General features: G+C 41.3%; 1 protein-coding gene across 1 annotated transcript; it reads right to left on the reverse strand.

Moving 5' to 3' along the window:
* Nucleotides 1-2,204: 2,204 nt before the first annotated feature.
* On the reverse strand, nucleotides 2,205-108,730 carry ZNF827 (zinc finger protein 827; the record flags this gene model as incomplete). Its single annotated transcript, XM_082315246.1, has 14 exons — nucleotides 2,205-3,012; nucleotides 5,897-6,074; nucleotides 6,168-6,359; nucleotides 9,365-9,531; nucleotides 11,016-11,187; nucleotides 12,681-12,818; nucleotides 31,564-31,667; nucleotides 36,214-36,271; nucleotides 36,978-37,226; nucleotides 53,665-53,898; nucleotides 66,217-66,700; nucleotides 77,069-77,241; nucleotides 82,041-83,051; nucleotides 108,688-108,730. The coding sequence occupies 14 exons, from the start codon at nucleotides 108,728-108,730 to the stop codon at nucleotides 2,205-2,207; spliced, it is 4,011 nt and encodes a 1,336-aa protein (XP_082171372.1).
* Between the last annotated feature and the right edge of the window lie 4,952 nt (nucleotides 108,731-113,682).

Here is a 113,682-nt window from a genome sequence, read left to right on the forward strand (position 1 = left end):
AAACTGTCCGCTGGAATGTAAACAAAACGGTGGGAAGTCTCTGTCCTTTAATTAGTAATTCCAAATGATAACCTGCTACTATTTTGGATATTTCCCCCTTGTAAATAGCTTCCAGTATGTTAACAGGAGTGCACAGATTAGGATGTCCTCCCTGAACAGGAAGAGTTTGGTCATGACAGTGGAGAACGTTTGGCCATCTCAGTGCAAAACAAACGTAGGAATCTTGCAAATAGGTTAAACGATGCAAGTTTTGCATCAGAAAAGTATTTCTACACAAGCTTCATTTAAGAACTAATGAAGATTGAGTTATGTTTCTAGTTGTGCATATGGCTAAGAGCCCTTGTGGACCAGAAATGCCTTCCTGAACTGGGGCGTTGCTTTAGTGCTGTCACGAACACGGGGTTGGCTCCAACGGGCCTGTCGGATCCCCCCGTCCCACAACAACCTGCAGAAAAAGTACCTTCAGGACAGCATGAGGGCGGGTGGGTAGCGCGTTAGATGGGACTCAGGGCACCTCCTACAGTGGCTTGGCCAAGGGACAGAGAGGGGACTCTGACAAAAGCTAGGTCCGACATTTCAATACCTGGTGAACGACAGCGAGATCCGAATCCAAGAGACACCACGGAAAACAATAATCCAGTAAGAAAGCATTCCTGTAAGTCACATGATAATTTTGAAATGTTTCATATTTTATACTTCCAATTTTAATGCAGAGTATTTTTAATCCTCATCTTTCTTCCTGGATATTAAATTGTCTGAGAAACGCATCAATTAACAGTCGGTTAGCTTCTCTTAAATTAAGATCGCTCTTGGCGTTTTGAGATTAACAAAGGTTATACAACCAATCCGCATTTGCTTCTTCCTGCAATAAAGTGCTACATAGAACGTGTCATTTTAATGACCACAAGTAGGAGCGTTAAATAAGTACAAAGTTAGCTTCCTAGCAGTGCACACTCTATCCGCCATTAACAAAAAGGAATAAAGTATTACTAATAACATGGAGGGTAGTGATAGGACTGTAGAATTTGCAAGTACAATTGAAATACTGAGGGTATAAAAGAGAACTGTGTGGTTCAAACAGCATCTTTTTATAGCTTTATATTTCAAAGTAGTTACTGGTACCTTTTCAAATAAACAGTTGTCTTACCTTCAGCCCACGGAATTTTTTTTTTTTTTTTGCAAGTGAGAAACAAACTAGTGCAAGACTAAAGCACTGTGCAAAACTGCCTTTTTTTTTTAGTCTGAGTATTTATACCCAGAATTTATCCATACCCTTTTTTTAATCCCCTTGTTGGATTTTTTTCCACCATAGAATTCTAGTTATACAAGTTGTTCCTGCAAACTAAAAGGTAACCACTGCATAATACAGTATATATATATATATATATATAATATTTATATGCCCTTTTAAAACAAAAGATGTATGCTATGGCCCAGACGCAGGTGTTTGTTACGCCTGTGTAACGGTTAAGAATTGGGCCTGCTATGTGGTGTGTAGACTGCACGCACTGCACATGCATGTGTGTGTACATACACACGCTTTTCATTGTCGTACTCTCATCCTGCAGTGCTGAAAGCAACTTTTTCCTCATCAGTTCTACCCCAAATCCTCAAACCTTGACAACTGAGTACAAGGCATCAAACAGCTAAAGGAAGCTGCAAGCAGCACTGAAATAATACACCAATCCACCCTGAACCAAGCGTTACTCCTCCTTCCACAACTCTGCAGTTCAGGGGGAGACGGAGGGAAGGGCGGGAGCAAACGCCTGAAAAGGGGAAAAGAATAATAATTAAATAAGCCAATACAAGGGATGTGCAAAAGCAATGTCATGGCACGCTACAGGCAGACTCTCTTCCACGCACCCGCACGCACACAAAGCCCAAAAATAAAATGCATCAATATGTAATCTTACAAGTGCTGATTGCCATTAAGGACACTCTTTTTCAGCTTAGCAAGACAAAATAGTTTCTTAGATAAGAGTACTGGGAACATGCCTCTGAAGGTAGAAGTATGCAGTAGGTCACCTCTTGGAGATTTCGTAAAGCAGCTTTCATGTCAATGCAATAAGTATACACACAGAGCCATTTTCTAAACCTTACTAATGATATAGTACAAGTGTTCGTTACCTCTTCGGTCTACGTTTTGCAGCAATGTATACCTGCTGGGTTTGTTGGGGTATTTTTGGTACAGAATGTAACTGCCCTCAGACAGTTTCTGCCCTTTCTGTTAGTCCAAGGTAGGCAAGGAAGGAGTGTTTAGGTGAAGAGGCACCTCCCGGTGCAGTCTGAGGTCTGGGTGGATGGAATGTGAGATCATAGTGGTTTTTGGGGAAAAACATTGTTAAAGGAATAAGGTGGGCGAACTCTGAGTTCCAGTATTTATCAAAGCACAGGGAAGTGCCGTTGATGGCCAAGGCTTTCACTGCCAGGTTTGGCTCTGCCCCGCTGCCGTGGGCAGCTGACATAGCCACCGTTTGCAGAGCCTGGGAGGCAGACATAACTGAGAGGGGTGACAGGAGGTTTCTGGAGCTGTTCACTGGTAGGAGCGGACTGGCTTCCTTGGAGGTTGAATACTGGCCCTTCTTCTCCTCTTCAGAGCAGTCCCCGTTCTGGTGCTTCTTCACGTGGCGGCTGAAGACAAAAGGGTGGGTAGTCTTGAACAGGCACTCGTCGCAGCTGAAAGTCTGGCGTGGAGCATGCTTCAGTTTCTTGTGCAAGTTGAGATTGTCTTTGCGTTTGCAGCTGTAGCTGCACTGGTCACAGTGAAAAGGGCGCTCACCAGTGTGGACACGCACGTGTTCAATCAGCTTGTTGGCGGTCTTGGACAGGTAGCCACACTGGTCGCACTTGTAATGGTTGCCAAGGCGGTGTTCTCGGATGTGCATCTCCAGCTCCAGCTGATTCGCTTTCACTGTCTGGCAGATCCGACACTTGTACTCCATCTTGTAGTGAGTCTTCAGGTGGCACTCCATCGCTGCGGGGCGGTTGGTGGAGTAGATGCAGAATGGGCACCTGGCAACACAGCAAGGAAAGGCAGGGACAGAGAAAAGAGACATCACTCAGCTTGAAGACCCGCATTCCTGGTTTAACCCTGTCACTCAACCCCTCGCTGACCTACTAAAGAGGAGAAAAAGGCACTTTGTTCTCCCTGTAAAGCCTCTTTCGAATACTCGGTTCACCTTGACACGTCTCTACTTAGAGGAGGTCTGCCCATTTAACGGCAGGAGAGCTCCCGCATTCCTAGGAAAACACTGATTCACTCTGAAGGAGCATCCCTTTAATCTTCTGGCTTACCTGGATGGGGAAGATTCTGCAAAGCAGGCCGGGTAGTGCAGAGTGGGTGACTGATTCACAGGTACTTTGTGTAACGACATTCCTAGTGTTTGCACGAAGTCACTTTGGCCATTTTTTCCATTAAGAAGTGGTTTAAAGTGAGTGTTTACAGATGAGTATGAAAGCAGCTGTTTAAGTAAAGATGGAATAAACTTGTAATACCACATGTACAGCAAAAGCTTAGGAAATTCCTTTTCTGTGACCTTGAACAATAAGCTTGCTGGGTATCCTGCTAGGAGCGGCTGAAAGCCAGTCTGTTAGGATGATTTGTAGGGATTCCCGTTTCTGGGAGATGAGCTAGCCACGCTCAAAGGGGGCGTGTGTTTAGCAACGTTTGCCTACAGCCGCCTCTGCCACGGCAGGAATTGTTCCTGTGTGGGAACAGGATGTGGGCTCCGCTTACTCACAGCGGCAAGCGTCCGGACCGGGGTGGACGTGGCAAAGGGCCTCACCCCTGGTTCCTGGGCCAGGAAGGGCCGAGAAGGCTGGAGGAGGGAATCTTGAAAGCTTGGAAGGAAGCCTGAGCTGAACAAGCCTGGACACCAACAAACCCAAAACACACCCGCTTTTGCTTTATGTAGCTGAGAGGAAGTGGGTGAGGACAGGTACCTGCCAGCGATCTCTGCTGTATTAAACAAATCGCACTCCCTTCCAGATCTAACTGGTGAGCTGAAAGAGCAGGTCTAGATAAAAAGATACAACTAAGGCACCTGGCTACTGTCTTACAGACGTCTCCACCTGCCGCTGATCTGCGTTCGCTACTTAGCAGGTCTGCCAATTGTGTTCTAGCATTTTGGATCATTTCTAAGCTGAGATCCTCTCTCCATGTGTTTTACCTTGCTACAACTGGTTGCACATACAGGTTTACTATTAGTCTACCTGCTAATCGAGAGACTTTTGAGCACAGTGAGCAATACAGGAGGAAAGACAGATACTAGAACACCCGGACACTTTTCCTGATGCACATCAAGTACTCTGATCCAGAGAGGGAGCCTGGCATTGAGGCTGCTAACGTGGTTCGCTCTATTGCAACAGAGGACTCGGCTGTCCATGCACACATACCTCTCCTGGGCTGGGTGCTCTCTGGATCAGAATCTCAGATTTTGACCTGGAGCTGGAGGAATCATGTTTTTTTCTCTTCCCCCACAGCAAACAGGAGACAGAAAAATACAATTTACTTAGATCTCTTCAGGCTCTTCTGGATGCCTTAAAAAAAAAATAAATCAGAGCTTTTTCTTAGGTGCAGCTTTCAAGGTACCTAATTATTACTTGAGCTGGGCGGGAATAACTTATGTAGACTGAGAAGCCCGTTCTGTCAGGAAGGTCTGAGTCATAGGTCATGGTTTTTCCTCGGTAAATAGAACAGATTCTGCGCAGCTTAAACCCAAAGTGCATTAGACAACTGGTCTGTACGTCCAAGACAGACATCCCGTCGTTCTGGCACACTACTTGTTTCTCAATCTGGTCGTCTTCCCAGTTTCAGTCATCACATCTCAAGTGCCCACAGATCCCAGTTCATGGAACTACTGAGCTGGAGACCAGACGCTGCCTGGCAAACAGAACCAGTTTTCAAAAACTGCAGTGCAAACTGATAGAGCTACGCGTGGTAACACGAAACGTGGTGTGCTCCTCACGTGACACTTACAGTGCACCGAAAACATGAGTTTGCTCAGCAAGAGCAACAGAAGCGGGGAGTCCTGTGCTGAACCCTAGCTGGGCTCAAGGCGGCCCCAGCCTCTTTTCCTGCAGCAGCTGGAAGAGAGAGCAGGGAGGCGCATCTTGCGTAACGTCACGTTGCCCACCCATAGGGAGCAGGCATATGGCCCCAGCAGTCGCTCCTTCCCTCAGGGGGTCCAACTTTGACATAAGGGCGCGCTCGTTGTCTAGAAGCACTGCTCTGCACCAACAGATCTTAAAGGACACCACCTTAGCCAAAGCCAAAGGGCTTTTTTTTTTTTTTTCCTTTCTTCTTAAAAGAGCGTATTACTCATTACACGTTAATTTATACAATAGCGATCATTCCAGGGCATGCAAACCAAAGTAGAAAGCATCAAAGCTATTAATTCTTGGGGAGGACTGACTTTGCATTAGAGCATACAAAGGTCATAACCTTTAAGGTTATAACTTCATACCTAGTTGCAGAGAAACTGCAGGTGCAGGTGCAGAACAGGGCCTGTGCTGTGTGCTATGTGCTTTCCCTTCCTCTGATGCCTTAAAAAAAAACCCCTCTTAGTTTGCCAACACCTCTGTGGAGTGCTGCCTCATGCTCTGTACTGTCTCCTCCATCACATAGTGTCTCCTATTTGACTTGAAAGGGGAAAGGAGCATAGTTTGCTACAGCGCTAAGACCAGTGGACGCTACCTCTGCTGCTAGGTTACCGATCTGCTATAATGATGCAAGCCTACAGTAAAGGACTGGGCTTGGGTCATCTAAATAAAAGGAAACCCCAAACCTGGATTATCAGACATTTAACTAACCCTTTTGAATTTGCTTCCTTTTGTCCTATCCCCACAGTATTAGAGGTGCTTAACACATAAAAGTTTGTGTACTTGCTTTCCTTACTTGAGCCCACCGGTGGGGACCGTGTGGCATTTCTTGTGCTCCAGTAATTGTTCAGGTGTCTTCATGAACTTGTGGCACACGTCACACTCGAACATCCGTGTGATCAGGTGGATTTGCAGGTGGCGCTCAAACATATTTTTTGTTTTGCAGACAAAGTTGCAGAAAACACATTCAAAGCCTGAAAAATAAAACAGGAACATATATTCCTTACGTTGTGGCCAAATCGACTGCATAGAAGGTGACAGTTTGTATTTGTTTAACAGTGTTTTACCTTTCTCTGACTTCTCTTCAGTGTTCACTGAGGTCTGACTACCAGGCACTACAGAAATGACTAGCAGGTTGTTTGAACCCTTATTTTTTGGGGTTATATCTGCATCTTCTTTGCTGTTGGCAGAGTCGCTCAGTGCTGACAGCGAAGATGAAGATGGACTGTTAGATTCACTGGGTGTCTTCCTCTCTTCAGCTGAAAACCAGGAATAAAGAGCAATAACTAATACAGCAGATTGGATGGATTCTCAATGATCCTGCTTTAAATTTCAGGAAAAATATTTATATCTAAAGTTAATTCAAACAAGTCTGAAATGAATTGATCCGTTAAGAAATCATAGTTGCACCTCCTTCCTTTTTATTAGCATTTACAACAGTACATCTCTGTTTACCCTAGAATTGAGTCTGTCTGTAATGGTAGTGGGAAGGAAGCATGCAACTCTACCTCATTACCAGGCTGAAAAAAATCCCAAGAAAAGACTTTGATTAACTCAGAGTTCAAAAACAATGAAGAACTTGTCACTTAGAAAGGAAACGGAGCTTCTGTAGGTTTGGGGTGCGGAAACCAAAAGTGCCTACTGGTCCAAGCTAAACTTCCCCCACCTTTCCGTTTATGTGGGTCCAATGGGTAAATTTGGGAGGAAGGGCAAAGGAGAATAATCTCAGTCATTGTACTGAGGAGCATCCTCAGTAATGATTGTGAGAGATAATAGCATGGTCTCAAGATTTATCTGGTTTTATTAGGACCTCTTATTGAAGATAATTAATTAAAAAAAGCTATTTAACTGGATCTAAAGCTATTTAACTGAAGCCCATCAGAGTTTCCTTATGTGTGCAATAAATGTATGAAGTTCAAATCCCAAACCCTGTTACACACTAGAAACGAACAAGAGTGAGAGTTCTCATATGAGAACTGCTGTGAGCCAACGAGGCGAGGATGGGCAAATTATTACCTCCCACCTATGTCTTGGTTTAATCAGAGCTGTGTTAAAAAGAGACTTTACTAAGACTTCATATTCTCTATGTGATAAAGTCCCCCGATCGAGGCCTCTGCAAACACCAGTACCTATGCGCCTAGCTTTGAATTGATGAGCAGCACCTTTAAGTCTAAGATAAAAATGTAGGAATGCACTAATGCAATCTGATGACCCAAGCTGTCAATAGGGAGGATGACTGGGATATCATACAGAAAGATTCACTGACCTTGGGCACCAGAGTAATAGAAATGGAATGAAATTTAATAGCACAGAGTACAAGGTTATGACCTGAAGGGCCAGTAACAAGAATTTTTCCTACAAATGAGGAGTGCTTAAGTTGGAAACAGTCATGGAAAACAGAAGAAGAATTTGAGCAGAACATGGGATGAGTATGAGCAATCAGTGGGGGGGACCCTTCAAGGAAGGTAAATACGATCGCAGAATGTTATTGTGTGAGCTGTTCCCCGTAGCTGCTGCTGTTTTACACTGCCACCACTACTTATTTCATTTCACCATGTACAGCTGTGATTGCATATGTCGAGAGCAGGGGTTCTAACAAGAACATATGCAGTGAGGGATTGGTACAGTGAGAAAACTGTGTTTCGTATAAGAAAAGGCTCAAGGTACATTTAGAGGGGAAAGGGTTGTTCTCCATAAATATACTAAGGGAATAAATACTGTGGAAGGAGGGAAGAAAGGTGGAGGGAGCAAGAGGTGGATTGCTTTTTCAGATAAAGGACAGTTCTGGCACAAGAACAACGTACATGTATTGTGATTATCAGTAGGACACGCACTGGAAATTTTAAAAAGGTCCCTAATCTTTAATGCAGGAAAATCTGCAGCTTCCTGTCTGTAGAAGTAGTTGGTTTAAAACAATTATACTTGTTTGAAGACATATGCCAACATCCTTACAAACAGGCCTTTTATGACTTGGTAACATCACAGGATAAGGGGCCGGAGTCAAGTGACCCAGAAAATCCATTCTATTTTTTACTCTCTGTATTTGCCATATGTGTAAGCATTTGGCTGGATTGCCAGCTGAATGGCTCCGTTTGACAGGGCGAAGGAAGAACAAGGGGGTTTTTGTCTTTCTTTAAAAGACAAGCAGCAGCTCCAATCTTTTAGCCATGATGGGAAGATACAGTAGAGTACAGCGCAGTGCTGAGCTCCCCTGTGAGCTTTTCATGTGGCTATGGGTGGCGTTCCTCGTTTGTCTTGACTTCCTATAAATGAAGTGGAGTTAGATGCAAACCCCTCAGGTAGCAGGGAGTAGCGCTGAGAGCTACGCTGGCATAAAATCCCTTGAGAGCTTTCCAGTAGTTTGTATTTCTGCAGTTACATATAACTCATGTATCTGTGAGCACAAACAAGTGCATTCTCCTCTCCCTTCTCCTTCTCCGCCCCTCCCCTGTTTTCCCAATTTTATTCCTGGTAGGACAGGAAAAGCAATTTAGCAATGGAAAAATTGTGCTGGATGCAATTCAGGTTCTCAGTATTGTCAACACAATTGTTAGTAGTTTGTGGCAGCAAAATGCTTCTGCCTGGTGTTACAAGAGAAATTAATTAAAAGGGTTCTAATTTTCTTCTCCTTAAATTATGCCAGACTTCATTAGTTGGACTAAGCATATGGAGCTTGTTTGAAAACTGCTATTGCTCTTATCTTTGGCTATTAAGTGAACGAGACCAGGGAGAGAACACGTGACTTGTTCTGTTATTTAATATAAAGTTACGTTTATGGTATTGCTGAATCACAGTGTCAACTAAACATCAGCATGAAATTCCAAACTGATAGACTGCGGAGGCAAACACGCTGAAGAGCGAAGCTCAACATATTGTGTATTTCAAACTTACAGCCAGGTACGCACAATTAGCACTCAAAGTCACCTTATCATCACTGAAGTCAAACCAGGATTTTGATGAAATAGTAAACCAGTCAGAAAAACAAACAGTATGCTGACTTCAACAGGGGAGGGGATTTGGGGGATAAGGGGAATAGGAAGCAGGAGGGCTAAGTAGTCCTTCATTTTTTTCGCTAAGCTTGAAAACTGATCTGCGCTACCAGATTATTTGCCTGGCTGGAGTCCAATTCACTTCAACTTTGAGAGATCAGGCCTTAATTAGCAAGCGTTTCAGTGAAAGTAGAGTGCTAATGGGAAGTGTGAAGGTTGCACCTAAAAAGCAAGGAAGAGAGAGATCACCGCAGCTGGGAGAGAGGGATCGTCACCTGTGTGCTTGCTGTTGACATGAGCCTTCATATCTGCCTCTTCCATAGTGACAAAATCGCATGCTGTGCAGCAAATGGAGAACATCCACTGCTCTTTATCCACATGGAGGGACATATGACTGACAAACTGGACATTCATCTCCGTCTCAAACCCACACACGTGACAGCTGCAGGCAGAAGGGAATCCAAGAGTAAGAAACATTAAAAAACAAACCACAAACAGAAGCGTATTGCCTTTCCCTGAATTTGCAAGAAAAAACTCCCGGCACAGATTTCTTCTCTTCCTCACTGTTGAATGTTCACTGCGAAATTCTTTTGTCTGTTGAACTGCCTTTGAACTGATGGCCATGCCAACGTGATTAAGGGCAGGCACAATGCAACAATCCTGTACATGCCATAATGACGCTAAATAATCATAAAGTTAATTAAAAACTACAGATTCCAGATGCTGCGCATCACCTAGTCGATTCCTTTGGGCAATAAGAGGCAGTGCAGCTTTGCCAAGATGTTTAGTACGGCTGATACAGTGACAAACGGAGAGCTTGCTGCACACTCCAGGAGTTATTTTCAAGCCCTGGAATGGTTCCCATGCCAAACTGGGATCTTGTGCAAAACTGCCTGGCAGTTTCAGTGTAAGCAAATAAAAATGGGTTCAAACATCTCTTGTGCTTGACTGGAAAACAGCAGTCATCAGCTATGCAAATAATTAGCAGGGATACAGATTTCACAGCCAGTGCATAAACAGAGTGATATTGAGAGGCGATGGAAAGGACCCTTTACTTTAACTTTCTTTGCAGAGTCCTCGTGCTTTGATTAGGCCATTAACATTTAAAACAAGCCAAAAACATTTTCAAAGGTGTATACTCCAGGGCACTATTTTGCTTTCCCAGGGGGATGGACTAGATAATCTAATCCAGCAGGTCTCATTTATTTCTTACTTCTATGATTTTGTAATTAAATCTGCTCTTGGCACTTTGACTAAAACTAAGAGTGATTTGGTAATCTGCTTGGCCACTGGAGTGCATATCACAGTTTGCAGAGCGCACAACAGTGCATGCAACAAGGAGAGCGTCCAAATATGTATTTTTTTCTGGGCAATTCCTTTTATTTTTTCGGGCAAAGTCTCCTAAAGGTTTTCTTTCTTTTATCGTGTTGGTCACTGACTGTATGTACCTCTAGCAAATGGAGGAAATGTGTGTACCAATATAACAATTCTTGTTACGCTTTACTATTTGATTTCATAGATTTGGCTGAAAACAATGGAGCTGTCAGAGGCAACTGGAAGCACAGTGCTGTAGATTTGCCGTGAATCTGTGTACACGATGGGATGTTTCCAAACACAAAACTTAAACGAACACTGTATAAAAAGTTAAAGAGGCTTCTAAGAGCCTATCTGCCTCACGAAGCCATTTAAAAAAACCAACCCCACACCAAACCCCAGAGTCTTTCCCAACGGCTGGCCAAGTCAAACAGCGTGAGGCAGCCAGCTGGGTTTTGCTGCTTAGCCTAAGTCAGATACGGGCAAGACAAATACTTTCATCGCAGTTCCACCCTGCAAAGCCAGAAGGGTGGCCCTGTAACACGTCGCTAGCAGGCAGATAAGACATTCAGATTCCAGCGTCTGGCGCACAGCCCTTGTCTGGGTCCTCACCTGTAGTAATAAGGGTGCTTCTTTCCATCGCTGCCTTCAGAAGTGACAGCGCTGACGATGTCCTCGGTGTCTGTACTCACCAGCTTCACAGAATGGACGGTCAGGTGCTGGTTCAGATTAGCACGGCACTTAGCAGCATAGGGGCACAAGTGGCATTTGTATTTTCTCTCTTCTGAAAAAGAAACAGAAAACCTGAAATGTATACTTCATTTTGAAGCAAGCTATTTTTAAAGCTGCCAATAACCAAGTATGCATTCCTTTGGGTTTCCCCAAGCAGCTTTCGGAATGAGGTACTTTGGAAGCTCGACATTTTGGAAACTTATAGGAGTCCGCAGCAATTACTCAAAGAAAAACTAATTTGGAGGTAGTTTAGGGCTAGTTTTTTTAGCTTGCTCTACCATTTGTAGTCAGATAATATAAAACTTTATAAAGTGGAAATCTGGGGCAAGTGCTGCTCTGAGAGCTGCAGCAGAGCCAGTAGAGAAACAGGTCAATAATCTACAACTACTTCCTTTACCTAGCATCTTTTCTTTGATTTAGAGTCCAGTTATTCTTGAGGTTGCCCGTGTGCTCCCTTGGAGAGAATTGATGGTTGATGATTTTGTATTACAATCTGAGGGTGGGGAGGAAAGGGAACTCTGCATCATTAGGCCAGTTCCGAACACTAACAAAAAAACCTCGCTCAAAGAACAGTTGAAGAAATTAAACAAATTCATCATGAGGTTCTGATGCTTCACAACTTAGACAATTTAAAATAAAAATGATTTTATTTTAAATCAAACATTTCTAAATCCTGGCAGCACATTTTCTGTACGTGCCAGGCTTTATTTTGCAAAGAGTTGGTTAAAATAACCAAACATTACATCAGCTTTTACAACCTTTCCCTTTGAGTAGCTGCTGCTCTAAATTTGAAGTATAATGCTACAAGTGTTAGGGGAAAGGCATGCAACAGAGCAGCTTACGACTAAGAAAACCCCACGACGCCACGGAACAGAGCATCTGAACCTTTTCAGCATGGCTCCACTAGATGGTACAATGTACGCTGGCATTATACCACAATATTTTTCAGCACTGCATCAGAAATTCTTGCTTTCAAGTCTTATTTTGCGCAGCGCACCTCAGCAGGCTGACAAGGTGCATCTTCCATATAAAAACTCTGAGCCTCAGTTGATTTGAAGCTGATTCGCTTTAAGAAAGTTGGTATGGAGTAGAACAGCCCCTGTTCCTCTCGGAAGAAGTGGATGATGAGAGCAAAGGTGAATGAATGACAGATATTAACTCCTTTCAGTTTCACCAGATCTGAAACACCAAGGCCAAATCTTTTGTTGTTCAGTGACATTTAAAAAGCTCATCAGGTGAATGTAAAAAAGGCTGTGCCTTCTCTTCAGAACAGGCTGGTCTGCTGGAACCTGGACAAACTTGAATTTACACATTTTGTAAAGATAAATTACAGGTAGGCTGTAAAGAAATAAAATGTTAGTTAACTCCCTGAACACCACTCTGACATTCTGTCCTGTTTCTGCGCTTGGCTCTGCTCTAAGTGCAAGGAGCTGAGGATGGCTCACACTCTTTTGCTTACCACCTTCTCCCTCCACTTAAACAAACCATGACAACCACACAGATTTCCTCAGTGCTGTAACAACCAACCACGAAGCATCGCCTTACCTGTGTGCAGCGAGAGATGCCGAGACAGGGTCTGCTGTCGACCAAACACTTTTCCACACACGTCACAGGGAAAGAGCTGGTCGTTGAATTTCCAAGATGGCAATCCATTTCCCACCTCCAGCCCCAGCTTTTCTGTTTCTGTGCCAAAAACCACAGAAACAGAAAGTCATATTTTAAGAACTCTGAAGACGTGCAGATTTCATTCAGTAGAGTCCTGTAGGTGTCATATAAAATGCAACACCTCGGCTGCATGCTGTGGGATCTGGCTCGTGAGTTCATGTAAAAAGGAAACTCCCAATGATGGAAAGGAAATTAATCTTTCATATGTACTCTAAAGCAGAACACTTCGTCAAAGTGTTCTAGACATAGGCATAGTCAAAGAGTAAAACCAGATTAGGTAAAGAGAGAAAGTCAGGCTTGAGCAGGGCAAAGCATTAACCTGTAATTCTGTTTTTGTGGAGAGACCACTCCTTTGGCTTTTTGAGTCACCCACCTTTGCCTGGGGCATGAAGGAGCCCTGGTCTGAGATGGTGGTCTGTTTTACACTGGATTATTATTCACGGCTGGAGGAAGATTTCCAAGCTTTTTCTTTCCTGCTGACGCAGGAATTTTTTTCTACATGACCAGTCTTACATTGAAGGAGAACAGAAGATTGCTCAGACAAACATGAAACCAAGAGAACACAGCGCGCCAGTGAATGGGTGGCATCTGGGGAAAGCTCTACCCAGCACCTGCTGTCCTCAGGCATCAAAATCCCCAGCAGCTTAGAGGGCCAGCCATTGAAAAACTGAGACCCAGAACGAGCCCTTATCTTTAAAGAAGTGTTTTTAATTGTTCCAGGAAGAGAGAGAGTCTGCCATACAAAAAAGAAACTCCACACAGCATAAAACACAGACATGAAGGTGCTCTGTAAGGAAGTAGAGAGAAAAAGACTGGGAATGAGGAAGAGGAAAAAAAGGTACACAGTGCTTCAAGAAGTTAAAAGCATGGCCAGTTTTGATACAGAGAGAAGGGAGCAGAGAGCCGATGGAGATGGGATAGCAGTGATACTGCTTAGTTCAGTCAGAGAAACAGTATCAGCAAGCCTTGTGTAAAGAAATATTCTCTGCAAGAGTCCTGTTGCCTGAGGAGAAGGGACTGCTGTTGTAAGAGGTGCACAAAACTGCAAGGGTACTCAGCAGCTTTCCAAATACAACAGCCAGTGGGGAGAGGGCTTGGTTTAAGACTTACTTCTGGTAAAAGACCTTCTATTTCCACTGGAATGAAAGATGCCCCATGCAGAGCACCTTTCTCTAAACCGACACCGCCTGTGGGATTGCTGCCCAGAACTAGCTCCACCAGTGCACGTGTGCATGCCGTGCTGCAGGAAAACCATTTGGCTGGGACTTTCAGGTAAACAGGAGGAGAGGAGCTGAGGACAGGAGTACAAGAACATCTTATTGAGTGCCAGTTACTATCGTGGAGGTTGGCACAAACCAGCAAAACCTTCATCCGATGAAGCACTGAGGAATAAACACCCCCCTTGTACAGGCAGCCCCTCACTGAGAGAGTCGCCTACCACTGCAAATTTGACTGCCATGTCTGAAAGACTCTGTCCTTCACAGACAGGTGTCCAGACGGCTCCATTAGGCAGAGAGCTGTCAAATACTGTAGTTAATTTAAGTAATAATAAAAACAATGCGTCATTTGGGGCAGAGATTCCACATAGCAATCTCAGAAAGTTTAGGGATGGTCATACTTGCCAGCTCCTTTTCAGCTGCTGTTACTTTCTCCTGTGACCCTGTAATATGTACAATATTCAGCACACCAAAGGAATTATGAGGCACCTCTGAGTGCTACCACCCAACAACACATTTTTCTTAAAAGAATTTTGAGTTAGAGAACGAGTTCTGCGTATACAAAATAGTCATTTTGTGAAATTAAAAAGGAAGGACCCCCCCCTCCCCTAAGGGCTGTAAGTGACCCATAACCTCCAAGAACTTCAATAAAGAATGATTCTTTTTGTTACTATCCTTGAGTTCAAAACAATGGAAAAATCTGACTCGGTACTAATGCTACAATATTTTAGCAGAGCTTTTTGAGTACATAATCAAAACAGTGCTTCAAAAGAGGAATATGGTAATAATTATAAGAGAAGGTCACAAGGGTGTAGGTTGCTTCAATATGGTCACAACAAAAATGAATTAATTGGGAAACATACCAAACAAGCAGGCTCAATTAAGTAAATAAGTCTCCTAACAATTCACCATTAGTCATCAGCCCTCTTTTAAGAAGAAGAAATATAATGTCCTATGGTGGATTTATAGCTATCGGTTCTGGGAAGCTCATGGGAAGCTGGAAAAATATCAGCTTTCTGATCACCTCGAGCTGGTGAAAGCTAGTCCCTTGCAAAGCAGCTGCATATTTTTCATTGATGCAAAAGAGGATACTGTAGGTGTCTTGAAAGTACTTCTATCTACTTTAAAGATTGATTCCTGGAGTCCTAACCACAGTGCTTCTTTCTTCTCTTTCGACTGAATCTTCTCTCTGTAGCAAAGTGCTTTTTCTATTCAGCAAGCTTCTTAGGTTGTTCATGGCAAACCAGAGTTGGTCTCTGGTGCAACAGGAGCCTCAGCACTTCGTGGAAGATTTCTCAGCTCCAAGGGAAACCACCTACTTCCACCCACCTTACCCTCCGGGCAGCTGGGTCTGCAGCCTGGAAACTGCAGCTCTGTGTCCGTACAGTGATCCAGAAATCTTCCCAAGAACACACCCAGCAACTGACCTCGCCCGTGACCTGAAGAATCAGGTGAGTCAACATCCACATTCTGTCCTTGGGCTCTGTCTCTCAATTAATGCCAGGGAATGGTGTTTGCTGCGAAGCGAGTACAAGTCCAGTGACTCTGAGACCACGATACTGGTTTGTGCACAGCGTTCTCTGTGGATCCCAAAGCACTCTACTTAAAGACAGTCAGCATCGTTATCCTTTAAGAATACCTTACACAGAGGCCAGGAGGAAGATGGACTGAGACCAACTAATGTTAAATAATGAATCACCGCTGTGAGAGATGTCCCACAGAAATCCACCTTTCACCATGACATCCCTATACTAAAAGAAGGAAAAAGAAAAAAAAAAAAAAAGGACTTGATATAAGATTTCTGCTTTAAACGAATACTCCACAGCAGATTCCAAAACTTCTATGTTAGAAGAGCATACATGACAAAATAATATTGAAATTATTATGTAAGCAATGGACTGCATTTCTGTATGGGTTTTGGGGTGGAAACCAAAATATGCTTAGTAAGATGGAAGGCCTCCAAGTTCTCTAGTACATCATTAAAAAGTAATAGAAAGATTAAGACTCAGTATATTACAGGCTAGTAATAAAATTATTTTGAAATCATTCTGCGTAGAAGTCTTAAGAGCTGAAAATTTTACGTAAACGTAAAACTTAATTCTCAATGAAATTTAGTGAAATACATCTTTATGGACACCTTTCCTGCCCTTCTGCATCACCTAGTATCATTTCCCTATTAACCCCAAGTCAACTTCATAATGAGTAGCTGTGTAAAGCTGATCATCCAAGATGGGGTTAGAAACTGCCGGGACTTGTCACCATCTGTATTTTCCCTGAGGTGAGAATAAGGTGGATATCAACTGCAGAAATATTGTTCTGACCCTCCTCTTGCCCCTCCAAATAGATTAACAAAGCCCAGCAGCTTGAGAGTTACTATTTATCCCTTTCCTAAGCTGTTGGGCATGATTCTGAACATGTATGTATTTTCAATTTTCACATTTAGTAATTAATTTTTTTCTCTTATCCTCAATCTGGTAACATCAATATGGAGAGTGCATTAACGACCCCTTCTGGAAAGCCTTTAGCCTGACTTTTGTCAAGAAATGCTGAGAGAGGATGCCAGATCTGGTTGAAGCTGTAACTGAAGAAGAGAACAAAGTGTGACCTGAATACATAAGTAACTGTCTAGAGTCACCAAATCAGCCTTGTGACTGCCAGGAGCTGTCACGCACAAAAAGTTCCCCAGGGACTGGCTTTGGACTCTGAGATGTGGTACTTTGATTACTTATTTTCTTTTACTTAGCTTACATATTTTTCAATTACCGCTTCACAGTGTTTTACACTACATTATGTTTTAATCTGTTGTTCAATGCCATGCCTACCTTTATATCTTTATACCACTAACTGAAAGAATGAAACCACTATTTAACTGAAAAAGACAAAGCTAAGAAATGTCAGTCAAAGAAGATAAGTTCATATTTATAACCTTTGCTGGTTTACTCTCTGCTCTCACATCCTATAACTCACTTAAGCAGCTGCTTCTCTGTTTCATCTTCACACCTCCATAGACCTCGGAAGCAACAAAATCCACAAGGGCAGATCCTTATGGTCGCATGGAAGCCTACAGATATAAATTAAATAGACTGTCCTTTGCAATAAGTATTCCTTAAAGAGGTGAAAGTGAGAGGTGCTGATGAGTCTTAACAAGGGAGGTCAAAATTTATTCTCTCTCCATTCTTCTGGAAGTGTATGTCATATTTATACTTTGGGTTATTCAGACAGTTTGACACCACACAGATGGTCAAGAAGAAATCAGGTAAGTAATTTTGAAAATGAAATGACCAGAAATCCTGTGAAGGGAGAAAACAGAGAGTGGTGGTTAGGCTATTTTCAATCAATCCTGCTGGCAAGCCAAATGCTATGAAGAAAACAAGTTAGATGTCTAGAGGACCTGGTGACAGAATAGCCACCCAGGGTGAGGCTGAGAGCTAAGAGGGAGAGATGGCCAAACTCTGAACAGGAGGTGAACTGGGAAAAGGTAGGTGATAGCTGATATAGAAAGAGAGGAAAGGAAGCGTGCAGTACCTCCCTCCTTATATTCCAGGGGATAAAACTTGATGCGAAGAATATGAGATGCAGAAGGAAGCTCCCATGGGAGGTGCATCTAAAAAATTCCACCAAACCAGAAAATGAATAAACTGACTGAGAAACAGTGCTGAACAAGGTAACCACATTTCTATGAGCTCATGGCAAGAGGATGACCACCACCAGCAGTGCAGATGTCCCATAGCAAGGCACCTCACTTTGCTCTGAAAGACTTAGGACATTAAAGAGTCATCAGGTAACTCCGGTTACTACCAGCCTGAAGTGGATTGCTGCTAGCCTGTCCTTTGCAAGCTTTCCAGTACCCCAACGTTTACCCAAGAGGTAAATACACTTTATGCAACTCTATATGAGTGTCACAAAAGCTTGTTCCATTTGTAAGGTTATTTCTATTTTGTTATGTCTACAAGACAAGGAGGTTCAAGAAATTATTTATTCAGAAACAAGGTATTCGGGTCAGGCAATCATGCAAACACAGCTTTAAAAATATTTATTTGGTCAAGGAAATTTTCTTTCCTTCTTCTGTCTGCATTTATCTATGTTATTATAATGTCTTCCTACTTTCTGCAGTGTCCCCATCATCAAAGGTGCATTTTACTGCTTTGGAGCCTTCCACTTACATGTTCCTCCATCACCTCCGGCAAGCACACTGTATTTAAAAATTTAGAACTCCTTTTGTGAAATATGTAATTAAGGGTCTGCTGCAAGCTTGTCTGCCGAAAGCCCGCGAAAGGCTCGCAAGCTCAAAAATATATTGACTATATGAAATTGCAGCGCTCCAAATACTATATGTCTTACTCCCTTCCCAATGTACTTTCACAAAAGTTTTATTTGTAGCACCAGAATTCTTATTTCTAGTAAGTCAGTTAAAATAAATGGTGGAATCCTTCCAGATACTGTAGGTTCCTGAGTAAGATGTGTCTTGTGACTTATCTAAGGTATCTGTGATCTTGAGTGGTCCTGCAGTCTTCATTTGTCACTGCCAGCATCACAGCAACCTGTCTGCTCTTATTTTAGGATGTATCTTTTACTGTGAGCAGACTCAGCCACTATTAGCCAGAGATAAGCAACTGCTTTTTTGGCATAAAAGTTTTCTATATTCCCCACAAAAATAAAAAGAAGTAAGAAAACTTTTTTTTTTTTTTTAAACCTGAGCTTCAGCGGAAATTGCAAGCTGGTTTGTCTGACCCCTTTGTGATGTTTTTTTTAATGCCTTTTTGTAGCTATTAACGCAGTCAGTGCTGTCCCCTCTAATACCAGTTCAGGGGCATCTGTCCTGCCAAAGCGAGTCCCCTTGGGCGTGCTGTGGGCTGGCCCCAGCTGAGCTCGCACCAGCCTGGGAGCCATCTAGCGCTGGCAGCAGAGCCCCGTGCCCGAGCTGGCACGGCCCAAGCACGAACAAAGGAAGGGTCTATGTAGCCACGCTCTCAGTCACACCCTGCGACAGGTATGAGAAGTTATTCGGAGGGATTTAACAATAATACTAAAAAATAAAAATGAACACAATATTACTGCTCAAATAAAAGAACCCTCGTTCCACTTGTGAGGGGGACATGTACTTTTTGTTTCAGAAGCCCTGAAAACCTGCACATAATCAGAGAGCCTGAATGACAGCACAACTGGAAGCAGAGAAAGCCTCCTTGCTGAATAAAAAACTTTACCAACTAATGCTCTTATTTTTTTCTCGAATGCTTTTAGAAATATCTAACATTACTATGGAGTAAGGTAAAAAGCAGTAATGTTATGATCATTTAAAATCCTTGATATGGAAGAAAATAGAACCCAAGTGATTTTATGTATCAGAAGCATGGTGCTTAAGTTGCTATTTCTAAAAACATCAACCATGAAATTTGGAAATATTTCAATAAAGAGCTTGCATGACCCACAAAAAGAAACATTATTAACACTGCGCAGGGAAGTATTCCAAACGTGCAATGACAGGCAACAACACTTGAAAAGGTCACTGAGAAGTGATAAAGATGTCAGGGTTTGTGAAAAGAATAAAAGCAAATAAAAGATGAACTTTAAAGATGCCTCCATAGAGGAACACGGGAAAACAGTGAAGCCCACTTCACTGCTGAGACTGAGCCCGTTGCTCAAAAACGGACAGTCAGAAGCAGGGTGAGAAAAACAAAACCTGAGTCAGGGCAAAGACAAGGTAGGGACACCCTGACTTCAAAACACAAGGCCACTCCCCACCTCCTACCTTTGCATCAAAACTAACAAACTCCTATTTTAACTTCACTTATACAACAGAAGACTTCTGAGTAAACAGTGAGGCTTATGATAACCTTCATCTGCATTATAAAGCTTTGAGACTTGCTTTTATTGTCTGTATTAAGCTCAAAATGTAAGAAACAACCAAGAGGAGAGAAAAATCCCCAGTTCAAAACTTTGTGAGTGTATGTAAATTCTATGCAAGGTGGCTGGAGTTGCAGATTTTTAAGGAACCCTAAAGCTGCAGTAACGTTGCAGTCATTTCTTGAAAATTATTTTTACAACACGTACACTATGACATCAAGTTGAGGATAATGATGGACAACACCCTCTATTCCCCCCAACTTGCATTATCCACTGTACTGCTTTAGCATAAGGGATAAACAGGATTGCCTTGGTGGTAACTTCATTCCTTACACAATAGGAAAGAATAGAACAATGTAAAATTCCTGACATATGCAAAGTAAGGCCCTGAGCTGTGAATTTACTGGCCAAAAAGAAGTAGTCGTGGAAGAGCCCCTGTAGCTCACTGCACAGTCTCCAGGGGTTCCTCAATCATTCAGTTATCACAGTGAAGAAGGGCAGTTTGGTTTCGTGACTGTAGGTGAAGTAATGCAACATGGCCCAGATGGAAACTGGTTTATTTTTTTCACTGAGGGAGTTGAGATATTGCAAGAAAGGGATAGGAAGCACCAACAAATCTGCTCCCCCAAAAGTGTTTTTAAAAGCTTACCTGATCGTTGTTGGCCAAGAGAACAATCAGGCCTTTCAGTAGCAAAGAGCTCCATCATCATAACTTTACTTTTTTTGCTTATTTAGAAATAATAGCTATTGTAAATAAAAGTTAAATTCTGCATCTATTGTCAGAGAAAAACCTGATAACGTGCTCTGTTATCTTTGCACAATATATTTTATTTCAATATAATGCTAGAACATCCTCCTCAAAATATCTTCGTAGTAACTCTAAGATGTGCCATGATGAATTTACATAAGCTCTACCTAATTCACTCCCAAGCAGGTGGCCCTCACATTTAGCTCAACCATTTACACCGCTTGTAACATTTATTCTGGGTGCTACAACGCTGAGTTCATATGAACTTATGAAAGTATAATTTGCTCCTATTGTTATTCTTAAACCACAATTAATTAACTTCCATAATGCCAATAGGTTTCTACCCTTTTAACTTCCTTCCTACAATTCTGCTTAAGACACACTTGCTAAGAAACCCTTTTAAAAATCAGAGACGTTTGTGCACATCTAGGACCGTTATGGCGTATGTACAAATTTTCCCTTTTTTCTTCTCTTTCTGTCACAGTGCCAATTTCTACTTGCAAGTCCACCTGAAATAGGGGCTTTTCTTTCATAGAGAGAAGGTAATAACACATCTAGGGCACTCTGCAGAGGCTAACACTAGTACTCCCCATCCAGAATTCAGACACAAATAAAGACAAATTGGCCTTTAGACTACATTTTTCTTTTCAGCCTTCTGCATCCTTTTTAGTGAAGCAAAAGCTGCTGTCCTAGAGAAACTGTAAGGTGGTGACCAGAAACCTCAGAGCGGGAATGCAAAACAAAGCCCCAAATGCAGACTGAGTGCCTCTTCCTGAGGTGACTGAATTAACACGGAAGAGTCAAAACTAGATGAAAGAAAGGGCAAGTACTTGGCCAGATCCACCTTTCCATGTTTCAGCAAGCTTCCAGGGAAAGGCACAACCGTTCACAGAACCTGGCTGCTGCTGTAAAAGAAAACATTCTTACTGCTTTTATTGCAGATTCCCCAAGTGATAAGCAGTGAATCTGCCATTTCCTTGAAGCCCTTAACTCTTCTAAGACATTTACCTCTCTCCTTGCTCTCTCTCTTATGACAAGCACATGCATCTACCTGCAAACCATCCTCTCCTTCCTTCTGCACTACTCTCCCAGCTGCCTTCTGCTCGCGTTGCATTTGCAGGGCGCCAGTCAGCACCACGACTGCCCCAAACTCAACCAAAACACCCAGCAACCAGCAGGGCACATTTGTACCTTGTCTGAAATCATGCTGTAGAATAAAAAAAAACCACTTCTCCTCAGCTTTGCTCAGATATTAAACAATGGTCTTTTATATATATGTGTGTGTGTGTGTGTGTGTATATCTATATATCTATATCTATATCTATATATCTGTCCAAATAGCCTGATGAATTTTGCATTTAAATTTACTCTTAGGCAGACAAATATTAAAGAAGACAACCTTGTACAAGATAAGATAGGTGAGGACTGGAGAGTCCCCAGGTAACTCTAAAAAGAAATGTCAGGAATGATGTGTTCCAATTCCTTTTGCAGAATGAGAAAAGTCATTTTAAAACCTTTCTATTTCATGTTGAGCTTGTATTTGGAAAAGTTTCATATTCAGGAAACAGTCTGACTCAATGCTGATGTTCACTTTTACAAAAGATTCTGATATTAAGAAAGACAAAAGAGGATATGAAACTATAGATGGGTTTGAATAAGATGCAGAGTCTAAAACACAGCATGCTGAGTATTTATAAACCAAAAGCCTCATCTATCAAGTCTCTTTCAAGAGGTTATTTAATCGCCATTATAGCTTTGCTACTGAATTTATATCACAGAATTAGAGCTGGAAGGGACCTCAGGAGGCCATCTTGTCTCTCCCTCGCCCGGAGGCACACCGGCCACACACCAGACATACCCGTCAGGCCCGACAGGGGCTTGTCTAACTTATTTTTTTACAAACCCTTCCATGATAGAGGTCCCACAGCCTCCTGCGACAGTTGTGCCAGTGCAAAATCAGCCCACTGCTAGAAAGTTTTACTTGGTGTTTAACTTAAATCTCCTCTGCTGCCATTTAAGCCTGTTATTCCTTATTCTGCTCACACGAACATAGGCAAGGTTTATTCTTTTTCTCTCAAAGCTGTCATTTTACATATTTGAATACCATTATCACATCTCCCCTCTTTTGCTCTCCAGACTAAATTTCTTCAACCTTTACACACAGCTCATGTTTTCTAAACCTCTGACCACCGCTGTCCTCCTGTTCTTGGATTACAGAGCCCAAAATTTTGCTCAGGGCTCCAGCTGCAGAGCAGAATTACCACACGTGCCTTACAGACAACATTCCCCACACCTTAGCCGGATGTTCGCCTTTTCTGCAATGCGTACGATGTCAGCTCTACATACAGTGTCTGACCAAGACTAATCCAGACCCCTCCCCTTTCTTTGTGGCACTCATCATTCCCCCAGGCACAGAATTTTGTCCTCATTGAATTGGCTACTATTTTCCAGACTGTTTTTTCAATTCCTCAAGTCAAGATAAGACTGAACTCTAATTCTGTCCTCTGAAGCGCTTATGGCACCTCCACCCATGGTGTCACCAGGACGTTTAATAAACACGCTTTCTCTTCCATTATCCACGACATTAATAAAAGGACTGATTAATACCAGAGCAAGCACAGACCCCTGCAGAACCGCACGTGGTCCCTAGGGCTTGACAGCTACACTTAACCACTTAATTATAGATGTACCTACTCTTGGTTTCCCTGCTTACTGTGAGCAAGTTGTGGGAGGCAGCGCTAAAAGCCTCACTCAACTCAAGAGGTCAAGTTTATTTAAGGACCTGGCAACAAGTATTGTTAGGCTTCTTTCCATACAAATCTCCAGGTTGGTTACAGTTGTCCTTCCTGAAGCCAACTGCTGTTATTTTGCTTTTTCCCTTCTTCCTTTCCCAAAAAACACACTGTATCACTTCATGGTCATTCTTCACCAAGTTGCCTTCTGTCACCTGCATCAAAACACAGGTCCCAAGAACTTGCTGGACGGCCTTGTGTTGTCCTGAATTCACTTGCCAGCAGAAGACAAGGTAGGCAAATCCCACATTTCTCATTCTGTACTTAGGACGAGTGTAGCTGCTCAGGAAGCCCTTCTCAAATTTGACCTTCACTTGTGTCACATATTTATTTAAAAATATTGATAGCGACAATTATTTTACTTTTTAAAAAATTACTTGCTGTTGAATAACTATTAGAGACTCAGAAAACACTAAAAAAAAAAAAAAAAAAAAGAGATGCCAAAACCTGCCCTGTTTAAAAGGGTAAAAAAACCCAATTGCTAAGTTTTATTTTTCCATGTGGGGATGAAACAGTTACCTTTGGCCATTTTGCTCTGGATTTGATGTTGGTAATATTTCTTAACAGCTTTTGGTTTGCTGGGTTTAATGAACAGGGTCTAAGTTTGGGTTTATTCTGAATGAAACCAGAAGGTATTTGTTCTGAGTGAAATTACTTTGTTGTTCTGTCCTTTACCATGAGGTTGATCCTGCTTTAGGGGGAACAAACATAAAAAGGAAATAAAAATAAATACGTTTGCCTGTATGAGAAGACTGCACAGTATTAGAGGGAAAAAAAGTTACCCTGTATAAAGGCACCCTATAATAAAACAAGGATTACAAATTTTCAGATGGATGTCAAGTGCCTTTCAAGACAGCCATTAGACAGGGACCTGAATGTGTATCTTTCTGTTCGTCTGTTTTAATTAACACCTTTCATCTTGAAGGTCCTGTAAATAATTGGCAAAATAATTAGTGCAGTGACTTCACGAGGAAAAGAAGTGAACTCTGTATGCCCATAACAATTCACGCAAAGTCCTGCTATTTAGCATGTGTTGTGTTGAGAGAGGGACTGGCCAATTCACCAGGAGTTGCGTGTGTTCCTCAGAAGGATCTGATCACATTTCCCCTTAGTTGCTGTGGGAATGGCCAATAAATACTGATTGTTGAGAAAAACTAAAACATGTACAACTATGCACACGCTGCACACTTCACTGGTCCTATTTTAGCCAAAGAACGCACCGTGCATGTTTGAGCAAGAGGCGATTTGCTGATTTGAAACGGTCTGTTCTGCATAATAATATTTTCAGTTCTGAAAGGGACTTTGTTAGTTATGAAGACTGTGGGGCTGCTCAGGACGTAGTCACTACTACTGTATCACAGATCTGCAACACACATGCACTAGATGCAAACCTGTTTGGCAGCAGACCCAGAAAAACCTGCAAGGGAAACGTAACGCTGTAATCACTTGCAGCCGCGTTGGTTATGATCCCATTAAACAAACCAGAAATTTGGAACCCTCTGCTCGATGACTGTAGTGCAAAGCGGTTGTCAAGGCAGCTGGGTGCATAGCAAAAGAAGGCTGCACCCAGGCAGACGATCATGGGAATCTGAAGACAGGATGCGATAGATAAAAAACATGCTAGAGCCAGAACCACTGTCAAACAGTTTAGCACTGAATTATGTTGAACAAATTGTGCAAAATCTGTCTTGCTTTTGAGAACTATGCCAAGCGCAGCCCACTTCTATAGCAGCCCAACTATCTCACCTTCCTAGAATCACTTTCCACAACTTGCCAGCTATGCGTCTTCTTGCTATCAGACTTCAGAGAGCAACCACGATGGCTGACAGTCCCTAACCTTCTAGAGAGTGCAAAGACAGAGAGTGTACAGCAGTCAATGCGTACCCAAAAGACATTCTTTTTGTGTGAAGAATGAAAGTAAAATTGTTCTAATTAACTCCACGGGTACATAGCCGGGAAGCTATACAAGGGCAATTTAAATGCCAGCATTTCATCGCTGATCACTTCAGCGGAAACCCTCAGGGCTTGTGCATTTCACAGTCCCCTCAGGCCTAAGGACATTTTCCAGGGTGACAGAAGTGCCAACAGTCCCCTACGCAGAAATGAAACCCTCAAGGTGTCCCTTCATTTCTGCAGTGCAGTTACAGTGGTCTCACGGACAACATAAGATAAGTTAAAAGTCGGAAGTCTGGCGGCAGGCTAACAGAGACCAAGAAGGACAACTGCCACTGGCAACTTGTGAAGAAACTAAAGTTGGATTCACTCTAACCTCGTGTTCAATTTATTAAAGTCCTGACTTTCTTAACTAACCTAGCGATGATCCAAAATTCAGAGCTGGTTGCTGAAGATGGTTGCAGAAGTTTAGTTTGCTGCAGAGCACAGGAGACCAGAATCAGACACAAATACTGCCACAAAATAGTATATATGAATGAGCACACCTGCAGGCTGGACCAAAAGAGCTCTTGCTGTCTACTTTCTAGACACTTTAAGCCACATAAAATTAATTACAACATCAAGAGGTATATTGACCTGAAAGTGTCTTTAAAAAGGCATTAGGAAGGAAGACACATGCAAAATACTTCATACTAACGAATGTGTATCTGTGCAACATGAACAGCTTGATTCTTTATCACATTCAAGTTAAAACTCTAAACCCTCAGGAGGTATTTTTCAACTACAGCCACAGAAGAACGTAAACAAGATTAAGCGTGGTCACAGCCACGTCAATCTCCCACAAATGCTGACATTTCACATGGCTGAAAGATATGGCCTTGCCTTCACCCTGCTCACATCCCAGCATTCCCACAAACGATCAGAAAAAAAAGGGAGATTAGTTCACTGCTTCCCCTGATCTGGCCTACACCGTGGCCACACAAATGTTAGCGCTGCTGTGTTGGAGAATGTGCAAAGATGAGGCCCAGGGAGCAGGCAGATTTTCCCCTTTAAGTATATTAAGGGTACAGTGGAATTACTGCTTTAGAGACAAAAAGTAGAAGGAGGGTGTGAGTATGAACAATAGCAGGAGAAACGTGTACATCTCCTTAACAGTCCTGTAGTTCCAAACATACATGAATCTTTGTTACACATATTACCTTAGTTCAACAAACACAAATATGGGATAATGCCACTAATTACATCATCCGTAAAAATACAACTGACTACCAAAATCCCAAATTTTTGCACTATGTTTCCAATTTTCTACTGAACTAAGTATCATGCTACTGATTCAATATTGGCTTCTGGACATTTCAGAAGAGGAAGCATGGCCTATCTGTCATCTTACAGGTTAGCAAAGAGTGTGGAGAAACAGTGACAGAAAAGGCTCTGATGCATTTTCAGAAAGGTACTTGAGGACAGAAGCTCTTATTGGCTTTATTTAATTGAAATAAATAACACCGGTAAATTTAGCTCTGACACCAATGGACAAAATTAAAAAAGCCAGGGCTATTCATGGACTGTAGTCCAACTCCCCAAAACCTACATCTTCCAGTTCCAAAAGTCTATTTTAGCCATGCGAAATTCACTTACCACAACCAAAATTACAGTTTTGCAGGAAGTAGCAAATTTTCACAAAAAGATGGATATTTTTTTTTTTTTTTTTTTTTATTTATTTAATCCTCTACAGATGAGATTGTTTCAATATTTGGCACTGTCAATGTAAATGAAGGAGAATACCAGGTCCTTGGTGAACAGGAGAGAAAATAATGAAATATTATACTACAAACAGATATACATGGAGAAAAAATACTCCCAGAAAACCCATGGCTGGAGTCTTCGCCAATATTAACAAACTGACTGGAAAAGGAATAGTGAATATCACTCATCTGGATTTCATGAAGGCAGGTTTGATTTACAGAATCAGTCAGTGAGATAGTGGAAAACTATTAAAACACATTAAAGATTGGCTAAGGGTCAAGAACACCAGCATAAGATCAAGTTTTTAATTTATCTAGCGATCTGGACTGAACTATATAATCTGACATAAAAGTAAACTCTGTTCTGTCAAAAGAAGAGTCTTATAAAAAACAGAAGATAAAAATGCCCTTTTAAAGCAGCTGTTTGAAATGAAAATTTTCATTTCTTCTCCTACCTTTTGCTAGGCCAAAAAAGGTCATTTTGCTATTCTTATGGGGAAAGCTGAAATTATTGAATTGTTTGGGATATGACTTTGATACTATGGTAATTTTTGAGCGAAGTGTGTTTGATTGATGTGGACATCAATACTATTGTATTTTATTTCCATTTTTGAGTAAAAATGAGCTCATTTGGACAGTAATAGTAATACGGAAAAGTGTAATGTAACTACAACTAACTTTGTCCGTTTATTAACACAAAAAATACCTTAAAAAGGAAGGGAAGTAGTTCCCCAGATCTATAGGAAACTACTTTCTTGTCTTCTCAGAATATTAAGAATTCACTACAGAGTATCAGGGAGTTACCTCAGTATCAAATTATCAGCCCCCATGACTTCTGTGGGGCTCTTGAGTCCCCTTCTGACAGCTGTTGGAGATTTCATTGTCATTTCCTTGGGTACCAGACTTAAAAGCTGTTGCATGAGAATCACTTCTCCTACCTGTGATACTGCTGCTGATCAGAATTACCTCACCTTTATTTCAGGCCAAAGCCATCACTATGTTGTTATTTATTTAGGTTTTTTTTTTTCCTCCAGTAAATGCCCTGACAGTGCATTGCTCTCACACATCTTTTAATACGTCTTTCCTAATTATTTCATACTCCTTGGGGATCTTATATACTCAATGTCCTACAAAGAGTGCTCTTCCTCTTAAATACTTGAGCTTGCAATTTTCTTATAAGCTGGCTACAAAGAGAAGAGAAGTAGTTTGCGCTGAGGAGGCCACTAAGCTGAAGTCTCAAGGACTGAACTTTGGACCAACCATACTTAAAAATCCTCTTTAATAGCCTTCAACACACAAAAAAAAATCAACCCAGCATTGCATTAATGAAAGCAATATCATCAATATGCAGAAGTTTCAGAGTATTAAAGAAATAATCTTGAGAGCTAGAGTAACAAGTGAAACAATTCAAATTACAAGGTCATATGCCTAGAAAGTAGGAACAAGAATTTCTGTGCATGCTAAAATCATCAGCTGAAATTGTAAAGGAAAAGAGAAACATGCTACTATTTGATTAGCAAATGAACTGAGAGTCATCAGCATGTTGTAGTTACAAAGACTGTGATTAATCAGGAGAGACATTTCCAATATACATATAGAAGATTGCATGCCACTGAAAAAGTCATTAGTAAGACCTCCTGTAATATAGCATATATAGTTCTGGCTACTCATATTTGCAGAAATTAATTTCCCTAAGCAAAGGCAGAAAAAGGCTATGATGTCGGTCAGGAAATGGAAACCCTGTCTTAATAACAGAGACTAAAAGACGTTGGCTGGCTTACTTTTCCAAAATGAAGACAGGATTAGGGGGATGTAAGATGGCACATCAGATGGTGAGCATCACAAGGGAGAAGAATTATCAAAGCTGAAGGACAGCATTGGTGAAACAACAAAAGTAGAACTTGCGGTGAATAAATTCAGGCTGAAAAGAGAGTGGTCCCAGCCCTTCAAAGGGGTGAGCTTCTGAAACAGTGTCCTCATACAAATAATAAGGACAACAGGTTGAAGATGGATCTTGATAATGAATGAGATTACATAATGTTGTTACCTATTATAGAAAAGAATTGAATTTGACACATGAGATATCTTACTGTCCTATGTTCCTGTCACTTTTCCCAATTCCTCGGCAGCTATGGTGCCAAGAAGTCTGCAGACAGAAAGTTGGCAGGAGTCTGGCGATACAACCGCCCATATTGGTTCTCTCTTGGAAAGAAGCACTGTGTACACGAGGTCCCACCAAAGGCCACCCAGACCAACTGGCAGCAGAGGCTTCCTCATGCTACTCTGCCTGCCTCAGTCAAGCCTGGTCGCAGAGACCCAGCACAGAGCAGAAGCTCAGACCCCACGCTTGTTCATCAGCCTCTGCTAGCTGTGGTGACAGTGGCACAGAGCACATTTTTGGATATGAGCACTGCTTAGTGAACACTCTTGGCCATTAGCAGTTAATCTGTTTGGATTTTAGTTGATGAAGGTGACACTGGACTGGTAATTTCCTGTAATTTTCTTATGCTGTTTTTTTCTACTTCTTACTATGCTGTTTCAGGGATGAAGTAACCCAAAACAAATCTCAAGTGAAGGCATACATACCATTCATCCATGGGACACCACATAGACATTTCCACAGCATTTTCTGTGACATCCTCTTGCCCTTTACAATGGTTTGTTACTGTTCCTTTATGCTACTCTCTGCAGGGATAAAGTTTCTTCTGAGCTATCCATAGCACTACGTAGATTATTTCTTCTTGCAAGGCTGAAACTAGTAGGAAATCTACCTGTGGGTATTCTGCTGTTCTTTCACATGGATATCACATTTGTAATTGATTAAAAATTTAAATCACATTCCTGGTGCTACTGTGAAGTTGCACTTCAGGTCCAAGAATTTATTATGAAGCTGAGAAAAATCAACATATTTGGAATGATAGGGTTGTTCCAAAAATAAAAATGAAGCAGAAACTGGCATTTTTGATTTTCAGTATACATGCTGCTATTACGTATCAGGGTCTTATAATCACAGAGCAATATGTATTATAATACACAGACCTATCAAGGTAATATTTATATTCCATAAGGCAGAACATGGGGCAGCACAAACACACAAAACCCAGTTCCTCAGAAGCCATTCTAACACTCCAGGATGCCCTAACCAACTAGAGACTTTACATCTTTTACGCAGAAGATTAAGCATGTCACCAAAACCCATGCACAGTTTTAGTGTCCTCACTTAAAATGAAGTCTTAGAGAGAATTAAAATTCTTATACATTCATCTTGGTATGATGGAAGAGTATTGCTGGTAGAGGCCATGTCCTCTGAGGTATCGAGCAGTGCCTGAGGAGTCTAAGAGTTCTTGTCTTTCATCTGGGTATAAGAATATTCCATGTTACGCCAAGGTCAAAAGCCAGGATTGAAGTGCTAACCTGGTTTACATTTTAATACTTAAAAGCACCACACCTGATCTGGTTCTCCTTGCCCCAAGTTACTACTTCCTTGCAAAAGTGCAGCTGAGGCTAGCCTGGAGACCCTCGTCCTTACGCTACGAATTTTCTTCTTCTTCCTGCTATGCATATTTACCCTTAGACAACATCTAGCTCTTAACCTCATCTGCCACTTCACAAGCTGTCAAATGACTATTCAAGCATTAAAAAAAATGAAGGGTCTGTTAAGTTGTAAATTAAATGACAGTCTATAGCTGAAAATTAGCAGTAACGTGCCCAAAACTTTATTGATTGCTAAGAAAAGGTGAATAACCCCGCCTATGGCTGGCTGTGTAATTGTTGACCTTTAGAACCCAAGAGCTATTAATTTAAGAACAGATAGCAGTGAACTAGCAAACGAGTTATTTTGCAACAGGACAGTAAAGGCACATATCAAGTTTTTGCATGTGTTCAGTGCCACCTTGAATAGTGTTGTTACATGCCTATATTTTCCATTTTCTATTTTAATGCAGAATACAACCCAAGCTACATCTGGACACAAAATGCCTGTCAACTAGTTCAGAAGATCAGTGGGAATGTACCCGCAGATACTGAGGCCTTTCAGCATGTTTTAAGAACTCCACATCCTTCCAAAAAGGTTTCCAAATTACTGTTAAAGGCAGAAAAATTGTATTGCCAAGCTCAGCCACTCTGATACATGTACTGCAAACATTTAATCTGTACTCCGAGAGACAGAGATGGAAATGGCCAGTAACAGGAGAACAGAGGACAGTAATCCAACATCAGTAAAGTTCCTTTACATATGGGAGACACACACACACACAAAACCCCCACCTCTGTTAATACTGCTGAGTTTAATCTGTTACAGACTCTTGTACAATTCATGGAAATAGTAGTTTAAAGACTATTAATACAAATGCTTCAGCAATATTTAACTTTTTTCTCTTATTTTCTTCTTATTATAATAAGCAGAGATAGTTGCCTTTTGACAAAACAAACTACAATTTAAGAGCATTGATCAGGTGGTGGAGTTTACAGTAAGAAAATTTTAAAAAGATATATTAACTGGAAGTATTAAAGAAAAAGGTATCTGACCTGGTGCAGATGTCCTTCCATGAAGAGTAGTTTCGTTAGGCAGGAGGTCTTTTGAGTTGGAGGTGAACGGTGATTGTCTAAATGTGTCTTCAGAAAAGAAAGGGCTACAGGAAAAAAAAAAAAGACATCTTTTTGTGAACAAAATTGCAGTTAATGGATTTAATTTTTGACCCTAACATCTTAACATTATAACAAATACCACCTTGTTAAAAGCCCTGTTTCATTTACAGAATTCATGCTGAAAAATATGCAGACCATGAGGTAAGGCGTGGAGAAGAGGCATGCTTTGGTAAAATTGCATCTCAGAGTGAAAACTGAAGTCCTCCCGAAAGGCTTTTAACTACATTTCAACGACTCAGATCTGCTATATCACAACACAATATGGATCATTAAAATTAATGCTGCAAAAATTTCTATTCTACTGTCCAAAAAATTGTATTCTACTGTCATATCTGGAGAGGGCAATCAGGAAAAACAGAAAATACTATTATTTAATAATCTGAGGTATACAGTATTTCTTTTTAAAACAAAACTTTTCAAATTTTAGGTTAAGATGCTGAATAGCTCTCTTTTGACACAGCATTCCATGAATGAAATTAACTCCATAAATTTGATTTTTAAAGCAGGAAACAATTCATATAAGCTAACTGAATGGTTACTTCCCAAAGAGTATTAAGTGCAAAAATTATCAGCTACTTGACTCCAAAAAGCATAGCATGCTTTGGTTTTAATTAACAGGCAATAAAAAGCAAATTTCAATAGTGAATTGGCATTTCTGTCAAAGTATTTTGTTTTCTCCTCAATTAAAGACCATAACAGAAACAAGAATTCCTTGCTACAGTAGAGACAGACATCAGTAAGAGGTACATAAAAAAAATCAAAACGGAAAAGGACGGTCTTTCTTGGAAAACTGTTTCCTAAAGCAGTGTATTCCATCTGCATGCAAACTATCAATTTCTTCTAAGCAACATGAGAATTACATTAAATCTGATCTCTCTCACATTGAGAATCCTTAACAGACTGGTGTATAGTAGGTGTTTTAAAGGTGCGGGAAAGGAGGCCAGCTCATTTCTGCAGCCTGTTCTTACTCAGTAATAAAATCCAAGAACCTTTTCAGGGTAAGGAACGTAATATGAGGTTTTACAAAGTGTTGCACAGCAGGTAGTCCAGACCCAGAAAGTACGTACCAGCAGCACCAACCAAGTTGACCCTACCAGTCCAGATACCCCAGGTGTCAACCTAAACAACGGCACTTGCATAAGTCTTCCCTCATACAGTTTTTCTGCAGAGAGTGAACGAGGTGTTCTCCACTGAGTCACTTGTATTCTCAGATCTCTTCGGCCTTTGGGAAACTTGCTGATAATTAGTTAACTTGATCATGTAACACTTTTGGCAATCATGTTATTTACTTTCTCATGAAGTTTTTTGGCCATTATTTATTTTTTGCTGTTCCATATGTGACAGTTAATGGGATATTTTGGTATGTCTACAAAAGCTTGAACATAACCATAAACACAGTCAACATTAGGTTGTGCTGAAGGGTAAGGCATGAAGCTGCCCCAAACCTGAACAGTTCAGTGTATGCAGATCGCTGAACAATGCATAATACTCAAGAAAACAAGTGACCAGGATAAAGCAAAACAGCTCCAGCCCACATGTGCAAACCTTAACTTTTTCCAAGACTCAAACTCCCACTCAGGGGTGACATAATATGAAACAGACTGACGCTGTATAAAAATATGGCATCATTTATTGCAACATTCCCCTCACTGGTTTAATAATGATTTGAAAGAAAAACACCAATAAAAAAAGTTTTATTACTGTTGTAACTCTTCAAAATCTTGTAATCCGCTCAGGTTTCCATGTTGGCCTGCCTGCTTGTGCCTTAGGTCCACTCACTGGGACACTGCTCATTGCTGGTTCTAAGCAAAATGGATGATGCAGAGCTTATCTATTTCAGGATAGGCCATATATCATGAGCAGGCTGCTGTTGAAGACTGCATTGTGTTGTGTCCCAAGGATTTCCCTCTCCGCCATCGGCCTCCGGTGAATTACAGAACCATCCTTGGATACCTCTTTTCTGCCTTCCTCTAGAATGGCAGCTGAGCCTCTTCAGTGTTGGCCCTATTAATTATTTTTATTTCAGCAGATACATCCTCCAGTTCCCAGTGCAAAGTATGGAGGGAAGAGCTCCTGCTTCATAGTAAGAAAGTACATAAATTGTTCTCAATCACTGCGCAAAGTCCCTTCTGATGAAGATTAAGCTTTAGGATTTTTTTTTTCTGGCTGCACTTTTCCAGTTTTATGGCTACACAGTTCTCTAGATGAAAGAAACTTATCTTGGCATCTTACGCTGGCGTACTCACTTCCACATCATTTGCTTCTCCACTTTCTGTCTTCATATCGCAGATGGCAGGCTCTACCATCTCACTCAGCCATTGAACTGTGAGGAATCCTTGCCAGTTTTGGCTGCTTAAGCAAAGTCATATGGAAGTATATGCTCACAAAGTCCAGGAATACTCACAGGAGGAATAGCAACAGATAGGCGACAGTTAGAAATGTTAATAAGGAACAAGACAGCAAAAAGTGCTTGTGTACCCCGTCTTGCTGGGCTTTGCTGATTTAAGACTCTCACCAGTGACACAGCTTAATCTCTCTGCTGCCCAGCTACTCACAAGTGGACAACACTGACCTCACCTTGGCTCTCTGCAGATGTCAGCAAACTTCACGTAACAATTGTGATTCAAATGCCTTTCTGTCATTACTCCAGATGTAGGCTGGTGAGCCAAACTGCAACACCACATGTTTTCTTAATGCAGTCCAAGTGCCTCTATCCTCCACCGGCTGCTCCATCACATTCTATTTTTGAGAAGGCATCATACCCTTACCAGTAAAGACTTCCAGCTGTTTGTTTGGTGTTGGGTGGGTTTTTTTTGGCAAGGTCTTTCAAATCAACCTGTTTGAACATGCAGGATTTAGTAGATCGACTCACTTCCCCTTAAGAAGCTCTTCTCATTCGTGTCTTCTTCTCTTGACAGATAGGTAAGATAAGAAAAGCACCGGGAAGAACTGAATCGGGCACTGGGCATTTCGTGCCCTCATGGGTAGCAGCCATTATCAGAACTTCTCAGTAAAACGCAGTGCAAGTTTGACAACAGCCAACTGTGCTACCCTTTTAAAAGTTGGCAGCCAGAAGAAGGGGAGGTTATCTTTGAACTGTCCTCAACCTTTCCAGTTTGAATTATCTTTGATAGATCCAAAAGTAGCTCTGGATTCTCACACCAGTCCTGCCGGTAACATCACGAGACATTGAAATCTATTTTCAACTGACTATTTGTCACCCCCTCCCTGCAATGCACACTGGATGGTTAATGAGTAGCTGGACAATATGGGCATTTATCTCCATACGTATCTCTCAGGCTTATGCTTTTTAAGTAGTCACGGGAAGGCTAAGCAGGCTGCATATCCCACATATTCCCAAACTAGAAAATATGGGAAGCATTCACAGTAGCCAGAAGTTAAAAGCTCATTTTAATTATCTTTCAACTTGTAACATCAAGAAGTCCCTAATGTACATTTACTGAGCTGATCAGCTTATTAAAACCAGATTATTTATTTATTACAGTTACCATGAATGAATGGGATAGGCCTAGGAATTTAAGAACAACATATTTTAGAGATCTTTTCTTCTGCAACTGAAATGCTTTTCAACTTCTGTCTGGACAAAGTTGTCTTAGCAGGCACTGATCACTCTGGGAACTCCTGTAGAAGGGGCTGCAGAAGTACAGAAGGTCTTACTCTGTCTTTGAAGGAACTCTTCGTCACTTCAGTGTGCTCAGTCTCCAACCCGTCCATACTGATTAGGGAACTTTCAGGTAGGAAATAAATGTACCCTTGCCAATTCCTGTCTACTCCTCACCACGGGCTCCTAAGTTTTTACCAATTCTAGCCAGTAATAAGAGCTTTGAATTTTCCCACAGGGACACCTCACTTTGCTGCTCACATATGTGTAAACAACTCATTTTACAGTCACAATACTGTAAAGTGCACATTTCTTTAACAGCACATGCTATAATTGAATGATATTTTTAATTCCTGGATAATTTCATTTATTCTATTAACGTGACTGTAATCTTTAACAAATGGTTCATTAGCATTGTCTTACAGTCTGACTTTTAAAAATTCATCTCTAGAAGGCATTGAGCTGATAGAAAAACTAAACTGAAATTTTGTTAAAGAAATCCAAGTTTGACAGAAGACAATCAAAATCACCTCTTTTTACATTGGTCCATGTCTTAAAATCTAGTTGTCAGCCTGTTCTTCCCTCAAGCACTGCATGTACTATGCAGTTTCTTTTAAGTTTCAGGTTTTGTAGAAAAAAATAGAAAAAATAATTCTTAAAATGATGTGTGAATACTTGATCAGAGGAGAACAGTCATTTTGGCCCAAAGGCCTTTTGACTCATGAGCTCTAAGCAATCAGATCTATAGGTGTAATTTTTCAGATATAGGTTACATTACTCATGAAAATATCTTCCATTTGTAATATCAGGTTACATTTGTGGGATACAGACATGTTGAAGTTCACAAGGCAAAATGAAGCAATCCCATTTACGCTACAGCTTTGCAGATAACAATGGACTGCACTTACCTGGCTGTAGTTCTGATGGCGTTATCTTTATTGTGGTTGTGCTCTTTGCTCACCTTTTCTGCAGAGGAACATACATGTTTTTTTGTGATTAGCATAAATCATATTTTCCCTATCAGGTTTTATTCAGTAGAACTATTTTAATGCTTTCAGATAACAGCATAATCCAGACTAATTTAGGGTAAATGGTTACAGCATGATTAGAGAATGGACATGACTGTATTTAAACTAACACCCAACAAATTTTTTCAGCTTCATAATGCAGTGTTAGTGCTCCATGCAAAGTGTGCAATACAAGCATTCATTAAACACAGTGCTGGTATTATTGCCTTTATGTAACAGCTGAGGTTCACCTTCTTTGTCAAGAGAAATGGACAGCGCAGCCCCAGGAGCATCGCATGCTGCAGCCACTGGCCACTTACGCCAGCAGCTGCCATCTATAGGTTCCCCTGTACTCCAAGGCCTGGATCAACCAGTTGTCACAAATTATTTAATTAGCTTTCAAAAATACAGGAGTTGAACTCTGGCTTTTCCAATTCAGTTCAAATATTGTGAACCTGACCTGACTGTCACAGTGCTCTAAAGCATATGCTAACTATGGGGGACATTTGGCAAGGCTTTTGTGTTTCAAATGTGAGGGTAGAAGGACTCTAACTCCTATTATTTTTCAGCCTTAGCAATCTCACACTTTCATAGCACCTTAATGGTTATACAGAATTTCTTTTTGTTCTTTAAATTCAACTATCGACTATTTCCACTGCTTTTACCTGATAGCTGGAAGAGCAGCTCGGATGCCATCTTCACTGATATATCTTGGCTGAATAGATTTCTTTCTGGGAGCACACGACCTTCTGGTGCCTTCTGTATGTGTTCACTAATGTCTCGCCCTAATAAAGTGCTGTAGCCAACATTTTGGCTGGGTTGGCTGGGTGACACCGAAGCCTGTGAATCATGAATGTCAACTTCCATTGGTTCTTCCTTTATCTTTACCATCTGGGTTTCTTTGTAACTCTCAGCTGCAAATATGTATTAAAAAAATAAACAACTGCCACAATTATTTAATTAGGCTACAATTTTTCAGAGTACTCAAAGCAGGAATCACAAAGTTATAATCTGTATACCCTATCACTACAAATGGTAAGGGAAGCAAGCAGCTGACTGCTACAGTATTCTTCTGGGGGTATAAATAGAAGCAATCACTTGAAAATAATTTTTCGAACTAGAGAGCAGAAAACAATTACATATTTGTAAATATGAGAGTTATATCGCTTTCTATGAATACTGGGTGATCACACACCAGTTAGTGAAGCTTTGTTTTTATTTATTAAATGAAGTTGCAACTACAGGCCAGCTCTCCAAAGGTGGGCACTGAAGACCTCTTACAAACTCTGAATTACTACTTATCAGCAGAAGCACCAGCACAGACAGTCAGAAGTACTGGTATGGGGCTGGGGTGGAGGAGGAAACCTCATCTGCTCCTCTTCCGCTCTCTTTCTCTTTTATGGAAAATTCTAGACAACTATGTGAAGAACCAGTTCTTGTTGCTTTCAAGATGAGAGGAGTATTCTGGGGCCCATACTCTTCTAAAGTCTGCTTTTATAACAAGCATAGATACTCCCTCATACATTACAAGATGCAATAACCTTAATGACCAGTTTCCATAAGCCTATAACCTTCCCTCCTTGCCTTCCTCTCTGGTGTCCTAGGTCTAGCAAACAAAACCATAGTCTACAAGCCAATTTGTAGTTCTCTTTCTACACGTAAGATTCCCTGGGTGCTGCTGAATGCTCTGGTTTGGCTGCAAGGTAAGCAATAATTTTTTTTCCAGAATAAAAGCTCTGAAATCTTAAAATCAAGCCTCCAAGGTAATTTATCTACCATACCCCAGATATCTGTACAGCCCTTTTGATTCAGACTTTCTGCTGTGAAAAGCAGGGACAACCTGTAGAATTTATTCTCAATTTAGTTTCATAGGAAGATGACAAGTTTTTTTAATGATCTTCATTCAGAGTACTCCTGAAAGGACACTGGTATCATAGCAGAACTGTCCAACCATGTGTTGCCTCTGCTGGCTGGATGCTGACCAGACACTCTGGAAACAGGCAGCCTAAGACAGGCAACATGCCTGGGAGAATCAAGAAAATAAATAAATGCATGAACAGAGTTAAATACCAGAAGGGCCACCCAGATAAAGAATCATCCCAACAAAAAAAAAACATACATGGGATTTATTAATTTTGCCTAAACCTGTACACATACTTCTGGTACTAGCCAAGATACTGAAAACCTTAAGGAAAATCTGCTTCTGTTTACTCATGATTAGCACATGCCCTAAAGTGTCGCCTGTGTAGCCTCCACAGCTGGAGTCAAGGGAAAATGTGAGTTTGAATTGGTCAGACTTCATGAGCCAAAGGAGGAAAAGGCAACCCTAGCACCCAGGGAAAGAGGCCATGGTAGAGGGCAGGGACAGGCACACTGCAGCACACAGAGCCAGAGAAGCAGAGAGCTTAGATGCTGAGTGGATTAGGACCCAAGAGCAGTCTGGCCCTTGTCCAGACTGGGGGGACGAGATCAGATCTATGACCATGGGCCAGCACGTTAACTGGTGCAGGCAGGGGCTGGCCATCCTGATAGCATCAGGTCACTGATAGAGGCACTCTGCACAATGAGTTTGCTCACATGGAAGTTTCCTTGTCATCTGTCAAATTTTACTACTTCGAAGGCTCTGATATTAAAAATAAATAAATGAACACCAGTTTGTAAGAAAAAGCCCAAACACAAACAGTATTTTCTATTAACTTTGGGTCAGAGAGAAGAAAAGGCGGGGTTGAATCCACTAACTTCACTTGATAAATTAATCTGTTGCTGCTCTCTCTATTTTTCCCCTCCTCTCTAACTCACATATGAATGTGTCAGCCTCACTGATTTTATTCCAAGTGTGAATGTTTCAAACACCACCAGGCCTTTTGTTTTCAATTACCCAATATTACAATGAATCTCAGTGGCACCAAAACATGGTTTGGTCATCCCTGATAACATCCTCAAGCTGGTCAACTGGTTGGTGTCATCTTGTAGTCTCTAGCCAAAGACGAACAGAATCTCTTTAGCATGAAGGCATATGCATTCCACATAAAATTAAACTGATGTGTGTCACCAAGTCCTTTTTCATTCCCCTGGTTTCTCCCTCTCCCCACATTCCTGTTGTTCTTAAGTGGAGAAAAAGTGGCTTTGCTGCCCACAGCTCGTTTAAAAAAGAAAAAAAAAAAATCGAAGCCAGGAGATAAAAGCCACTTGGATATGTTCCAGGAACAATTTACATGAAGTGCTTTCAGTCTTTTCTTATGACATTTCTTGACCTTTAAAAGAAACGTATAAACACTGATAAAAATCTTTACTATCTACGATCCACCAGATACATTTCACACTTTGGAAATTTTAATACTGAGCTCTCAACTGAAGACAAGTTAGAAATATCATATAATGCCTTTTTTGGCCTGTTAAGCAGATTTTTCTTTTTTTTTTTTTATTTAAAACTTCCATTATCCTCTTATTACAAAACCACAGAACATTGCATCTGTGTTGAAAAGCGTAAAAATAGCATGCTGTGCGTTGAAAGTGAACACAGAACAGCAAAGGAACGCGTCAGGTAACACTGTCAATCAAAAGCTCAGGTAACTCCACAAACAAATGAGCTCTTCAGACATCTGACAGACCGAGCTCTGCCCCAGCTGCCAAATTTAGGTGCAGAGTCAAGCTGACCTTTGCTGCTCTCTCTGCTTTTAAAATATTCTTTCTATTTCTGTTCCTGCTCCACACAGTTTAATTCCCTGTCCTGCAAATACTTTTGAATCAAACTGATACGACCCCAACTAAGGCAAGAGTCGAGCAATACCGGTGACCTTCTCTCCCTTACAATCAGCTAGCACTCAAACTGCCCTAACTAAATTTACATATTTGATCATTTCCTTTGACCTTTCTCTTCCCAGCTGCACCCTTTTGATCTCACAGAATGTGCCTGCCAAATGTGAATCCTGTCATACTCCGATTCCCAAAAGCAAACACACACAGAAGACTGAAGGAGGGTCTCTATGATAATTTTACAAGAGCTAACGAAAGGGAAGCACAGTCATTCTGTCCCATGAGCAGCAATCACAGGCATACAACCCAGCTGTGCTAGATCTTGTGCTGGCAAGAGATTGTAATTAAGGTTATGCCCATACCCATCTCACCATACAGGCAGTCAAACTAACTTCTTGAAGATTATTTTCCCTTCTATGCTACAGACAGTTCATTTGTGGAGTAAGGTGATACCCCTTATTTCCTTACACAGGTATCTCACGTGGTCATAGCACAGCTAAAGTTTTTCAAGTCAAGGACTGGTACACCGAAAGGTCTCCCGGTTCAAATAATTAAAATCATGACAGCTTTGGCTTTTTTCCACTTTTGCATTTCTCCTTGAGTAGATGGGCTAGGTTAAATAAACTGCAACATATCAGAATACAAAGTGAGTATACAAGAGTCGTTTTCTTCAAGCCAGATTTTTATAAAAGTACAGACATCTAATTCCTAGCAAAAATCAGCAGGGGATAAAGACTCAAGTAGCTTTAAAGTATCAAGACTGATCTCCTAAACATGGTCTGCTATTCATTCAAAACTAACCTGGATGAAGCTCAGAACAACAGCACAGCAGTGAACATTGCTCATCTGGCAGAAGATGAACTAAATCACCTAACACGCATTTTTCTGTTGTTAACTTTGTCATATGGAAACAGCTTAACAAAATAAGAGAAAATTATCGCATACATGGATGTACTATCATCAAGCCACAGAGATGCTGTTTCTTTACAGAGCAGTGTAACTCTTAACCAGCTTATCTATAAAAGCCTCAATGAACTTCATCCTATTCACAGTGAGTGGGACAATTTTCCACATCAGATATCAAAAATGCAATACTGGACAGGCTTGTTCCAGGAGGAAGTCATTTTTTCCACAGCTCTCAGGTTCTCTGGCATTCACAAGTGCAAGGAATTGCAAAACCCCAAACACAACAGAAACAGAGCAATACTTGTGCTACCTAAAAGCTCAAGGTACAGCACTCGTCCCTGGTTTGTTCAGCCTTAAGAGAACACTACTTAGGGGACATTTTATTGCTGTTGACAACTCTCTAAGGTATAAAGGGAAGTTACAGAGAAGCCAGAGTCAGACTTCTCTCAGAAATGCACAGTGATAGTCTAAGAGCAGACAGACAAGTTGGAACACGGGAAATTCTGATCATTTATACAGGAAAAAAGTTCACTGTCAGGATGGTGAAATACTGGCACACATTGCTGAGAGAGGTTGGGTTCTCCATCCTTGGACACATTGAAAACTTAACAAGACCCTCAGCAGCCTGGTCTTGTTGGACCTGCTTTCAGCAAGAGTTTGGATTAGATGAACCCTAGAGGTCCCCTCCAAACTAAATTATTCCATGAATCATTCGCACTAGATCAGGTCAGCTGCAGGTTTATCTAGCAGAATTTTCAAAACCTCCAAGCAAGGGAAAGCTACAGCATCCTTGGGTAACACTTGTTCTCGTGCTGCACTAGAAATTTTTCTTAATGTCCACTCTGAACCTTCCAAGCTGCAGCTGCCAGCTGTTGCCTCTTCTTTTACCATCTGCCACTACAGAGAAGAGTTTGACTCCACTGCTTTTTTAAGTTACCTTCAAGTAGTTGCAGACTGCGGTTAGATCTGCCTTTAGTCCCCTTTTGCCAGACTGAACAGGCCCAGTTCCCTCAATGCCTCCTTGTAGGTCACGAGCCCTAGACCCTTAATCAGGTCTGCTGCCTTCCTTTAGACTGCCTACTAATTCCTAACAGCCCTTTTGAACTGGGGAACCCAAAACTGGTACAGTATTCCACAGGCAGGAAGTAGAAAGGTTACAGAGCATCAGGAAATCTGAGAAAGAGATAGACTAGTGTAACCAAGCTCTGCCCTCCCTGAGACAGAAACAGGAACAGCCATCAGAAAAAAAAACAAGATCAAGGGGATCCTGTATCTTCCCCCCATCAGGCTGAAGGCAGTAGCTTAAAGGAAAGGAGTAAATGGAGGCAACTCCACGCTCGAGGCAGCAGGTGAACGCCCCCCCTCGCCCACCCTGCCTTCCCAGGTGCCTCTGTACAACAGGTATGAGGCTCTGGATGCGGGAGGCCAGTCAATGGATGATGTGGATGATGGTCCATCTACACTAGAGGTGTTGCCAAGGTCAGAAAGGCCTATCCCTCTGTACCACGACCACCTCAACAAGGAAGAAAAGATGGGTTATAGTTGTAGGCGACTCCCTTCTGAGGGGAACAGAGGGTCCAATATGCCAGGCAGACCCTCCTCTTCAGGAAGTCTGCTGCCTCCCTGGGGTGCGGGTTAAGGACATCACTAGGAAACTTCCTAGCCTGGTACGGCCCTTGGACTATTATTGCTCTTCCATGTGGGTGGCGATAAAGCTGGAACGCATAGCCCAATGGCAATCAAAAGAGATTTCAGGGCCTTGGGACGGTTGGTAAGGGAATCTGGAGCACAGGTTATTTTTTCCTCTCTCCTTCCAGCTGTGGGCAGCGACACTGGAAAAAACAGATGGACCCAGTCTATTAATACATGGCTCTAAGGCTGGTTTGGGGTTTTTTGGTTTTTTTTTGATAATGGGATGGCCTACGCAGCACCAGGCCTGCTGGCATCAGATGGGATTCACCTTTCTTAAAGGGTCTTTGCTCACGAGCTAGCGGGGCTCATTGACAGAGCTTTAAACTAGACTTGGAGGGGGATAATATCAGGCTTGCCCATGACAAGCTGTGGGATGACACGCCAAGGTTAGAGGGACGGGGTGCTAGCAAGGGCCATCAGCCTGTTGCTCTGAGATGTGCTGTCTATACTGCTGCACACTTGAAGTCTTACGGAGATGAGCCAGGGACTCCTGAGATATTAGGAGCCAAGAGGGAAACACCAGTGAAATACCTCAAAGGAAATAAGGGGTGTTCCTCTAAGAAGGTGACATGGACAACAGCCCAGCTGAAGTGCCTCTACACCACTGCACACAGCATAGGCAACAAACAGGAGGATTTAGAAGCTACCACGCTGCTAGAAAGCTACGACCTAGTTGCCACTAGTGAAATGTGGTGAGATGAATCCCATGACTGGAGTGCGGCTATCAATGGCTACAGGCTGTTCAGAAGGGACAGGTGAGGAAGCAGGGGTGGAGGGGTTGCCCTCTACGTCAAGAAATGGATAGAGAGTGAAGAACTGTCTCTGAAGAATAGCCACGAGCAGGTTGAAAGCTTATGGGTAAGAATCAGAGACCAAGACAACAAAGGGAACCTTGTGGCTGGTGGCTACTACAGGCTGCCTGATCAAGGGGAGCCTATTGACAAAGCCTTCTCACTCCAGCTACAGGAAGCATCGCACTCACAGGCTCTTCTCCTGCTGGGGGACTTCAACCACCCCGACTTTTCTGCTGGAAAAGTAGCATGGTGAGCTGTAGGCAAGCCAGGAGACTCCTGGAATGCATTGAGGATAATGTCTTAAGCCACGTAATAGACAGCCCTACCAGAGGGGATGCGATACTGGACCTGTTGGTCACAAACACAAGCGAGCTAATCGGTGACATCAAGATTGGAGGCAGCCTGGGCTGCAGTGATCAGGCACTGGTGGAGTTTGCAGTCCTGAGGGATATGGGTCAGGCGAAGAGTAAAGTCAGGACCCTGAATTTTAGGAAAGCAAACTTCCAGGTGTTCAAGAACTTAGTCAATAGGACCCCCTGGGAAACTGCCCTCAGGGACAAGGGAGCAGAACAGAGCTGGCAGATCTTTAAGGACGCTTTCCATAGAGCACAAGAGCTCTCGATCCCCACGTCTAAGAAATCAGGAAAGGAAGGCAAGAGACCTGCACGGGTGAGTAGAGACCTGCTGGTCAACCTAAAGGGCAAGAAGGAAATGCACAGGCAGCGGAAGTAGGGACAGGTATCCTGGGAAGAGTATAGGGACGCTGCCCAGTTGTGTAGGGATGGGGTCAGGAAGGCCAAGGCGTGGCTGGAGTTGAACTTGGCAAGGGACGCAAAGAATAATAAGGGCTTCTACAGGTATGCCAGCCAGAAAAGGAAGCTCAAAGAAAGCATACTCCCCCTGATGAACATCACTGGCAAACTGGTAACAACGGACGAGGAGAAGGCTGAGGCACTCAACAAATTTTTGCCTCAGCCTTCACTGGCAACCTCCCTTCCCACACCTCTTGAGTGGATGGACTGCAAGACAGGGACTGGGGGAGCACAGTCCCTCCCACTGTAAGAGAAAATCAGGTTCATGATCACCTGAGGAAACTGAACACACATAAAGTCTACGGGACCTGATGAGATGCTTCCCAGAGTCCTGAGGGAGTTGGCTGATGTAGTTGCCAAGCCACTCTCCAGGATATTTGAAAAGTCATGGCAGTCAGGTGAAGTGCCTGGGGACTGGAAAAGGGGAAACGCTGCACCTGTTTTTAAAAAGGGTAGAAAGGAGGACCCTGGGAACTACCGACCTGTCAGCCTCACCTCTGTGCTTGGGAAGATCATGGAACAGATCCTCCTAGAAGCTATGCTAAGGCACATGGAGGACAGGGAGGTGATTCGAGACAGCCAGCACTGCTTCACCAAGGGCAAGTCCTGCCTGACCAACCTAGTGGCCTTCTATAATGGAGTCACTACATCAGTGCACAAGGGAAGAGCTACGGATGTCATCTATCTGGATTTCTGTAAGGCCTTTGACACGGTCCCCAACAACATCCTTCTCTCTAAATGGGAGAGAGATGGATTTGATGGGTGGACTGTTTGGTGGATGAGGAATTGGTTGGATGGTCGCATCCAGAGGGTAGTGGTCAACAGCTCAATGTTCAGATGGAGATCAGTGACGAGTGGTGTCCCTCAGGGGTCCATATTGGGACCAGTACTGTTTAATATCTTCAGCAATGACACAGACAGCAGGATCGAGTGCACCTTCAGCAAATTTGCAGATGACACCAAGCCGAGTGGTATGGTTGACACGCCTGAGGGATGGGATGCCATCCAGAGGGACCTGGACAAGCTAGAGAAATGGGCCTGTGTGAACCTCACAAGGTTCAACAAGGACAAGTGCAAGGTCCTGCACCTGGGTCAGGGCAATCCCTGGTATCAATACAGGCTGGGGGATGAAGGGATTGAGAGCAGCCCTGTGGAGAAGGACTTGGGGGTACTGGTGGATGCAAAGCTGGACATGAGCCGGCAGTGTGCGCTCACAGCCCAGAAATCCAACCATATCCTGGGCTGCATCAAAAGAAGCATGGCCAGCAGGTCGAGGGAGGTGATTCTGCTCCTCTACTCCGCTCTGGTGAGACTTGGAGCACTGCATCCAGCTCTGGAGTCCTTAGCACGGGAAAGACATGGACCTCTTAGAGAGGGTCCAGAGGAGGGCCACAAAAATGATCAGAGGGATGGAACACCTCTCCTACGAAGAAAGGCTTGGAGAGTGGGGGTTATTCAGCCTGGAGAAGAGAAGGCTGCAGGGAGACCTTATTGCAGGCCTTCAGTACTTAAAGAGGGCTTATAAGAAAGATGGGGAGAAACTTCTTAGCAGGGCCTCTTGCGACAGGACAAGGGGTAATGGTTTTAAACTAAAAAAGAGTAGATTTAGACTAGATACAAGGAAGAAATTTTTTACAATGAGGGTGGCGAAACACTGGAACAGGTTGCCCAGAAAGGTGGTAGATGCCCCATCCCTGGAAACATTCAAGCTCATGACGGACGGGGCTCTGAGCAACCTGTTCTAGTTGAAGAAGTCCCTGCTCATTGCAGGAAGGTTGGACTAGATGACCTTTAAAGGTCCCTTCCAACCCAAACTATTGTATGATTCTGTGCAGCACTCACCTGCTCTAGAGGGGACACACTGAACATGCTCTTCTAATGCAGCACAGTCTGCTTTTCACTTTATTTGAGATGAAAGTCAAAATCAAGTGCACAGATTTAATAAAAAACACAAGTCATGTAGTAAATATTGCTTTTGCGGATACAATAGCTGTCCAATGACTTTCCATTGCTGAAATCAAATGAATCCTTGTTAAATCATTCATGCTTCTTCCCACCATTTTATTTAAAACTTCGTCCTGCAACTAAAATTCTAAGTCGCTCATATTTGCTGAAATGCCCATCAGCTTTACAAATCAACTTTATGAATCAACTTAGAAAAGAAAGCCTTTCCCATATGTCTCATAAATTAGACTCATGTACTAGTTTTCACAATCAAGCAGACAGGGGTAACTAGTGGGTCAACTTGTACCAACTTCAAAAGCTTTCAGTATGGAGAATCTGGCATTTTGTTATGCTAATTGTTCTGATTTGCTAGAAATAAACATGCCCTAAAACAGCTTAAATAAAACCTCAGAGGTAGGGAACAGTTGGTGAGCCCTGAAGGTTCTGCTACAGAGACACAACAAGTAACATCTGACGTTCCCTAGGGCACTGCGCTCAATGCTTTATTTTGCTAGTATTTTTTTCAAACTGCTGTTTTATATAAGACAATGTCAATGGGTCTTGAATCAATGTAACAGGATCCTGCAATAAAAAAAAAAAAAAAAAATCATAAAATGGCTCATATTTGTTCAAGTGGAACTCCCATGTTATAGAATTTTGCAACTACAGGCTTAGTTTCACAAAAATGCAAGCCAACAACAACAACAAAAAACAAAAAAACAAAAAAAAAAAAAAAAAAAAAGAGGAGCAAATTAAAGCAATAGACTAATTTGAGTTGCAGTATGCATCAGCTGCTCCCTCCATTTCAATGGTAGGATTATGATGCTTACCTGGAAGACCCTGCTTGCAGATCCTCAAAACACAGATCAAGAAGAATTTGATAAAATGTCTACATGTGCAGTGAATTGTTATTTTACAACATATTCCAATCTATGCAAGTCTCCCAGTTCAAGAAAATTCTAGTCTAGCATTTCTGCAGCAAGTTGTACCTTTGCAGAGCGCTCCAGTTCTCCTGTCTTTACAAGCTGATTCTCCAAAGGCAAGGTGGACTGTAAGAAGCCCTTTTGCAAATACTGTGCATCCACAACCCCCTGCCACTTTGAAAAATATTGACATGCCCACTTTCCATAGCTTTCTGGCCACTCCCACCTGGCTGAACATCATCAAGGAATAGCAGTAAAGTGAAGGATCAGGGGGTTTGTTTAAACTCTTTAGTGACAATTCCTAACAAATAAAATAAAATAAAATAAAATAAAATAAAATAAAATAAAATAAAATAAAATAAAATAAAATCCAGAATACCAAAAGAAGGACATTGGAACCACAGACATTATGCTTTCTTATTATTCCAAATTATCTAATCTTTTAAATTAATATGGTTTTCATTAAATGTCAAGATTACCCTGATACAGAAAACAGGAAGAAGATGAATTGCAATAACTTAAAGGTATAGTATAGCATCCAGTGAACTAAAAGCTAGGCTCTGTTATAAGGTACCTGATTTTCTGTGGTTTTGTGGGTGGTTTTTTTGTTTTTTTTTTAAAGATCTATAGGGGAAAAGAAACTTAGACTTTGCAGACTTCCATACTTCCCACCCTATACTTCTGTGAATGGGCAGTATTTTTTCACATTTTTCCTCCTCTGGGGTTTAGACATTAATGTTGTCATGAAACATGGCAAAACCCATCAATAGGTAAGAATCCATTACTAGTTGAGTTCTTTTGGGATTATGTTATTATGCAGATGTCATGGGAAAAGCTTATTAAACTGAATGAACGTACCATGGCCTGATATGAACTTCATGTAGTAAAGCATTGGCAGGAGAGTCTCAAAATCTTGAAAAAAAAAAAAATCTGGAATCTGACATATTGCAATAATAAATCTACCTATCTAGAAACTTGTATTCTTTTTCTATACTGTAATTAAAACACAGCTTCACTCTAACCATTCACAATCTATTTCACATTTCTGTTGGTTAAAAAAACCAAAACAACAAAAAACGCTTGGCTAGTAGTGGGATTTAATCTGGTGATGCAACTTGCCATGGTTTGCCATCTCTCTAGCTCCCATCAAAAGAAAGTCTTATTTTGGGTCATACATTTCCCTGCTTACTTTTCTGGGCTTCTACACGAGCACCTGCTGCTGTCCAGAGCTTTCTAATGAGCTATTTAGAGACCAAGGAACAAAAGGCTTCCCTGTAATTTCACTCCTCTGCCCATTATCAAGGCTCTCTAAGCGGGGATGAAAGCACTTTTGACAGCTCCCCCACAATCCAGGTATGGAGACTCTTATGAGGTCCTGACAACAGCTATCTCCAAAGACAGCAGCCTAGCTCCATTCAAGCGCTTCCCAGAACAGTCCATGAAGTTATGAAAAAGAAATATATAGGAAGGTTAGTTTCTCTGTCCCCCACCTCACCCAAAGAATGTAGTAATGTATTTTTTCTTCACCATAGTAAAAATAAACCAGCAGACTGCCAACGCAACCCACTAAGCCTGGAAAGATTTTGTGACTGCTAAGAAAAATAGCTTATTAGCCATGAACTTGTTTTTGTTGTCAATTCACATTGCTGATGACAGCCAAGCATAAAGCCACCCAAGCGTTAAAATGAGGTAAATGTGAGACCAGCTGCCCGGCCACACATGCATAGATAGCACTCCTAGTTAGCAAACTTTTTAAACTGATACTGTTATTTAGTTCCTCTGGAAGTCTGTGCTGTTGTGACTGGACTGGGTTTGGTACGAGCTAATTTAAAGCCTTCTCAGATAGTCCTTCACCTTGCTGTGCCCTAACACATGATGTGCCATTTTTGGAATGGGAGTAGTATTGAGGTGTTCTGGCCTTCATCTTATGCTACAACTGCACTATCATTCTTTTTTCTTTTTCTTCCTCTTTTTAAATAGAAGTTGTAATCCATGTGGTTTCAGTTAAATGTAAGATACAGTGTCAAAAAATTTAACTACAAGGCATGAAACAGGAAATTAGCATAAATATTTTCAAGTGGATAAAGACTTAATAAAAAGAAAAAAAAAACCAACAACAAAAAAACCCAAACAAAAAACCACCAAAACCCTGCAATAACAAGTTGTGCTGAAAGAGGAATTGTCATATAATCAGGTGATAATAAATGGAGTTGATCAAGAATGCTTTTGGAATCAATTGTATGCAACATTTTACTTCATGACCTTGGCACAAGAAGTAAGTATGCACTAATTGCATCTGCTGATAACCCAAAATTATGACACGTTGTTGGTACTGGGGAATTGGTGTATTACAAGAAGCACTGTGTGACCCGAGGACTGAAGTACAAAAAATCCAAAGGAACTGAACAGTACAAAGGTCATGCATTTGCTAGTGATAACAAGGATATGTGCAATACATGGGGAATCAATCTACTGAAAAAAAAGAGAGAGGAGGAAAACAACCTGAGTTACTACTGAAATGCAAAATGACTACATTTCACAAATAAGATATAGCTGAAATAAAGGCAAATGTGATTCAGGCAACATTTCTAGGAAGGACGGGGACGTACTAATGTCATAGTTCAAGGCACCAGGCTATAATATTGCTTATAAAATGCTAGTACCTGGAATAGATTTTATACACCTCCAGCTACACATTCATTTTTGGACAAGAAGGCAAAACACTGTATGCTTTTGAAAGATAATACATGCCCAAAACATATTAGCAGCATGACTATTTCAACGGAAAATGAGTTTTTCAGACTCAAACATTAGCATGTAAAAACAAATATTTATTTTAAATTTAAGTTTAAATTTAAATCTCCTCTGAAACCTACCTTTCAATTTACAAGACTGAGTGTATAAAACTGACCAGGGATCATGGGGTGCACCACTTAATTAAACATTTTGAGAAATAAATTAGCTTTTCCATGAAAGAGAACTGGTAAGAACGTAGAAAACTGGTTCAGGTGTATTTGAAATACATTACTTCCATTTCTTTAAGTGATTTTGTGCAACATTTAATAGGAATTTAAAATCTCGCAGGGATGGCACCCTTCCAAACAGAGATGAGAGCTACTTGCCCCACTCCACTATCTCCTCAAATCTGTTTGCTTACTATTGGATCTAGTCTCAGTCAAGACTCAGTAATGGGCAGAATTCACAGCTCACTTTTGTACATTCGTATAAATCATGGTAGTCATTTTATGTTCTTCTGTAAAATGTAGGTTGAAAGTCTACACTGAGGCTCGAACTTTGCGTGTTATCCCCCGAAGACCATTTCTTCCAATTGGGCGTTTCATTTATTTTTAAATAGCAGCTCACTGGTTAGGAAGTTTTGTTTTGACTGTCGGATGGAAATGGGTTTTGCCTAGACACGCCCAAGAGACATTAGCCTTCTTAGCTTGAATAATCCTTTGGAAGAAGTACGACTGGGTATCAAATGACTAGGTATCAAGTTTGTGAACTGTGAGGCAGAAGATCTGAATCCAAGCGGAACACAGTGGAGAAAAAACTGGTATAAAAGGGCATAGCATCTCCAGATAAGGTCCAACTCCACCAAAGTAATATGCAGAGTAAGGGCTTGATTTAAACACTGGTTGCGTGCTGCTAGAAGCATGCAAGTGTCCTGACAGCTTTTCAACTTAATGAGAAAAGAGAGAGCCTTGTGTAGTAGAACTAAAATAGACAGCTGCATGTGATTTTCTCTTGTTTCTGTACATCTACCTCTGCAATGACAACTAGTAAATGTTCTGTTAATGTTCTACTAGCGTAAAATATGTTTATTCTTCTAACTTTTCCTAGCTTTAGAGTAGTTTCTGAGTGGCTGACAAGTCCCTCCATTATAGGGGCTGGTGATTTGCAGTAAGTCTCTTTTACGGTATGCACTAGCCTAAACTAGGCTCTAGAGCTGCAATGCCTTCCACTACACTGTACAAGCTCAGCTAAGAGCTACTAACCCAGCATCTCTGTTTGGGAAAAGAGATTTCCCAGTGAAAAATATAAACCAGTGTATCCTTCTCATGAAAGGAGACAGCAAGGTCTATGGCTAAATCCCAAGAGACTCCCATTAAGCTGCAACAATTGGCAATATTATTGCTCAGGGGATAACAGAAGCATGTATGTCAGGAATGCAGAAAGCAAAATACTATTATGTTGGAAATCCCTTGCTGAACTTGTATGCAGTGCAGGTTTTGGTAATTAGTATTACAAAGAAGAAAGGGAAAATAACAAAGCAAGGATGTAATCCATTCAGTCTTTACCAAGAATATATAAAGCCTGGAAGGACCTGACTTAAACCCAATTATATATCAAATCTAATAAGGGCACTTGACTGAAGATTTCCCACAGACAGTAGAACATCCAGACTTACTCATTCCTTTGCTAACTTCCAGTACCAGGAAAAAGAAGGAAGTTTGTTCTTGTTTTCACTTTATTCTGAAGAAGTGACTTAATTGTTTATGTTCTAAATCACCAAAACATAGTGCAGAATTGCTTAAGATAAGCTGGGAAGTCAATAGTGATCTCAGAGTATTCTACCAGATAAAACAAACATTAAAAAAAACATCAACGAGGCTATTGATCTTAGATATTCCTCTTATATTTGTCCTACCTTAAACTGTATCTTAGCGTTTTCCTCCTTTATAGTTTCTGCCTTAGATGGTAATTCAGAAAAGTGCAAGTAGAAAACAGTGTATGTGATAAACTTGGTATAACCCCACCCGCTGGCTGATTCAGGAACACCAACTACAGCAATACCGAACGAGTAAATCCTACAGTAATTCTTTACCTTCTAATCTACAGATTAGCCAAAACAACTCCTATCAGCAAAAACTGCTCAATCACTAAAAGATCATAAGAGAAATGTTAAACTAGTGTATTTCTTACTACAGCCTTTAAAGACTGGGAGTTCCCGACAGAAGCAACTGAAGACTTGACCAAGATTTTATACATGCCACATTTCACTCATATAAACAGGTATTTAAGGCACAAATATTCTAATATAATAGTCTGTAATAAAACTATTTAAACACAGCCTGTTAGTGGTGAATTCAAGATTCACAATTAAGAACCCTAGTGTCTCTGAAGTACTTGAGAAATCATTAAGTTACAGAGCTCTTTCTTTATGAAAATAGTTATATGAATTTATATGCACTAAGAAAAATAAAGTCACAGGTTAACATTCATTAGACTGTAAAGTTCTAAAGTTACCAGAACACCATACCCAAACCAGTTACCAGCAGCAACAGTGCACTATGTCAATAACCAAATATTTAGTAAATACTAAATACTCCCAAATGGGAGTCTGTGAAAAATGGGGAAACTTCTGCTCTGATCAACTTTTGTACCTGGGAAGCACTTTTTGCATCATTAACATGGAAGGCTTGCAAATCAATGATTCAAAGTCTTTTGCAAATTAAAGTGTGCAGGTATGAACAGGAGTGAATTAATTACATGTTAGAATTTATGGGGGGGATCTTAGCCAGTTAAAGTCTTTCAGGTATAAATTTGAGCTCAGATTCAATGTTGACAGTATCTAATCAAGCCAAATAATTTCAGATAGGTTTGGCAGGGATCTCAGAAGTTACTAAACTTGTAAGAATTTTCACTGGCACCTCTTGCGTGACTCAGCATACTTAAAAAAAATAAGTCTTGCCCAGTTTTGGAGAGGACTTAAAAACTAACTGATCCAGTTTAGGTGCGGAAGTATGAAACAGCCTCCCAGACTGACTTTCACATCTTGGTCCTAAAAATCGAAGCCTATTAGAAGTTCAAAGCCTTTTCATCATTCACTTAACCTGTTCCCAGCAGGGAAAATTCAACCTTTTTACTTTCTTTTAAAGTTAAACCTCGATTCCAACAATTAGACAAAGCATAATGAGCAGAACATACATTTTTACTTGACTCCCTCCTGCTGTAAGAGTGCATGTATATGTGTATACACATGCATACTGTCTACTTGTCTGGCAGAAGGATGTATCACTAAGGCAATGTAGGCAAGTTCAAGTGGTCTCCCTAACAGCAGAAAGCTGGCTCAGTCTACATTATTTCTTTAAAAGTGTATCTTATATCTTTGATATTGTCAGAAAAAATAAAGGGCTTTAAAAGTCATCATTTATAAAGCTATATCAGATATAGTTCAGTACAGACACACATGCTTATGATGTTAATGAAGTGACACATGTGAATAAAATGGTATTAACATATTTTGGTACATTTTAAAAATGACAACATTTAAAAGCTTTAACGCATCATTTCTTTTGACTTATCCCATAGTCATTAATTCGAAAATCAGAGCACAGATAATTAGATACTATGGCAACAGACCAAACTGAGATGTCTTATGTATATGAATCTGTGTAGACAGACCTTTTCAATTGTTTCTTCACTTGCTACTAAAGCTAAACATTCCTTCTGCAAGGTAACCCTGCTAGCATACAGGAAAAAAAAGTTAAGAAGTTGAATATTATTAAATTAAATATCTACCTGAGAGCTTCATGAGGAGCTCCGATGCTGCCTTGACTGACATGTCCTGCCTCATCACATTTGCCTGCGCTTCCTGTGGCTTGAGTTTCTCCTCAGGGACGTTTGGAGCTGAGGCTTCAGATTCCTGGCTGAACACATAGCTGGACTGAGACAAGGCTGAACTTGCAGCTTCTTCATCCTTAGGCTCCTCTTTCACTTTAAATTTAGGAGTCAGGGGCTCTTTTTGATTTGCAGCTGTCAAGAGAAGGAAAGAAGTGAGACTTAATGAGGTATGTAATATATAATCATAGAGCAGCTAGTAACAGGAAGGAACCATAACCTGAGAAATGCTAGAGCAGGTACTGGAAGCAAGCATGTCAAACAGTATTTAAAGATGCTTCAAGAGGTAAACAAACTTCTGCATCTTTTGTACAAAGGGACAGCTTTGAAACACAAAACCTGCATGTACCAGAGCTCAAGAAACCATCCTTCTCCTCTTACTTTTTTGCCCCTGCTCCTCCTACAAGCATTCCCCTGGTCATTGGTTTGTAGGTCTTCTATTGGCTTGATGGAAGTTTAAAACATCATTTCACGTAAGGGCAAATTTGGCAAAGCCCATGGGTACTACATATTGAGTTCTTAGAGCACGGAAAAGAGGCAAGAGATGAAAAGTAGAAAGATAGGACACCTGAGAGGGGAGTAAAAGGGAAAAGAACAGCCAAATCTTACGTCCTGAAAGTTGGTATTTGTTAAGAAAGAGAACAGAGGGAGTTTTCAGAAGACAGCTCTGCTCAAAGATACTATTAGAGCACCGTTCCAGGTTCTACATCCATAGAAAAGAGTGCAAGTTTAAAATAATCCTTTCAAATACTCCACGTAAGCAGCTGCACAGCCTCAGAGAATGGTACAGAGACCTTGGGGCTGCTTAAAAATCTACACACTGAACAATGTTGTTCTTGAACGGTCTTTCCGATACCTCTTGGCAGAGGTAGATCCTTCACACTGTGTTTGGTTGAAGGAATAAAACCAAGAATATTTCTTAAACAACACTTTCAAACCCAAGCAATATCAATTCACAAGTAGACTGCAGGACAAACAGGAGGCTAAAGAATTTGCACTGTTTTTCAGCAGCTCTTATAATTCTTTGTTTGACCGTTGAGAGATACTTCCTTCCCTGTCTCTTAGTGGCTTTTTCTTGTTCAAAATTTCACTTTAAATTCCCAGTAACACAGAGCAGATGACTTCTTCAGTGTCCAAAACTTTGATGAGTTTACATATTTGTCACCTCTCTAAACCTCTGTCTCCATAAATATGAAAGATAGAGCATCATCCCTGTTTTATCATGCTAAGCTCCCTCACCATTTACCTCACTACCTCTCCTACATATTTTCCTCCTTCCCCATGACAATCCCCTGCCTACCCTCATGACTCTTGCAGATGAGCTCTGTCAAATCTCACTCGGACCACGTAAGAAGGATGTACGCCACCACCCCTTTCACAGGCTGCAGCAGGGCATTAGAAGCCAACATGCATTCCCTGCTGCAGAGAGCTGTTTGTTTTACAAACGCATTACACGGAGAGGAAAAGCTGAGGAACTGGCATGTCACAGGGACGGTAATATCCAACTGACGGGGCAGGGTACTAACAGATCAAATCAACCCAACAAAATCTGGCAACGTTCACCTGCTTAATCCCTTGGTCTACTTCCTCCTCCACTTTACTGCTTCTTACCTACTCTCTGGCTCCTCACTTTCCTGGTTTATTTCCTCAGATACTCTCCTTCTCAGCAGTTCTCCCACAATCTGAAATCCTAGTGAATCTGAATTCCTGCATCCCACTGTGAAGTGCTCACCATCTCCCAGAGACCTCAGCCCTAAAATATGGGGTACAATTGCCATCTTTATCGCAAATAGACTCTACTGTTTGCTACTCTGAGCTTTGTTCATTGTCACACAATCCACTGTTTTGTGGTTTTGTGTTTGGGGTTTTTTTGGTGTTTTTTAGGTTTTTTTTTTTTTGTTTTGTTTTGTTTTTTAATTTTTTTAAAGCTACCACATTACCCTGTAACACAACCCTTACATCTTTTCAGTTTGTATTCCAGGGTTTTTGCATTCCTTTCTTATTGGTTGGCAAGCCATTACCAAAAAACAAGATTAAAGCAAGTGGTATAAAAAGTGTACACATAAGCAGCATGTAAATACACATTGGTGCTATTCACTACTTCAGAAATTGAATTACCTTATCTGTGTAATTTTTAATATGACCTATAAGCACTTTTACCAGTATTAGGAATTCCTTTTTTGTTTTTTAAAAAGAGCAAAAGCAGAAATATGAAACATTAAAGCATGCTTTAATTCATCAAAATACAGCTTAAGGCTCTCAAACCAATCTTAATTTTACCAAGGTACTTACAAAAAGAATCCATCTATCTTCTTTATCCAGGCCTACATCTTTCTAGCTCAGCCTATTCTGGGGTTTGACCTGGGGTGACGAATGGTCACAAAAAGAAAAAAAAAAGACCCCAACCTTCTATGCCACACCACCTTCTGCATTCCTTCTCTTTTAAAACATGCCACTCCAGCTGCTACTGATATGAAAAATACCTCCACCAGGAGCTGAGTGCAACTGATAGAGAGCATTCTGCATGAACTTTCAGAGAACCTGGAGAAAAAAAATCTTTTGAATTTATTCATTTCAAGAAGGTATTAATTCAAATTGTCCTGGAAAATAAAGGAAACATGAGTCTCAGTGAAGAGGTAAAGGTGACCCACTGAGAACAATCATTAGCTTGTGAGGCCAGCTATGTTTCTGCCCATGAACCAGGTAGAGGAAGCGGTATAGACCAGGTCAGCATACAATTTTATCATTTAAAATACAGAGGTGATATTAAACTCACATACATAGATCAGTGTAAGTTTGCAACCATACACTGTGGTCCATTATAAACCAGGTTAAGAACAATGCAAAAACATCCATATACAAATAGAATCACTGTAACAGAATTCATATAACATCACAGCCTTAAACTAGGAACTGTTTTCAGAGTCGGGCGTTATGGTATGCAGTGGCAGATGCCTTATGGATTCCGCTACCACAAGGAGGATCAAAGGGGGCACTTTTGGATGAAATTAGCATTTATTAAACCCTCTCATCACCAAGCCAAAACTCAGCAGCCAATTTGACCCAATCCAAGGGCAGATGACAAGTGGTACCTCTATACTCTTCATCCCAGGGTATTCTCAAAATTTACTGAGATGAAGCCAAGTTCTAATAGCTCAGAGAGCCAAAAATTCAAGGTAGGTCACATCAGAGTTTAAATAGTTTCATGACAGTAACACAGCCAGAATTACTTGAACACGGCATCCATCAAGTTTCCCTCCTTCCCTCCGTCTCCCTTTCCCATTCTCTCCCTACCCCACATATTAGCTCTCCTACTGCAACAGCACATGCTGCTATAAGCCGCTGCTCCCTCACACTTCTGAGTCGCCACCTGGGATAACAATGCTAAAACTGTGTTGACAACAAATCTACCAGCACAATATAAGCCATAATCTAAACAAGCTCTTCATGAGATCTGTATACTCAGTTTGTCCCTGTGTGTCTACAAGACATCACCTGTGAGAAATATAAAACACGGTCAGTGTCCCACAGTCCAGAGGCAGTCCTGAAGATGTGCATTTGGCAATATTATGCGAAGGGGAAAAGAAACCCAGACTATTGTTCTTACCTATATTGCTGGTTCTGCCTACTCTAGCTGCTTTGCTTTGGACAGAAGACAGAATTAATAAATTAGCAAAGAAGCAGGGTTTTATTTCTTTAATTAACTGACAGCACATTCCTTGAACTGACCACACTTTCCAAAAATCAAACATTTTAATTCTAGACAAATCACAAAAATAGAAGAGAGTTATTTACCTCATTTTTCTTCCCCCAAGAAAACAAACCACATAAAACCAGACAACTAGTGGGTCTGATTAATCAGACCCAATTGTTTTAATTAATAGGGCTTTTACTCTTTTTTGAAATATACTAAAGCAGATTCCAATGTAAATGAAGCCTAAATAGAAGGCCAAATAAAAAAAGGGGGAGGTTGTCCAGTCTATCAGATCCATACATTAAAACTAGAGGAGAAAAAAAACCCAAAAACCAAAACCAAAAACCAAACGACTCCAAAACCAACAAAAATCCCCAACAGCCTTGCTTCTGTCCCATCTTGGATCTACAATTATGGGCAGAATTGCTAACACATGGGAAATAGCAACTATGATGCATCCGCTAGTCACATTAGGGGGAACAATAAACAGATGTAAGAAAAATCATTGCAAATAAGCAAAATAAAAGTTGACTGAGACCAGTTTTTAAAAAAATGCTATGATTGAGGAATCTTTTAAAAATTAGCACTAGACAAGGATTAAAAAGATGATGTTGAAGTCTATTAAGTATATTTGAACTACAAAATTATTACTCCCCAGAAGGAATAGCATCTTCCATCTACATATAAAAATAGATACACATACATATACTTAATTTGTATTTAACTTACGTTCATCCTGAACTGTAATGAGAACAGACTGAAGGATGTGTTGCCTGCAGACTGAATCCAAAAAATCCGGCAATTTAATTTTGAAATACACAGTGAGGGAAAAAAAAAACAACCCACCTAGCAAATGCAACCAACAGGCAGCAGTCTCTCAAGCAGGACTGATAATTCTCCATTCATTCCATTCCGTTTCATATCCAGAAAAAAAACAATCAAAGAAGATTCCAGACTGATGATTTTTATCTTCCTGGAAACTGGAATCATTCGATCCATTTGGCAAAAGTAGATGATGAAAGTTATAACATTTCCTCAAACTGCCAAATGCCACAAGAAAAGCTTTGGGCACCTGCCACTAATCTGAAACACTCTGATAGAAGCTGCTAACTGCATCAGTCCACTTACGAGGATTTCTAAATGCTCAAAATGTTTATAATTGAAAGAGGAAAAATGGGCTGATTACTTCAAGCCAAGCTCAATGTTACAAGTCACAATCAGCAAGGAGTTGGTCACTGTTCATCTGTCTGAGTAAAGAACATAAGAAAGAAAAAAGAATCCACAACAAAAATGCTGCCACAAAAGAGGCCATGAGAAAAAGCATCTACAGAGTCTGGGTCGGAACCGTGATGAAAACGCCACAGCACGCCACTGCACCATCCTATTATTTTACAAGTGATGCCTGACTACAGCTATAAAGATGGGAGACAGCAGGCCAGTCATGGCTGAGGGAAAAGGGGAAAGTGAGGACACATTCCAAAAGGCACTGCAAATTGAACTGGTCTCCTTGAGATCTTGCAGGAAAACCTCCCTTTGTGATTCTCCTCAGAGCCACCATGGCAAGAGAACCATGGCATGACTTTTACCTGAGGAAGAAAGGACAGTGTTTTATCCAGGTCCTACTGGAGCTAGAGCATCTGAATGACACAGGGAGCATTCCATTCCAGCTGGTAAGTTGTGAGCTGTGGTGGTTAAAAGAAACCAAGTATCTTTGACAGATCAGTTCCATAGTATTTGGAAGACACATTTCCCCAACACTGGGCATCATCATCCTGAAGGCGGCTGTGGTCAATAAAGGGTATGACTTGAGTCTTCTACTATTTTCACTCTAGTAATTGAAATGTGCAGGTAGGTGTTGGCATTCTGCATGGAGACTATGGCTTATATTTGATGACATTCAAGAACTGAGTAAGGGGTACAAACACTGCAGAAGAAGCCACCAGTGAGCTAATTGCTTTGCAAGAAAAATCTATGCAATTGGAACCTGTTGGAGAATCTCCAGATGAAAATCCAATTGGGCTGATAAATTATGTTCAACTTATTAAACACAGAGGCTGTCTACACTGTAAGCGGCCCAAAAGGAGAAATACTGTTCTTCTGGCAGGACAGTCTAGCTGGTCTCTCATTTCTTTTTAGTGCCTTCTGCCCTGGAGTATTAATCTGTCCCAGAGCGCCTCATGTTACCTAACCCTCCTGGGAGTGCTAACTCAATTACATCTCATTTTCAAAGCCCTCTACTCTGCCCTCAGCCAAATAAACTAACCTATAGGGCTCCAAGGAAGAGTATGGGAAGAATCAATGAAAAAGCTGCTTATGACTCAAGGGTGCTCAGCATTAAAACATTTCTTTTTGTCAAAGCAGTGGAATGGCAGAATAGACAATCATGACAAGTATGATGATCGCAAGACTTGCCCCCTCTGGGCTTCCAGAGACCACTTAAAATATGAGGTCTTCCAAACCATCTTGCTTAAGTATGTTAACAATGTGTAAGCAGAGGTTAAGAAAAGGCCAGCTAACTATCCTGATCTTCTCTAAAGCTGCTTTGCATTTAAGGAGCTGCAGTCAAGCAAAATGAGACATAGCACTGCAGAATGACCAGTCCTCCTGCTGTCCCCTCAAAATTTCACAATGTTCTAGTCCAAGTGGAGTGGAGGAATTAGGCAAATTACTAAGGCACCTGTAGGACCACGCATCCCTCCATGCCCCAAGATGTCTGTTATACAGCCAAAGTCCCACCTGCTAAACAAGGTTGGATTATCTGCCAAGACCACCTTCTCCTTTCCAGGTAAAAATCAAAATAACAGCAGAATAGGTAAAATTCTGGGAAAGCTGGAGAAAAGAGGGGGAGGAGAGTGAAAGGAACAAAGGGAAATTTGTTGCTGATAGGAAAGAATTGCTCGCAGGCTGGAAATTTCTTCTCTCTACAAAGGAACAGAAACAGAGAAGGAGAGAAACACCACCAGACTGACCCTTATATTTGTTTAAGAAAACAAAAACCTAAACAAACAATCAGACATGATTGAACTAACAATGTCTTCAATTCCCATTTTGGAAAGATGTGAACAGAAAGGCTCATGAGCTAGGACTTCTGCCCAGAGTAATGGTGTAATCAGGGAAGCAAGAGAGCCATCAGTCTAGTCTAGTCTTACATTCCGAGTATAAGAGTTTGTGCAGATATCAGAAGTAAATTGTAAGCACAGAGGTGGTCCAAAATCATATTAATGTCTTCTTTTAGGTTGTATTGGGCTGAGTACACAAAAAAGAAGTTTGTATCCTGCATTTTAAATGACTGAATCAGTCACTCATTCTGCACTGAGTCTACACTGCTTTATCTTGCTACCCTCTACATATTCCTTCAAGGTGTAAAACATGACGGGTATGATTTTAAGGATGTCAGGAAATTGTGGATGTAAGGCCAGCAATTGCTGAAAAGAGATTATAAGGGTGGTGATATATCAGTGGCAAAGATTAGTACAAGCTTTTATTTGCCCAAGTTTTAATTAGCCATGCTATTGCCCTTTTCCCATTTTATTTTAAATTAAAGGTCTATATAGAAATTATGAAAAAGTGAATCTGGAGAGACACTTCAAAGAGAGATCTTGATGACATCAGGGGTATTTACACTGACAGCAGCATTATGGAATTCACAGTATTTTTAAATGAAGGATATGGCTCAATAATTGCCAGTCCTGTATGCTTACATATCATAATTGAAATTTTAAATTCTGGCATAAACTATGAATCCTAAATATAGGCAGCATGGTCTTTTCTTTGGAACTTGCTACACAAATACATCAATTATGACAATTTCATTGGACATGCTTTTATTTTATTAAAAATAGCTGCTTGAAGAGTTCAAGCCAGTCAGTTCAGTACTGTCAATGGCAAATGCTAAAACATTCCAAATTACTTCTGTTACCTTTAAGGAATGCAGTAATTTTCAAGCGCCAAATAGAACAAATAATCTAAGTGATTACTTAGCTTACCTACTAATATTTTCTATGTAGCTGTCTGATGATTTACTATTTCATTATTCCATTAATGGAATCAGCTAATAAAACATGAATGCAAAGTCCAAGTACTTCAGACAGTCACCAAAATCCGATGGTGGCATTGTTTTCCAAAATAAAGATTTAACTCCTCACACAATAGTGACAGCAGATATGACAACTGGGAGAAAACATCATTTCTCATTTGTTTAACAAGGCCAGCCCCAAACCCTCAGCATGTTAGGTCTCCTTCCTGCTCTCTATTTCAAAGTTTTTCCATGCGAGTAACGTGGGGAACATAAAAAGAACTGCAGAAGCAGGGCACACTTGATAATATACACCGTCACTAGATGAAGAGACACGCTTTCTAGAGTAACGCACTTGGTGAACACAGAGAGGTGGGGAAGAGAAGCCAGCAATGAAGTATGCTTTACAATTACTGTTTCCACACAGAATTCCTTTGAGATCAATAGTGCAAGAATCCCATTCATTTTGATGGGATTCACTTATTTTCGAATGTTGTGAAAAGTACCTGCAGCACATAACATAGGCACAGTAATAACTTCACCAGAGTATACTGGCCATTGTAATTTGGATTACTGTGAAAGCTGTTTATTACAAAAGAAAACAAGCCTTAGAAGTGGGTGGAAAGACATCAGTATTTAAAGATATGTGTTGTATAATGTCTGCCACTGAAACCTTTGAAACAGGAAAAGCAAATACTCCGCAAATTAAGATATGAATGCAGTTACAAAGTTTCAATGTGAAATTAATGGATGGGGGGAAGAAAACATACTTGTCAACTTAAAGCATACAAGCAGTCCTACTGAAATAAAAGGGGGAAGTTTTGATGGTAAAAACATGCCCATGATTAAATATTCTTCTGTTTATATGTTAAGAATCATCTGCTAATTGTCTTTACAAACAATAACCCTTTCCAAATTTAAATAGAATTTCAGAGAACCCTTTTAAATTTCTTGTGAATGTAAAAGCATCTCCTACCTTAAACTAGGACCTAGAGAATGGAATCTGGAAAAAATGTCAAGATTTGTTCTTATTTTTAGATTTGCATTTAGTGATTCGTGTTACGCTTTATTTCATAAAACATGTTAAAAAACCCCCATGACCTCAAAAGGTCACCCACACCAATATTACTCAGCCTCGAAATCTAAAGCTCCCCTGAGCCTTTCCGAAAAAAATTCAGAGGCCATTTTGAGCAGTGTTGTCACAATTCATTTCTGGCCCACTTGAAATCAGGTCTAACTTTGAACATCTGTACATTTTTTACCCACTTTGCTTCTCTACAGCTTGCTGCTTGTTTTTGTTCAGCTGAAATTTCTTGCAACTGCCTCTGATGTCCTGTGGTTCACTGACACAGACCTAGTCCATCCTACTGCCTAATATGTGATCAACCATATCTGACAGGTAGTTATCTAACCTGTTTTTAAAATTCTCCAGCAGCAGAAATGCCACAATCTCTCCAGCCAAGCTATCATAGAGGTTTAACTACCTCAACTTTTGGAAAGATTTTCCTAATGCCAACTTAAACCCTACAGTTAACCTGTTATTTTTTTGTCCTAATTGAGATGAATCACCAACAGATTACTTCCTTCTCCCCGCAACAAATTTTTTAATGCATTAAAGGCTTATTAATGACTTTCCTTAGTCTTCTCTATAGGCTTCACAACCTGACTCCCTTTTATCCATCCTCACTGGATATGTTTTATAAACCTCCAGTCATTTCTGCTGCCCTCCTTTGAAGTCTTTGCAACTGTCCGCACTCTTCGTAAACTATAGTGCCAAAGCCTTGGCCTTCACCAAGACTGAGAAGAGCAGGACTGTTTCCCCCCTTCCCTCTCCCTTGAGGCTGTTTCTCTCTGTATACATCCCAGTGTAATGACTGCCTTTTTAGCACCAGTACGACATTGTTAACTCCTGTTCCTTTCCCACGGAACTGTTACCTAGCTAGCTGTTCCTGCTTTTGTATTTGTGTAACTGTTTGCTGAACAGTTGCACATTTTTTACAGATCTCTTTTGACTGTGAACTACTTTCAATGTACTGTTTTCCAACCATCTGATACCCACTTCATCTAGACTAGAAAGGTACTGCATTGCAGAATCAGAAATAATACTGAGAGACAAGATTACATACATGCTTATTAAGATTCAATCCTAAAATTCATAATAGTTAATAAACACCAATTTTGTACCATCTTCCACCCTAGGCGCACCAGTTAAACTTCTGGAAACTGTAACTCTCAGGTCTGAAGGGAGACAAGCACTCCTCTGAGTCACGTGCTTGGAAAAAGAAGAGGCTGAAACTGCACAGAAGTGAAAACCAACAGGCCCTGAGGTCTCCCATGAAACTGGAGGCATACAAACTGTCACCAACCAAGAAGAGGAACAATAAACATTGGCAAGCAAAAATAAATGTTCATTTAAACCATCAATATTCAATAAGAATAAATGCCAAATTCTAAAAGTCTATATATCTATCTACTGCTTCTTTCTTAGCCACAAGGCCTGTCAGAGAAGAAAATTAGATTGTTTTGACATAATTTGGTCTCAACAAATCTATGTTGGCTGTTACAATTGGCACATACAATTTGAGGTATCAAAAGATTTATATCATTGAAAAGGTACGGCCAATAATTGAAGTTCTGATGGGCCTAACAAGAGAGTGTCGCAATAAAGAAATCACTCAAAGGAACTTGGTTCAGCACAGGAAGCAGTCAAAAAAATGCACCTAATACTTTGCCAACTTGCTAAAAGAGAATTACTTCTACTCTAAATTTACGCACAGTGTATGGAGGAAAGTATGAGCTAAATGTATATAACACAATATAAATCTCAGGAGAAAAGAAATTCCTTTCCTTTTAACATCGCTCTTCTTGTGTAGTAAACTTGGTGACTGGCAGTACATTTTCATCCAAATATGCACACATACAAAATTACAGATACATCTCACTCCCCCAGTGACTTTATAACATGTTGCTAGGTAACAGTGCATACAAGTCAGGTTTCAAGACCTTTAGTAAGTCACCATAAAATAACTGCATAGGCCTTTTGCATGAATAATGTACATTTGTATCCTTTTTCTGATGCCAATAGATCAGACATTGAAAACATGACTGTCTGCCAAACTGTAAACAACTCCCCATCAACTGCTACATGAAAAACAACACATCAAAATGTATGTTTTCTCAGCTTTCAGGCTTTCCCCCCTCTCCTGCTTTCTGCTTTCATTCTTGCTAGATGCAGCCGTCATGAACACTACCATCTACAGGTCAGTACCGTTGATGTGTAGAGTCACTTAGTGCACAGCAACCCAAATTTAAGCTAGACATCAGAACGACAACATATATGGGACAGCTGTCAGACAACATGAAAAATGGATTTCATATAGAGTCCAATTTTCAAACTCAATTAAAAAAATGTACAAATAAAAAAATGTACAAGTAAATCAGAACGGTCTCATCCTCGCTCATCTTTTGTTGGTCATAATAATAAATTATATCAACAGATTTCTTTTTTTAAGGGGAGGCTTCTGTGGCTTCTTCCAATCCACACAGCAAGCCATTTGTGCCAGCCCATTTCACCTCATGCTTGTCCTTAGCTCTCTTCCATTTTCCTGGTGGCTCCATGAAGCCTCAGGCTTGATTTCTTGTGTTTACCCATTCTACTGGACTCCCCACAGAATTGTGATCTCAGAGGTATAAAGGTGTGGTCAGACGAGGACAGCAAGCCTTTCCAAAATAAATGGCTGGGCTTTCACCAAGGCAATGGCACTAGGACAGAGCTAATTACTTAGTTTACCTGACAATAAAATTTGCTAAAATGCGACTTACATTCCATTTAAAGGAAAATGATGACCAATTTTTCTCTATTGAAAAGGGTATCTTCTATCTCCAAAGCCTAAAACTTGCCATAGGGACTGCCATCTGCTTGTGAAACACAAGTTTCTTCAGTGACATTTTTCCTGACTTCTTTCTCTTTAAAAATTAAAGGCCAATTTTGAAAAAAATTAGCATAGGACATCCCCCCATCATATCCACAATTCTGAAGTGTTCAGTCAAATCAATAAAAGAGCATATAAAATATAATAGATTCACCCAAAACTCATCCTCCACTTCAGAGTCTCACATATGAATATCATTCTTACAGCAATAATCTGACAGTGAAAGAAAACACAATAAGCACATGCTTTGCATTAGATATGAATTGCAATTAAAATAGCAAAAAAATTTAAAAGCTGTTCATGAATCTCTAGGGCTACCTTTTTTAAAGTGTTAATAATCAAGAAATGCAGTAGCATCCATATTTCACACATATTTACTAGTTAGACCTCAAATACTATTCTGAAAGGAAGGTGACCAATATTTTATTGGTCCTATTTAACAGATGGGTAAAGGCAGAGAACTTAAGAGCTGAATTTTCTAAAATGCGGGGCACTTGTGACCCTCAGTGACTTCAAACCAGGACTACAAGTACTCAGCATGCCTGAAAAACACACCAAGTGAGATTTGCCAAAGTAATTGTCAATGAACATGAAAGTCTGGATAAAAAGTTCTCACTCCCAATCCCAGCAATTAAACACCGCTTCCCCTCTTCCCTCCATCATGCACCTCCCCTTATCAAAAGAAACAAGAAATTATAAGTTAAGAAGTTGCAATGTTTTTCTCCCTGCAATTCCATGACTTAGCAAACCCAAGGCAAAGTGTTTCTTAGCCATAAAGAAGCAGCTGATGCTGCTGCTTGCTGCTCAATTACCTGACAGCTTCATAAGAAAATCTGATGCCATCTTGACAGAGATGTCTTGGCTGAATAGTGCTGATGCTGTATTGGCCACAAAGTCAGAGGAGTCTTTCAGCTTTGTGTTGTTGGGGGCTCTGTCCACAGTGCTAAGAGCAAAAGGTGCAGCTGAGATGCCATTGTCATCTTTGGGCTCTTCTTTCACTAGTAAAGGTGGAATACCTCCACTAGGCTGCCCAGCCCCATCAGGTGTTTTAGATACAGATGCTGATCCCGTAAGGTCAGGTCCACCTCCTTCCCTCTGTGGTCCCGGGCAGGAGTCACTATTTCGCTGCGGTGACCCCTTCACCTCAGTTTCTGGTATTTCCTCCTTCACTTTGGATTCTGTCCTGAGGAAATGTTGATGGCAACGCATATGGAGTTTCAGGCTGAAGTGGCGGGAGGAGGTAAAAGGGCATAGCTGACATTGAAAGGTCTCACCCCTGTCTTGGTGCTGATGAACCTGGTTCAAGAGGTGAAAGATAAAAGCATGTGTTAAGCAAAACAGTTTACTGGCATTATAGAAATCTCAACTCTACACTTCTCACACCATTTTAAAAAAAGTTAACTAATGGGTGAACTCTTCAATTCTGAGCACTTGGAAAGAGGTCAGGCACTAAGAACAGTAGGATTCTTTCACACATAAGTCAAAGAACATAAACAACAGACTCAACTGAAGAAAAAAAAAATCAGGAACATCTGTTTCTGCAGCATGGAAATGATGAAGTCTGCTTTGGATCAAACAGTCCTTACAACTGGATCTTGATGACCTGTCAGTGCATAAAAAGACTTCCAAGCTATAACTAGTAGCTTTCTTGATTAAAAACCAAGCAAACAAAAACCCCCCTATCTATTGCATGTTCTGCTAAGCGTGATCATTCTGTGCATGTGCAACCTCATAAATAACAATTGTTCAGACCAACCCAGCAAAGCATCAACCTGCATTGCAACATCCATCATCAATTCATGTATCATTAGAGTAAAAACACAGCGCCTGGCAACACCATGGCACTACTGAAACAGTTTGTTGCAAATTAATTCTACCAGAAAATAAACAGCTCTGTTATGATAAAACACAAACATGAGAGATGGTGTTTGCCATTTATGCTATTTTATCAGTCAATTAATGACCACAGTTAATCTTACTGTCCTCATATTTTGACTGCAGGCTCTTTCTCCTAGAGACTGCATGCTGCAGTACAACTACAATGCCTACTATCCTCAGGCCCGATCCTGATTACCTTTTAAAGAGAACTCTATCCATCCATCCATATGTAATGGTTTACATATTATTTGAACAGACACAGTCATTAATATAAACTATATACATATAATTATACAATTTCTTGTTCAACACAGTACTCATGAAAGGGATGGAGTAATTGAGCCCAGCGTAATAGTGGCAGGTATATTGAAAAGTTTTTTCCCTATAGCTTCGCAAAGGAATTTTAAGTCCTGACAGCAGCACTCCAGGCTACTCCCTGCAGAAAGACTGGCAAATACATACATTTTTTCCCTTACTAATTGATGAACATGTGATCAGGACAAACTGGCACCAGACTGAGCTCCACACATTCGTTTTCACTTGTGACTCGAGTTGGTTGGAAACATTTCAGTGAGACAGATTTTTGTTGGAAAATGGCAATTTTTCGAACGCAAAATATTTCACCTGAAACATGGAGACGTTTGATGAACTCTTGGCAAACGAGGCGTGATTCCCCTACCCTGCTGAGTGGCACTCTACCCCCTGCTCCCTGGGCTTGGCTCAGAAGCAGCCAGCTGTGCCAGGGATCCAAGGCTCACTGCTGTAGCCTGGGAGTCCAAAAACCTTGAGAGCTCCAGCTCTAATCAAAGCTCAGCTCTACACCAGGGAGCCTGGAAAACCTAGCTTTAGCTAAGGCTTTCAGCACTTTCCAGTTTCCTGCAGAGCTGAGATCTAGATCCCGAGAGTCCTGGTGCAGATGCTGCAGAGCTCTGGGGTAACCGTAGCATTTCCTAAACACAGCTTTGTCAAAATTCAGGCTGGAGTTTCCCATGGTTGTAGATTTGGCCTGATTAATTTTCTGTATAGCAAGAGGAATTCAGTCACAAGTTCCTATCCAGCATTCCCAGCTCTACATACACAGGACGTGAATTCAGGTCTGCTAAAACGTGAAGCTGGGAGACGTCTCTCTTTTAGCCCTTTTTGCATTCAGTGAAGACACATTTCATTAGTGCTGTATAACTTTTCATTCAGAGTTCTTCAAGGGCTCTGGAGATTAGGTCCTAAACAAACAGATAGCAAGAGAGAATTTCTCTTGGCCAGCCGCTTTACAGAATGGCATTCTCAGTATCGTTTAAACGTGACATTTACAGACAAAATAATTCTGGAATCTTAAAATTGCACCTGACAACAACAACAAAAAATTAGACACCAATGCTAACCGAAGAGTTTTAAAGCAACAACCTTGCAGGAGAATAGCAGCACAATAAATTCTAAATATTAACAGGTTACAACAGAAATGCCAACCAGACTGCCTGTCTACACTACTGGATGGTCTGCGAGCACAGCAGTATGTAAGCACTCTTCTTCATGAAGAGCACTGAGATGCACTAATGGTAGCAAGCACTCTCACCATGGCAACTTTATCTCTTACACCCACTGAGATTCTGTGTGCCAGGGTTTCTCTCCAGGATCCCCTTCAATCAACGTTTTCCTGCCTACATATTTAACCACTTCCAGAGGCCCCTTATCACAATCATCAATACGATGCTTTCTGAAGGCTGTCATTGCTGCAGTCGGGTGGCAAAGTGTGTGGGAGCCCACCCTCTCTTCCCAGGAGCATGGCACGCCACCCCTGCAATATCTTTTGAGAATGGATGAGAATAGGGGGGACTGATTCATCGGATTTGGATTTTTCTCCTGCCCAAAGACAATAGCAGCATCACCAATGTATTTCTCATAAAATAAAGTACGTTTATAACTTGCAGCCAAGGAATGACAGAATTCAAACCCAAATATTTAGAGTTTTAAAAGGAAGAATTTTAGACCTACAAAAAAAAAACCATAGGAAACAACACTGAGCCCAATATCCAGCTCCCAATGTCCTGGGTCCAGTCCCATCATAAGACTTTATTTTTTTTTTAATTCTCAAAAATAAATAATAATATTTATTTAAAAATTTGAACACTATTAGAAATAGAAGCTAAGAATTAAAGTCCCTTTAAAGGAAAAACTATCCCTTATTTTCTCATTTGACAGCAGCTAAAAGAGCCAAGAATTGCCATTCTATGCTATTCGAAGGGAAAAGTCAAGACAGCAACTACTTGCTGCAGAATAAGAAACAAGAAACCCTGTAGAGCTACACAGAAAGCCACAGGGGAGACCCAGGTCACTCAGTGTTATAGTCCAAAAAGCTGCTTTCTCCCTCCATGAGACAGGGAATGGCTGTTACACTGCGCTAATGCTACCCAAACCATCAGATATCCTCTTTACACTCAACTAGGCTGCTGCTGGAAGAACTACAGGCAGGAGGAGACGCTGAGCCCAGCCGCTGCCAGATTTGGATCTCTCTGAATTACACTGCAACAAACCACAGTGCACAACCTGCTCATAGAGAATGGTTCTTTCAAAATCCCATAAAACTACTCTTTGACTTATGTCAGAAACATTTAAGGACATCTACCTTCCGAGTTTATTTCATTTAACCACGGATATTCTCCCTGACTGTGCAAAGTACTTGTATCATCTTTTTTTAACCCTACAGTCTTCCCAGTCTCAAACAATATTTCATGGTTCTACAGTTTTTTCAGTGTGTGCCTGATATGACGTACGCAATAATTTTCAACAGAACTATACACTCCTTACAAACTTTAGGCCTAGTTTGAGGACTTAGGTACAAATTATCTATTGGTCATTTTTTTTTATTTGTTTCTTTCAGTTCCTCTTGCTGCCTCTTCATTCTCACATTACAAGAAAGAAAAAAAGACGACATTCGATTTATCTTCTCTGTCACATGCATTATTTTGATCACACCTCCTTTCTATACCTGGCAGTCCCATTCTTTTCAGCTTCTTTCTTCAAAGGGAGTTCTTGCCATCCCACTAATCATTTTCATTGCCAGCTTTTAAAATCCCTTCTACTTCTGATACATCTTTTTGATGCAGTGACCAGAAGTGAATATCGTAAGTGGCAGCATACCATATGTTAATAATAGCACTGTAATATTTTCAGTGTTATTTCTGTTTTATTCTACAGACATTCAAATATCTAACGTACTTTTTAACCACTGCTGTGCATGCCAAGAAAAGGTTTTCGCTGAACTGTCTACAACGATACTCAGATATTTTCCCTGCGTAGTTACAGTTCATTATATCAGACAGCCAGGTGCATGATTAGACTCATGTTTCCAAGGTGTAGTACCTTTTATTTGTCAACAAGAACTTCATTTGCCCCCTTGTTTATCTGTCAGCCAGCCTCTTTTTATCCCCTTTCAAGCTTTGCCTTTTCTAATCTTGATTCATGCACATCAGGTTGTATTGTCTACAATTCTCTTACCCACAGTCATCATTTTGTGCAGATCACATTTGCTAAAATATGCACAATTCCACTCTTAGTAATGCAACATCCCTGTGTTAGCCTTTTGTCATGCTTAAAATTGCTAATTCCTTCCTACCCTTTGTTTTACTGTCTCTTGGTGAATTTCTAATTTGCCATAGTACATCACATTGCTTAATTTATTTGGCAGCCTCTCAGTGAGAAGCTTTGCCAAAGGCTTTTTTAAAGACCAAATAAATTTCAACTGATTCTTAAGTCCATGATTTCCTGACATGCTCAAAACATCTTAGTAGAAGAACGCATGATTTTCTTTTACAGAAACCACATGTCCCTATCATATCACGTAATTCGTATCATTGTATTTTCTTTCTGTTACATTTTTTGTTGACATACTAACATTTCTGGTATCATAGGCAGTTTCTTAAATCATCTTTTCATACTTAAAAGCAACATCCCTGCTGATTTACCAGCCAATTTAAGTCATGGGAAGTACACACTGGCCTGTACAGAGGTACCACAGTTACAAATACACATGATCCCATCTAACAGGGTACAATGGGGAGCAGAGGTGAGGGAAACAGTGACACAGGCACGTCCTGCAATTTTGTAGTACTGGTGAGGTAGATTTTTTCTTTTCCCCTTCCTTAAAGTTGGGGTAATGCTTTGCACAGACTCTCCCTTCTAGTTATGAGGCACAGGAAGGGAAGGACTGGCATACACGTTTCTTTTGTAGGACTTAACAGGTTTTTTTGGTTATTATTTTTTAAACACTCAAAATAAGAGGAAATGTTTTTTCTGAGAACCTTCAACCCTAAGAAAATTCAGAACATAACAGGGTTGGGGTGCTGAATCCATTCACTGCTATATTTGCTTCTGGCTACTCAGTCTTTACTTACTTTCTGTGACCTAATTATCACTTTTTTTCTTTGCCTACTATAGGTTTTCTTTTTCTCACCAACTTTCAGGTGGATTAACACTTCCATGAGGGGAATCTATTTAAACAACTACTACAATCAACAACTACTACAACCTGGCCATTTAGCCATACCTGCCCACACACTGATTTTCTTCTGTTCAGGGTTTGTTGTTTTTTTTTTTTAATCTCTTTTAGTAAAATGCCTTCTTCTGTGGCTGCACTTGAGTACACTTGAGAGGTCTCCATTTTGGACTTATCACGTGCCCTTTGCTTTTTCATTTCATGCTCTTTTCTGACAAGTTTGCTCATTTTTAAATTATAGCACTTTCAAAAGTTTAGTGCTACGGTGCTAGTTTTGATATGATCCTTCCCCTCAGGACACATACATTATTTATATAGTATTTTCTTTTTGAAATTATTTCCTTGCTTTGCTTGAAAGCAAAGGAAAAAAAAAAAAAAGCCTCTCTGCAGGGCTGGACTGGACTAGGTGTTCCAAAAAAAATATATTTTTTTCTTTTTTTCTTTAAGATTTAAGGTATCAATGCATTTCCTGTCTTATCCTTGTCTCATATGCAAAAAATGACAAGATTAAAACGCAGATACTTGAAGTCATTTGTCGTACCTGTCTGAGACTCAGGGCACAGATTTTACTTGTTGAAAAGCTGTGCAAGTTTGCATTACCTCCCCTCGGCTGAGGGGAGGTAATGGAATCACAGGCGCCTCCCAGGGCTGTTTAAATTTAGCTTAAACCAAACTAAACAAAAAAACCTCCCATAAAACAGTCAACATCCTTCTCCCAATATGGTGAAGAAGCTTTAAAACAACCTGTCCTATACTTCACCAAAATGGATTAGGAATGCTTATTCAGTTGTCTGACCTTAGCTGAGGAAGAAAGAGGGAAAAGCAAATCACTAAGGGGTAGTGAGCATCTGGCTACATTTTTCAGGGCCTTTCCTTATTCCCACTATCCTGTAATTAATAGCCTCTCCCTAATCAGGAGGCTGATTATAACCCTCTTCATATTACACAGGAATATTAATCTGAGATCGCACTACCTGCATATTACACAGGAATATTAACCTGAGATCTCACTACTGGCATATTACACAGGAATATTAACCTGAGATCTCACTACTGGCATATTACTCAGGAATATTAACCTGAGATCTCACTACCTGGTCCCTCTTCATAAGCAACCGAAGCGGGAAGATCCCATGGTTGAGCATCACATGACCTGCCTGCCATTGCATCTAACTTTTCCGTTAAGCTTAATCTTCCCTTTCCTCACTTTCTGTCATACCATCATGCTTCAGCACGTGTTCACAATGCCAACCTTTTCCACTGCTAGAAGAGCTGGCTCACCCATTTCTGCCTTATGTGTATATAGCAGCACAAGGAATATTTATAGATATTATTTTTGGCCATATGCTCCTCTTCCTCCTTCCCCCTTCCAAGTGCTCAGGCTAATATCCTGTTGCTTTCTTGGAACGTATCTGCATGATCTCACAGCCTATCCGTCCACCAATTGCTGAGGAAGATATGTGCATGATCCAAAGACACCAGTTCGCCAAAGTCTGACTGATGCTTGTGGTATTGCTCTGAGGTAAATTTAATCCCTACTTCCCTACCAGGAAAAACAGAAAAGTCTGAATACATCTTGCGGAATTACACTACCCCTTTCCGTTGCTTTCTGCAGAAGTGCTACATAAGATACTCTCTCTCTCTCAAGAAGAAAACAACATATTCCAATGGAATATATGTTTAGATAAACAGAGAGAAGGACTCAAGCATAACCCTTGCTGCCTGCTTGGACAAGACACCTCTCTCAGTTACCCATTCTTTTTGTCCAGCTTCATTTTCAGTATTCTCAGCACCCCTGGAAACCACGCTATGATACCAGAATCAAGTCCTGTGATGCTTCCCCCAGATTCCTGGGAATAAGGGCCAAAATTTGTGGTTATGCATGTACTATAATTTGTCTCCAAAACAGACTAATAAAATTCTGTACTGTGTCTATTTTAGGATTTTTCTAAGGTGCCTATCACTGTGGAATCTAAATGCCGTATAACAATTATAGATAACACTGTGTGCCTTAAAAGGCAGTCTACTCAGCCTCCCTTGTTCATTGTGTGTCTGTGTGGAAACTTTCCTTCTGCTTCCCTTCTTGCCTTTCACTTCCTCGCCTCCAGTTGTGAGTTGGTCCTGGCAAGGTGCCCTTACTGGAAGAACGCTTCATCAACATGGTGGGTAGCACATGTAGATCTGAATATGGTCAGGGCTGGAATCAATCCAGCTCTCTGTGAAGATTTTCTCTAGCAGGGGACATGACATCAGAAATGCTGGCAATGTTGTATTCTGGGCCAATCAGCTTGACATGTTATAATTACCATAAAACTACACAGTATTTATATTATACAGTTATTATTCATTAACCTAAAGATACAAACAATAAGGAAGGCCCATATGGAGACACACACAAACCACTCATGGAAATTAAATCTCTAAATGACCAGTTTCAATGGAAAATGCCTACAAGAACCTAGAAAAAAGAGGAGGTGCTTCAGCTCAGGGCTATGCTGCCTAGGAGGAAACAAAGATAACACCATTAGATTTTGAGGACTGCAGCTGGACAAAACACCTCAACAGGTTTTGCCTGTCATTGTTATCAATAGAACAGAAAACCTGAAAACTGAAGAGCAGCATAAAGGAAAAAAGCTTGGCTTGTGACAGCATCCTGGAATAAAAATTGGCTTGTAATGAATGACAAACACCAGCCTAGTACCCTAATTTTGAGTACCCTTTTTGGTTTTGAAAAATGTGTCTTCACCTGCAGCCACAGTTGACTCATGGAGAGGGAGAGAGGGATGGAGAGGTAGAGGCAGCCCTACCTTTTTGGGTTGCCTGCCAGGAAAGAGATAAGGCCAGGTAGCTCCCAAAGGATCCTAGGACAACGAAGAGAACTGAAACATCTGACTGGCATAACCAGAATGCTGCATCCTAAGTAGCTCCCAGCTGTGCTGTACCATTTCTGATGTGTATTCATCCCATTTTGAACACTATTGGCTTATATATGTGTCGGTTATTATAATCTCATACTTACATACAGATTTAAAAGCAGCACTTTTTATAATGAGAAAAGAAATCTGATATTTTTTATTTTTAATCTTGTTAAAAATTTGTACTTTCACCACAGGGAATTGAAATTATGTCTGACACTGTTGGACACATGACTAACATGCCCCTACCTCACCTGCCTCAATTTTGACATGATAGAAAATATTTTTATGAATGGCCTACTCAATTGAGAAAAGTGTATGAAACCCCTTGAAATTAAGGTAAAACATTATCTTTCAGATTCTTGTACTTGTGATTATTTACATCTATCCATAAGACTATAGATGGACAAAAGATGAAATACAGACCATCTAGTTTTGTAAGACAATTGCCTTCGTCTTAAATAGGGAGCAGTTTTACCAGCAAAGACCACCGAGTCCATCATGACCTGCATGACTGGACTGCATTGACTGAGGAGACTTCAGGCCTTATCTCCATAGTAAGGAGGCTATAATCTCTTACATTGTGTCACGCAGCTCTGGGCCTGACTCTGACCTCAATGATGTCTAACTGAGCATTACTTGGTAGTAATTACTATATTACCAAATAATTAACACTATGTGTTACATGTTTGTACAAGGGGTCTGTTTCAAGATGACATCGACTCAGCTAATGAAGGTGTTTATGCTAGGTGGGGAGCAGAAAAGAGCACAAGGGCTTCAGATAGCCATCAACTTGATAGCACACAGAGGCAGTGAAAAAGTCCCTAATATTCTCCAACATACTACCTGTGACCACCTATGGAAATCACCATGCCAAAAACAAAAGGACAGGCCCTCAACCTGCAAATAACAATTCCAAAAAGGCAAAAAAAGCAGAAAACAAGAATTTCTGTGGGGAATAATAGGGATGTCCTTTACAAAGCACGGGACAACAACAGGTCTTTGCCAGGGAATACCAAGCTTTTAGGTGATGCCTGCTTCTGTGCAGGCTGCCAACAACTGAAAACAAAAAACCTTTCTTATCATGCTGTGTTCCCATTCTTTCTACTAATCTTCTACCCCAGACGGCCATCTGAGCCCTCTAGTCAACATGGAACACCAAGTCCTAAAAGAAAGAGCCATAAACACCAAACCTGCTTGTACCTGATAAGGATTAGCATGATACATCAAGGATGCCTGGTAATAGTGCATTGATCCACAGTAGAAGAGTTAAGGGACGAGCCTTCAGACTTTAGGGGGATGATTTCAGACCTAGCAAGGACCTGAAATACAGCAAGATCTGCTGTTGTGATCAGTGGAATCATCTGAATCATTTACACTGAAGTGAATAGTTACTTGGGTGTAAGCAAGGTTAGATCTAATGACCTCAGATTCTGCAATAGCATCTATAAAAGCTGCACAGGCATTTCTGTTCCCCTCCACACCAGCCTGGTACTGTTACTCACATTTGTCCAAAACAGACAAAATACTAACTATAATAAAACATTTCACTGTGTAAAACTCAGCTGCATTAACAAAGGAAATTTTTTGCACTTCAGCTTCTTCATCCATGGGCTAATGGGACAGGTACCATTTTTACTTCACCAAGCATGTTCTACAGCTTGCAAGACCAGGCACTTTGTACATTGCCACCATCTAGTACTTCAGCTAAGCAGACAGACAGTTTCTTTACATTTTTATATTTTTCCATATCAACACAGATGCTGCTTCCTTCAAAAGGTCACCTTCACTTTGAGCCTAAAACTTAGGCTGAATTAAAAGCACACTTTAAACTTAATGGAAACATTTGAAAACAAAACATTACAGTATAATCTGTCATTCATTTTGTTTTGGATCCTTTACTCCTGAAATGCCTGCAGTTAAAAACTACAGCAAGAAAAAAGTTAGAACTGCAAGCCTGTCTATAGAAAATAATGGGGAGATCCCCTGCTAGTGCTGGCCAAGTTGGTATGCCCACTCAGTGTGATGCAATAGCGTACAGAGATACTAGCTGGCATCCTGAAAAGCAGCACTGCTGTGTTTGCATGGTGTCACATCTCGGCTAACATCCATGCTTCTGGTGGTTCCAGGTCCAGAACTAAATCCACCACAGGCAGCTTGTGCTGCACCAAGCTGACATAACCCAAGGCAGCTTCCACATTGCATAAAATGGAAAGGCAAGCGAAGGGAAAGAAGTTATTTCTTTCTCTTTTCATGGTCTCTTTATTTAAATAAAGGCATCATTAGTAGTACAGCTAGAGAAATCTTGGTCTTGCCAATGCAAATGAAATAGGTTTGACTGATGATTCCAGTGTTCTGATTGTCAGTAAACACTTCCCTTACCTTCATGTGTGATTTGAGATTGTCCTTGCGTGCACAGCGAAATGGACAGAGTGGACACTGATGACTTTTCAAACCTGTATGAATCACCATGTGCCGTTTCCAGTAACTCTTCCTCTTGATAACCAAACCACAGATCGGACACTGGAAAGGTTTTCCTCCTTCTTCTTCTGAGGCTTAGCAGAAGGGGGAAGAAAAAGAGAGGATCCTTTACAGCCACTTGTCGAATACTTTCCCCTTGTAAACATACTCAAGATACCATTTTTCAATGCTAGAATTTCATCTGCAAAGAGACACATCAGTTAAACAACAACATGTACCAGAAATTTCAGTTCCTCCCCCCTGCATATCCCTCTTCCCCTTAATCTAGTTATTCTCCCTCTAAGAAAGGTCACCATAATTTATAAAGGTTAATGTCCCAAACATCCTTTGGCTAATCAGTAGGGGATGCTACTCTATCTCACCTGGTCCTAATGTTCCTTATAATTTAACTGAACTGAGATGGATGTCTCTCATAATCATCACTTTGCAGCTTCATTTCCTATCAAAGGCCGGTTGTAGTAGGGTATGGAAAATATACTTTACTGTTAAAAAATGATTCATTTCCATATCTGATGGTTAGCCAGCAGGGGAGTGGGATATAAAGCATAGAACAATCCACAACTTAACTGAAAAGCATGCTGGTATTTCATATTAGATATATTTAACTCTGGAAGTGAACGACTTCAGAACCCCTGCTGTTGAACTTGTTTAGTTATGGCTCGAGCAGATGCTGCTGCAGCTTCAGCCATTGGGGTCTTCAGGTCAGGGGTTTCCTTCTGCTCCTCTAGTTGCCCGGTCTTTAAAACTACCGCCTTCCTAAATGTTTGCACTCTGCTTTACTGCCCAATTCACCTAAGACAAGAACAGGATTCGGTGGCATTTATCAGGCAAATATGGTTAGTCTACTGAGTGTGGAACGGTCTCAAGGTTGATGGAAAGAAAACTCCTGCTGCTGACTTTACACAACTAACCATCCATTCATCCTCTCACCACAATTTCCTCTGCTTATTATAAAGAAAGGCCTAGTATTACTGTGGAATTGGAAGCCTTTTTCCTCACTGTAAAAGAAAGACTATTTTCAAATATCCAGAGCTCAACAATGTGCATCCTGCTATTTGGAATTTCTCTCAGAATATTTGATCTCATTATTATCAGTTATTTCCTACTGATAAGGATATAGCAAACATCAAATTCCCTTGATGAGGAACTAAGTGATAAAAACCTCCAGAAAGATTTGTCATATCCTAAAATATAATTCTTGCTATTAGGTAGGAAACAAAACCACTGTAATTCAACTGATTAGGTAGTCATTACAGAAGTACAAAAAAGGACACATTGTCAAAGCATGCACTTCTGCAAGTTCAGAAATTCTCCTTGTGAAATATTCTATCAAGTTCAATATATTATAAAATTGTTCTCCTCTCTGCACCTCTAAAGAGTAACCCAAAGCCAATCCTATAATTGCTTGTGTTTCAGTTTTTAAATATCTTTACTTACTTCTTCACAAAAGGCAGGAGAAAGACAAACCACAGAAAAAAATACATTGGTAGCATTTTTACCTATCATTTCTCTTCCTTCTATCATATCTTTTCTCCAGCCTCTGGTTATCATCACAAAGGATCCAGAAGAGAAATGTGTAACAAGCTATTACCTGTTTTCTGCCCCATTAAAAATAAATCTGCAAACAAGATGGATCAATAGTAATTTAGCACATTACAAAATATGCAAAGAACTGGACTGAATGCACATGACTTCACCAATAACAGTGACAATTAATGGCACACAGGAATTATGTCAATGCTCTCCAAAGCTGAGCCATGTTAGCTCTTTACTATACTACATAAACCTCAGCATAAGAAAAAAAATCATGGGCTTCAGCTTTCCTTCATTTATATTGATGTCTATTTCATGTCACACGGTGACAATTAGTTGGAAAGAGTGACTCCAGTGAGGAGAGAATCAGCCAGTGCTTCCCAAAGAAGCTTCAGGAACAAAATTGCAAGCACTGCAGGCAAAAACTTACACCAAACAAGCATTCAGTCAGCAAAAGAAGGGTCTGCTACCCATACTCTTTCAAAAACGACATCAGAACTTCAACAGAGATTCCAGGCTTCCTTTTAAATTTCATCCCAAACACATGAGCGTTTTATAAAATTGGCAATATTAACAGATTGATAGAAAAGTCAGTCTTTATACCACTTTACTATAACCCATACAAGTAATGATTAGGTCCAGAAACCTGACATGGGGTTTCAGAGGTGACTACGCTCTGATAAGCCACGGCTCCAGCTTCTTGCCTGTAACAATTCTGAGCAAATAGCTCAACACCGTGGACAAAAGAGCAGCAGGCATACTCTTGTTATTAACATATTCCTCTTTAAATAGCCTCCATCTTTGCTGTTCTTACTTGGCGACATCTAATTAATCTCACTGAGTATTGATCTCGTAACCAAAGCTAGATGTTGCTGGTGGGTAAGTGAATCAGATTCGTAACAACAAGGCAAACTCACCAGTGCCTTAAACATTCAAACTATGAGAGGGGAAAAAAACACCCCTCAAGCTATGCCTACTGGGAAAAGATGTTTCTCTCTCTCTGGGAACAAGACAAAAAAAAACCATGTCTCAAGGAGCAATCAGACCCCCACAAAAAGATAAAACACTATAAAATTAAATACTATTTTTTGCTTTTAGTGCCATAAGGTTGTAGGCGCAAAAGGAATCAAGAACGTGCGACATTTATTTTCATGGCAAATATACATGCTCAGCTGCCCTACTCAACTTTTACAAAAGTGAAGTCTTCAATCAACAGTCACTAAACAGTGACCTCTTTTTGCAAGCTGCATTTCTTCGTGGCTGAAGGAATCGAGGAGTCTGGCTGTCCATAATCAACATCCAGATATGCTAACCAACAGCTTGCTTTTTATTTTCAGTCGGTTAATTATTTAGGAAGGAAAAACTTAATAGCACATCAGAAAATGGACTTAAAGAACTTCTGTTACGAACATAGCACTATAAAGTTTGCTTGGATGCCAACTGGCATTGGCCCAGTGCGTATGAACTGAAAGGAAACACCCTTCCTCTTGGGATTCTAGTCCCATATATTATAAAAAATGAATAGCTGTTCCTTGGTTACCAAGGACCTGAGGCAATCAGCCCCCATTGTTATCTTTTAGCAGCACAGTATGCTTGGGCCTTCAGCAAAGAGAATAGTTACTAGGAATTTGCTGCATCAGAGCTAGTTTATAAAGTGCCGGTACTACCAGCACACTTGCACGCTGGTACAGAGCACTTCTCTAGTATAAGCTGCACAGACAAATTCCACAGTTTGCGAGTCAAACACAGAACCTGGATTTTACTACAACCATTTACTTTTCCCCAGTAAATCTTCTGATGTGAACAGCTTTTTCTCCAGCAGGAAATAAACCAATAACTTCAAATAAATTTTAACCTTACTCCTTTTCTATACATTGCTGCCCTTCTTATGTGAAGGCCAGTCTTCACGGGGAAAGTTACATTAAATTCATGCCCACAGTCACACTGGTGTAGCCAGTGTGGGTACTCCTATTCCCACACGAAAGGATCTTTTCTTGGTTTAGCTTATGTTACTCCAAAAAGGATTTCATCTAAACTAATGAAAACCTTAGGCCAGACCCATGCCAAGAATAGTTTGCCACTTTAATTGCCTTGGCAAAACACACCAGCAAAGCATTTGGAGAACACATGTAACTCAGAGCAACAAACTGGTACTGGCTGCACCTCATTGCATCCTTCCCCCTCCTCTTCCAAGGGAGGAATGAGCATTGCTGTCCATCCAGTAGTTTCTATGTTATGAGTTTTTACCCAGAGAGTTGCACAGGAACAGATCAGACCTCATAACGTCCCTAAACAAAAAGGCTACGTCAGAACGACAGCAGTGCAATTATACAACGTCCATGTCAGACTTCGTGCCTGTACACTGGCTTGCTACCCCTATACAGTCAGGCTAGTATTCCTGATAAAACTCAGCCTGATAAAGCTCTAATATACCGAACCACTTTGTGCATCTTGTGAAGATAGCTGACGTGCTTCCTTCCCCTCTGCAGCAGAATGCCACTCCAGGGAGAACACTGACGACACCTGAAGCTGTATGTTCTACCAGAAATATGAATCCATGATGTGAACTTTTTATAGAAAGAAATGAAATAAACCTTATTTTTCCTTATTTTGAAGATGGATCATTTAAATTTCCCTGCATGGCTTGCCAGTTCTTGAAAGCTTGTGTTACCAAGACTGTTTCTTCTTACTCCCTAATAAGCCTGGTTCCTTGACTGCCGACAGCTGGAACTGGTGGAGGGAAGTCAGAAGTGTAAAATGGTTCTTGTTGAGCAAATTCGAGAAATGCAGTTTGCTTTTTTTTTAAAAAAAAATGACAAAGGATTGTAAGATACTGAACTGCTGCAAAAAATTTTAATGAAAAGTGGCAACATAATAATATACTCTGGTAAATTAGGACAGGGTAGTAAGCGATTATACAAAAGTCCATTTGTGACAGAGACAGCAGGAGGGAAAATTCTCCCTTGTCCAATATTTCAAAAGCACTAGTTTTGTACATGCTCACTGACACCGTGAGCTCCCTAACAGGGATTCTTTGATCTTCTCCATTAAATATTTTTTGTGGACTTATTCTGAACTTGGTAAGAGGGGGAAATACCATTGTATGGAATAAAATAAAGTACTGAACTGTACACTCGTGTCTTTCAAATATGGAAACATTTGAGACAGTTTGGTCTTCAGGTGGTATTTTAAAAAGCTTTTCTATTGTTTACCTAAAGTACCTATTTCTTATTCTCATAATACATGGAATCAAACCAAATCCAGACCCATTGAAGAGAGAATATATAAGCCTATAGAAAAACAAATACATTCTACTTAGTGGTTCAAACTGTATCCATACCTGTACTAGTGGGTTTGGATGCTCTTCCCTTAGGGACTGGCAGTAACAATAATTCCAAAGACTGTGGTGGAGTTGCTTTCTCTTGCTTCATCTCTGAAAGCTGCAGGGGATCCTCAGCAACCAGTGATTTCTTCTTCTCAGCCAACAGGGTGCCTGCAGCCCTTGCAGCAACCTCCTTGAGAAGGGCAGCTGAAGAGGTCATGGAAGCGAGAGAAAGGAAAGAACTAGCCGGAGGCGGGTGCTCCTGCCCAGGAGTCATGCTTCTTTCACTCACTTTCTTAGATAAAGCTGCTAACGTGGAGCTGGCTGACTGAGAACTAAAAGGTGAGGAAAAGGATTCGAATCTTATAGTGTCTTCAGTCCTTGAAAGAGATTTGTCCTGCAGAACGGCATTGGCTGCGGCTTTCAGTTTCAGGATAGCTGAATCAGGGGACAAACCACAGGTGGTGGCTGAGTTTGGCAACCACTTACCTTGATTCCATATAAAGTGACTACCTGCATTGTACTGGTCACTTTGTTCCTGTTTCTCAGCAAGCTTTCTGGCAAGAACACTTAGCTGCTGGGCATGATGAGCAGGTGGAGAGAAGGAGAGATTTGAGCCAAGATTTACAGGGGACTCAACTCTGCCATTGACTGTAACAGCAGCATCCAGCTTGAGGGAGCCAGCCTCCAGTAGCCGCCTCAGGTTACTACTCAGTGGCTTATTTGGACCAGGAGTTTCTTCTTCACACAGAGATGACACATCAGGAGAAAGGTGCTCTTTGCTCTGTAATGTGTCTCTTAGTGCCTCATTTTCAATGGACCCCAGCTCTGCTGTGTTGCTGCTAGGAGTTGCACTTCCCAAAGAAGTATCTGGGGAAGTGGACTGCTCTTGAATTCTGTCCTCAAGAGACAACTTAAAGTTCTCCTGGACTTCTCCATATGATGCTTCTGAAGGAGTTTCTGAAGAATTTCCAAACCAGCGTTCTTCTTCACTGAGTTCACCTTCCACTTCTTCCTGTCTGGTACCGTCTGTGTGGAACCAAGAACAACAGTATTATTCCCAAATCTGCGTAAAATAACTTCTTAGCATGAAGTATGCCTGGCCTCTGCATGACCCTCCTGAATAGTCACCTAACATCCCCCTAAAGCACATGGACTTTGCATCAGCCTGGACTGAGTGACCAGGAAAAAGTTTTTTGAAAATGAGTAAGTCTTTCTTTGAAGAGAAAATCATGACAGGCCTGTCATCTTTCTGTTGGCGTAACTAAAACAGCTAAAACTGCAACAATACAAATATACATAATACATATTCATATATTGCAAATGTTTCATTATTGGTATCGTCTGTACATCCTGCAAATTATTATGAACTCTGTGGTATAAAGCATGGATTTAACAGGCCCAGAAATTACTGGATACTTGTGTCTTGTACAGCTAGCACAGGCACACCTTCAAAAGCAGGTCAGGTGTGTAGCTACTCAAAGTAGTTTCTTCCAGTAATTTTAAATCTCAGCCCAATCCTGCAGTGACCCCTATCTAAAATAAAATAAAATTTGTACTGATAATACACAATTCATTCCTGAATAGCTGAAATGACTAACACATGAATGCAGGCTAAAGCTCTCATCTCTCCAACTATTTGGGAAAGGAATATCATACACACAAAACTAATCTTCGGGTGTTTTTCTTCTTATATAGACACTACTTGCTTGTCACTCTTCATTAATGTTAAAGTTTTAAAGACCATCCTAAACTGAACTTAGTTTAGCTGAAAAGAAGAAAAAAAAAAAAAAAAAAAAGTGTTGGTCTCATCAGTTATTTACATTTTCTCCTCTCCAGTAACTGCAACACATCTAGTCTCTCCTGAGACCTAACTGACAGTGTTTAAAACACTGTGACCCTGGATTGCTCTTCTTCCCGATAGGTATTCAAAGTCATACAGACATGACCAGGACTTTTTTTGCAGATCTTGCTGCCCAGTCAGAGCGTAGTTAAGAACAGCAGCAATGCTAGAATTAAATTCATGTTATCTTCTCTTGCCAGATACCTCTCACATTTCTTGCTTTTAGTCTCAATGTCCCAAGCTACAAAAGAATCTTTGTAATCATACTACAGCAAAACAAAAGGATTTAATATAACCCTCCACTGACATTCTGGAAATAAGCCTGCATGATATGTACTGTATCTATGATCACGTATTATTCCCAGATTCCCTATTTAATTCCAGCAAATTACAAAACTTGGAGAGAAGTTGATGAACAAAAACTTAGATTTATATTATTGCTTTGATCCAATGAATTTAAGGAGGAAAAACCCAGCCAAATGTATCACAAGCGTAGAGATACCAACATACACTCTCTGAAAGCAAAGATATTTTTTAATTTTACACAGAATATGAGGAATAGTCTCTCGCAGTAAGTTCCTTTTACTCAAAACCCCTTAGAAAAAAATTCACCAATGTTTTAAGAGCCCATAATAAAACCACTCAGTTACCTTAGATCAGTAATTCAAGCAGAAGAGGGCTAGCATCTTTCCTATTCAAAACAAACAAAAGCCAAGCAAAACCCAAAGCACTTACCTAAAATTATTTTGGTATTATCCAAGTTAACATCACAGACACAGCAAGATTAACAAAAACATGCACATAAAGGCCAATACCATGCACATTCAATTAAAGAAGATAGATGCTAATCAGTTGAGCCAGCACTTATGCAGGTTAAAGGAGAACTGAATGTATTCCCTTTTCACCCTGCGAACATTAAAAAGTAACTTGAGGCATGTCTGTACAGTTGGGTGCACTCAGATGAGAGATCTGTCCACTCATCCCAGATGCAAGCAAGTTCTGGTTTGGAAGCCAAAAAAGCATTTTACTGGCACTTTGCCTGAACCGATACACCAAGAGCAGGGCACACCCCCTGGGACACAGCCTAGAGTTGACACCACTACACAGCTTCTGAGCCAGAGCCAGCCTGTGTCCTACCACTTCCATCCATATGTCTGCTTACATCTGTCTGTGTTAAAAGAACCCCTCCTCTCCCCTGCAAACCCCACTCTCTCTGTGTCTCTGCTCCCCATCCATAAATAAGAAGGGAAAATTCCTTTTCCTTTCACTCAGAAAGTCACCCAAGAATATTTAACTGTAAATGGTTACAAGAGGAAGTGGGTTTCTGTTTTAGAGAAATCTCCAGCTTACTAAACCCCCAAATTTCTCTGCTCCTTGTCGTGTACCTCAATTTCTTTATGTTGATATGTTTCCTAGTTGCAATCAGCCTTTAAAATACCAGTTAAATAACACTGTTTTACAAATCTCTCAATCTTGCACTGGAAACGAATTATTCCTTCTCACCTGCACCAGTTTTTGCTCTAACCATAAAAGTAATGTCCTGCATGTATTTTTACTCTCTCTCCCTCCTCTCTAAAGTTGTCATCTCAGGGAACACTCACAGTAGCTGAGGAACAGGACACTGGTATTTGAAGTTAATGGTAAGAATGGGGGGAAAGGAACTACATCTGCTATGGCATAGCTGCAGTACAGTTTTCTTCGATAGTAACACAACTACACTATGCCTGGAACCAAAAAAATAAGGTAGCAATAGCAGGAGAGAGAGGAACAGGACATGGACTGCCTTGCTTTTTCCAGACATGCACATTCTCCATTGGTCTTGCCTATATGAAGAGCAGCCACCAACATTTTATTGACAGGGAGCAGCAGGAGTGCAGTACTCTTCATTTAAAGGCTTGCTACCAAGTCCAGAATTTCCCTCCTCTTTGGGTAATGCAGTGAGAGCTCCCCCTCCTGTTGCTAATCTACCTGTAACCACTCAAGCACTCAAATCTCCAAGCAGTCTCCATAACAAAGGGCACATTTCCTTTGCAGCATCTCTATCCCAAACCCGCTGGATTTTTTTTCCACCAGTGCAGTTTCTTTCTGTACCCAGAAATCAGACCTCTAACTGCTGACACAGTTCTAATTTTCCTCTTCTCAGTAATTCCCTCAGTTGCTGCAGTATCAAGTCCGCCGTATTTTAAGGCTGTAAGATTAATGCTGAAAAAGCCAGCATCAGTGTCTTATCATGAGCTCAGTCAAGCCTTCTTTTAAACAGTAGTGAATTGGTTTAGAAGCATAACGGTGAAGCCTGGCAATTTCATTTCTAAGCAAAGTTGCCATTCGAGGCCTTCAGGGCAGAATTTTAATTCACATTGACTTGTGAGCCTGTGAGTTTGAACAAGCTTGAGAACCGGGAGAAATCAGCCCAATCCACCAACTCTCCTATGATTTCAGATTAAATAAAACCTTCCCTCAGAACTCAGAGGGTTCATGGGACACCCAGACCAGGTTTGTCTGAAACAGGAGCCAACCTCCATGTGTCTGTCAAGAAACTTCAGCTGTATTTCACATCTGTCGCAGAAGATCTGCATGACATGTTTTTCCCATCTCTCGCAACACAGCTAATGAACTCCAGTGAGAAGCCCTTGAAAGCTAGGTGTAGAAATGTAATACCACATTTAAATTTCTTCTCTCCACCATAAACATACCATAGCTTGTTATTACAGAATTACTTATTAATTAAGTTAATTAAGTTAAGCTAGTGGCATTTCATTTCTAAATGCTAAACATGGGTAAGAAACAACACGAAAGTTGCAAAGCAGGAAAAGGTAACTTCAGAGTTAGAGGCAAATTCTCACTGACTTCATTTGGAACGAGACCTGGCTGGGAATCTCACCAACTTTTACCGAGATTACAATTACCAGATTGCCTCTTCTCAACATGATTCAAGAGTCAAGACCTGTCGACGCTTCTCTTTCCTGATTTCCATGGCAGTTCTGGAAGGAGAACTGCTTCCCAAACCATTTGCCACTGGCAGAGGCTAGTGGATGTTACAGGTGTCCTGCGTGCTTCGGGACTACCGCATCACACAGCACCCAGGAGCCTCACACAAGTACTTGCCATTCCTGTCAGCGATGACAAAAGGCACTGAAGTACTGTTGGGCAACTGCTGCCACTGATGTAGCCCAATATCAAACAATCTCTGGCAAAGCCACAAATGTGTGCGGAAGCACTGTTTGAAGAAGTGCCAGTTTCCCTCGCTCACCCACTCATCTGCTTGTTTTCAAATACGGAGAAGTTCTGTTTCCTCTTCAAGAGATCAGTTTGACAGACAAATCTTATTGATCCCAAAGTATGTTATTTCACTTGGTGAGCATCTTCCCTTTTTCTTAGAGTGGTGATTAAAAATTGACCCTGATATCAATAGAAATGTAAATATTAATTTGCCCAAACTACTTCTATCTGAAAACTGAAAAAGACAAATGTGTTTTTGATTTATATACTGAGCCGCCCAATTCAAATGCTGGAAACTTTAACTAAACCCAACAGTGGCAAGTGTGAGATGATCCACAGTTCCGCTTTGTAGGACTTGGAGCGGAGAAATATGAATGCAGCAGGTTAGATCTAGAAACAGGCTGTGCAGGACACAAAAAAGGAGTCTCCAAGTTGTGGCAATGAGCGACAGACATAGGCAGTGAAAACACGATTGAAAGAACACCATTTGGACCACCAGAGATTATCTGAGAAGAAGCTACAGCTAAGGAACCCACCCCAAAGAGACTGAATTTTCATGCTAAGAGAGACAAAACTTCACTTTAATCATTCAGTGCGATGAGTAAATTAAAGAACTTCAATACAGAATTAACATTGCAAATCCATATGCTACAGTGATATGAAACATATGGAAATTGTAATTATGGGATTACAGAATGAAAATTAAAACAAATATAAAAGTAGGTAGAAGTAAAATGATTTCAAAGAAACGCACACAGGAAAATTGCTGATGAGATAAATTAGGTAAGATTGCCCTAACTTCAGCAGTTACATTTCAAGAAAATTCTGGGAATCTACAGGACCAGGATTTAAAGGGATAGGAGAGCCAAACCTAATTTTCATTATCTTGATTTCAAATATCTTGATCTATATAGGGATTTCAGAGATGATCATTCAAGTTTGCATCAATCTAAATAAAGTTATAATTGTATTTGTTGGCTGTTTGGCACCCAGGTCATCTGCCTAATTTGTTGCCCCAGCAGCTTATCTTATTTCATCTCTAACGCCTATCGTAAACCATTCTCTGTATTATCTTATACTAAACACTCTACCTAGGCCTACTGAAAGAGCTAGGATTAAGTGATAGGTTTACACTAGGGAACTGAGGAGCTCTGAAAAAGATACCTAAGGAATTTAAAAGGACACATTAAATTTAAATGAAGCAGTAAGCCATCCATAAGGAGTCCTGAGGAAACACAGACTGACTCAGATGAGCAATCAGTTTAAGGCCAAGTAAATAGGCAGATACGTCAAAAATAAGGCAGAGACAACACCTGAGCAACCTAGACCTTAGCCTTGTGTGACTTTTATCAAGAATAGCAAGAAAAGGGGAGTGAATAAAGAGAAGCAGCAACTGACAACCGAGAAGGCATGGACAACTGTAAAGGCATTTAACTATTCATGGACAAGGAAGAGGTGAGACAGACAGTAAACTGGTGTGCTCATATTTGGCCTCCAGGATGGTTTCCCATGTCCTACTCCCTCCTGTCTGCTTTCTTAGAACCCTCAAATGAGGATTACGGATCAGGCCACAGGCCAAAATGCGCTCTTCTGGCAGTCCATTTCAGAAAACCCTCTCTTTACAAGTGCTGTAACCCAGGTACCATCATGACTGTTACTGTCAGCATCATATCCAGATAAGAGGAGTTTCCCATCACGTGATGGCTGCATGTTCAAGAAGAGAACAGAGGCCCACAACATCTCCATCTTAGCTCTGCGACAGTCAGCCAACTTACACCCTTTAGAACTGGAATACAGAAGGATGCTCACTTCCTTCAGCCAAACCCAGCAAGTACCACTGGCACGGAAGCCTTGAAATTTGCCAGAGACTGCTTGCTAGCCGTCCTGGGCAGAACAGTTTTAGTGGAACAAGGAAAGCAGAAGCCATACTGGAGAAGCTCCAGGATGAAATTAGAGGAGGAAAACTTGAAGTCCTAATTGTAAACGGCACATGCAGTGAGAACTGTCAGCCACAAAAGTGTCACATCAGAATTTAGTGCAGACCACATAATAGAGAAGAGAAAAGAATGAAGGAGCTAAGGACTCAATACAGCAGATACCTTTAGGTAAACTACGTACACTGTGTAAGTGCATCATTTTAGCAATGGTAGAAAATAATTACAAGAGATCACTTGCTTATATCACATCACTTTCTAATTCACATTGTCTCTAGGTGTTTGCTTCACATAAACCCTTGCTGATTTCACAACCAGGTACTATAGAAAGCAACATGCACAGGCCTAAAAATGGCAGTCATATCTGCGAAGCCTATTCTGTGGTATCCTACAGAAATTGCTCAGTCTAGCTGCCTACAAACTACCTTTTTTTTTTTTTTATTCAGGCTAGTTTTTAAGCATTTCAAGTAAAAAAGAGTGAATGTCATTTCTTTGGGCTGAACAACATTTGTGGGTTCCCACACCCACCAGACCATGTGGCTGTGTGTGCTGTAGGACTAGCCGGGCACCCCACAGGTTCCACCTCTAAAAAGCACTTACAGCCACATCTGATTAGACTATATATCCAGAGAAGCAGCTATGTTGATATTCCCATAGGGATGCTTGCAAGAAAATCATGATTTTAATAAAGACACAAAGGCCTGCCTTAACTCCTTTTATTATATCAACAGCAGCAAATAAAACTTAAAAGTCACAGTTACATAAACAGTCATGTGCTAGAGTGCCCTCGGTCCCCCATTTTGCCTTCATGATTCCTGTGACCTATAATAGGTAAGCAGCACAGGAAGTCACTGTCCTCTTTGAATGGAATTTCTGGCTCGCTCACTTATCAACGGGATGATTATTCAACTCTTGACCTCATCACAAAATGGTTTAGCAGTATTGCTGGTGCTTGAACCAAATTTCTCTACTGCAGGCTGACCTAGAGAGAGCAGCACAGCTGCAAGAAGGAACTGCCAAAAAGCCACAGCTCTTCTGTTCTGTCCTTCTCCCCTGTGTTTAAGATGTGTGAAAATACTCACACAATTAGACAGGAAAAGAAGCCCTAGGTAGGACTCTGTATTTCATCTCCACATCTTCTAAAATAATGATTTTCCTAACTAGAGGGAAGGAGGAGAGGGGAAAAGAAAGGCATAGCTTTTAAAGACAAGGCATATATCCTCTACTTTTATCCCTAACTTAAAGTGACTTTGAAAAAACCCACTTACAAGAAAACCCCAGAATATTCACCTAGCAATTTCTCTAGTACTGCTTTTTTATAAAGGCCTCCAAGACAAACAAGATTAGAGAAAGTTAATCACCTTGCAGTAACTGGAACTCAGGATGCTTTGCCCATACGCACAAACTGTGAATGTGCAGAAGTACCATGCATTCAGGTTTGCCAACTGCTAGAAGAAGACCACAGGTCAAAATGCATGTACAGCACCTCAGTTTCCTCTCAAAGGCAGAATCCAGGTGTGATGGACTCTTCCAAGGAAGAAGGGAAGCAGGATGGATCACAGAAAAAGCTTGTCACGCACAACATAAAACTGCCTTTATTCCCTTTCCCTCAAAGGAGAAGAATTTTGTGGTAGATCGGAAACAGAGACAGCGGCCTTTTATTTTCAGCCACAAGCCCCAGAATAAATGTGTCAAGTGGGTTTCATTACCTGCCAAAAAGATCCTTCTTTTACTAGCTAAGTATTGATGGAAGAGGACAGAAATACACGGTTTCTCCTGAGGTGAGCTGTCACTACTTGATGAAGGTTCTCAGGGCTGTTGACAGACCACAAGATAGGACCTTATAGTGACAAGAAGTCTGATCTCCCCCGAAACAAGTTCTTCAAAAGGCAGTACGATAGATGTTTGACATCTTGCCTCCAAGAAAGATTAACTATTATTCTCTTCTAGGCAAGAGGTTATAGTTAGTAGCTGTGGGATCAGTGTTTGAGGGGTGTTACTTTAGAGTGCAGTTAGAAGACACTGTTAAGGTGACAAAAGCTCACGACTGACAGAAGTGGTGGTCCTGTGCCCTCCCTTACATTTCCTCTGTTGTTTGTTTGACTGCTTGGTGAGCCAATTTCAACTCACTGATCTGGCAGAAAACTACTCACTCTGCCAAGAAATCAGAACAAAACTGATGCAAAGGAGGCAGGAATGGGGAAACAGGAGGAGTCAACAATCTGAGCCACCTGCCTTCTGAGGTCTTTTGGGGTTCAATGCATATCATGTCTTGTCAATGAAAAACACCAGAGGATTCTCCCTCCCATCCCAAACCTCAACAATGTACTACACCTCTCAGGGAAGAGCTGGCCCATGCAGTCAGGATGGCCACAGCAGTTAATATCACGCAGGCTGCTTTAGAAGCCTTATCCGGGACATCTGCAGCTGGGCTGGCCACCATAGACTCTTCTGATGTTAATTAAAAAAAACCCTTCTCTAGAATTGGTTGGCAGCATCTTCCTGGGAGAAGAAAAGTCCTGAAGACCCAGAAATGATATCTTAATAGTGAGGCCCCGTAATCAGCAACCCTGAAAAGTAGGTGGGCAGAGCAGTATGTCTTATAGTGTAATATGGATGTATAGTAATGTTACATATATACGTACATATATGTAGTATATGTATATAATAATACATATCTAATATTTGTCTCACTACAATTTAGAATTACTTTGTTCTAGCTGGATTTTGCCACTATTTGAGGCTCAGTGAGCTGAAGTAACTTGAGGTGTGTGCATGAAACAGAACAGAACACACATGGCCTTAGAGGAGGGGAATATTTTTGAAGATCATTTCTCAAGCGGCATGCCACAGAAGAGCATCCCACACAAAACACTTTCATCAGCTGACTTGACCAATACCTAGAATTCCTGGAGAGAAGGTAGACAAAGACAGTTGATTTTTATGATGGAGGTTTTCAGAAGAAACAAATATTTCTCAAGTCAGCTTACACTGCAAAGGCTGGCTAGTAGCCCCAAGACAGATTCATAAAGCACATAAAGTGTCAGTGTAACAATAGAAAATCATGTTCCTTACAAAACATATTTTATGGTACTGATGTTTTTCTTGTAGCACTTTTATGGAGACTGAGCAAAATACCACAGCCAGACTTATTGAAAGTTTCTTCAACAGGCCCTCGCGAACATCCTATAACCACCTATAGTTGAGTTCGGGCACACCTTTCATAAAGCACAAGATAGTGATCAGACTGATTTATACGCTAAAGGAATATGGCCAACTGAAAACCTGAAGTCTGTACATTAACATATCAAAGGAATACACCTCTTTTGCCTGATGAAAACAGAGAATATGATAAGCCATTTGCTATAAAACAAAACACTTTTTTAGGCAGCAACTTCTGAGCCATATTCAAGTCCCTTATCAGGAATTTCAGGCTTCCCTGGGTCTTTTAAAACTAGCTACGATATCAGATTAAGACTCTAGTAAAGTATTATAAATTTGAGGACAAACTAAACATGCGGGAGATCATCTGTTATTCCCACAGCTCTGTTTGAAATGGCAATCAGCTTTAACCATCTTTGATGGTTCAAGTGGTCCATATGTGCAAGTCTACCCAGAGAGATTCCCTGCACCTGGAATGGTAATGTATCATTTACATCAGCACGCATTTACCATTGTGGGCTCACTTACATGTTAAGTTCAGTACAGTGGTTAGAAATTCTACCTTTTCTTAGTTGCAAGGAAGTTTAAAAACTCCTTAAAAGTATTCCTAGTTAGCCAAAATTCACTTTGCTTGTTCATTTGTTTTGCTCTAGATAGATGTCTATGGCAATAGGCTGTTGCAGTGAGAAAGTATCAAATACCAAAAAGTAACAGGGATGCTGGCACCTCCAAAATAAGAAGAGTTTAAACACTATTCTCAAGACTTCTATTATCCTTAGCATATAGAGTCAAGACCTATCATCTCAACCTACTTCATAAAGGAGGGGAAATATTTTAAGATTTCCCACCGTGAGCCTTCATTAGAAATGAAACCCCAAACAATTCTAGCAAACAATTTGGAAAAGCTGGCTACAATCAGAAGATCTCTAAATGAGGGAACTTCATTTCCACTCTAGATCAAATTATTGTGGGAGATAATCACATGAATGCCAAATGGTCAGTATAGGAATCCATAATACTTTAAAGCCATCCTTGAATGACAATTAACTCCATGAATGATAAGAGATTTTATTCCTTTGCCAGGTCATTAATGAAATCTTCTTTGAAAAGTTGCTTACGGAAGACAGAACTAGTGCTTCTATTCGGAAATTCTAAGCAGAAACACAAAACTGCCTTATCTTAAACATAGTCTATCCGCAAATCAGAGGCTCAGTTACTCATTTCCAAATGGCTACTTGCTTTGTAGTAGTTTGATCTAGGTCATAGTCTTCTATTGTATATTTGAGGTAGAAGACATCAAAAAACAGATTTTTTTTTTTTTTTTCTTACGAGATCTCAGGCTGCAATTATCCCTGACTTACAAAAGAAAAAGAGATAGAAGGAAGGAAAACCATGGTCAGACTAGACAATCACCATGAGCTCAAGCAGCAAAGTAACTCAGCGTAACTCAGTAACTCAATAACTCAACCTATCATCATACAGTTCTGTTTAGGTCTTACAGAAGACAAGGTCCATTCACTTGGACAATTCTGCTTGAGAAAATGGAAAGATCATACTATGTTATTAAGATATCTAAACGAAGAAAGTAGAATAACAACCTCAGTTTTTTATACCTTTCATCCCTAAAAGGCAACGGATTTCAAGAAAGGAGGTGGGCATATGTGAATGATCATGGAATTAGACAAAAACTTGACCTATGATCTGGAATAAAAGGCTCAGAAATAAAGGAAATTTATCCATTTTCCGAGAGGTGAGCCTCACCTTGAACAGAGACCAGCAGAATTTCTTTCTGCATACCCTACGATGCTTTTTGGTGCTGTGATGGTCAGTCTCCAAGACAAAGACTAAGCATAAGACAGAGTTTAGAGAATCTATCCGCTGACTGGATGGCTCAAGGCATTTTAAAGTGATTATATTCTTCTTGGCTGTCAGTGGTATCCACAAAGCTTTGGCAAACACCAGAAGAAAACTGGGAGAAGCACCCTTAACAGCATCACTTTTATGTAGTGAGCACTTCCCAAGAAAATCAGCCTCCATAGCAAAACAGAAATAAGGCATTAAGCATGAATAGTACAGTTTCTTCTATCACATTTTGTATGATCTAGGTGCCAGAAAGGGCATGAAAGCTTTGCTTTCTAATCTTCATTTAACTTGGTAACAAATAAAATTGGTGGTCCACTCTATTTTGCACACCTACGTTCTCTTTTTGAGCTACATCTATAAACTGCCTGCTCTTACTCAGTGCCTTCACCAGCTAACAATTCATCTTAATTAAGGCCTGCACCTGACCTGCCACCTCCCCAGAACTGGCTGCAGTGACAGCTGTCTCAACTCTTTACTGCGACAAAATGCATCTTCATTGCCTGAAATGCACTGCAAGCCTCAGCACAGTCACAACCCCAACGGTAAAAAGTAGGCACAAGAATCCTCACATGTTCCTCACAATTTAGAGCAGCCAAGAATAAAGCAATCTGTTTATGCTATAGATTATTGTAACACTGATTTACCCTCAATACGTGCAACTCATTTCAGCGTGGCAAGTCATTTAAAACTGACAGGGTCACCACAGCAACATGATTTTACTCACCCTTACAGTTGGAAAGGAAGCAGATGAGAAGCTGCAAGTGTCAATTCCGCTGGCAAAAGGGGCTGACTAAAGTGAGAAAAGTGTTCAAACATGCCACTTTGATGCATACAAACAATGTGCAACGAAAATAAATAACTCCCTGATCACAATTGCAATTTAGCATTATGGCCTAGGAACTGCCATAACTTTACAAAAAGTTCTCACATTACCTGAAAGAGTAAAATTGACCTAAAAGCTCTAGGAAAAAGCCATAAATCACCTACACTCTGAGCCGTGCTGTGCAGGGTAATTCCAAACTTTCCTAGGGGACAAACCATTGACCAAAAGGCTAATCGAGGGACCAAAACCACACTGGCTGGTTACCTGCTCCTTCACCCATTCATTTGAGGGAGTTGCCCTCATGTGTTGTACACACCATATAGGATCGTGCCCTTAAGCAATCCAGAGTAAATTTACCATAGCTACCACGATGTATCAGAAAAAATTGTCTGCTAAGGTTGATAAACCGGTCAATTACCTGCTTCCTTGACTTTTATTCTTGTGTAAATGTTTTCATCCTTACGTTACCAGTACCAGTACCTATGAGAAGATGATCTCTACATTGCCAAAATCAACTATTTAAATTACTAGCAAATCCTTAATTACTATAAACAAGATTACAACAGGCTTATTTAAAGAAAGGTTTCTAAACACCAAAGCGATAGCTCCAGAAAATAAAGCTCCCTTGCTGTCATTATTTGAGGCTACTGTCTCCATGTTTACTCACAACCCTCAGTGCTCCCTCAGCCCACCTGAACGCCACAGCAAGAGGACCTGCTGTCTTTCCACCAATACTCCCTGCATGGCCGAGCATATACACAGGGCATGAAGTTCCCAGTCTCCCCTCAGCTCCTCCTATCAAGTCCAAACCACCTTCCTCCCCAAGCCACACACTCCCCCCCACCCCTATAAAATAGGAAGAAATCATTAACATACAAAGGTAAAGACAAGAAGCAAATACTATTGAAGCACTGCAGTTACTGACTTCATCTTCAAGGTGGAGATGCGTTAGTGCCCCTGGCGGGAATCTAAAGAACAGTCCAGTCCTCACAGGTGCTAGGAGAGTATAGGAAAACCACAGAAGGCATCGTCCTTGCCAGTGAGCTAGTTTGGGCTCAAAATGGAATATTAAATCTATGCCAAGGTAGATGCGCATGATCTCAGGTAAAATGTCCCTTTCCATACTTCCTGTCTCGCTGGTAATAGCAAGAGATTTCCAGAAAAGAACAGAAAATACCTGACTAATGACACAGAGGCTGAAACCAAAAGGATAATGATACGCCACCTTCTTCCTCTACACACAGAAGTTATTAAATACAAAGGACTGTGCAATAGATCTGCTTTCCTGTATTTCTTCAAAGGCATAGTCAAATTTTGGAATTGAGAAGCGGAGAACTCCCACCAGGGTTTGTACAGGGACAGACTAATGTAAGCTCAGCATAGCTTCAATACTTGAGGAAAGCTCTTTAGAAGGTTTCAGCAGCACTGTAAAAACATACAGCAACATCCAGAACATACCTAGTCATTTCAAGGAGCATGTTTTCCATCTTTTTCCCCGCTTACCTCTGTTCCTCTGAGGGACAGCTGTTCTGCAGATACACAACCTCAACCATTGTTACCTTGGTTTCCCTGAGAAACTGCCAAGTGCATCTTTCCTACAAGACATCTAATTAGAATAGAGGCTCTCTTTCAGGCTGAAACTATCTTTTTGTTGGGTCACATGTGCCTAGGACAGCAGGCTGACTCCCTGGCTTGTACTCCTATGCACTACACAAAAACAATAAAAGACAAGGAAATGATATTCCCTTCTCTCTCTCAAGCACAAGGTAATCCTTGAGAGCACCTTTGATGTCTAACCACTACCACAGAAAACAGAAGTCCAGGAGACACTCAGCTGAAAGAGTAATCAGAAGTCCTACAGAAGAACATGGTATTGCTGATCTGCTTTCTCCATGGCTACTGGCTTTAATTTCCCAAGCCAGGCCAACAACGTCAGGGATAATACAAATGGCAACCTTCACTCTTCCTCTTCTCTCCAGTGGATTAAAGGTACGCTGTGTCTTCTCTTGAACCAGTTCCAAATACCTTCTCATTCTATTAACTTCTGAAACTGCCAGTAGTCTTCAGGGAGCGACACTGATAAAGTAGTGATATTACCAAAATGAAAAATTGATATTTCTCTACTTTCCTACCTTTCCTAACCAATCTTTTCCAGCTAGTCTAGAAAATGTACCATAAATATTGACTGGCAAAGGGTGAAAAAAGAGAAGAATTATCAGTGATAAAAGCAGTGATTATAATACAAGTGGTTTTGGAGAAAAAGTAAGAAAACTAGTCCTCATCAGTGTAGTAGCACTACACAAAGACTAAAGCTGAAAAAAAAACTGTCTGTGAAGCTCTCCCAACAGGTGTAAAGAATCTCGGAAGAGAACTTACTGTTAGGCCACAGGAAAAAAACAAAAAACAAGAACTCAAAAAAGCTGGAGATTTCATGTCTGTAAACTGTCCTGCTGAGCCTGCAAACATCCCCACAAACATCATACAACCCCAACAGCTCTGTCATTGCAGTCTAGAACTCCTGGACCCAAAAAACGTCCCAAGGAACACAGTTATAACTCACAGCACCAGTAAAATAGCAAGAGAAAAACTCTTGCTTGCCAAAGGGACATTTTCATCTCCTGAGCACAAAGTTAACCCAGCTAGCTTCTAAGGAAGGACGAAGAACACGGCCTCTCTATCTCTCTGTCTCTTTATTGCTGCAGGAGGCAGGCTGGCTGGCTGCTCTTCGTATAAAGGACATACTGGAGTTTGAAAAACTGTCAAAGAAGTGGTTGCATTTGCCTGCCTTGATGATATGATGTACCGTTGTACATGGTGACCTATGCTTACTTTGACTTTTTTGGTCAGCTCATTATTTCCTTCTCTGAGCACGAATAAGACATCTCAACTTCCCAACAGCCCCAGTGGCATTTTGGCGAAAGCAATTCATTCCACTTGATTTGGAAGAATTGCTACCACTACGTATTCAATAATCCACACACTTCTGTTCAGTTTACACACAGGGCCAGGTTCTCTCCTGTGTGACATATGAGTATTTGGCAAAGGAGGAGCACAGCACAAGGCTTTACAGTGCTCCGATTCTTCCTTGTGTTTTCTAACCTAGACTCAGCCTGGAGACTGGCTTATCAACAGCAGCTGGAAATGGTTGTTAACTAGGAATAAGTAGATCCAAGCGTGTTCCAGCTGTGGCTTCATCTCTGACCCTTTCCATCTCTGATTCACAGTCTAATCTAAGTTGCAGTGATATGAAGATGTATGAAACAACAGTGTTATTTCTCTCCTAGGAATATGCCCATGCAATGAGAATCCCCGTCTGGGAAGGCCAAGGCAATTTCCCTAGCATTTGCATCACCCTAGCAGCACAAGGGAGATCAGAGGAAGGCTGTGAAGCTGGCCCATTGCTGATAATAAATATTAAGTCCTAGTTTAAAAACAATGTTAAGTGGAACTCAGCGAAGTCATCTTAAATTATTCCAAATATTGAAGTTGGAAAGGTAGTGACAGCAAATACTGTGAACTTTCTTTCCCTTTTTTTAAAATACAGAAAGAGAAAACCCCACACTAACCACTCAAAACGTTGGCTCTTAGAAAAAGACTTTTAAAATACATGGAATTGTTGCTTTAGAACACATTTATGAAGGTTGTTCCAGTGATCAATAAAGTAAAAGAAACAACAAAATCAGCTAGAAATCACTATGTCACCTTAATATGTAGGCTGCAATAAACTAAACATGGGAAGCCTCAGATCAAGCTGCTGCAGTGCCTTTAATTATCCCTATTGGGTTTACAACCTCTATCAAGGGGTCACAAAATGAAGGGAGGAGCTCACAAACCGTATGTATGGCAATATTCAACCATAGCAGGTGACATCAGACCAGTGTACCTGCTTTAACAAACATCTCCTTTGGTTTTAACTAGTTTCTGTTTATTTTTGCTATATACAGCTTCTTCCACTCTATTTTTGGTAAACAATGTGCTCCTGATTTACCAATTCACTCTGTCCCATTACTCACCTGAGGTGCTTTATGCACATCAGCTTTCTGACTGGTTCAGAAACAAAACGTTTAGGTTTCAGATACTGAAATTATTCCTTCCTGTAAGTGTCACAGGAATCTAGTTCCCTATAATTTAATTTTTTCCTCTCTCCCAAAGTCAGATTAAAAGATGGCAAATTATATTCTCAGTGTTTCTAATTCCTCCCACAAGGATGATGATATGGTAACGTATCTAAAGGGAAGCTTCAAGAAGTGTTTGTTTTGTCGTGCTGTGTTTGCTACCAAAGACAGCTGCTTTCTCTGTCCCTGAGAGGATTGCTTGGGGTTAACAAGCAAAGCCAAATAAGAGAGGATTAGGAAGCTACTCGTAGTGGTAGGCGAACACACAGAAGCAGACCTTTCCATGTGGAATAGGCACTCCTCACTCCTAGACACACTGTTTAAGGCACTGCCTCAGCTTTCAACCTTAAGAAGAGTCAGAGGTCACATAATTAATGTGCAAGCACTGAATAAAAAGTGGACATTCCTCAAACCTTATCTTATTTTAAAGAGATTTAGGATTCTGTGCCAAGATCTTGGTACAAGAAACTAATGCTATGGCTACTTAGGGCACAGACACAGCATAAATGGCAACAACCCGTTTCTACATTCTGTCTAAAAATCTACCTAAAATTCAGGTGCAGAGGAACAGCGAGAAGTGAAGGGGAAGTTTCGTGTTCGTGTCCATTCCATTGCTGGCTTTTCTGCTGAACAAACAAACAAGTATGCCAATGGCAGTGGGATTTGATTTTATTTTTTCAAAGTGCATTTCTTGGCTGGAAACTCTGTGGTCTTTACCAACACTTTTTATGCAGGCCAGTAAATGCCTTCAAAGACAACAACTCTGATTCTCATGAGAGTATGTCTATACTAAATAACGCAGTGCTATGTAGTGATATCTGAGACAGCTTGAGCATACCCACAAGTATTATAGCTGAATTAACCTGGGTAGACTGCTGTGATAACTGCCTCCGGTACACAAGGTAGCTTATTTAGAGCTTGCTTTGTTATCTCAATGTGGCACAGCACTGTGCAGGAAGACAATATAAACAATTACGGTGAAGTCTATTTAGACCTTATGGGCAATGTAAAAGTACCTCAAAGTGGGCAGAAGAGCCCCCTTCAGAGTTATTCGCTGTGCGAAGAACTCCCTTTGGCATGGCAGAACTGACAAAAGGATTATGTCAGCCCTTCCTTTCCAGAACAAGGAGCAGGGTGAGAGCCTGGGGGCAGCAGAAATTAGAGCAGCCCTAGGCCATTATGCTTACACCGGTGCCTGAGAAGGACTCTTCATGGGCTCAAGGTGCTAGAAATACAGAGGTAGATAAGGGGAAGTTCTGCTCCAAACACAGATAAAGAAATGTGTCCTCAGTCACCAGTTGCCGGGTCTAGATTTGGCACAGTGGTCTATAAGGGGAGAGACTGGCTGTGCTTCAGGAAAGCAAGCAAACACAAACAGCTACACCACCAGCTGCCATCTACATCCACTTGCCTGCCACCCTCTCTGTTCCTTACCTACTTTTCACTGCATGATCATCTAGCTGTGGAAGATCTGTTCTTATTTTAATTTTTGAGATTTTTTTTTTGAGGTGAGTAATTATTTGTACTACTACACAAGTCAAAGTGAAGTCTAGAAGTAGCTTGGCAAAGAATTTGTGTTCGTTAATAAAGTCACACATGTGGCTCACTCATTAAGCTAAATACACACTTGTTAAAGCCATCAGCTCTTTTAATGCATTTTTCTAAAAGTTACTTCCCATTTATTTTTAAGAATTCACCAGAATTCTCATTTTTGCCCTGATACAGCATCTTACAAATTCTAACACGCACCAAGATCCAGGACATGTCCAAAACACTCACTTAAAATAGGAAGTTGTAATTATAAAGTCAGCTTGTGCCAAATCTTCTCCCTTACAAAAACTTTCAGGTAAAAGTTAAGACCATGCAGGGAAGAATTCTTTGTACCTGCATAGAAAGCCCCGCAATAGAAGAAAAGCACATCCCAGTAGCAAATCCCAGATCAGAGCCAGCAGAGCTATAAACCCTTCTTGAGGAAGGCAATCCCTAGAGGTAGGACCACGTAGAATTCAAAGGGATGATGACAGTAGCTTGCTCTGAGTTGCTTCAAAAATTTCATTTCTACCTTAGTGAGAGAGCGTCCCAAAGAAAAGAAACAGAACAGTGCAGATGTTTGGAACCTAATTTTGTTTTCTGAAACTGCTGATTAACCATCCATTACAAGACCTCTACTACTCAGTAACCCTTTCATTTTTAATGCAATTTATTCTAAACAGCAACTAAATCATCAGTCTTGCATAAAAACTTCTCTCTCTTGGTCTACTGTACTGTCAGCACTGGTCATTCTCTTCCCCCAGCTTACATCCCTACTGCCTAAGTACCGAAAAGAACGAGGGAAAGGACTATTTATGCAGCCCAGTTTTTCTCTCCTTACTGCATGTTTCTCAAAAAAAAATCCCTCATAACTCTTTCATGATTCCAAATTAATCAAACTTGGACTCTGAATTCTTAACCTGCAAAACAGAACAGGCTTGTCTTAGCGTTAGGTTTAACTTGGGATTCTACTACTCAGTGTAATTACACCACAAACAGGAAATCCCTTGAAAGGCAGGAGAAACTTTAAGGAATAGAGCTAACTACTAAGCCAACAGGTTCAGACTGAGCATTCAAAATATTTGGAGTCTAGACCAAAGAGGATACCAGACTGTAAATGTTACCGAAGGTATGTGAGGAAAAGAGAAATTGTCTTTGGGAGCATAACGCTTCCGTAATTGTGACCCTAAGTTAGTCTGTGAAAGAGAAAAACTAAAAGACAAGCTCTAGTGAGGTGGAGGTCGGTCTCTTCTCCCAAGTAACAAGTGATAGGACAAGAGGAAATGGGCTCAAGTTGTGCCAGAGGAGATTTACAGTAGATATTAGGAAAAATTTCTTCACAGAGAGAGTGGTTAGGCATTGGAACAGACTGCCCAGGGAAGTGGTACAATCACAGTCCCTCGAAGTATTCAAAAAACATGTGGGTGTGGTGCTTAGGGCCACGGTTTAGAGGTGGACCAGGCAGTTAGGTTAACAGGTTGGACTCAATGATCTCAGAGGTCCTTTCCAACCCTAACAATTCTATGATTCTATGTTGCTGAATCCTTCATTAAAGTAACCACAGTGCAGTGTGTATGTGCAGAACCAATGCTGACTGTACCCTGCAGCACGCATTCTTTTCACTGAAGTATGGATCAAGTCTGAGTTTTATTATTTAACTACATTAAAAAAAACAACCAACCAACCGACCAACCAAACTTTGGGGAAAGGGATGTTATCTACCTTTTTGAGGTTTTTTTTTTTTTCTTCAGACCAATATCATTTATTATTCTTCATGCCCGTATCAGCCCATATAATTTATTATTCTTCATAGAAAACATTTTCTTGAAGTGGAATAAAAACAAAAGGTTTTACTTTGGGGGGCAGAAAGAGAGAGGAAGAGAATACCCCCCACCCCCTTGAAAACTGGATTCTATTACATACTGCTAGCTACTTTGCAGGTCAGATTTTTTGCATGTTGTTATTTTTGTAAAACACACGATACTTTAGCCTCCATACATCCTGAAGGGTTTTGTATACATAAACCTAAATAATACAAATCATGTACCATGAATGGCAAACTAGGCAACAAAAACATGGTATACTAGAAACCAGGACAAAATATTATGTAGAAGATACACTCTTCAAGCATGACTCTGGACTAGCTTAACAGCTGTAACAGTAAAAGGACTCCAGGCATAAGCTATAGTGGCTCTCCCTAACCATCTGAACTAATGTCTATATTATGATTTCTTTGCAATGTGAAAGAAAAAAAGTCCTCTATACGGTGCTTCATGACAAATCACATGCCTTGTGAAGCTTCATGTTAGCAACCCTTTTAACTTCCAAAAAGTCCTCTTTTGTAGGTCATGCTCTCATTATCTTGCTCTGGGATCTGGTCTGATTAAATTATAGGAAATTACTAATACTTCACTTTGAACAGCCAGCTCCTCCTGGCTCTTCTTCTTCTTTTTTTTTCTAAACTTAATTCCTCCTACTCCTGCCTTCTTATATATGAAAAAGACAACAATCACCCTGTTACAAAGATTAAGTCATACTCTTTCTTCATCCATTTCAAAATTTAAAAGTAAAAATGCATTCTGGCTACATGTTCTTACATTTCCCATTCCACGCTCTACCTGCAGGTTTCCCTGTTTAGCCAACTAAAAAGTTTGTGGTTTTGTCCTAATAATCTTTTGCACCCCCACCCCCTCTAAAATCTAATTCGTCAGATCCTAAAGACTTAAATAGCTTAATGAGCACAACGCTGGCTCTTTGGTAGTACAATTTATACTCCAGTGTGATTTACTCATATTTTATACTATCAGACAACACTACCATTGAATGGCTTTAGACATTGATCACTGAATGATTTTATACAAGTGACTTTTTCATATAACGAAAAAATTAGCATACAAATTTAAAGAGACAGAGACTTTATGTGTTGGAAAGAAACCCCATAAAGGGAGAAGGTATTTCTGAAAAGTCTATGACGACTTTGCTGTCACGAGAAGCACAAAAGAAGAACAGTGTTTTCAGGTGGAGTAACGTGGCTGCTGTTCATTTGAGAGGTGCGTTACAGTACCACCAGGACAACCGTGATGATAGCAATGAAATTATTAACCTAATCATACTAAGAATAATAATTTTCCCTACACGGATCCTGCTGTCAACAATGAGCTATATCATGATCCCTGCAGCAGTAAGAGGTTAAAAACAGTAAATAGAAAATATGTTAAAAACTTCCCCTTGTATATGCAATGTCTGCTAGTAAGGTAATAAACCCTATTAAAAGGGAAAGATTCCTGTTCCTAGCAAAAGCCTTGTATCTTGGAGGTAACTCTCAAATGCCGAATGATAGTAAAGGCTTTTCTGACATTGGGAAGTCTTTTGAAAAACCCATCCAACACATCCTCTCTTGCTTTCAGAGAGCATCAAATGAAGCAAGCTGCAGAAATAAAAAAGGAGGAAGCTCTAAATCACTCTTAATTTACTTGTTTGAAAGTATTTTCTTTACACTCTGATGATACAATCCAGCAATAAAAAACAATATAATAAAAAGCTTCACAGAGTTTAAGGGTTTTTTTACTGTATAGAAACAGCTGAACACTTCAACACAGTATCTGGAATATCTAACACTATACCTGACCATGAAAGCAAGAAGAGTTAGGTCCCCTCGTTATCACATATCTAGCTTTTGCTATCGAAACTAATATTGTATCAATTCTGCATCTCCTCCTTTAACAAAATAAATCCAACAGAGAATACCACTGCAGTTTGTCCTACATTAAACACATTTTTCAGAAAGTAGTAGTAGTCCAAGCTTCTTAATGTAGCATCTAATTCTGCCTGATCCTCCTCCAAATGCAAGCTTTGTATAAATGGTATTGTGGTATTCATTCACAATCTGCATTGCTTACAAGCCTCTGAGACAGAATCAAACCCCAAGGAGTATCGATTGCTACACTTAAGGCAATGTAGTGGTCTAGGTCTTAACCATTTATTTGAGTGCCTCAAAACTTCCCAAAACTTTTACTTTTCAGGCCAAACTCTTCTGAGTCACATTTGTGCAGTTCAGAGGAAACAGACTTTCAGGAATTCTCAGAAAAGAAAATAACAGTGTGAGGTAGAATGGAAAGTAAGGCAACAAGGAGAAGAAAAACAGTAAAATTGTATTTATACATGTATTTTTAAAGATTCTGATGTTAATTGAATAGATAAAAAAAAAGAATATCTAAGTGCTGAAGTAGCTTACGAGGGGAAAAAAAACCCTAACACAAACACACAAAGGAATGAGCAATATTCCTTTAAACATTCCAATGAAAATCAATTGACTTGTCCGAGACACTCGCATCCAAAAGTAATCATAAGACACGTGCACTGGGAAAATTTTTAACTTATGGACCTAACTCTGTCATTGTAAACTGAGTCTACACTGCCGTAGTATTTAATTTGGGTATGAATGAGCCATTGTCTATCCAGGAACTCCTAGAGTCCTGTCTTCATTTGCTTATATCTTCAATTAAAAAGGATGTACTTTCTCTTGTATTTCACAGAGTGTGAGTGAAGACATTCTGCTGGCATCTGTGACTAAACAGTTCCCAAAACCTGACTTCCTTACACATGGAAACTCCACTAACAATACACATTAATATCGGAGCCTCAAAAGGCCCATCCACCTGACTGAACCCTGAGGTTCGTCCTGCTTTGAGCAGGGGGTTAGGCCAGACAACCTCCGAAGGACCCTTTCAAACTAAATTACGTTGTAAACAACTCCAGTGACTGGAAGCTCAACCTTAACTCTGCCCTTTTAAGCAGATGCCACCAAAACACAGTACTATTGCATCTAATAATATCAATCCTTTTTTTTTTTTTTCCTTCAACAACTGAAGCGTCAGTGTCCAGCAACTCCCTTGAAACTAAATTAAATTGTTGCAACAGCCTAATACATTTCTAGCAAACTCTTGTGCAGAGAGCTTCTTCACCGTAGCAGGCATTTTAGCAGTGCAGTCTTCTCTCGTGAAATTACCTCTAAATTTACACGAGGGCCATCCAATGAAGTAAATGGACAGAAGTATAAAATCGGGGTCCTCGTCAGCAGCAGCTCTATACTGTCACTTCAAGCAGCGTGACAGCGTTCTTCAGGTGCCTTTCGGGGTACGTAACAATTTATAAGAAATGAGTTAAGGCCTAGGGATCCTGAGAACACAGCTTCCTACCTAAGCTATAAGCTAAGTCCACAGGACTTGCCAGACTAAGTTACATTTGCTCAGTTACATTGTAACACTGGTAAATTATTCTGTGTATCAACATCCTACTCTTTATTTCCCAAACAATTGCAACCGAATCCAAAATATCACAGAGATGTTCAGGAAGATGCTACATCATTGAGGTGCACTGGAGAGCATTCACGCACCAGCAAGCAACCTGTAACATAACTTCGGAGTGAATGGTAGCGTGATACCCACAATGGGGCAGAGTTAAGGTTGAATACAGTGTTAGCCATCTTCTTTCTAGATGCGCATGGTGCACTTTATATTCTTCTACCACCATTAATACTTAAAAATGAAATACACACGGTGTTCCTCTAAGAAATGTATTGCTAAAACCAGCAGAAATTGTAGAATAAAAATACATTTTACACTGAGTACCCATTAAAGCAACATGTTGCTAAAAAAAAATTAAATCACTATTTATAGCATTTGCACACTGAATGCAATGGATTCCAAGGCATTTTCTGAATCTCCAGGACCGCAGGCTAGAACAGGATTCCTGCAATTCTTCCTGAACTATCTAAAATATTATTATTATTATTATTGTCAAATAATAGCTTTTAATCCAAGGCAATCTAGTTGTAAAATAAATTAAAATAAATAAATCCCATTAAAAAGTAGCATTCGCGTGGGGCATACAGCATGTGCCTGTTTCACACATCAGGAAAAAAACTCCCATGAATTGCACTAAAAAATTAATATGAAAGAACTGCAAATTAGGCCGTGCGTTTTAAAAAAAAAAAAAAAAAAAACACCACACACACAAAAAAACCCCAACAGAAAACCAAAACAAATAACACAGGCACAACTCAGTTTGCACAATGAAGGCAATTGTTCCTCGGCCCAGAAAAAGCCGTGACTTCCCCCGGCGCGGGCGGTCAGGAGGTCGGGGCCGAGGGGAGCCTCCGGCGCAGCCCGGAGGCAGGGGCAGGCGAGAGCCCGGCGCCGGAGCCGAGCCCCCGCCGCCGCGCACGGGAGCGGCACGCCCGAGCGAGCTAAAATGGAGCCCAGGTTTGATGTCAGCCCGAGAGGCAGGCGGAGGGCAGCCGCACCGGGGCGGGGGCGAGGGCAAGGTCAGCCGCCGGGCCGGCCGCCGCGCCCGCCCCGGCAGCCCCTTTCCGCCTCCCCGCTCCCCCAGGGCTTCTGCCAGACCGGGGCGGCGGCGCTCGCCCCGTGCCCCCCCGCGGAACGCCCCTCCACGGCCACGCAAGGCCCTGCGCGCCCGGGCTTGGCCCCTGCCCCCGCCCGCCGCGCCGGGGCCGGGGCGCTGCAGAGGCGGCCGCCGCGCTCCCGCCGCCTCCCCCGTGCCAGCCGGGGCGGCCGCCGCTCTGCCCGGGGAATTAGCGCCGGGGCTGCCGGCTCGGCTCCTCCAGCGGGGGGACCGCGGCAGGGCTGCGCGGGGGCAAACGGCGAGGGGAGGGACAGGGAGGAGAACCCCCCCCCCCCCCAGCCCCCCACCCCACCCCAGGCAAACCCCACCGCAACTCAAGCCCTCGACTCGACTCCGGCGGAAAGGAAAAGCAGAGAGAAATATTTACGGGGCTGCAAGTGCCGCCCCCCCGCCCCGACACCCCCAGCCCCGGCCCGTCTGCCGGTGCTGGAAGGGCGGAACGGGGGGGGAAGCGGTGCCCCAGCCCCTTGGCCCGCAGAGCGGCGGGGGGGCACGGGCCGCGCTCCGCCCGCAGCGGCGGCCCCCGGGCGGGGGCAGGGGCCGGGGCCGCCCCGGTGAACTCCCGGTGACCGAGCCCGGCTCCGGCACCGGCGGCTCAGCTCTCGCCCTGCCCCGAGCCCGGCGCGGAGGGGCGGCAGGCACGCTCCGAGCAGATGTGCCGGAGGCTGACAAATGACCCCTCCATCCACCCCCCGCTCTCCTTAAACCAACCCTGGGGCCAAGCAGGGGCAGGGTATTTTTAGGTCCCCTCCCCTCCGCCTCCCTCTCAATAGCTGCCGAGCGCTTAATGCGAGGAGAGGGGGGAGAGCGAGCGGGAGAAAAGTTAACTGTTTTGCAAAGAGGGGAGAAAATAAGCAGGGAGGGGGGAGGGAGCGAGAAGGCGCAGGGCAGGGTGAGCCGTGTCAGGGGATGTGTGTCTGCGTGCGAGTGTGCCTGCGCACGGGGTGCCCGCAGGCGGAGATCGGGATGCACTTTAGCCCTGTGCTCTGCTGCTCTCGTCTGGGGCAGCGCCGCCGAAGCCCGAGTCTCGCCTGGCTCGCCTGACCCTTCATTTCACTGCGGCCAGGAGGAGCCCCGAGCCCGCCGCCGCCGCCTCTCCCTGCTCTGCAGGGACCTCGCCTGCCACGGTCTGCCTCCCCGCCGCCCCCTCCCCCGCCGCCGCCGGCGGCCCGGGCCCCCTACGGGGGTGGCGGTGGGGTCGGTGCGGGGTGCCCCCGCCGCCGCCGCCGCCGGCCCCCTCGGCGGCCGCTGCCAGCCTCCCCCCGCTCCCGGGCCGCCCAGCCCCGCCGCAACCTTTAGCCGGGGACGGACCTCTCGGCTGGTTCCGCACAAGACGCCAGCAGCCGCTTCCCCTCTCGCCGCCCTCCCCTCCGGTGCTAGCCCCCCTCCCCACCCCAATAAAACAGACCCCCCCCTCCCTCCGGCCCCAAAGAGAAACCCACACCGCCCCCCCCCCCCCCCAGCACAAATGCACAATCACGGGCGAGGGGAGGGAGAGGGAGGAAAGGGCGAGAGACGCGAAGAAAGAAGGGGGGAAAGGAGAGAGAGAGGAAAAATTAAAAGGGCACAAGGCTGTTCATCACCAACATGGCTGCCTTAGCTCAGACCTAAAAGAGGAATAACCCAGGCTGTGTCTTTGTCAGTTTCACCTCTGTAACCCTAAACTAATGCACGAAACGACGGAGGCGGCTGCAGAGGGGAAGGAGACGGGGAGAGGAGGAAGGAGAAAATGGCAAAAAGAGGGGGCACTTACGTGAAGAGAGGCGCTTGGGCTGCTCCTGCTTCCTCCTGGGCATTTTCCCCCTTTTTTCACATTCTCCTCCTTGGTTTAACGGGAGATCAAATAAGACCGGGAGGGGGGGGCACAGACAGGCACAAAGCCGGGGCCCCCGGGGGAGCTGCTAACCGGGGCGGGTTTTCCCCTCTTCGCCGGGGGAAAGGGGGCTGAAGCCGGTTTTCCCGGAGCCACCGCGAAGGGCTCCCTCTCCCCCTCTCTCTTTCTTTTTCCTCTCCCCCCCCCCCACCCCCCCCAACCCGGTCGTGCACCTGGCTTGTCCCCGGTCGCAGTATCCCTCAGCGGCCGGGGATGTGTTCCCGGCGGGCGAGCGGTCGCCGGGCGCCGTGCCGGGGCGAGGGCTGGCGCGGCGGTGGCGAGGGCTGCGCCCCGCGCGCCTCCCGGCCCCTAACTAACACTAACGCCGGGATCAAAGGGCAGCGGCGGCGGCGGCGGCGCTCACGGCGCGCCCGCGGGCGGCGGGCGGGCAGCGGGAGGCAGCCAGGGACACACGGACACGCACACACACACGGACACACACACACACACACCCCGGCGGGCGGGCACGGGCACCCGCACACACACGCGCGCACAGGCAGACACGACACACGCACGCCCGGGCAGAGCAAAGGGGACGGTGCCCCCGCCGCGCTGCGCCCCGGGCGCGGGCGGAGGATGCGCTGCCCCGCTCCCGCACCCGCTCCTAATTCGCTCTTTTTTTTTTTTTTTTTTTTTAAAAAAAAGGGGGGGGGATTTGTGGGTCTCGACCATTCGCACTGTAATTCCCTCATTTCTGGGGAGAAACAAAATAATAACAGCAACCCTTTTTAAATTAAGGCGGTTTGTCTTCCTGTGTTAGAAAAGAAAAATTGTAGCAGTGCAAAGCTAACCCCACAGAATTCCTGGGATATTCAGCTATTCCTTCACACAGCACAGGGGCCGGGGGGGCTTATTGGAACTGAACTTCGGTGGGGGGGGAGAGGGTGCTTAGATACAACTCCCTCCGTGCCAAATTAAGCGTACAAAAATCAGCAAGAAAGGAAGGTGGGTGAGTTAGTATGTGGATACACTGCTCCAGTACCAGGTTCTGACAATTTCTAGTGCAGGTTTTTAAAAGTGGAAAGAATGCAAGTAGCGTGAACATCACAACTCCTTGAGAAGCGTGTGTGTGTGCGGAGGGGGGGGAGGAAATCAAGATTAGGTCACCCCTAATGGTTGATTTAACTGCTACATGATACTCCTACAGTGCACACAGCAATCTGGACTTCTGAAATTTACTTTTTTTCCTGCTGTAATGCAGGTACATGAAGCTTTATCCTGAAGCAATTCCAGCGTGCATTATGAAGCCAGGATAGCAGTTTTCATTAACTGATACATACTTTCATTACTTCACAAATCACACAGCTTTCTTCAAAGACAGGCATGAAGGTGGGGAAAAAAAAAAATAGAAGAGGGATTGGGTCTCACTAAAGCACAAAAGGTACTTCGTGAAAGAGAAGTGCTCTCTTTGTGACTTGCAGTCATTTGGATAAAAGTTCACGCAGAGGTTGTTAATGATTTAAACTCTAAAACCTGTTACTACAATTGAAGTAAAAAGGCTTGAAGCACGGTTGTTTCATATAGCGCTCTCTTTGTGTAAGGAAACTTTGAACTTGGCAGAATACATAATCAAAATCATGAGTCAGATGTTGCAAAAATAATAATAAAAAACCATTATTCTAGCATGTATACCTGTTACATCTCTTTTGCTTTTGACAACCTGACTCATCATTTTATCACATCCTTTTTTAACCTACCTTGAAAATACTTTTGAATTTTTCTTTAAATAAACAACTGTCTAGGAAAACACAAAACAGCAGATTTGCAACCTCAATCTTTTAAACGGTCAACTTATACTCTTAATCACCTCAAGTTAGAACGGTTTCAAATAATATTATACCCATTTTACGGCCACTATTGTCTTCTCTACAGGAAAAAACAAAACTAAAGAAGATTTAAAAGATTATATATATGAGAATCTCAGCTTCACTAGCATGCATGTGCAATTCTGAGTTTTAAAAGCACGTGTACAGTGTACAATTCTACTGAGACAAAATAGACCCCTCCTGACTTCAGCTAGTTTATCATCTCACAATACAGCTAAAATAATTCATTTTCATGGAGAGATTTACTTATTTTTAATCCAGAAGTAAAAACCAAAGTGTATAAATGACAGAAACAGGGCTAGAGGTGAATCAAAACAGCTACCTTACACTTACTGATGATCAAGAGTACCAAAGTCAGAATTCCCTCTGAATATTTAGGTCCTGTATTTTCCTTCAGTTCTCCAGATTATGCTGGTTTTGGAGATTTGTACAGCATTAGTAATGACAACCAAAAATATCAGAGGCATTCTTTACTCTTGCTCACAAACCTCAATTTTTACGTGCCTGTGACTAGCAACAGAACTTTGTTCACTAATAAGAGTTGCAGTGCTAAACCCTTCTTAATTATTTTTCAAATACACTCTAATGGCAGTTGTGTTGAACTAAGCCAGCTCTGTGAGCAGCGGCTTCCTGTCCGTCTGAAAGATCCTATCTGTGCAGAAGGCCGCAAAGTTGCCATTTCAGAAAGGGAAAGAGTACTGGCTCTGTGCTATGATCCACCGCTGCCGTGGCAGCCCTTCTTCAGGTGCTCTAGGAGAAGGGGATACAGGAAATACCGCGTTCTGCATCATCACTCTTTCCACCCTCTATTCCTCATGCATTTCTGGCATAAATTAATGTTGACATTGTCAGCATTAATTTACAATATGCTGTGTGGTATTTTTTTCCCCTCCATCACTTGAAACCCCCTTTAGGGGAGTTGAGGTGGCTGCAGCAAAGACACTACAGGAACACAGCTCTTTGAAAGGGCCATGGGGACTGGCAGGCAATAGAGCAGCACTAAATCACTCTGAGGGTGACCTTGGCTTTGATAGACACCCCAACAGTTTGCCTAAGAGTTTAGTGGGCCAAGCCTTAAGCCTGTTCTGAGGTGAAAGAAATCCCAATGGTTCAATGAATTCTCAGGGAGAAACTTTATATAGACTCTAGCTTTGAAGAGTTTCTAATTCCACGCCTGGAAATACTCTGTATGGGAACAACTTGGTTCTTCATATCTATCCTGGCTAATTGCGTTACTCCACATATTGTCCTAGCCAATAGATCATATCCAGCCATCACATTGAAATCAAAGACACAGTCCTAACTTTACATTCTTTTATACATTGGTTTAAGGAAGATGACTAAGGGTATAATGCCATTTTAAAAATAATCTTCCATGATATGTTTGGTGGTATAGTAGGAAAAAGAATGAAGTCAGCTGACCATACTTTTGAACATTTCTAGTCCAAACACAAGAAAATAGTTGCAAGGCTTCCACAGATAACGTAATATAAATAATGCATTGCTTCTGCAGGTCCTGCTATTAATAAGTAATGATTGTATGGCACCTTCCAAACACCAAACCTAGTTACACATATGAATTAAGTTCAGCCTCAGAAACCACTTTTGAACAAAGTAAATATTTTCTTCACTTACACATGAGAAAAATGAAACACATTGAGTAAATAAGATTTTACACGGTAATACATGATGTAACATTCTTAAAACCTTTGCAGGGTGCCTAGCATCCAAACTATCTCTTATTTAATGTAACAAATACTTGAAAAGGTTACTAAACAGAAACTTAAAAATTAGCTGACATCCTTGCTTTATTCTTTGAAAATTTAAAGAGTTCTGTTCCCAAGCTCAGATTTTTTAAGTGTACTGAGTAGAAAAACAGGACCATTTTAACCAGTTCTTGGGCCCCAAACCAAACTATGGTATTAGGCCACCCCTGCCTACCAAAATAATGGTCAGGTCAGCCGTGTGTCCCTGAGCATGCAGAGGAGAGCTAGTCAGACTCCACCAGCTCTCTTTAATGGCTCTCCTATCTTTAGATTAATTTCCTATTGAACATAGAAGATATTTGCCTATAGCCTCTGTATCTTCAATATCTAACATGAAGCACACTGTTTTTCATCAAAATTACCCTCTCTCTCCCACATCTCCGGGAGGGATACCCTCAATGGCCTAAACTCCTCCTCTTTTCTATTTTAATTGATGTCAATATTTCTACGCTCAGCAGCAACTATGAATCAATCCTGCAAACAAGATTTGATTTCAAACTTCTCTTTGCTCTAAAGCATTTAAGAGGTAAACACCAGGGGATGAACAAATCCATAGGATAACAGCTCATGGATACCATTGTCCATGTTTGCAAATGCTCTGTGAACAAATAACATTAAGTAATGGATTTGTAATAATAATAAATAACGACAAGTTAGTGAGTGGTGAGGCCACCAACCAGTTTCACAAAGGCTAATACACAATGATCAGAAGTCATTACTATCTGATGATTATTACCTTGGGACAGATAACAAACAATTACAAAGTGGAAGGTGGAGTTGCATAACCAGTGGATCCTAAACGACAGACAGGCTTTAGCTTTTGTAAAAGGCAACCAAGTTCTCCTTCCCCAAAGTTTTTAACCTCTTCCTTCTTAAAATGAAAGGAAAATGAAAGGGCCACAGTCGGTGAACTGTCAGAGCAACCTAGACAAGAACTCTTTTAGCAACCCTTGAAATCACTGGCAGTGCCCTCCCGACTCTTTAGCTGCCTATGCCATGCTTGTGAACAGAGAGCATATTGAATGGGGAACGTTCTTCAAGACCAAGATTCTCGTGAATTCTGCTACAGATTTGCAGCCTCAGAGTGGAGAGGCATCAAGAAGGAGGAGTGCAATGTATGCTGCATCTCTTAGCTAAACCACAATTGGTTTTCTCAGAATCTTGTCTAAATCCTGGCAAACTAGACATAATCGTTTTATAATAATTGCAACACAATGATTCCAGTTGAAATGCAAATTTAACATGTTAATACTTCTTCGGAAGAACGGTGGTGTTTATATTTT

Source organism: Platalea leucorodia, assembly GCF_965183815.1.
Source record: "Platalea leucorodia genome assembly, chromosome: 6".
Classification (NCBI taxonomy): Eukaryota; Metazoa; Chordata; class Aves; order Pelecaniformes; family Threskiornithidae; genus Platalea; species Platalea leucorodia.